Consider the following 119,269-nt stretch of genomic DNA (forward strand, 5'->3'; position numbering starts at 1 on the left):
GAAGATAGCCAAGGGGCTACTGGGAGACCAGGGCCTGCCTGGTGTGTTTGCGCTATATGAACTTTTGCCCATGGTGGTGAAGCTGAGAGAGAAACACAGGTAAGAGACGTGTCAATCTATATCATCACCCTCCACTGACTTTTGCCGTTTTGCATAGCTTAAGACTCCATCCTCGCTTAGACGCGACAGTGCAAATGCCTGAAAGCCATCCAAGCCCCTTTCCAGTGGGTGGAGGGGAAGAGGCACTCCCAGATGCCCTCCGTCTCCATGTGAACATCTGAAAGGGATTGGGGTTCTTCTGGTACTACCTGAAGCGTTTTAATCCAGCTAGCCATTTGAGGACGATTCTTGGAGCAGAGCACCTTCATTTTCCTGCTGAACTGCTGGAGTAGGTCCACAGTGCGGGCAGACACAACCGTCACAGGGGGAAGGGGGTTCAATCCGTTATCTGTAGCAACGGAACTGCAGGCGCTGAGGCTTCCCGGTGAAAACACCCTTAAGGTATAACTTGATGGCTTCAGCGGTATGCTCGGCTCACTTGCCAGAGCTGAGCACCGTGTACTTTACTCGCATAAATCTTACAGGCATTTTGCCCTGAACGCCTGCGAAGATTCACCTCCTCCGGGAGACCAGGGCGTACCAGACCCTTAAAGGCACGTGGAAGAGGAGCCTGGCGACTGCTGCTACTGCCAGTACCGCTGTCAAGGGATGCGCTAGGGTTCAGGAGCTGGGTTGTACACTCTTGCACTGATAAGCACAGCGTGGACGCTTGTTTTAGGTCTCGGACTCGGCCCGATACTGGGATCGTGATCAGCACAGCATAGCAATAGGAGACTAACGGTTGCCCGAAGGCTGTAAGCTCTGGCGCTGCCTCAGATCCCTGGAGGCGAGGCAAGAGGAGTAACGGTACCTCCACTCGCCGAAGCAGCGGGTTCGCTAGATGTTTGACTGCACCAAGGGGTGGAGTGTGACTGTTCGCTCAGCTCCTGCTCAGATTTGGGCTAGCCCAGCTCACGCTAAGGCCCGATGTATGCTGGGAGCAGCGCCTTTGGGTTGAAGGGGGAGCACCAGGTAGGCAGCACAGGTGGCCAGGAAGAGCTAAAGGGCCATGATGCAGCCATTAGCACCTGCAGCTGGCTGTCTCCTGCAGCCCCCATCTTTGCCTGGCAGTATTGTCAGAATCTGCTGACTTTTGGAAATGGTATAGACCAGACTTCCAAGCTGGAAGGTATAAAACAGCAGCTGAGCCAAAAAGCCTTTGAAGGAGATTCAACAGCAGCTGGACTGCTGGGGCTTTTGTGCTTCACAGTGTGATACAGGGGACGCCCGCGCGGTGACGGAGGAGGAAGGATGAGCACTCTCACTAGGGAGAAACAACGTCTTTTTTTTGGTTTTGCTTTTGGTTTTTTTTCTTTTTCCCCCTGCCCCCCCCCCCCCCCCCCCCCCGCCATAAGCCCAGGACTTTTAGTGTTACGGGTTGTAAGTTAGGAAACATGACGGCTTGAGTAGTGCCTCAGTGAATTCACGTCAGAGAGTAGCCCGGGCAAAGGGGACCGAGCCCTGTTTGTCGTGTGTGTTTGTTGCATTTCTTCACGTGCTCACGAAATAAAGCTTAATTCACAGCGTTCGTTGTCCTGTAACTTTGAACTTTTCTCTGCCGTGCCGGTTTTTCTCCCCCTGCTTGCAGTCCGTCCCGTTCCTGCTGCACAACAGGGAGCGAAAGCGTCAGTCATTGCACCTATGTGTGCTTGGCTTTCGTACTAGATGGGAACTCCGGCTCCAGGGGCTGAAGTTGGAGCTTTTCGTAGCAAGTGCCAGCTCTTCAGCTGGCTTCCCTGGGCGATGGACCTTTTCCAGGGTCCCTGCGGTCCCGCCCTTCTTGCCCCAGTGGCCCCAGACCCCGCCATCCGACCCTCTGGGCTTTCCTCGCGCTCCTTCTCTCCCAGACTGCACCGGGGGCGCTTTTTGCCCCCAGCGTTCTGCGGGGCCCTTAACGGTCTCTGAGCGGAACGCGCTGGAGCGAGCGGCTGCCGGGGCGGCCTCTCCCCCGCGGCAGCACCGCAGCCCGCCGCCGCACCCTCAGCGAGGAGCGAGAAGCGAGGAGCGAAGAGCGAGAAGCGAGAAGCGAAGCGCCGCCACAGAGCGAGCCCGGCTCTCCCGGTCGCGCCCGGCCGGCAGGGTGAGCCGCTGCGCCCGCCGCGGCAGGCGCCTGAGCGCGGTCCGCCGGGGCAGGCCGCGGAGCAGCCCCCGCCGCGGGGCCCGTCAGGCGGCGGAGCCCGGCTGGAGAGCGGGGGCATGGCGGCGCGGAGCCAGGCCTCCCTGCGGCGCCGGCTGCAGAGCTCGGAGGAGGCGCAGCACCGGCAAGCGGTGCTGGTGCGGAAGCTGCAGGCGAAGGTGAGGAGCGGGGGCGCCGGCCCGGCGGGGAGCTGCCCGGGGCCGGGCCGCGGTGGCGGGGCCGGGGTGCCCGGGCCGCCCGCGCAGCGCTGAGAGGGGCCTCGGCGATGTCGGGGGGCGAAGGCGCGGCCCCAGCGGGGCCCTCCCCGGGGCGTTCCCCGGCGCTGCCGCGGGCGGGACGGCGCCGAGCCCGCAGCTCGGGGGAGGCCCCGGGAGCCGCCCTCCTCCGCCCGGCCCGGCCCGGCCCGTCCCGCTGGGCGCCTGGCCCTGCCGCTGTCACCCTGCCGAGCCTCTCGTGAGGGCTTGTCCGTCCTGAAATAAAGCAGCCCCCCGGCTCGCAGGCGCCTTTGTTGGGCCACGTTAGCAGGGGGCTGTCCCAGAGGCAGGAGCCGAGCCGGCGGGGGTGGTTTGGGGCGGCCCCGGGCCGAGGCAGGCAGCTCTTAGGGTGAGCAGGTAGCAGTACGTGGAAAAGAAGCCCCGTCTCAGGAGATAAAGTGAAGCTTCCCTGTATGGTAACGACTTCTTGTGGGCGGCATCGGCAGCGCTGTGAAACGCACTGTGCTTGGGCTGTAAAGACTTGGAGAAAAGCTAATGCAGGAGGAGCCGAGCCTGTCACAAGCTGCATTCGCTCATCTTCATTCTATGTCTCCGTCCAGGTACTGCAGTACCGGACTCGGTGTCGAGAGTTGGAGCAGCAGCTGGCAGCAGGAGGGGTGAGTGTGCAGGTTGCCAAGTAAAGACCGTGTAGGTAGCGTTTGTTAACGCGGGCCAAAGCAAGCTCCCCAAAGCAATGGCAGAGGGCAGAGGGAAGCAAGATTTTGCTGCCTGAGGGTTTAAAGAAGCGCTGTAAGCTTGCCTGCGAGTGTTTTGTCCAGTTGCCGTGCTTGGAGGAGCCAGTGGTCCCAGAAGTGCGGGTGCAGGAAACCCTGTGGAGGGGGGGTTTAGTTTTGAGAAAGAGTGCTTTATTGCTGGCGTAACATTTTGTCCTAGGGCTCAGGAGAGGGCTACACTGCCTGTTAGGTTCTATGGCCGTCTCTGAAAAAGAGCGGGTTGAAACGTGGCATTTTGGAAGGCAAGAATGCTGGCGTTCAGCATACGGCTATGGGCTTTTCTTTCTGCTTCACGGCTAAAGCAAACCTAGGAAGAACAAAGGGTGGGAGAGTAGGAGAGCGTTCCCAGGCTTCAAGTCGAAGAGAGCACTCACGGTTGTGAGCTAAGGAGACCTAGCTGCGAGAGTGCCACAGTGCGGGACTGAGGAGAGCTGCTCGCATTGAGCACCACCCTTCCCCTCCCTTGCTCTCCATAGTCACGACACTGTTACGCCTGGAAGAAGCCACGAGCTCCTGAGCTACCCAAGCGAATGGAGCGGAAAGCGGTGGATGCTAACAGCAGTGAAGGGAAGGCGAGAATTTGACTAAACTTTTCCTTTCTTCTGAAGGGACCCCTTCCAGGCAGGTGGGAAGCCACAGAAGACCAGAGCCTGGAGAAAGCACTGCTTCGGGTGGAAGAGGAGCAGCAGAGGTACAAGGAAGAAGCGTTCCCTCATACCTGGTATCCTGGATGCTCGTGGAAGTGAGGGAAAACCTGTCAGTGCTCCCTGGTCTCCCCAAGGGGAGCAGTTGGGCAAGCTGCTTTGAAAGCAGAAAGGTCCACAGTCTTGTTTTCTGTGGTGCAGTAATAGTGTTGTGTGCTGAATGGCTCTGTTTTGAGCGGGGGGGTTATTCCGGGTGACTTCCAAAGGTCCGTTTCCAGGCTAAATTATTCTGTGGTTCAGTAGGTGAGCGGGTCAGGAGAGTGCTAGAGAAAGGCGATGCATCCGGTGATCAGACAGCACGAAGGGGAGGCAAGACGTGAACTGTGGGCATCGTCAAAGTAGAAGGGGAAACCGAAATTGGAGGTGGAAGTAGAAGGCTTAAAGCAAGGAGAAGCAAATGAGCATGCCATCACAGAGAGATCTTAGTTAATCCTAGAAAGCACTTTTAGGGCCTCTCAGTTTGACAACAAAGTCAGTGTTGAGGGAGTTGGGAAATCACGGAGACGCTGCTTGTGGATAGCAGTCGTTCAGTGACCTCGTTGCTGTTTCTCCCTTTCCAAGGTGTGAGAATCTGGCAGAAGTGAACACTCTCCTGCAGGAACACCTCGATGAAGCGAATGCGGTTAATTCAGCCCTTAAAGAAGACGTTGGAAGACTGACGGTGGATTGGATGAGGGCCCGGGAGGAGCTGGAAGTGAAGGAGAGCGAGTGGCGCAGTGAACGTGAGGTAAGGCTGGGCGACGGGAACGTCGGACGCGATGCCGGGGTGGAATGAGAATGGGTTTTATTTCTGGCCTAGAGAACTTGCCGTGTGAAAGTCGTGGCACCGTTGAGGATGTATTGGTGTTTATGAGCAGAAGACAGGGGTGTGAGATGGAGGAGTGTCAGCAAATTGTGGTGATGGAAGATGCCCGCGTGCTGTGACCGTACTGGTCGTTCTCAAAGGCAAATGCTTGCTCTTGCTGGTCACTGGAGGGCAGTGACACATGAACGCTCGTCTGTTTTTTAATAGTTCCTAAATCTCTGTCTGCAGCAGTGGAGACCGAAGAGAGGTCTGTGTGTTTTCGGATTCAGGGTAGCCAACAGAAGAACAAGACAGGCCTCCCTTACTAATAGGCTGTTGTAAGCAAATCTGACACTGGTCTCGGAGGGGCTTGTTTTTGTCTTCCTCCACCGAGCCTGTTAGACACCTCTGCAAGGCGAGATGATGAATCGCGATCGGTTTGCTGTGTTGATACCCGCTCCTGCAGGGGAAGTGTGGCTGTTCCCTTCTTTGCAGTCAGGTGGCAGGTCTACTGAGGATGCCTCTGTGGTGGCTCTTCAGTCCTTGATGCTCCCCACCCCACCCCCCCCGTTGGAATAGTTCTTAAAGGAGACTCGGTGATGACGGTTGTACCCTCTCCTCTCTGAAAGGCTTGTACAGCGACAGCGAAGGCTGAATTGGCATTTCTTTTTTCCTTTGCCTGTTTAGCTTTATGACAGCTACCTAAGGGGTGAACGCAGCCGTCTACTCAGCCTGTGGCGTCAGGTGGTCACCTTCCGCTGTCATTTCCTGGAAATGAAGACTGCCACTGACCGGTGAGTAGAAGTGAAGGCTAGATCTCGTTGCAGAAAAAACATAGCTTCCCTTCACAGCTGCTTTTTGAGCCTTGATGTTACGCTAGCTGCGGCTAAAGATACAATTTCTCCTTTGGTAGTCTGAAGCGATGGCATTAAGCATGCCTTAGGCTATACTCCGAATCATTTTGTTTGATGCTGGTTTTCAGATAAAGCTGAGGGGCTCAGGCTATAAGCAATGCAGAGGCCCTGAACAGGTGAACTTGGCTATGGTGATGTTTGGGCATATTAACACAGACACAGGCATATGTGGGCGAGTTGGGAGAGACTCACCAAAGCTATGCATGCAGCATGTGGAGCGGCCCCCTGTTACAGAGCGGTTAAAATTTGCCTTAAATCTCACTGTCTTTCCTTTCCCACTGCTCCCGATGGAAAGATCATTCATGAATATGTATGTAGTTATTTTTTCCTTCTCATTTCCAGCCTACGTTTATCCTGGTCAGTTTGCATCCGCTTATTCCTGTACCAACACTGTTGAGAGAAAGAATAGCTTCTCTACCCTGCTATTACATTTCTCCAATTGATTTTGCTTAGTTTGATCCCTCCCTTTTACGATTGTTTTCTTGTTCTTGGGCCCTCTGAGGTTCCTTTCTCACAGGTGCCTTCTGTGCAGAGACAAATAGCGTAGCCTAAGAGTAAATTCTTCTGGTGTCAGCATGCAATTTCAAACTCTGGGTTACCGTCAGCCGTTTACCACCTTTGGTGATAAGCTTTCCTTAATGCGTAGAGTATGCCTGACCCGCTAGTTAATTCTCGAAGCCTTCTGGCTGTTCCGTACATTTCCTCTTCTCTCTGGGGAGAAAATAGATGCGTTCCTCAACCATCAAATAGACCCATTGCCCAAGGATCAAGATGTGTCCTGATCCCAAAGTGTCAGGTGAACGATTCGTCCCCAGCGAAGATGTCGTCTTTCCTGCTGGCTTTTGCTGTTGCGCAATGCCGTGCTTCGGAAGCGAGCCAGCTGATAAAGATGGTGGCGTGAACATTACCTCTTTCTTGATTCTTCTTCAGAGATTTGTCAGAGCTGAAGGCAGAGCAAATGAGGCTTTCTGGATCTATACTTGTAAACTGCTCCCGCCTAAACTGTGGCGTACGGCCCTGGGCACCCGTTACGCCGGGTAGACCTGTCCTCGAGGATCAGGCACAGCAGCAAGCGGGAGAGGAAATAAGCCAGAAGACTTGGGAAGTGATGCGCTTACAAGTCGAAGGGGACCCGGAGAAGAAGGAGCTTCAGGACAGGTGAGTGTGTTTTCAACTTTGCTGTTAGCAGCGTTATCTTCTGTGGGTGCTTGTTGGATTCATAGGATGGGCTGTGTTCACGTTTAAAACGCACCCATTCTGCACAGCCTTGTTCCTGTCCCTAGTCAAACTATTGCCTTCAACAGAACGGATAGAAAAAACTGTCTGACAGACAGAAGCTCTTGTGAGGAAGGCAGGACTGGAAAAGAGATGGCATATTACAATGTTTTTGCTGTTAACTGATTCTTGGTGAGAAATGGAGACGAGCGTAAAGAGAGCTGTGTCTCTTGCACAGCCCTTTTGCTACCCAGGGCTGTGCTAAAGGAGTTGGGAGGAATTTGCACAGGACCATCATATGCAACGTAGCCCCTCCGTACTGCCGTTTCCACGCTAGACTGAGTGCAGAAGGCCTTTGGGGCAAGGAGTGCCATTTTGCAACATCACACATACGAACCTGAATCATCCTGTGATTATGAGTTTGCGTTAAAAACTTGTTTGTCTTTCCCCTTCTCATAGACTGAAGGACTTAGCTGCACTTGAAGGAGAACACTCATTATTACAGAGCGAGTTGGTAGTCGCAAGAGAGATGCTGGAGGAATCGCACCTTCAGAGGGATCTGCTGAAGCAAGAGAAACACGAGCTTACCGTGGCACTGGAAAAGGTATGGTCACCTTATTCCGAGGCAGCACTTGTGGGAGAGGCAGTTGTGATAGCAAGACCACCACAGATGGTGTTTCTGGCAGTAGAAGCCAGGGACAATGTTGTTGTCCTTCTTGGAAAATGGTGATCGGACCACAGAGGCTCTCCGGTGTAGTTAGTGCCCACGTGCTTGTTGGGAACGCGGAACTGGGAGCGTGTCAGAGACACAACAGGGGACCTGGAGTTGCTGCTTGAGGTCAGGGATTTTCCTGTCTTTGTTGTCATGTTGTTCTTTTGTCTCTGCAGGCAGAGCAGTCAGTAGCAGAGTTGACAGGGGCTCAGAATAAGCTGACTGCTGAAATAGCCGATCTACAGGTTGCAGCAGCGAACATGAGCAGTATCAATGAAGCTCTTGCATTGGATAAAGTGCAGCTGAACAAACTCGTGTTGCAGGTGAGCAGAGTTGTCAAAGATCTTGCCAGGTGTTTGTCTCCAGCTGCTGCTGCTGCTTCTCAGCCTTCTTGCCTTCGGACAGTATGACTGTCTGAATGTGGAAACGTAGCTCTTTTCCCTGTCCAAGCCGAAGCTCCTACAGAGTAAACCTTACTGTTATTTTATTTCCTCTGTGCTTCTGTGATTGTAGCTGGAGCAAGAGCATGACGTTCTGTCAGGCAAAGTGGACGAGATGGAGAGAGCAAAGATCTCTGACCAGGAGAAGCTGAACTTGTGTGAAAGAGCAAATGAGGCGCTGAGCGCAGAGAAAGCCCACCTGGAGCAGCTGCTGAAGAAAGCAGAGGAGCAACAGGAGGGGCTGCAGGCAGAGCTGAGGATGCTGGCAGAGGAGAAGGCAGAAACCCAAGAGAAACTCAATGAGGTGAGACCAAAAACCTGGTGCTTTCTGGGTGGGCTTTTGGCTGCTTGGCTCAGTGAAGCTGTATCTGTTGGATTCTGCAGTGTTTTTTGTCAAGGAGACACTTGGTAGCGCTGGGGGTCTGACGGCCTTGTTTACTTCCTTCTGGAAATGTGTTGGTGGCTTGCAGAGCTGTTGTGCAGTTCTCTGCTTCTAGAGATTCCTTTAATCCACCTGGCTGTGTTGGCCTCTTTTTTGGCTTTTGATGAGCTGCAGAGAGGTGATTTGCCTTGCCCACGAATCTGCGTGAGGCTGCTACTCTCACATGCGTCGAAAGAAGCAAACAGGGTAGCTCTTCACCCATTTTCTGAGGCTAAAAACCCCCAGGGCTGCATGTTTCTATTTACGCTTTTTGTTGTGAGGTCTGCAACTTTCCAAGCTCCGCTTGTTGGGTCCTAGAGGGCGGGACAAAGGGGCAAGTCAGCGTCTGCTGTCCTGTACTGCTAACAACGGGAATGACATCCTGAAATTGTTGAAACTGTATTTTAGGACATACGTGCCGCTTTGAATTGCTAGATCCTCTTTAGGCTTTGAGGGAGAAGCTGAGAAAGAGGTGATCACAGAAGACTGTTTACTCTGGACTAACTGGTTTTGGTAGAGTGGAAAAAGAGCTTGGGAGAATTGTATCGCTGGAGGAGACTAGGGAGTTTGCCATCCTTTCAGTGTCGGTTTCATAATGTACAATCTTAGGTCTTGGGGGTAACTTTGAGAGGAGAATTGTTTGTTTCTGATGGTCTGTTCTCTGTTAGACAGTCTTAGTTTTGGAGTACGTGGTCTGTTTGGCAAACACCCGTCAGAGGTGTATTGGCATCACTGCAGAAGAAAGCCAAAAAACGACAGTTAGTCTTCAGGCTTGAATGCCAGCAAGGTCTATTGGACAACTTGTTTGTGTAAGACAAGTAAACAGTATTGTTGACATGAACTACTGTCCAAGTAGAGTCTACCGTCTCTTTGGCCACACCAGCCGGACTTCCGTAAATCACTGAATGACACTGCTCACCATGAGGGCTGTTTCCCTGCCAAGGATCACCTCGTTGCATCCAACTGCTGTACACACTGAAGTAGGTGTGTGGTGGTGTTTTGCGACAAGGTGACGCTTTGATGTTGGTTTTTCTTCTTCTAGAAGGAGAAACCATGTGTATTTCCACTTTGTTCGGCGAGCAAAGTTGCTCTTGCTCAACGGTTCCTGGAAATTTCCAGCACTGGAATAGATTCTGATAGAACTTTAGTTTGCAAGGTGGCAGTTGTGGAAGATGTGGTATTTTTGCGTGAAAAGATGTAGTCTGGGGTGTGTACGTTTGTCCTGAAGGGGCCGCCTGGTCCCAGGCAACCCAGTAGGGCCTTATTACACATGGCTTTCAGGTTAACAGCCCTAGTGCCTTTTGGCAGCCCAGGCTGTTAGGGCGGTATGAAGCAGATGCTCTTAAACTTTCAGGCCAGAGTACCGGAGCTCTTTCTCCTCTAGCTGATTCAGAAGTGGCACTGGCTGGCTCTGCACAGAACTCCAGAGAAAGGACTCTAACTGTATTTTGTCCCGCTTTCAGGTTCACCGCCAGCAAGAGTCAGCTAGCAGTGGTCTGGAGCAGTTGCGGCAGGAGTCCTCTCGCCAAGGGCAGGCACTGGCCAACGTATCCAAAGAGAAGGAATTGCTGGCGCACGAGAAGGCTGCCCTAGAGGCGCGACTGGCAGCCACGGAGCGGGACAGACGAGGCCTTGCAGAGCAGCTGGCAGAGGCCAGGTAAAGGCAGGGGGGAGACCCTAGGCAGGAGATTATTTAATGCCTGTAATTATAGAGGTGATAATCATTACGCGAGGCTTCATTGCATCCTGTATGCTTTTGAGCTGTTTTCACCTTCCATGGACAGAAAATGAAAGAATCTCGAGCAAAAAAACCCAACCAAAAACCCAAACCAGTACAGCATGGTTTGAATGTTATTTTTCTGACAGCTAAAGCTAACAAAGCTCTCCTGAGCCTGGGGCTCATGTTTATGCCCCCTTGCACGTTCCTGTGTGAAGTCCAAAGCAAGCCAGCGTAATTCCTCGGTATCTGGTACCTTGGCTCTGCATTGAGTAATAATTAAACCATGCAGGTGTTTACTGAAACCCAAAGCTTCTTTCTGGTTTTGGTTTCTCGTTCTGCACGTTTGAACTTGGATCTTTCCTCATCCAGTAGTTTGACAGGGGATCTTCAGAATTCAAGGCTATTACGTACGGACATGGCGAGTAGGACACTGCCGTTTAGGGTGAAGCTAGAGGCTCGTGCTGAAAATCTTGAGGGCCTACTCTTTCTAGTCTAACTCTTGTTACCTGTGGTGCAGGACCTAGAGTTGGTTACACCAGCAGCAGGGAAGCCTCTTTTGAATGCTCGCCAGTCTGCGGGAATTGTTGCCCATCATTGATGTGTGGGTCCGGTACTCCTTACCACGTGCTGTTTTGAGACAGACATCGTGGAGGAGTTTATGCAGGGAAGGAACGAGATTTTGTCCTTCTGCTGGATCAGGTTTCTAAGATCACGTGTGACAAGTTCTGCTTTTGAAAAAAACCAACCACCCCAAACTGCCCAACGTATCGAGAGGTTTGTCCTCCTCTCAGGTCTTTTTTAGAAGACTCCTGACCTTGCAGAGCTGTACAAATGAGAGGTTGTTTGTCATGCTTCTTGACTTTTACGCCTTACCGCTCCAGAGTATGTTGTTAGCAAGGCTGATAAACACCATTTTGACTCGGTCTGTTTCTTGAGAGCTGCTGCTGCTTCTGAGCTCCAGCTCCTCTTATTCGATCCAGCTGAATTATGTTCTGTCAATTATTGGGCTGCAGCAACTATTCTTGCCAGATGTTGTTCTTAAGAGCCTGTTGTTGTCGTCACAGTTTTGGACTCTTTATCTTCTCTGTTCTGGTTTAGAGACTGACTTTGATTTATCCTTAAAATGGAGCATATTTACTCTGGACTGCCAGAGATTGGCGTAGTCAGAAATATGTGCTTGTTCTCCTTCTTGAAGACAGACCCTCCATCGTCCATCAGAGCAGTGAAATCCTACTGTTGTGGGTCTTATTGCTGTACCACTCGGGTGCCCCTTTACCCTGAAGGATGTTATCCTGGTTGCACGCCTGTTCTAGTGAGGCAGTGCTGTGTATGGTAGGAACCTGGCACACCGGACGCCGTGTTAGATCAGGGAGGCAACTTCAGCTCCTGGTTGCAGAATCCTGTGTGTCATACGTAGCAGTTGGTTGAAGGCTGTGGATGTAACAATTTGCCTCCGCAGTACTACAACTTCCATTTTAAAGAGCGGCAAGTCGTTTGGGCTACTGCCTGCTTCGTTAGCAACGCTTAGAGAAAAGTAGCCAGTTTTTCTCGTGAACTTCCAAGAGTTTAAACTGAAGGCTACCTGTCTCTCCTTTCAGGTAGTCCTTGTTCAGGTAAAATCTAGTTCAGATTTCTTACAAATGCTGCTTACAAGCATGAGATTTTACTATAGGATCTGATGTATTGCTTTAGTCCCTTTGAAATATAGGGAGTCTGGAAGATCACCTCCCTGTACGTGCACTACGAACAGCATCAAAAAGTCACGAGTCAGCCAGGGAGATCCTCTTACTCTGTGCCCCTGCAGAGCAACCTGGAAGTGACGATGAGCAAAGGGCTGTGAGCAGAGGCTGGGCTTTTGCTTGCTGCCACAGACTTGGTGAGCGCAGCTACCCGTGTGTCATAGATCAGACAATAGCAATTTAAGATTTGCCTGTGGAGATCAAATTTGGCTGGGCTTTCTGTGTTACGCTAGGTCATAAGGAAAGCCTGGGCATTCCCTCGGAGGGGCCTGCCTTGCTCTTTTAAATGGCAGAAATATGCCTTCTGTATCCCAGTTTCCACGCAACCCATTTTCCGTACTGAGGGGTAGGGATCTTGAACCAGTTCCTACTGGGCTAGCTCCCTGTGGGCGTCAGGAGCAAGAAACTCCTTTCTCTCCGTATTGGCGTCTTGTAGGTGCGGGAGGGAGACCCTGGAATCCAGCCTGCTTGAGGCTCAGCAGCGCTTATCTCAGCTGGAGATCGCCAGGAGTCAGCTTGAAATCCAACTTCAGACAGTCAGGCAGGCCAAGGAGGTGATACAAGGTGAGAGCCTCGTGTGCTTTGTTTCTGGTGATCCCCCTGCCTAGGGAGGATGGCATAAAAATAGCTCTCTGTGTGCAGTGCTTCTAAGGAGTGCAGGAGCTGGGGACAGATCCCTCCTACACTGAAATTCAAAAGGCTTAAGGTTAGTGAAGTCAGAACCGCTGTTTGTGTAGGCCCTGAATCTTGCCATTTGCCACGTTTGCAGGGGAAGTGAAGTGCCTTCAATGTGAGCTGGAAGCAGAGAGATCTCTCATGAAGCAGGAACGGGAAAACATGGCGCAACAGCTCTTGCGGACAGAAGAGCAGTATAACGATACCCTGAAACTTCGGGAAATGGCTCACGAAGTGGAAATAAACAAGCTCCGGCAAGAGCTGGTAGGAAACAATATGCTTCTGAATTCTTGAGGCAAGCTTTGTGGGCTGGCTTTAGAAGAATAATAGCCTGAGCGTGTGAAATGGCAGCAAGCATCTGTCATAGGCCACACGTTGCTAGGCCAGGCAGCAGAGCCAACGGCTCGCACTTGAAAGCACGTGAAGACCTACGGGACTATGCCGGGACAGTAAATGCAAGCCACGGATTCCGTGTGGGCCTAAGACAAGTTGAGCAGAAGGTTGGGTGGTCCCCACCCAAGGCATGGCAGTAAAGGGGTAGGATCTTAGCAGACTCCTGTCTACCATGAAGCGGAGTCCTAACTTTCCTGCCAACTGGAGTCGCGGGAACTTTGTTCCTTTCTTTCTGTCCTTTCATGGTTGACAGAGGTGTTATCTTTGGGCTTAAAGCATACAGAACAGATGGAACAGCCCCTTGTTCCTGGTACGTGAGTTCGTGGCCCGTCTTGTGACTCGGGCATCGGGGTGCTGGCCTCTTTCTCACCGTGCAGTCCATCTGCATCTTTTCCTTGATGAGAATGGAGTTGAGCTTTGAAAATAGAGACTCTGAGACTAGAGAGAAATCCCGTAGGCGAGAGGTGCTAGGAAACAGGCAGCTGCCAGAGAGGGGAAGGTAACATCTCCTCTTCTTCCACCAGCTGACCCTCCTTTTAAGTTCCTTGATCGGACATGATTTGTGGAGGGCACAAAGCCACTACTGTGCGCTGTCGAGGTGGGGGTTTGTGGGAGGGATGAAGCTTCCCATTTTTTTGAGAAGCTTGGCTGGGACTCCATCCTGAAGTCTTTTTCTCCCCTCATCAGGCAAGCGAGCGGGAAGGGCACCATTCAGAGCTACAGGAGATGCTGGAGCAGTGGGAAAAGGAGAAGGCAGAGACGGAAAGGGAGCACGAGAAGAAGCTGTTTGATATGAAGCAGAAAGTTGCTACCATGCAAGCTCAACAAGAGGAGGAACGGACGAGAGCGGAAAGTGCCAAGCAAGAGGTAAAGACTGTGAAAGGAGAATTCGTGTGGGTTTTTTTGTTGTTTTTTTTTTACTCTTCTGGGCTCCTTATTGGCAGTGCTTCTCTGGACACCGTCCGTCTGGGTAGAAGCGTCTCTTAGATACCCCTTTGTAAAGAGGAGCGATGCCTTGGCAGCCGTGAGACCTTTGTGCCATGAGGGACAGGGCCTGTAATGCGAGAGGCTACCCCAGTGTAGGTTTAAGAAAGGCAGGAAGCGCGTTGCAGCCTGAAGAGAACATGAACACTGTAACTGTGTCTGTGGTCTGACCACTGCTCCTTCAAGAGGGCACAGTGGTGTTCTAGAGGATGGTACCCTGAAAACTCTACACGGTAGAGGTCCAAAAAACCCCCCCAACGCCCAACCCCAACAACAGGGTTGTTCTGTCTTCCCTTCCTCCCTCCCTATCAGAGAGAACATGATCGTGCCAGTGCCTAAATCATGGTTAGTCTGGACTTTAAATCCTGGCTGCAGTTCTGGCAGCTCCTCCCCAAAAGAGCACACTAGAGCTAGAAGAGGTTCGGAGAAGGGCAAAAAGGAAGACGGGACCGGCCGAGTAAGCTGGGAAAGACGCAACCGAAAGGGGGTTGGCGCGGGAAAGGTCTTACAATGTCCCGAGAGGCAGGGAGGGAGGGGGCAGCCACTGAAGCAGGAGTTCAAATCTAGTACGACAAGCAAACATACGTGGGTGGAATTATTGAACCTCTTTGTCACTGTTTTGCAGCAGGAACGGGACAGACTGCGAGCAGTTAAAGAAGAACTGGTACGGGAGATGAAACTTCTTCAGGACTCGGTCACAGCCTCCGAAACCCGATCAAATGCAGCAACAGATAGGAATCGCTGCCTTGAACAAGAACTTCAAACTACATTGTCTGTCTTAAAAATCAAAAACGAGGAAGTGGAAACGCAGCGGGAGAAAATCCAGATGCTCCAAAAAGAGGCAGCACAGAGACAAGCTTTGCAGGAGAGTCTCACTCATATGGCTGCCATCCTGTCAGAGAGGGAGGCAGAAATGAAGTTGTACCAGGAACAGATGAGAATGCTGGAGAACCAGAAAGAAATGCATGAAACCACTGTCAGTGAGGTTATCAAGGACATAACAGAGAAGAACCAGAAGGTTGAATCCCAGCAAGAACAGCTACAGGAGCTGGAGAAGCAGCAAGAAATGCTGAGGACTGCTGTCAGCAAGATGAGCAAAGAGCTGGAGGAGAGAGACCGGGAGATCGGATCCCAGCAAGAACAGATACGGGAGCTGGAGAAGCAGCGAGAACTGCAGAGGACTGCTGTCAGCAAGATGAGCAAAGAGCTGGAGGAGAGAGACCAGGAGATACGATTCCAGGAGGGGAAAATAATGACTCTAGAACGAGACGGTGCATCACAAGTGAGAAATCTGCAGGTGGATCTTGATCATATGAAAGGAAACTTGAAGGAGAAGAATTTGGAGCTGCAGTCTCTGACTCAGCAGATCCAAGCGCTGGAAATGGAGAGAGAACAGGTGAAATCTCTGCACGCGAGCCTTGGACACCTGAGGGCAGTTCTTAAGGACAGAGAGAGCGAGTGTGATTCTCAAAGGGATCAGTTAAGACTCTTGCAGCAGTACAAGGAACAGCAAGAGGGCTACCTGCAAGAGCTTCGTGGTACACTAGAAAAGATGACCCTGTCTTTATCCGAAAAGGATCAAGAGCTTGAGTCACAACAAAAGCAAATCCGGGAAGCTGAAGAAGTCATGGAAATGCAGTTAAGGACTGTCCGCGACCAACTGGAGCAGACCTTAGGAGCCTTAAAAGAAAAGGACAGACTCCTAGACATCCAAAAGCAACAAGCAAGGAGCTACGCGGAGAAAACAGAAGAACAGATGAATGTCTTGCACAGAGACTTAGAATACACTACAGCAGTACTGAAAGAAAAGGATTTAATGATTGAATCTCAGAAGGAACTGATTGAGACCTTCCAAAAACAAGAGCGAGACTCTGGACAGCAGAAGGAAATTCTGCAGCAGCTTCAAGTGGCACTGAAGGAAAAAGAACACGAAATTCTATCCCTTAGAAAGCAATGTGAGGCGTGGAAGGAAAAGGAGGAAAGGCATGAAGCTGAGCAAACAAATCTCCAAGCAACAAAGCTGACTCTGAAAGAAAGAGAGGAAAAGATAGAGGTTCTGGAGGAAGCTATCGCTAAGCTTCAACAGCAAAAGGAGGAGGCAGCGATGCAGACCGAAGCCATACAGCAAAAACTAGAATACGCTGAATCTTCTCTAGAAGCGAGAGATCAAGAGATAGTGTCTTTGCAAGAGCACGTCCAGGAGCTTCGAGAGCAGAAGGAGTTAGAAGGCAAGCAGGCCAAGAGTCTAGAGCAGGATCTAGACAAAATGAGCCAAATCTTGAAGGAGAACCACTCGGAGTTCCTCAGGCAGACCGAGCAAATGAACATGTTCTGGCTTCGTGAAGAAAGCACGAAAGTAGCGCTAACGTCATGCCAGCAGCAAGTGGATCTGCTTGAGCAAGCGGTGAGGAAGAGAGATGAAGACAATGAAACTCTCATGCAAAAACTCCAGTGCCAAGAAGAAGAACTGAAGACCTTGCAGAATCTCCAGCTGAGGCTAACCAAGGAGAATGAAGAGGTTAGGCATGGCAGAGAGCGAGAGAAGCTCCTGGAAGAAGCCTTGCGTGAGAAGGAGCAAGAGGCCAAGGCTGAAGGTGAACTAAAAGAGTTAAAAGAGGAAGTAAGAGCTCTTCGGGAAGATCTCCAGCATGTTCAGCCGACTCTGACAAAGAAGGATGAAGAGATCAAGAACCACAGAGACAGAGTCGGGTACTTAGAGAAGACTCTGAGAGAGAGAGAACAAGAGCTTAGGAGGCAGAGCGAGCTCTTGAAACAATTAACATCAGCTTTGCGATGGAAGGATGGCGGAGAGACCCTGCAGAAACAAATCCAGAAACTCCAGAAATGGGAGGAAGAGGAAGCAGAGAAGAGGCGAGTTCTCCAGGAGAGAGACCGTTCCTTGCAAAGACAGAAGGAGCTAATGCAACAACTGGAGGATGAGCGGAAAGCCAAGGGGGAAGAATTGGAGCGCACGATTGCTGTTTTGAAGCAGACCGAGAGCAGAGAAGTCAAATGGAAAGAGAAGGCACAAGCACTGACTCTTGCCCTTACCAAGAGTGAAATGGCCAATGGGACTCTGAGGGAAGAAATAGCCATCCTGCAGAGCATGGTTTCGGAGAGGGACACGGACCGGTTTCATCATCAGGTAGGCAGTGTGACTGATCATCAGTCAACTAAAATGTCTATAAAGGATTCTAAGGATGATGCCCATAAAGATACGGGAATATGTAGTCCCATAAATACATGACCTGCTTGGCCAAAGAAACTGCGGTTGTAGCCAGCAGGCTTGCCTGTCTGCGTAGCTCAAGGCATTCCCCTGCTGACATGTTTTCTGTCAGCCCCCGAACTACTGAAAGAACTACGGAGCTTGCTGTTAGAGTTACCCCAAGCCCAAACGTTGGGGATGGGTAATTGGTTCTCTCCTGCGTAGGCAAGCTTAGCCAACGTGTCGTGGTTGGGGTTTGGCATGGAAAGGAAGGGGCACAGTTGACCAAAGTAAGGGACTAGCCTTAGCAGAATTTTGTAATGATGGTTGCACAGCAGCTGCGCTGACGGTGCTTTCAGAGATGTCGATTTTGGAGGTACAGCTTTTCCAGTGTATTAAAAATAACGGCATTCGTACCGTTGCCTGATCAGGTGAAGGGCTTCATTGCGCATTCAGGATGTACTTGTGCTGCGGTCCAAAAAGCCGGAAGGCAAATCTGTGTGGATTTCCCCACGGCGATCGGGAGGAGGGCCCCTAGGAAGAGAGTGTGTTGTTTTGGCCCGTCAACCCGGAGGAGCAGAAGGGACTTGGCACTGTCCATTCCCGAGTCCGGTCACACTCCCCGACTTGTCGATTCTGTCCCTCCTAACCCTTATGGGGCACCAGCTCAACATAAACTCCTCTCTGTATGCCCAGCAGGCTATTGCAGAAGGGGAGCAGCTATCATGGCTCTCGGAGAAGAGACTCCTGTCACAGCAGCTGGAATGTCTGCAGCGAGCAGTTGCAAGGTTGGAACTGGAGAAGGCGGAGCTGAAGCAACTCAATGCTGAGCTCAGGAGGACTCTCGAGCAGGTAAAACAGGCTTTCACTGCCTCTGCAAAGCCTCACGGTCCTCTGGATCACACCACATTTCCACAGACAGCACTTTGGAGTCCTCTGCTTGTTTCCTTCCCTCTCCCGCTTCCCCCTGTGGACACACGCTTTTGTATTTGCTCTCTCTTCTGGCACCCCGTTGCCTTCACAAATGCGCATTCGCTCCGGTCCCAGCCTTCTTGCCCCAGTGTCCCCATACACGCACATTTGACACTCTTGTGTCAGGACCTGTTTCCTCTTGCTCTTTCTCTTCCATAGCCTACTTCGAGTGCTTTTTGCCCGCAGCGTTCTCTGGGGCAATTAACAGCCTCTGAGCAGAGCAGGAATCTCCTTGCCATGATGTCCAGAGCTCCTTTTGCTCCTTGTTTGGTGGCAGGTTTCTGTCACCCTTTCTCCTATCACCAACGTGCAGGTGGAACGCGAACGGAGGAGACTGAAGAGATATCACAGTGGTCGGTCGCTGCCGGATGCGTGCGGATTTTCGCTCTCTGACCAGCACAAGATGGCTGCTTCTAGACAGGTGAGAACAGAATCTTCCTTGGTGGGAGGAGGGTCTGGCCGTACAGAGGAACAGTGGCAAATCCCAGTGGCAGCATCCCCCCAGCATAGACCCAAGAGAAGTGGAACGTAGACCATGGCCCTGGCCAAACTGGAGACCAAAAGGAAATCCTTGCATTTTCTTCACAGGAGGAGTCTCACGCTCGCTGCAGTCGTCGATTAGCTGAGTTGCAGAACCAGGTGAGGAGTAGGAAGGCTCTCGTCAAAAGCTGCCGTGGCTGTACTGAGGGGCACAGCTTTGCACGATGCTACAGCCCGAGTTTTGTTTGGCTGTCGGGAAGTGAGTACACCAGGCAGTGGAAATACCCAGTCAGTCAGACACATCTGTTGGCCATGGCCAAACAACGTCATGCACCTAGGTCTAGTCTCTGGCTTGCCTAGAGGTCAGGCGTGGTGGGAGAGGGATTGGAGGAAATTCAGAGAACTGGCACTCGCCTGAATACAGAGAAGATTCTAAGGATGTTCCCCTTGAGTCTTACTCATCTTGTTGACGGCTTCCATTTTCCCTTGACTCCGTTAACGGTAGAGCTTGCACTCTATCAGAGCTCCAGGGGTCTGAGGCAGCGCCAGAGCTTACAGCCTTCGGGCAACCGTTAGTCTCCTATTGCTATGCTGTGCTGATCACGATCCCAGTATCGGGCCGAGTCGGAGACCTAAGCACAGCGTGGACGCTTGTTTTATCAGTGCAAGAGTGTACATCCCAGCTCCTGAACCCTAGCGCATCCCTTGACAGCGGTACTGGCAGTAGCAGCAGTCGCCAGGCTCCTCTTCCACGTGCTTTTAAGGGTCTGGTACGCCCTGGTCTCCCGGAGGAGGTGAATCTTTGCAGGTGTTCAGGGCAAAATGCCTGTAAGATTTATGCGAGTAAAGTACACGGTGCTCAGCTCTGGCAAGTGAGCCGAGCATACCGCTGAAGCCATCAAGTTATACCTTAAGGGTGTTTTCACCGGGAAGCCTCAGCGCCTGCAGTTCCATTGCTACAGATAACGGATAGAACCCCCTTCCCCCTGTGACGGTTGTGTCTGCCCGCACTGTGGACCTACTCCAGCAGTTCAGCAGGAAAATGAAGGTGCTCTGCTCAAAGCATCGTCCTCAGCTGGCTAGTTGGGGCACCCCTCTGGGTCTGGGAAACAGCGGAACTGGAACTTGATCTCCCCCTTCCTGGGAGATGCTCTTAGCAGCAGACGGCCGCTTCTCCCACGCGTACCTCTGGGTTACCTACCAAAGCGTGGGAGGCTTCCAAGCCCAGCTGCACAAAGGTGCCCTTATTATTTCAGAGAGAAGGTCAGAGCTGTCCCTCTCTTCAGGGGTGGTGTTCCCTAGCCTACGCGTATCGTTTGCTGTGAAGTCCCTCTGACGTCTTGCTTTCCGTGCGCGCTACCGGCTTCTAATTCAGCACCTCGCGTTCCCCTTCCGGAGCTGGCTGCCCGAGTTTCCCACCTAGTCTGCTCTAGATGCTTAGCAGATTAGGGACCCTCTTTTTTCCTGGTTTGGCTTTACGTTGGCAGACCTTGGTATTGTAATTCAAACGGAGCAGGTTCCATAAGCCATAAAACTCCTTTAGGAATTGCTTCTGTTATTTGAGTTCATTTGCCAAGAAAGAGTATTTTCGTACTCCTAGCTGGAGGTTGGGGATGGCATTCCCACGTGGGACAGAGCCCTTGGCAAAGCACACGTCACTTTGAAAACAGAGCAGAACCTCCGGCCTGAGCTGTTCTCCCCGAAACAGCAAAGCACCGAGCGCTGCTCCCAGTGCTGGCATCTCCTCCGCTCCAAAGCAGGCAGAGGGCAACATGCCAGAGCTGCTGTGGCTGCGCTGCCCTGCAAAGCTGACAGGAGGTGAGAGCAGCTGGGTCTCTCCCACCAAAAAGCCCAGCAGGCACGACCCGCTGTTGCCAGGAAATAATAGGAGTTTGAGGATTTTGAAGGCCTCAGCAGTCCTTTAAGGCTCCTTTGCCCCCTGGGCTGTATTCATCAGATTTTGCTCTGCTCATTCGTGAAATGCTCTGAAGTTAGGAAGCGTGAGCGTTTTCTCCCCTTTCATGTGCTAGCTGTCAGGTTTCTAAAGTAGATCGTAACAGAACGGTTCTGCACTACCTTGTGTAAGCAGCAGGCCTCCTGCTGAGGAGAAAGCATGTGGAACTAAGGTGGCAGTAGCCCAAATCTCTCCTTTGAAAAAAAGGGTTGGGTTACGAAATCCTGTAGCAACCTCTCTCTTTAATATGCATGTCATGTCTCGGTGTTGGGCCTGTGAATGGTATGCCAGAAAGAAGCTCGGCATTGTCGGTAATCTGAGCTCAGTTCGGGGTGGCTCTGGCAACCTGTTAGATCCCATTCCACAAGGACAACGTGTTTGTCAGGGCTGGAGCTGGAGGGTGCGTCTTCCCTGACGGCCGGATCTGTGGAGCTACGGATGGTCCTAAGAGCGTGGGCTTGTCTGAGCTCGGCCTTTTGCCTCTTTCAGGTGTCCCTTCTGCAGACGCAGCTGGCAGAAGAACGAAAATACAAGCAGGACTATATCGAGTGCTGTGCCAAGACCAGCCAGGAGCTGTCAGACCTTCACCAAGAGCTGTCTCGCTCCTTAGCAGCTGTGGTCAGGGAGCCCAAAGCCGCTGTTCTGGAAGCAGAGGCTCGGAAGCTGGGTCAGCCTCTCTGAACCTTCTTTTCCTGTAGAGGAGCAGCTGCAGCATCACGGCGTTCCAGTCTTGTGCCCTTCCCGGAAACGTACTCTGTATTTTGCTGCGGGAAATGGGGGTACATCTGTTCTGTTTGCGTTTGGAAGCGTCTCCTAGCGCCAGTGACTTTAAAAATTACTTTCTTTTAATAAAAGAGGTTTTGCAGGACTGCACTTTTTCAACGGGGGTACACATTGGTTCTGTTTATGTTCGCAAGCATCGCCTAGTGCCAGCGATGTTTAAAATGTTTTTTAATAAAAGAGATTTTGCAGGACTGCGCTTTTTTAGTAGGAAAAAGCAAGGGCTAGGCAAGTATGTGGCTTAGGAAAAGCTTATACTCTCTTTTTCACTTGCACAAGTAAGCTGTTCCGAGCTGCTGTCCGGTTTAACCTCCTGAGTTCGTAGCCCTTCCTTCCCTGTGACGAGAGAGGGAAACACAGGCGGAGGTGGTACCAAGAGGAAGGGGTGAAGGGTGCAGGCCAGGGATGGGAGGTGGGGCAAGAGCGCGGCGCTTTTTTCCTCCCCTTTTCCTTCTTTTCCTTCCTTTTTCCTTCCGTGCTTCGGCACAATAAGCGCTGGCACTCTCCCGAGGCGATTTGCTTTCAGCTTTGTTGCTGCGACAGCCAGCCTGAGGGACAGCTCGGTTGTTCTGCGAAGGGCGGGGGTAACAAACGCCAGCCCTGTCAAAGCTGGAGGCAGGGGATGGGACGGGACGGGATGGGATGGGGAGGAGGTCAAAGTGAGTGAAAACTGCTCTCTGCCAGCAGCTCCGCCTCGGTCTCAAGCCCTTCCCAGCTAACCGGGTGATCTCGAGAGCCCCCCCTCGGGGGCCGCTGGCAGGGAGGGTCAGAAGAGGGCGAGGCGGCAGCGAGGACCTTCCCGCCCCCTCGGAGCCCGGGAGCCCGAGCCCCAGCCCCTCCCCGCCCGCCCCCTCGGCCGGCTTCGGGCCGCGCTGCCCGGCGGGGCGGTGGCGGGGCGGTGCCGGCCCGGCGCCGGAAGGCGGGTTTGGTTCCGGGCCGCGCGGCGCCGTGGACTCGCTGTGGCGGCTGAAGCGGTTCGATGCCTTCCCCAAGACCCTGGAGGACTTTCGGGTCAAGACGTGCGGGGGCGCGCTGGGTGAGCGGGCGGGGTGAGGGCGGCCGGGGGCCGGCGGCGGGGGGGCCTTGCGGGCCGGCGCTCGGCAGCGGCTCGGGGCGGCGGCGGCGGCGGGCGGGCTGAGGCGGGACTGAGGCGAGGCGAGGCGGGCGCGACCGGCGGGGCTGACGGCGGTTCTCGTCTCCCCGGCAGTGACGGTTGTCAGCGGGCTCATCGTGGTGCTGCTTTTCTTGTCGGGGCTGCAGTACTACCTCACCAAGGAGGTGAGTGGCGGCGGCGGCGGCGGCGGCGGCGGCGGGGGCCCGGCCCCGCGATGCTGCTTCTGGCCGGGGCGGCCCTGCGGCCCGGGGCGGCCTGCCGTGCCTCCGCACCCCCGCCGAGCCGCCGCCTCCTCCGCCGCCTCCTGCGGGCTGCCCACGCGGCAGCTTCACCCGCCGCAGATGTGCGTGGGGTTTTTTTCTTTCTTTCTTTCTCCGAGCTGGCGGCCTTGAGGCCGGGAGCGGGCTGCCCTCCCCCGAAAGCCGCTTGGCGCCGAGGGTGGCTCGGGGCTTCCTGTAACGCGGCCGCAGGAGAGCGTCTCAAAGTCTCTTCTCGCTGCCTCTGCCGCCTACAAGCAGGCAATGCAAAGGAAAGCGAGGAGGCTCCTTGCGGGAGCCCCCGTCCCCACCCCAGGTTCTAAGGTTCCCGAGTTAGTAGCTTTCTTAAAACAAAGCGTTAGAAATGGCAAGCGCTTGGCTGCGGTGGGAGGCAGCAGCTCAGGTGTCTCTTGAATCCCAAGTCTTAAAAATCAGCCGAGGGAAAGCGGCCTTTTGATTGGCTTCCAAGTGAAACAGGACTCTGTTTTTCCTTTGTTCCTAGGTTCATCCGGAATTGTACGTTGACACATCAAGGGGAGAAAAACTGAAGATCAGTCTCGATGTTATTTTTCCACATCTGCCTTGTGCTTGTGAGTCAGCCTTCTGAATGTTGGGGACAATTTTCATACTTGCCGAGGGCCCGACAGGCTCGGTGTGCCCGCTGCTTCCGAGTGCTGCGCTGCTGCTTGGGCCACAGACAGGGAGGAACTGGTGACCCCTGGTGATTCCGCGGTGATTCCAGCCAGGCCCGCTGGGCACTCAAACCAGCACTTCCAGGCAGGCTGTATTATTTTTCGAGGTGATACGTGAGGCTAAGATACAAACCCCCTTACGTTTCTGTACGGTGTGGTGCTTTGTCAGAGAGCTGGGTCACACTGAAAAAGCTGGCACAGCGTTCGGTGTTCGGTGCTCGGGACTCGAGATTTGACTGTACTGTTGTTGAAACACTTTAGAGTGTTTCTCCTTGGGAAGTTACTTGGCGAGGCGCAACTTTTCTGTGGTTTTTGTACTTCAGTTCTGACCGTAACGCCAACGCCATGTGATAACCTTTCTCCCAAATTTTTAAAACCGGAGTGAGCGTTAATAGTCGGATTACCTTTTAACTAAATTCAAAACGAAGCTGCGGGGTGAAGTGACGGAAAATCTTGCAAGTCTTACTGCTTACCACTACTGTGCACGTTATCCGACCGTGCGCTAATCTTCCCTGGCTCTTGTTCTGTTGCGGTGATTCCTTTGGGTAATGCATTGGGCTTTAAACACAGTGAGTCTGGCTTCCTTGTGACCACCTGAGATATTGTTGGTCTTTGCCTTCCTCACGTTTAAAAGGGCACGGGAAGGCCAGAGAGTTTGGAAGCCCCTGGTGTTTTGTGCAGAGAAGCTGTCAGTCTTGTAAGAGAGCATGTAGCCAGCAAGTGCATCACGGTGCTTTGATACCAGGCCAAGACCACAGACCCTCTCAATCTTCTTTGTGAAAAGGGGTCACGAGGAAATGTGCTGATGGTGAAGGGGGAAGGGTGAGGAGGTAGAGGGAGGGAGGAGGCAGCTTTCAACCAATTTGAAGCTTAACTCCTGTACTCCTGGAAATGGTTATGGGCTTTGAGGGGTTTGGTTTTGGTTTCTTTTGCCTTAAGTGTATTACCTTTCAGGGTAACGCTTTCTGGGCAGCTGGAAGCCGTCCTTCTGGTACATCAAACCCAGCCCCGTGTTTGGAAGGGTCGTTCAGGGTGCTGCAACACGCGTTTTATTCCCTGTACGTCACTTGGCCCCAGCCATACACACTCTTCCGCTTTGGCACGCTCTTATCGCCCTCGCTGAAAGAGTCTGTATTTTCACTGGCTGAATGCTTCCTCAGCCTGCCACAGGCCGTAACAAATGTGTGTTTATAGACTACTTTCCTTGCTCACTGATTTCAGATTTGAGCATCGATGCCATGGACGTAGCAGGAGAGCAGCAGCTGGATGTAGAGCACAATCTGTTTAAACAACGTTTGGATAAAGCTGGCAACCGTGCGACTCCGGAGGCCGAGAGACACGGTAAGGTGCTATTCTGCCTTTCTTGGATGGATGCTCCTGTAGTCTTTCCATCACTGTGTGCCTGGTTTTGAGATTCACGGGAACAAGTGGCAGCTGAAGAGCATTTAAAGACCACAGACTTTTGAAGAGTTTATAGCACGCAGATCTATTAAAGTGACAGATTCAGGTGAACTGCTGTTATACTTGCTACTTTTGCGAGGCAAATCTTTGCCTAGTCCCTCTGAAATTCGGACAAGGACTCACGGATGCATTTCAGGAATAAAGCTGCTGCGTGAATGCTCTTTTACAACTAGGAATCGAGCAGCTGTTCTGGCAAAACTGGGCTTTGGTTGTATCTTTAAATCACAGTGGGCTGGCAAATGGGACAACCTGGTTAGAGGAAAGAGCCTCTCTCCAGGGAAGGCTCCAGTGACTCGACCCTTAGGCCCAAGCTTGCACCTTACTACATTTACTTTGCGTGTGTTAATGCCTGCCTAGATAAATATATTTTAGTTGGTTTATCGGTTACAGGTTGTAGTAAGTGGTCCTTGGCTACCTAAACCTCGCCTTTACGTTCGTTTCGTGTTATGACTCATCGTTGCGCTTCGAGGCAAACCAGAAGCGATTCTGGCAAAGTGTTGCAATCTAACAGTAATACTGTCCCGACTTTTCCTTTCCAAAAGACGAGCTCCTTATTACTTTTTCTGGGAGATGGTGTAGTTCTACGTGTCAGCATGAACTGAATTTGTTGATATTTATCACTCAGATTGAACTTTTCTGTTCTTGAAGTTGCAAGGCTAAACTAAGCCAAGAGCTGAACGATTGGTGGGTACGGGAGTTTCTCCTGCTGTCACGGGAATGTGGTGGTAGTGCTTTTACTGCTGTTTCGCTCAGCAGCCTCTCTGTGTTCAGAGGTTGTGGCGTTACAAACGTAATGCCTGGGGACAAAACCAGCTGTTCTGTATCTAATTCTCTGTTAAGGCATGTAGGCCTCCTGCCTTGCTTGTATTGCCAGTCTCCCTCCGTTGGCATTACTCCGTCGGAACCGGTTGCTCTGGCTCCTTGTATAATCAAGGGAGAGGGAGAAAAACTCGTAAGAAGCGAATGGTCTCACCTAGGAAAGGCATTTCCAAAGAGATCAGATGCATCGCAGGCAACAAGCAATTTCTTCTGCTGTCTGGAAGAAGCAGGCGGCTAGTTTGGTTTCCATCAGCCATGTTGCAGGTTAGATCAGAAGCATCCAGCCATCTTCATTAAACTCTATGATTATCAGTTTCTATTAGTGATACTGACTTCAGTCAGTTACTTAAATGGCAGCTGTAGCAGTATTGACCTTAAAATTAGTAAAGCATACCCAAATTTCATGGAGTAGTATCTGGAGGCTTTTCCTAGTCATAGTTATATTAAACTAGTTAATAGCTGAATGATTTCTGTGGTAGGTTGCATTCTGTGCTTGGATGTTGTCTTACTCCTTTCCATTGAGTGACGAGGAATGATTGAATTCTTTATTGGTGGTTCTTATCATTTCCTTCCTTTTAATGTGGACAGAGTTATCCAATTTCATGTATCATATGTGCATGCAAGTTGAGGACTGTGTTAATTGCAGGAAACCCTGCATGTAGAGTTCTATGTACTGCAGTTTCTTTCTAGTATCCAAACTGTGTGCATCACCTCTGGGTTTATCTCTCTGAGACAACTCAACAGGCAGCTGCTGATTCCATTTAAAAAGCTGTTACTGGTTGCTGTGTCTTGAAAGACTCCATGCGTCGTGCAGGTGTTCTTGTTGAAGGGGTGGGAATCATGGCTTTGACGAAGCGTAGCGATTGTTTAGCTCTATGCTTCCCGATGCTGTCTTTGAGTGTAATTACGAGATTAAAAGCCATACCACGTTTTGAACAATGAATTCTTAAGTGTGCTTTCAGCTGCTTTGAATGTTGCAAGCTTTAGAAAGTAAGTCTCACACAGTTGTTTACTAATGGGGATATTTTCCTAAGAGTTCTTATTTTCTTGAGGGTAGTTGCCATAAAGTATGTGATTAAAGAAGTAAGGCTAATGACTGATTTTCATGCATATTTCATACTTTTCCATTAAAATCTCTTTTTTTCTGTGGCTAGTACAAAATACAGACGTGTTTAATACTCGCTTCCGTCTGCCTGTTATACCTCCCAGTCTCAACAAACAGGGCCCTGGCAATGTTCTATCCCCTCAGCAGTGTCTGTCTATGTACCTTATCCCCTTCCCCAGCATTAGTGATGCAAGGAGCCACCTTTTCAAGGCTTATAGAGGGTAGTGCAGCAGCGCCTGGATAGTGAGCCTTAGAGGGCTTTTGTAACGCAAGGGACCTGGTCCTGCCCTTCAGGGTTTGTGTGTTGAAACAGACTGGTTTTAAGGGGGCCTCTTATTGTAAGAGCCAGTGGTTTTGTCCCCGTTCAGCCTTCTGCATGTAAGACCATGAAATTCCATGAGTTCGTGCCCCAGCCATACTGTGGCTGCACATGCAACACACAACGTGGCACAGACATTGTCAGAATTGTTAAGTCACGAAGAAGGTAGAAATTCCTTGGAGACTTCTAGTGAGCAGAGGTTAACGCGTGTGCCTTGTCAGCATTGTCATCTTGGAGGACTGGGTGCTGATTTTCCACTTGGGAGACTCTTCCTCTGATCTTGTTTCACAGCAATGTAGAACCGTGTTCGCTACATGTCTTGGGACAGGATTCTGCGTTGTGCACTGCCGACTGCCGTTGACTGCTATTGAAAATTTTGCTTGTGTAACAGGTCCTGTTACGATTGTCGCCATTTACTGTGCGACATTGTCTGAAGTAGACAATGTTTTAACAAAGCCTTTGGGCAAGTAACGTCTGCTCAGCGCTCCAGGGAGGCTTACAGATAGCCAGTTCTTGCTCCGGAGGGTGCGTTTGAGATGACAAATGGCACTCTGCTTCTTGGTCTTACTCCGCACCTCAACAGGCTCTGCGCGTACCGTTTCAGGTGGGCTTTGGGTGCAGGACGCGCAGCTTCCGAGACAGAACCGTTGCATTCGTGTGTAGAACAGTTGTTGCGCACAGAACGGAACAAGAGTACAAGAGAGTGTTTCTAGTCACGCCTCGTTGCTTTGCATCCTCTTTTGTCTTAGAGCTGGGGAAAGAAGAAGAAAAAGTGTTTGATCCAAGTTCTTTGGATGCGGATCGCTGCGAGAGCTCTTACGGGGCAGAGTCGGAGGCCGTGCGGTAACCTTTACACCTTTTTGTATCTTCTTAGCGCTTGAATTAATACAGTTGTGTTGCATGCGTGTTTTTTTCCAAAGTGTCTACGAAGGTCTGTGCAGTGAAATCCTCCTGGGCCCGTGTTCAGAGAATGATGAGAACCGCTGTGGTTTTGGTCTGCCTTTGGAAGCTGCGCTCACGATTGTTAAGACCGTGCAGAGTTAGGTTGTCTATAGTTTGTGCACGTGCCTGTTTAAGGGCAGCGCAAATTGCGCTGCCTTTGCAGCAGCACGAAGGCTGTATCTCATCAAACGGAATCTTTTCTGGGGTTATTTGGTGTCCAGAGGGGAGCTGTGTAAATTATTTCACCGTTACGTGAGCCGTCTTGGAATGAAACCTGGTTATGGCTTTGCCTTCTCACTTCTGCTGCAGGCTTTGCATCCTTACGGGAGCAAAGACCAGGCATTTATCGCTCGCACAAACAACGGGTGTCACTTGGTATTTCTCATTCCTCCTACCTGCAAAGAATTCTTCTGTAAGAATGGGTCCGTGGTAGCCCCTAGGTTCTGGACCATCCCTCGCTATCATTGTCTCTGTAGTGACTTGGTCTGTCCCGTCTGTCAAGTTGCGTCCTTCCGCAGAGGTGTTTCCATCTTGAGGGAGTCATGATTCCAGGCTTCAGCTTTTTCTTTGGTCCAGAAAAAAACCACAGAAGCAAAGAAAGAAAACTCAGTCTCCATCAGTCGAGGACACCGTTTCAGTGTGGAGGAGATCCAAATCCTCTGGCGGATCGCCTGTACAGTATTCCTTCCATAGAGGGTGTTTAGTGTGAGCTCCTTCTTAACTTCTGTCCCAAAGTAGCGTCTGCCGGGGAATTAACCGTTTTCATCCCCAAACTGAATACCGGAGGCTGAGATTCTTATTTCATCCTCGGCGTCGCCGAGGACTTTCCTTTTTACGCTGGTAAACTCCTTTCGGAGTTTGGTTGTCTCGGTGCTGAAAGACGCAAGGTCTCACCCGTATCTGTGCAGACAGACAAGTTGTTTTCCAGTTGTATCAAGCTCGTTTTGGAGACCACAAACGTGACGTTTCCGTTTGTCACTGGGCTATAATCCGTCAGAGCTCAGGTCGTACCACCAGTTGCTGGGAATGCCTAACGTTTGTCAGGCGGCCACCTGGAAGCTCTCCGTACCTTCCATAGCTTCTCCAGACCACGAAACATGCTGTTGTAGAAGCCCCGCCAGGGCTGTAGCGTGTGGCAAAGTGGATGGAAACTGCTGTGTGAAGGATTCGGAGGCCCATCTCTGAGGAGGTGTAAGTCTATGACAGTTGTTGGTTAGTCATGCAGAGGGTTGAATATACGTGAACAGTCTTCCGAAACAAACAAAAAAGGAGGTTACTTAACCTCCTCTGAGGTATGTCGTCCAAACGTACGTTTCTCCTGCCCCCCACCCCATCCTTCCAGGTATTCGCCTTTGTTGGGATCTTGCAGCAGAAGGAACAAAACAGCCTCGTGGTACGCTGCCTTCTCTGCGCATCAGGTGTGACAAAAGAAGCACAGGACCGATTAAGAACAAAAGCTTGTTACCCAGCTTTGACTGTTAACACGTTGTGAATGTAAACCTCGAGTGCGCTTCTGGATAGCTTTGGTTGCTCCTTCTGTTCCCTTGAGAAGTGGGAAAGGGTCTAAATATAACCAGCATTGTTATCTGGCGTGCTGCTTTAGAGCTCACTTCACATATAGGGGCATGCCACTGTGTTTTTCCTTTTAGTGGTTAATTCCTGCATTTTTGTTTCTCTGTTGCGCTTTAAATGGTTGCTTGTCCATATCTTAGCCCTTTGGCTAGCTAGGGAGTCATTTTATATGGCCTAGAAAGCACACTGGCAAAGCTGTTGCTCTTCCCCTTCTTGGTACGAGTTTTAAGCGCTGCTCTGTCTGAATCTGTGTGTCTTTTCCTTGAAAGGATCGGAGTATTTCTCTCTTCTCTCCTGCTCTGCTCGGTTTAGCAGTGCACGCTGTTGAGAGTCGGTGTTGCCCTATCCTTCCCCCCCCCGCCCCGCCCCCAAGCCGTTTTAACTAGAGAGCTAAGTAATTTCTGTTACTTGCTGTGCCCATAAATCTCCTTTGGGAGGAGCTGTTGATCTAGGCTGGGAGCTGAGACGATTTCCTGAAAGCTGAAAGGAGAGCCATGCCAGGTCACTCTTCTGTGGTAGAGGAGGTCACCAGATGGAAAAGGTTGAGAATCTTTGTCTTAAACGATTTTAACATATCCGTGTTGGAGATAATGTGTTGGGGGATTATTAGTTGCTCTGTGCAGATAATGTAGTTGTGGAGGACGTGGTGACGTGTTGGAGCGACTTCTGCCTGTTGAAGTCGGATGGGGTGATGATCTCGCTTAATCTCATTAGTACAGCAGGCTAGAGAATTTCTCCTGGGAATTCATGCACCAAGCCTGCTAATCTCAGAATACTCAGTAGGAGTTTTTCCGAGGGTTCGTAAGCCATTGGACTTTTTTAAAGGTACTCATAGAATCGTAGAATAGTTTGGGTTGGAAGAGACCTTTAAAGGTCGTGTAGTCCACCCGGCCCGCCCCCTTCCCCGCAGTGAGCGGGGGGAGGGGAACATCTTCAACTAGATCAGGTTGCTCAGAGCCCCGTCCAACGTAACCTTGAATGTTTCCGGGGACGGGGCATCTACCACCTCTCCGGGCAACCTGTTCCAGGGTTTCACCACCACCATCATCGTAAAAAGTTTCTTCCTTGTATCTGGTCTGAATCTACCCTCTTTTAGCTTAAAACCATTACACCGTGTCCTGTCACAACAGGCCCTGCTAAAACGTTTGTCCCCATCTTTCTTATAAGCCCCCTTTAAGTACTGGAAGGCCGTGACAAGGTCTCCCCAGAGCCTTCTCTTCTCGAGGCTGAACAACCCCAACTCTCTCGGCCTTTCCTCACAGCAGAGGTGTTCCATCCCTCTGATCGTTTTTGTGGCCCTCCTCTGGACCCACTCCCGCAGGTCCACGTCTGTCTTGTAGTGAGGACCCCGGAGCTGGACGCAGTGCTGCAGGTGGGCTCTCACCAGAGCGGAGTAGAGGGGCAGAATCACCTCCCTCGACCTGCTGGCCGTGCTTCGTTTGATACAGCCTGGGCGTACGGTTGGCTTTCTGGGCTGTGAGTGCACATTGCTGGCTTTTCATCCGCCAGCACCCCCAAGCCCTTCTCCGCAGGGCTGGTCTCAATCCCTTCATCCTGCAGCCTGTATTGATAGCGGGGGTTGCCCCGCCCCAGGTGCAGGACCTGGCACTTGGCCTTGTTGAACCTCATGAGGTTCACATGGGCCCACTTCTCGAGTGTGTCCAGGTCCCTCTGGATGGCATCCCATCCCTCAGGCGTGTCAGCTGCACCGCTCAGCTTGGCGTCATCTGCAAACTTGCTGAGGGCGCACTCGATCCCCCTGTCGATGTCGTTGATGAAGATATTAAGCAGGATTGGTCCCAGTACGGACCCCTGAGGGACACCGCTTGTCACCGATCTCCATCTGGACATTGAGCCGTTGACCACTACCCTCTGGATGAGACCATCCAGCCAATTCCTCGTCCATCCAACAGTTCACCCATCAAATCCGTATCTCTCCCAATTTAGAGAGAAGGACGTTGCGGGGGACCGTGTCAAAGGCCTTACAGAAGTCCAGATAGACGACGTTTGTAGCTCTTCCCTGGTCCGCTGGTGTAGTCGTTCCATCATAGAAGGCCGCTAGGTTGGCCAGGCAGGACTTGCCCTTGGTGAAGCCGTGCTGGCTGCCTCGACTCACCTCCCCGTCCAACACGTGCCTTAGCATAGCTTCTAGGAGGATCTGTTCCATGACCTTCCCAGGCCCAGAGGGAGGTGAGGCTGACCAGTCGGTAGTTCTCAGGGTCCTCCTTTCTACCTTTTTTAAAAATGGGTGTCATGCTTCCCTTTTTCCAGTCACCAGGGACTTCACCCGACTGCCGTGACTTTCCAAAGATCGTGGAGAGCGGCTTGGCAACTCCATCAGCCAGTTCCCTCAGGACTCTGGGATCTGCATCTCGTCAGGTCCCATGGACGTATGTATGTTCAGGTTCCTCAGGTGGTCACGAACCTGGTCTTCTCTTACAGTGGGAGGGCCTTTGCTGCCCTAGTCTCCGTCTTGCGGTCCACCCACTGGAGAGGTGTGGGAAGAGAGGCTGCCCGTGAAGACTGAGGCAAAAAAGTTGTTGAGTACCTCGGCCTTCTCCTTGTCCCTTGTAACCAGTTTGCCAGTCTTGCTCATCGGGGGGGAGGGAAGTGTACGCGTTCTTTGACCTTCCTTTTCGGGCCGACACACCTGTAGAAGCCCTTCTTGTTATTCTTTGCGTCCCTTGCCAGGTTCAGTTCCAGCCACGCCTTGGCCTTCCTGGTCAGATAGCTTATTGGGGATAATCATGTCATTTTAGGGATAATGTCAATAGGGGAACGTAATGTCATTTTTTACAGAAACCCAGTTGATTTGCTCTAAGAATAGGACTGGTATGGGCAAGGGTTAGAAGAACGGCAGGGTGCAGGAGAATGCTGCAGGGTGATCTTCGTTTATATCAAGATGGGCAATCTGTGTCCTTCTGCAGCCCTGGCACTCTCCTGCCTTTATGTATCACTTCCGTTTTTCTCACGCTTGCATATCCGTATGGCTTTCTCCTACCGGTGCTGTCTCCTGAAGCATGCTTGGGTGGACTACATTTTGGTGGAAGATGACGTGGACTTGGGGTTGAGGTCGAGAGGAGCAGCTTGTGCCGTTACTTGCCAGCAGAGACCGAAACAGTCCGGCCTGGGCACTGATGCGTCACTCATTCTTTGGGCTAGCTGGGGCTTTAACTGATAGCCTGTAGGAAAAATAGACTCGATCCTGATGGTGCTTTTCTTATGACCCTTTGTAAGTACTGTCAGGCCCCCCACAAGTGAGTGGGCAGGGCTACACTGATACGGCTCACTGAACTTGTGTTTTAGTAGCCTTTCCTGTGCCTCGCTAACGAAACGACGTTTGCTGTGTTTGTTTCCTGCTAGGTGGTAAGGACTAACCCGTTTTCAGTTACACGACATGAGAAGATAGCCAAGGGGCTACTGGGAGACCAGGGCCTGCCTGGTGTGTTTGCGCTATATGAACTTTTGCCCATGGTGGTGAAGCTGAGAGAGAAACACAGGTAAGAGACGTGTCAATCTATATCATCACCCTCCACTGACTTTTGCCGTTTTGCATAGCTTAAGACTCCATCCTCGCTTAGACGCGACAGTGCAAATGCCTGAAAGCCATCCAAGCCCCTTTCCAGTGGGTGGAGGGGAAGAGGCACTCCCAGATGCCCTCCGTCTCCATGTGAACATCTGAAAGGGATTGGGGTTCTTCTGGTACTACCTGAAGCGTTTTAATCCAGCTAGCCATTTGAGGACGATTCTTGGAGCAGAGCACCTTCATTTTCCTGCTGAACTGCTGGAGTAGGTCCACAGTGCGGGCAGACACAACCGTCACAGGGGGAAGGGGGTTCAATCCGTTATCTGTAGCAACGGAACTGCAGGCGCTGAGGCTTCCCGGTGAAAACACCCTTAAGGTATAACTTGATGGCTTCAGCGGTATGCTCGGCTCACTTGCCAGAGCTGAGCACCGTGTACTTTACTCGCATAAATCTTACAGGCATTTTGCCCTGAACGCCTGCGAAGATTCACCTCCTCCGGGAGACCAGGGCGTACCAGACCCTTAAAGGCACGTGGAAGAGGAGCCTGGCGACTGCTGCTACTGCCAGTACCGCTGTCAAGGGATGCGCTAGGGTTCAGGAGCTGGGTTGTACACTCTTGCACTGATAAGCACAGCGTGGACGCTTGTTTTAGGTCTCGGACTCGGCCCGATACTGGGATCGTGATCAGCACAGCATAGCAATAGGAGACTAACGGTTGCCCGAAGGCTGTAAGCTCTGGCGCTGCCTCAGATCCCTGGAGGCGAGGCAAGAGGAGTAACGGTACCTCCACTCGCCGAAGCAGCGGGTTCGCTAGATGTTTGACTGCACCAAGGGGTGGAGTGTGACTGTTCGCTCAGCTCCTGCTCAGATTTGGGCTAGCCCAGCTCACGCTAAGGCCCGATGTATGCTGGGAGCAGCGCCTTTGGGTTGAAGGGGGAGCACCAGGTAGGCAGCACAGGTGGCCAGGAAGAGCTAAAGGGCCATGATGCAGCCATTAGCACCTGCAGCTGGCTGTCTCCTGCAGCCCCCATCTTTGCCTGGCAGTATTGTCAGAATCTGCTGACTTTTGGAAATGGTATAGACCAGACTTCCAAGCTGGAAGGTATAAAACAGCAGCTGAGCCAAAAAGCCTTTGAAGGAGATTCAACAGCAGCTGGACTGCTGGGGCTTTTGTGCTTCACAGTGTGATACAGGGGACGCCCGCGCGGTGACGGAGGAGGAAGGATGAGCACTCTCACTAGGGAGAAACAACGTCTTTTTTTTGGTTTTGCTTTTGGTTTTTTTTCTTTTTCCCCCTGCCCCCCCCCCCCCCCCCCCCCCGCCATAAGCCCAGGACTTTTAGTGTTACGGGTTGTAAGTTAGGAAACATGACGGCTTGAGTAGTGCCTCAGTGAATTCACGTCAGAGAGTAGCCCGGGCAAAGGGGACCGAGCCCTGTTTGTCGTGTGTGTTTGTTGCATTTCTTCACGTGCTCACGAAATAAAGCTTAATTCACAGCGTTCGTTGTCCTGTAACTTTGAACTTTTCTCTGCCGTGCCGGTTTTTCTCCCCCTGCTTGCAGTCCGTCCCGTTCCTGCTGCACAACAGGGAGCGAAAGCGTCAGTCATTGCACCTATGTGTGCTTGGCTTTCGTACTAGATGGGAACTCCGGCTCCAGGGGCTGAAGTTGGAGCTTTTCGTAGCAAGTGCCAGCTCTTCAGCTGGCTTCCCTGGGCGATGGACCTTTTCCAGGGTCCCTGCGGTCCCGCCCTTCTTGCCCCAGTGGCCCCAGACCCCGCCATCCGACCCTCTGGGCTTTCCTCGCGCTCCTTCTCTCCCAGACTGCACCGGGGGCGCTTTTTGCCCCCAGCGTTCTGCGGGGCCCTTAACGGTCTCTGAGCGGAACGCGCTGGAGCGAGCGGCTGCCGGGGCGGCCTCTCCCCCGCGGCAGCACCGCAGCCCGCCGCCGCACCCTCAGCGAGGAGCGAGAAGCGAGGAGCGAAGAGCGAGAAGCGAGAAGCGAAGCGCCGCCACAGAGCGAGCCCGGCTCTCCCGGTCGCGCCCGGCCGGCAGGGTGAGCCGCTGCGCCCGCCGCGGCAGGCGCCTGAGCGCGGTCCGCCGGGGCAGGCCGCGGAGCAGCCCCCGCCGCGGGGCCCGTCAGGCGGCGGAGCCCGGCTGGAGAGCGGGGGCATGGCGGCGCGGAGCCAGGCCTCCCTGCGGCGCCGGCTGCAGAGCTCGGAGGAGGCGCAGCACCGGCAAGCGGTGCTGGTGCGGAAGCTGCAGGCGAAGGTGAGGAGCGGGGGCGCCGGCCCGGCGGGGAGCTGCCCGGGGCCGGGCCGCGGTGGCGGGGCCGGGGTGCCCGGGCCGCCCGCGCAGCGCTGAGAGGGGCCTCGGCGATGTCGGGGGGCGAAGGCGCGGCCCCAGCGGGGCCCTCCCCGGGGCGTTCCCCGGCGCTGCCGCGGGCGGGACGGCGCCGAGCCCGCAGCTCGGGGGAGGCCCCGGGAGCCGCCCTCCTCCGCCCGGCCCGGCCCGGCCCGTCCCGCTGGGCGCCTGGCCCTGCCGCTGTCACCCTGCCGAGCCTCTCGTGAGGGCTTGTCCGTCCTGAAATAAAGCAGCCCCCCGGCTCGCAGGCGCCTTTGTTGGGCCACGTTAGCAGGGGGCTGTCCCAGAGGCAGGAGCCGAGCCGGCGGGGGTGGTTTGGGGCGGCCCCGGGCCGAGGCAGGCAGCTCTTAGGGTGAGCAGGTAGCAGTACGTGGAAAAGAAGCCCCGTCTCAGGAGATAAAGTGAAGCTTCCCTGTATGGTAACGACTTCTTGTGGGCGGCATCGGCAGCGCTGTGAAACGCACTGTGCTTGGGCTGTAAAGACTTGGAGAAAAGCTAATGCAGGAGGAGCCGAGCCTGTCACAAGCTGCATTCGCTCATCTTCATTCTATGTCTCCGTCCAGGTACTGCAGTACCGGACTCGGTGTCGAGAGTTGGAGCAGCAGCTGGCAGCAGGAGGGGTGAGTGTGCAGGTTGCCAAGTAAAGACCGTGTAGGTAGCGTTTGTTAACGCGGGCCAAAGCAAGCTCCCCAAAGCAATGGCAGAGGGCAGAGGGAAGCAAGATTTTGCTGCCTGAGGGTTTAAAGAAGCGCTGTAAGCTTGCCTGCGAGTGTTTTGTCCAGTTGCCGTTCTTGGAGGAGCCAGTGGTCCCAGAAGTGCGGGTGCAGGAAACCCTGTGGAGGGGGGGTTTAGTTTTGAGAAAGAGTGCTTTATTGCTGGCGTAACATTTTGTCCTAGGGCTCAGGAGAGGGCTACACTGCCTGTTAGGTTCTATGGCCGTCTCTGAAAAAGAGCGGGTTGAAACGTGGCATTTTGGAAGGCAAGAATGCTGGCGTTCAGCATACGGCTATGGGCTTTTCTTTCTGCTTCACGGCTAAAGCAAACCTAGGAAGAACAAAGGGTGGGAGAGTAGGAGAGCGTTCCCAGGCTTCAAGTCGAAGAGAGCACTCACGGTTGTGAGCTAAGGAGACCTAGCTGCGAGAGTGCCACAGTGCGGGACTGAGGAGAGCTGCTCGCATTGAGCACCACCCTTCCCCTCCCTTGCTCTCCATAGTCACGACACTGTTACGCCTGGAAGAAGCCACGAGCTCCTGAGCTACCCAAGCGAATGGAGCGGAAAGCGGTGGATGCTAACAGCAGTGAAGGGAAGGCGAGAATTTGACTAAACTTTTCCTTTCTTCTGAAGGGACCCCTTCCAGGCAGGTGGGAAGCCACAGAAGACCAGAGCCTGGAGAAAGCACTGCTTCGGGTGGAAGAGGAGCAGCAGAGGTACAAGGAAGAAGCGTTCCCTCATACCTGGTATCCTGGATGCTCGTGGAAGTGAGGGAAAACCTGTCAGTGCTCCCTGGTCTCCCCAAGGGGAGCAGTTGGGCAAGCTGCTTTGAAAGCAGAAAGGTCCACAGTCTTGTTTTCTGTGGTGCAGTAATAGTGTTGTGTGCTGAATGGCTCTGTTTTGAGCGGGGGGGTTATTCCGGGTGACTTCCAAAGGTCCGTTTCCAGGCTAAATTATTCTGTGGTTCAGTAGGTGAGCGGGTCAGGAGAGTGCTAGAGAAAGGCGATGCATCCGGTGATCAGACAGCACGAAGGGGAGGCAAGACGTGAACTGTGGGCATCGTCAAAGTAGAAGGGGAAACCGAAATTGGAGGTGGAAGTAGAAGGCTTAAAGCAAGGAGAAGCAAATGAGCATGCCATCACAGAGAGATCTTAGTTAATCCTAGAAAGCACTTTTAGGGCCTCTCAGTTTGACAACAAAGTCAGTGTTGAGGGAGTTGGGAAATCACGGAGACGCTGCTTGTGGATAGCAGTCGTTCAGTGACCTCGTTGCTGTTTCTCCCTTTCCAAGGTGTGAGAATCTGGCAGAAGTGAACACTCTCCTGCAGGAACACCTCGATGAAGCGAATGCGGTTAATTCAGCCCTTAAAGAAGACGTTGGAAGACTGACGGTGGATTGGATGAGGGCCCGGGAGGAGCTGGAAGTGAAGGAGAGCGAGTGGCGCAGTGAACGTGAGGTAAGGCTGGGCGACGGGAACGTCGGACGCGATGCCGGGGTGGAATGAGAATGGGTTTTATTTCTGGCCTAGAGAACTTGCCGTGTGAAAGTCGTGGCACCGTTGAGGATGTATTGGTGTTTATGAGCAGAAGACAGGGGTGTGAGATGGAGGAGTGTCAGCAAATTGTGGTGATGGAAGATGCCCGCGTGCTGTGACCGTACTGGTCGTTCTCAAAGGCAAATGCTTGCTCTTGCTGGTCACTGGAGGGCAGTGACACATGAACGCTCGTCTGTTTTTTAATAGTTCCTAAATCTCTGTCTGCAGCAGTGGAGACCGAAGAGAGGTCTGTGTGTTTTCGGATTCAGGGTAGCCAACAGAAGAACAAGACAGGCCTCCCTTACTAATAGGCTGTTGTAAGCAAATCTGACACTGGTCTCGGAGGGGCTTGTTTTTGTCTTCCTCCACCGAGCCTGTTAGACACCTCTGCAAGGCGAGATGATGAATCGCGATCGGTTTGCTGTGTTGATACCCGCTCCTGCAGGGGAGTGTGGCTGTTCCCTTCTTTGCAGTCAGGTGGCAGGTCTACTGAGGATGCCTCTGTGGTGGCTCTTCAGTCCTTGATGCTCCCCACCCCACCCCCCCCGTTGGAATAGTTCTTAAAGGAGACTCGGTGATGACGGTTGTACCCTCTCCTCTCTGAAAGGCTTGTACAGCGACAGCGAAGGCTGAATTGGCATTTCTTTTTTCCTTTGCCTGTTTAGCTTTATGACAGCTACCTAAGGGGTGAACGCAGCCGTCTACTCAGCCTGTGGCGTCAGGTGGTCACCTTCCGCTGTCATTTCCTGGAAATGAAGACTGCCACTGACCGGTGAGTAGAAGTGAAGGCTAGATCTCGTTGCAGAAAAAACATAGCTTCCCTTCACAGCTGCTTTTTGAGCCTTGATGTTACGCTAGCTGCGGCTAAAGATACAATTTCTCCTTTGGTAGTCTGAAGCGATGGCATTAAGCATGCCTTAGGCTATACTCCGAATCATTTTGTTTGATGCTGGTTTTCAGATAAAGCTGAGGGGCTCAGGCTATAAGCAATGCAGAGGCCCTGAACAGGTGAACTTGGCTATGGTGATGTTTGGGCATATTAACACAGACACAGGCATATGTGGGCGAGTTGGGAGAGACTCACCAAAGCTATGCATGCAGCATGTGGAGCGGCCCCCTGTTACAGAGCGGTTAAAATTTGCCTTAAATCTCACTGTCTTTCCTTTCCCACTGCTCCCGATGGAAAGATCATTCATGAATATGTATGTAGTTATTTTTTCCTTCTCATTTCCAGCCTACGTTTATCCTGGTCAGTTTGCATCCGCTTATTCCTGTACCAACACTGTTGAGAGAAAGAATAGCTTCTCTACCCTGCTATTACATTTCTCCAATTGATTTTGCTTAGTTTGATCCCTCCCTTTTACGATTGTTTTCTTGTTCTTGGGCCCTCTGAGGTTCCTTTCTCACAGGTGCCTTCTGTGCAGAGACAAATAGCGTAGCCTAAGAGTAAATTCTTCTGGTGTCAGCATGCAATTTCAAACTCTGGGTTACCGTCAGCCGTTTACCACCTTTGGTGATAAGCTTTCCTTAATGCGTAGAGTATGCCTGACCCGCTAGTTAATTCTCGAAGCCTTCTGGCTGTTCCGTACATTTCCTCTTCTCTCTGGGGAGAAAATAGATGCGTTCCTCAACCATCAAATAGACCCATTGCCCAAGGATCAAGATGTGTCCTGATCCCAAAGTGTCAGGTGAACGATTCGTCCCCAGCGAAGATGTCGTCTTTCCTGCTGGCTTTTGCTGTTGCGCAATGCCGTGCTTCGGAAGCGAGCCAGCTGATAAAGATGGTGGCGTGAACATTACCTCTTTCTTGATTCTTCTTCAGAGATTTGTCAGAGCTGAAGGCAGAGCAAATGAGGCTTTCTGGATCTATACTTGTAAACTGCTCCCGCCTAAACTGTGGCGTACGGCCCTGGGCACCCGTTACGCCGGGTAGACCTGTCCTCGAGGATCAGGCACAGCAGCAAGCGGGAGAGGAAATAAGCCAGAAGACTTGGGAAGTGATGCGCTTACAAGTCGAAGGGGACCCGGAGAAGAAGGAGCTTCAGGACAGGTGAGTGTGTTTTCAACTTTGCTGTTAGCAGCGTTATCTTCTGTGGGTGCTTGTTGGATTCATAGGATGGGCTGTGTTCACGTTTAAAACGCACCCATTCTGCACAGCCTTGTTCCTGTCCCTAGTCAAACTATTGCCTTCAACAGAACGGATAGAAAAAACTGTCTGACAGACAGAAGCTCTTGTGAGGAAGGCAGGACTGGAAAAGAGATGGCATATTACAATGTTTTTGCTGTTAACTGATTCTTGGTGAGAAATGGAGACGAGCGTAAAGAGAGCTGTGTCTCTTGCACAGCCCTTTTGCTACCCAGGGCTGTGCTAAAGGAGTTGGGAGGAATTTGCACAGGACCATCATATGCAACGTAGCCCCTCCGTACTGCCGTTTCCACGCTAGACTGAGTGCAGAAGGCCTTTGGGGCAAGGAGTGCCATTTTGCAACATCACACATACGAACCTGAATCATCCTGTGATTATGAGTTTGCGTTAAAAACTTGTTTGTCTTTCCCCTTCTCATAGACTGAAGGACTTAGCTGCACTTGAAGGAGAACACTCATTATTACAGAGCGAGTTGGTAGTCGCAAGAGAGATGCTGGAGGAATCGCACCTTCAGAGGGATCTGCTGAAGCAAGAGAAACACGAGCTTACCGTGGCACTGGAAAAGGTATGGTCACCTTATTCCGAGGCAGCACTTGTGGGAGAGGCAGTTGTGATAGCAAGACCACCACAGATGGTGTTTCTGGCAGTAGAAGCCAGGGACAATGTTGTTGTCCTTCTTGGAAAATGGTGATCGGACCACAGAGGCTCTCCGGTGTAGTTAGTGCCCACGTGCTTGTTGGGAACGCGGAACTGGGAGCGTGTCAGAGACACAACAGGGGACCTGGAGTTGCTGCTTGAGGTCAGGGATTTTCCTGTCTTTGTTGTCATGTTGTTCTTTTGTCTCTGCAGGCAGAGCAGTCAGTAGCAGAGTTGACAGGGGCTCAGAATAAGCTGACTGCTGAAATAGCCGATCTACAGGTTGCAGCAGCGAACATGAGCAGTATCAATGAAGCTCTTGCATTGGATAAAGTGCAGCTGAACAAACTCGTGTTGCAGGTGAGCAGAGTTGTCAAAGATCTTGCCAGGTGTTTGTCTCCAGCTGCTGCTGCTGCTTCTCAGCCTTCTTGCCTTCGGACAGTATGACTGTCTGAATGTGGAAACGTAGCTCTTTTCCCTGTCCAAGCCGAAGCTCCTACAGAGTAAACCTTACTGTTATTTTATTTCCTCTGTGCTTCTGTGATTGTAGCTGGAGCAAGAGCATGACGTTCTGTCAGGCAAAGTGGACGAGATGGAGAGAGCAAAGATCTCTGACCAGGAGAAGCTGAACTTGTGTGAAAGAGCAAATGAGGCGCTGAGCGCAGAGAAAGCCCACCTGGAGCAGCTGCTGAAGAAAGCAGAGGAGCAACAGGAGGGGCTGCAGGCAGAGCTGAGGATGCTGGCAGAGGAGAAGGCAGAAACCCAAGAGAAACTCAATGAGGTGAGACCAAAAACCTGGTGCTTTCTGGGTGGGCTTTTGGCTGCTTGGCTCAGTGAAGCTGTATCTGTTGGATTCTGCAGTGTTTTTTGTCAAGGAGACACTTGGTAGCGCTGGGGGTCTGACGGCCTTGTTTACTTCCTTCTGGAAATGTGTTGGTGGCTTGCAGAGCTGTTGTGCAGTTCTCTGCTTCTAGAGATTCCTTTAATCCACCTGGCTGTGTTGGCCTCTTTTTTGGCTTTTGATGAGCTGCAGAGAGGTGATTTGCCTTGCCCACGAATCTGCGTGAGGCTGCTACTCTCACATGCGTCGAAAGAAGCAAACAGGGTAGCTCTTCACCCATTTTCTGAGGCTAAAAACCCCCAGGGCTGCATGTTTCTATTTACGCTTTTTGTTGTGAGGTCTGCAACTTTCCAAGCTCCGCTTGTTGGGTCCTAGAGGGCGGGACAAAGGGGCAAGTCAGCGTCTGCTGTCCTGTACTGCTAACAACGGGAATGACATCCTGAAATTGTTGAAACTGTATTTTAGGACATACGTGCCGCTTTGAATTGCTAGATCCTCTTTAGGCTTTGAGGGAGAAGCTGAGAAAGAGGTGATCACAGAAGACTGTTTACTCTGGACTAACTGGTTTTGGTAGAGTGGAAAAAGAGCTTGGGAGAATTGTATCGCTGGAGGAGACTAGGGAGTTTGCCATCCTTTCAGTGTCGGTTTCATAATGTACAATCTTAGGTCTTGGGGGTAACTTTGAGAGGAGAATTGTTTGTTTCTGATGGTCTGTTCTCTGTTAGACAGTCTTAGTTTTGGAGTACGTGGTCTGTTTGGCAAACACCCGTCAGAGGTGTATTGGCATCACTGCAGAAGAAAGCCAAAAAACGACAGTTAGTCTTCAGGCTTGAATGCCAGCAAGGTCTATTGGACAACTTGTTTGTGTAAGACAAGTAAACAGTATTGTTGACATGAACTACTGTCCAAGTAGAGTCTACCGTCTCTTTGGCCACACCAGCCGGACTTCCGTAAATCACTGAATGACACTGCTCACCATGAGGGCTGTTTCCCTGCCAAGGATCACCTCGTTGCATCCAACTGCTGTACACACTGAAGTAGGTGTGTGGTGGTGTTTTGCGACAAGGTGACGCTTTGATGTTGGTTTTTCTTCTTCTAGAAGGAGAAACCATGTGTATTTCCACTTTGTTCGGCGAGCAAAGTTGCTCTTGCTCAACGGTTCCTGGAAATTTCCAGCACTGGAATAGATTCTGATAGAACTTTAGTTTGCAAGGTGGCAGTTGTGGAAGATGTGGTATTTTTGCGTGAAAAGATGTAGTCTGGGGTGTGTACGTTTGTCCTGAAGGGGCCGCCTGGTCCCAGGCAACCCAGTAGGGCCTTATTACACATGGCTTTCAGGTTAACAGCCCTAGTGCCTTTTGGCAGCCCAGGCTGTTAGGGCGGTATGAAGCAGATGCTCTTAAACTTTCAGGCCAGAGTACCGGAGCTCTTTCTCCTCTAGCTGATTCAGAAGTGGCACTGGCTGGCTCTGCACAGAACTCCAGAGAAAGGACTCTAACTGTATTTTGTCCCGCTTTCAGGTTCACCGCCAGCAAGAGTCAGCTAGCAGTGGTCTGGAGCAGTTGCGGCAGGAGTCCTCTCGCCAAGGGCAGGCACTGGCCAACGTATCCAAAGAGAAGGAATTGCTGGCGCACGAGAAGGCTGCCCTAGAGGCGCGACTGGCAGCCACGGAGCGGGACAGACGAGGCCTTGCAGAGCAGCTGGCAGAGGCCAGGTAAAGGCAGGGGGGAGACCCTAGGCAGGAGATTATTTAATGCCTGTAATTATAGAGGTGATAATCATTACGCGAGGCTTCATTGCATCCTGTATGCTTTTGAGCTGTTTTCACCTTCCATGGACAGAAAATGAAAGAATCTCGAGCAAAAAAACCCAACCAAAAACCCAAACCAGTACAGCATGGTTTGAATGTTATTTTTCTGACAGCTAAAGCTAACAAAGCTCTCCTGAGCCTGGGGCTCATGTTTATGCCCCCTTGCACGTTCCTGTGTGAAGTCCAAAGCAAGCCAGCGTAATTCCTCGGTATCTGGTACCTTGGCTCTGCATTGAGTAATAATTAAACCATGCAGGTGTTTACTGAAACCCAAAGCTTCTTTCTGGTTTTGGTTTCTCGTTCTGCACGTTTGAACTTGGATCTTTCCTCATCCAGTAGTTTGACAGGGGATCTTCAGAATTCAAGGCTATTACGTACGGACATGGCGAGTAGGACACTGCCGTTTAGGGTGAAGCTAGAGGCTCGTGCTGAAAATCTTGAGGGCCTACTCTTTCTAGTCTAACTCTTGTTACCTGTGGTGCAGGACCTAGAGTTGGTTACACCAGCAGCAGGGAAGCCTCTTTTGAATGCTCGCCAGTCTGCGGGAATTGTTGCCCATCATTGATGTGTGGGTCCGGTACTCCTTACCACGTGCTGTTTTGAGACAGACATCGTGGAGGAGTTTATGCAGGGAAGGAACGAGATTTTGTCCTTCTGCTGGATCAGGTTTCTAAGATCACGTGTGACAAGTTCTGCTTTTGAAAAAAACCAACCACCCCAAACTGCCCAACGTATCGAGAGGTTTGTCCTCCTCTCAGGTCTTTTTTAGAAGACTCCTGACCTTGCAGAGCTGTACAAATGAGAGGTTGTTTGTCATGCTTCTTGACTTTTACGCCTTACCACTCCAGAGTATGTTGTTAGCAAGGCTGATAAACACCATTTTGACTCGGTCTGTTTCTTGAGAGCTGCTGCTGCTTCTGAGCTCCAGCTCCTCTTATTCGATCCAGCTGAATTATGTTCTGTCAATTATTGGGCTGCAGCAACTATTCTTGCCAGATGTTGTTCTTAAGAGCCTGTTGTTGTCGTCACAGTTTTGGACTCTTTATCTTCTCTGTTCTGGTTTAGAGACTGACTTTGATTTATCCTTAAAATGGAGCATATTTACTCTGGACTGCCAGAGATTGGCGTAGTCAGAAATATGTGCTTGTTCTCCTTCTTGAAGACAGACCCTCCATCGTCCATCAGAGCAGTGAAATCCTACTGTTGTGGGTCTTATTGCTGTACCACTCGGGTGCCCCTTTACCCTGAAGGATGTTATCCTGGTTGCACGCCTGTTCTAGTGAGGCAGTGCTGTGTATGGTAGGAACCTGGCACACCGGACGCCGTGTTAGATCAGGGAGGCAACTTCAGCTCCTGGTTGCAGAATCCTGTGTGTCATACGTAGCAGTTGGTTGAAGGCTGTGGATGTAACAATTTGCCTCCGCAGTACTACAACTTCCATTTTAAAGAGCGGCAAGTCGTTTGGGCTACTGCCTGCTTCGTTAGCAACGCTTAGAGAAAAGTAGCCAGTTTTTCTCGTGAACTTCCAAGAGTTTAAACTGAAGGCTACCTGTCTCTCCTTTCAGGTAGTCCTTGTTCAGGTAAAATCTAGTTCAGATTTCTTACAAATGCTGCTTACAAGCATGAGATTTTACTATAGGATCTGATGTATTGCTTTAGTCCCTTTGAAATATAGGGAGTCTGGAAGATCACCTCCCTGTACGTGCACTACGAACAGCATCAAAAAGTCACGAGTCAGCCAGGGAGATCCTCTTACTCTGTGCCCCTGCAGAGCAACCTGGAAGTGACGATGAGCAAAGGGCTGTGAGCAGAGGCTGGGCTTTTGCTTGCTGCCACAGACTTGGTGAGCGCAGCTACCCGTGTGTCATAGATCAGACAATAGCAATTTAAGATTTGCCTGTGGAGATCAAATTTGGCTGGGCTTTCTGTGTTACGCTAGGTCATAAGGAAAGCCTGGGCATTCCCTCGGAGGGGCCTGCCTTGCTCTTTTAAATGGCAGAAATATGCCTTCTGTATCCCAGTTTCCACGCAACCCATTTTCCGTACTGAGGGGTAGGGATCTTGAACCAGTTCCTACTGGGCTAGCTCCCTGTGGGCGTCAGGAGCAAGAAACTCCTTTCTCTCCGTATTGGCGTCTTGTAGGTGCGGGAGGGAGACCCTGGAATCCAGCCTGCTTGAGGCTCAGCAGCGCTTATCTCAGCTGGAGATCGCCAGGAGTCAGCTTGAAATCCAACTTCAGACAGTCAGGCAGGCCAAGGAGGTGATACAAGGTGAGAGCCTCGTGTGCTTTGTTTCTGGTGATCCCCCTGCCTAGGGAGGATGGCATAAAAATAGCTCTCTGTGTGCAGTGCTTCTAAGGAGTGCAGGAGCTGGGGACAGATCCCTCCTACACTGAAATTCAAAAGGCTTAAGGTTAGTGAAGTCAGAACCGCTGTTTGTGTAGGCCCTGAATCTTGCCATTTGCCACGTTTGCAGGGGAAGTGAAGTGCCTTCAATGTGAGCTGGAAGCAGAGAGATCTCTCATGAAGCAGGAACGGGAAAACATGGCGCAACAGCTCTTGCGGACAGAAGAGCAGTATAACGATACCCTGAAACTTCGGGAAATGGCTCACGAAGTGGAAATAAACAAGCTCCGGCAAGAGCTGGTAGGAAACAATATGCTTCTGAATTCTTGAGGCAAGCTTTGTGGGCTGGCTTTAGAAGAATAATAGCCTGAGCGTGTGAAATGGCAGCAAGCATCTGTCATAGGCCACACGTTGCTAGGCCAGGCAGCAGAGCCAACGGCTCGCACTTGAAAGCACGTGAAGACCTACGGGACTATGCCGGGACAGTAAATGCAAGCCACGGATTCCGTGTGGGCCTAAGACAAGTTGAGCAGAAGGTTGGGTGGTCCCCACCCAAGGCATGGCAGTAAAGGGGTAGGATCTTAGCAGACTCCTGTCTACCATGAAGCGGAGTCCTAACTTTCCTGCCAACTGGAGTCGCGGGAACTTTGTTCCTTTCTTTCTGTCCTTTCATGGTTGACAGAGGTGTTATCTTTGGGCTTAAAGCATACAGAACAGATGGAACAGCCCCTTGTTCCTGGTACGTGAGTTCGTGGCCCGTCTTGTGACTCGGGCATCGGGGTGCTGGCCTCTTTCTCACCGTGCAGTCCATCTGCATCTTTTCCTTGATGAGAATGGAGTTGAGCTTTGAAAATAGAGACTCTGAGACTAGAGAGAAATCCCGTAGGCGAGAGGTGCTAGGAAACAGGCAGCTGCCAGAGAGGGGAAGGTAACATCTCCTCTTCTTCCACCAGCTGACCCTCCTTTTAAGTTCCTTGATCGGACATGATTTGTGGAGGGCACAAAGCCACTACTGTGCGCTGTCGAGGTGGGGGTTTGTGGGAGGGATGAAGCTTCCCATTTTTTTGAGAAGCTTGGCTGGGACTCCATCCTGAAGTCTTTTTCTCCCCTCATCAGGCAAGCGAGCGGGAAGGGCACCATTCAGAGCTACAGGAGATGCTGGAGCAGTGGGAAAAGGAGAAGGCAGAGACGGAAAGGGAGCACGAGAAGAAGCTGTTTGATATGAAGCAGAAAGTTGCTACCATGCAAGCTCAACAAGAGGAGGAACGGACGAGAGCGGAAAGTGCCAAGCAAGAGGTAAAGACTGTGAAAGGAGAATTCGTGTGGGTTTTTTTGTTGTTTTTTTTTTACTCTTCTGGGCTCCTTATTGGCAGTGCTTCTCTGGACACCGTCCGTCTGGGTAGAAGCGTCTCTTAGATACCCCTTTGTAAAGAGGAGCGATGCCTTGGCAGCCGTGAGACCTTTGTGCCATGAGGGACAGGGCCTGTAATGCGAGAGGCTACCCCAGTGTAGGTTTAAGAAAGGCAGGAAGCGCGTTGCAGCCTGAAGAGAACATGAACACTGTAACTGTGTCTGTGGTCTGACCACTGCTCCTTCAAGAGGGCACAGTGGTGTTCTAGAGGATGGTACCCTGAAAACTCTACACGGTAGAGGTCCAAAAAACCCCCCCAACGCCCAACCCCAACAACGGGGTTGTTCTGTCTTCCCTTCCTCCCTCCCTATCAGAGAGAACATGATCGTGCCAGTGCCTAAATCATGGTTAGTCTGGACTTTAAATCCTGGCTGCAGTTCTGGCAGCTCCTCCCCAAAAGAGCACACTAGAGCTAGAAGAGGTTCGGAGAAGGGCAAAAAGGAAGACGGGACCGGCCGAGTAAGCTGGGAAAGACGCAACCGAAAGGGGGTTGGCGCGGGAAAGGTCTTACAATGTCCCGAGAGGCAGGGAGGGAGGGGGCAGCCACTGAAGCAGGAGTTCAAATCTAGTACGACAAGCAAACATACGTGGGTGGAATTATTGAACCTCTTTGTCACTGTTTTGCAGCAGGAACGGGACAGACTGCGAGCAGTTAAAGAAGAACTGGTACGGGAGATGAAACTTCTTCAGGACTCGGTCACAGCCTCCGAAACCCGAGCAAATGCAGCAACAGATAGGAATCGCTGCCTTGAACAAGAACTTCAAACTACATTGTCTGTCTTAAAAATCAAAAACGAGGAAGTGGAAACGCAGCGGGAGAAAATCCAGATGCTCCAAAAAGAGGCAGCACAGAGACAAGCTTTGCAGGAGAGTCTCACTCATATGGCTGCCATCCTGTCAGAGAGGGAGGCAGAAATGAAGTTGTACCAGGAACAGATGAGAATGCTGGAGAACCAGAAAGAAATGCATGAAACCACTGTCAGTGAGGTTATCAAGGACATAACAGAGAAGAACCAGAAGGTTGAATCCCAGCAAGAACAGCTACAGGAGCTGGAGAAGCAGCAAGAAATGCTGAGGACTGCTGTCAGCAAGATGAGCAAAGAGCTGGAGGAGAGAGACCGGGAGATCGGATCCCAGCAAGAACAGATACGGGAGCTGGAGAAGCAGCGAGAACTGCAGAGGACTGCTGTCAGCAAGATGAGCAAAGAGCTGGAGGAGAGAGACCAGGAGATACGATTCCAGGAGGGGAAAATAATGACTCTAGAACGAGACGGTGCATCACAAGTGAGAAATCTGCAGGTGGATCTTGATCATATGAAAGGAAACTTGAAGGAGAAGAATTTGGAGCTGCAGTCTCTGACTCAGCAGATCCAAGCGCTGGAAATGGAGAGAGAACAGGTGAAATCTCTGCACGCGAGCCTTGGACACCTGAGGGCAGTTCTTAAGGACAGAGAGAGCGAGTGTGATTCTCAAAGGGATCAGTTAAGACTCTTGCAGCAGTACAAGGAACAGCAAGAGGGCTACCTGCAAGAGCTTCGTGGTACACTAGAAAAGATGACCCTGTCTTTATCCGAAAAGGATCAAGAGCTTGAGTCACAACAAAAGCAAATCCGGGAAGCTGAAGAAGTCATGGAAATGCAGTTAAGGACTGTCCGCGACCAACTGGAGCAGACCTTAGGAGCCTTAAAAGAAAAGGACAGACTCCTAGACATCCAAAAGCAACAAGCAAGGAGCTACGCGGAGAAAACAGAAGAACAGATGAATGTCTTGCACAGAGACTTAGAATACACTACAGCAGTACTGAAAGAAAAGGATTTAATGATTGAATCTCAGAAGGAACTGATTGAGACCTTCCAAAAACAAGAGCGAGACTCTGGACAGCAGAAGGAAATTCTGCAGCAGCTTCAAGTGGCACTGAAGGAAAAAGAACACGAAATTCTATCCCTTAGAAAGCAATGTGAGGCGTGGAAGGAAAAGGAGGAAAGGCATGAAGCTGAGCAAACAAATCTCCAAGCAACAAAGCTGACTCTGAAAGAAAGAGAGGAAAAGGTAGAGGTTCTGGAGGAAGCTATCGCTAAGCTTCAACAGCAAAAGGAGGAGGCAGCGATGCAGACCGAAGCCATACAGCAAAAACTAGAATACGCTGAATCTTCTCTAGAAGCGAGAGATCAAGAGATAGTGTCTTTGCAAGAGCACGTCCAGGAGCTTCGAGAGCAGAAGGAGTTAGAAGGCAAGCAGGCCAAGAGTCTAGAGCAGGGTCTAGACAAAATGAGCCAAATCTTGAAGGAGAACCACTCGGAGTTCCTCAGGCAGACCGAGCAAATGAACATGTTCCGGCTTCGTGAAGAAAGCACGAAAGTAGCGCTAACGTCATGCCAGCAGCAAGTGGATCTGCTTGAGCAAGCGGTGAGGAAGAGAGATGAAGACAATGAAACTCTCATGCAAAAACTCCAGCGCCAAGAAGAAGAACTGAAGACCTTGCAGAATCTCCAGCTGAGGCTAACCAAGGAGAATGAAGAGGTTAGGCATGGCAGAGAGCGAGAGAAGCTCCTGGAAGAAGCCTTGCGTGAGAAGGAGCAAGAGGCCAAGGCTGAAGGTGAACTAAAAGAGTTAAAAGAGGAAGTAAGAGCTCTTCGGGAAGATCTCCAGCATGTTCAGCCGACTCTGACAAAGAAGGATGAAGAGATCAAGAACCACAGAGACAGAGTCGGGTACTTAGAGAAGACTCTGAGAGAGAGAGAACAAGAGCTTAGGAGGCAGAGCGAGCTCTTGAAACAATTAACATCAGCTTTGCGATGGAAGGATGGCGGAGAGACCCTGCAGAAACAAATCCAGAAACTCCAGAAATGGGAGGAAGAGGAAGCAGAGAAGAGGCGAGTTCTCCAGGAGAGAGACCGTTCCTTGCAAAGACAGAAGGAGCTAACGCAACAACTGGAGGATGAGCGGAAAGCCAAGGGGGAAGAATTGGAGCGCACGATTGCTGTTTTGAAGCAGACCGAGAGCAGAGAAGTCAAATGGAAAGAGAAGGCACAAGCACTGACTCTTGCCCTTACCAAGAGTGAAATGGCCAATGGGACTCTGAGGGAAGAAATAGCCATCCTGCAGAGCATGGTTTCGGAGAGGGACACGGACCGGTTTCATCATCAGGTAGGCAGTGTGACTGATCATCAGTCAACTAAAATGTCTATAAAGGATTCTAAGGATGATGCCCATAAAGATACGGGAATATGTAGTCCCATAAATACATGACCTGCTTGGCCAAAGAAACTGCGGTTGTAGCCAGCAGGCTTGCCTGTCTGCGTAGCTCAAGGCATTCCCCTGCTGACATGTTTTCTGTCAGCCCCCGAACTACTGAAAGAACTACGGAGCTTGCTGTTAGAGTTACCCCAAGCCCAAACGTTGGGGATGGGTAATTGGTTCTCTCCTGCGTAGGCAAGCTTAGCCAACGTGTCGTGGTTGGGGTTTGGCATGGAAAGGAAGGGGCACAGTTGACCAAAGTAAGGGACTAGCCTTAGCAGAATTTTGTAACGATGGTTGCACAGCAGCTGCGCTGACGGTGCTTTCAGAGATGTCGATTTTGGAGGTACAGCTTTTCCAGTGTATTAAAAATAACGGCATTCGTACCGTTGCCTGATCAGGTGAAGGGCTTCATTGCGCATTCAGGATGTACTTGTGCTGCGGTCCAAAAAGCCGGAAGGCAAATCTGTGTGGATTTCCCCACGGCGATCGGGAGGAGGGCCCCTAGGAAGAGAGTGTGTTGTTTTGGCCCGTCAACCCGGAGGAGCAGAAGGGACTTGGCACTGTCCATTCCCGAGTCCGGTCACACTCCCCGACTTGTCGATTCTGTCCCTCCTAACCCTTATGGGGCACCAGCTCAACATAAACTCCTCTCTGTATGCCCAGCAGGCTATTGCAGAAGGGGAGCAGCTATCATGGCTCTCGGAGAAGAGACTCCTGTCACAGCAGCTGGAATGTCTGCAGCGAGCAGTTGCAAGGTTGGAACTGGAGAAGGCGGAGCTGAAGCAACTCAATGCTGAGCTCAGGAGGACTCTCGAGCAGGTAAAACAGGCTTTCACTGCCTCTGCAAAGCCTCACGGTCCTCTGGATCACACCACATTTCCACAGACAGCACTTTGGAGTCCTCTGCTTGTTTCCTTCCCTCTCCCGCTTCCCCCTGTGGACACACGCTTTTGTATTTGCTCTCTCTTCTGGCACCCCGTTGCCTTCACAAATGCGCATTCGCTCCGGTCCCAGCCTTCTTGCCCCAGTGTCCCCATACACGCACATTTGACACTCTTGTGTCAGGACCTGTTTCCTCTTGCTCTTTCTCTTCCATAGCCTACTTCGAGTGCTTTTTGCCCGCAGCGTTCTCTGGGGCAATTAACAGCCTCTGAGCAGAGCAGGAATCTCCTTGCCATGATGTCCAGAGCTCCTTTTGCTCCTTGTTTGGTGGCAGGTTTCTGTCACCCTTTCTCCTATCACCAACGTGCAGGTGGAACGCGAACGGAGGAGACTGAAGAGATATCACAGTGGTCGGTCGCTGCCGGATGCGTGCGGATTTTCGCTCTCTGACCAGCACAAGATGGCTGCTTCTAGACAGGTGAGAACAGAATCTTCCTTGGTGGGAGGAGGGTCTGGCCGTACAGAGGAACAGTGGCAAATCCCAGTGGCAGCATCCCCCCAGCATAGACCCAAGAGAAGTGGAACGTAGACCATGGCCCTGGCCAAACTGGAGACCAAAAGGAAATCCTTGCATTTTCTTCACAGGAGGAGTCTCACGCTCGCTGCAGTCGTCGATTAGCTGAGTTGCAGAACCAGGTGAGGAGTAGGAAGGCTCTCGTCAAAAGCTGCCGTGGCTGTACTGAGGGGCACAGCTTTGCACGATGCTACAGCCCGAGTTTTGTTTGGCTGTCGGGAAGTGAGTACACCAGGCAGTGGAAACACCCAGTCAGTCAGACACATCTGTTGGCCATGGCCAAACAACGTCATGCACCTAGGTCTAGTCTCTGGCTTGCCTAGAGGTCAGGCGTGGTGGGAGAGGGATTGGAGGAAATTCAGAGAACTGGCACTCGCCTGAATACAGAGAAGATTCTAAGGATGTTCCCCTTGAGTCTTACTCATCTTGTTGACGGCTTCCATTTTCCCTTGACTCCGTTAACGGTAGAGCTTGCACTCTATCGGAGCTCCAGGGGTCTGAGGCAGCGCCAGAGCTTACAGCCTTCGGGCAACCGTTAGTCTCCTATTGCTATGCTGTGCTGATCACGATCCCAGTATCGGGCCGAGTCGGAGACCTAAGCACAGCGTGGACGCTTGTTTTATCAGTGCAAGAGTGTACATCCCAGCTCCTGAACCCTAGCGCATCCCTTGACAGCGGTACTGGCAGTAGCAGCAGTCGCCAGGCTCCTCTTCCACGTGCTTTTAAGGGTCTGGTACGCCCTGGTCTCCCGGAGGAGGTGAATCTTTGCAGGTGTTCAGGGCAAAATGCCTGTAAGATTTATGCGAGTAAAGTACACGGTGCTCAGCTCTGGCAAGTGAGCCGAGCATACCGCTGAAGCCATCAAGTTATACCTTAAGGGTGTTTTCACCGGGAAGCCTCAGCGCCTGCAGTTCCGTTGCTACAGATAACGGATAGAACCCCCTTCCCCCTGTGACGGTTGTGTCTGCCCGCACTGTGGACCTACTCCAGCAGTTCAGCAGGAAAATGAAGGTGCTCTGCTCAAAGCATCGTCCTCAGCTGGCTAGTTGGGGCACCCCTCTGGGTCTGGGAAACAGCGGAACTGGAACTTGATCTCCCCCTTCCTGGGAGATGCTCTTAGCAGCAGACGGCCGCTTCTCCCACGCGTACCTCTGGGTTACCTACCAAAGCGTGGGAGGCTTCCAAGCCCAGCTGCACAAAGGTGGCCTTATTATTTCAGAGAGAAGGTCAGAGCTGTCCCTCTCTTCAGGGGTGGTGTTCCCTAGCCTACGCGTATCGTTTGCTGTGAAGTCCCTCTGACGTCTTGCTTTCCGTGCGCGCTACCGGCTTCTAATTCAGCACCTCGCGTTCCCCTTCCGGAGCTGGCTGCCCGAGTTTCCCACCTAGTCTGCTCTAGATGCTTAGCAGATTAGGGACCCTCTTTTTTCCTGGTTTGGCTTTCCGTTGGCAGACCTTGGTATTGTAATTCAAACGGAGCAGGTTCCATAAGCCATAAAACTCCTTTAGGAATTGCTTCTGTTATTTGAGTTCATTTGCCAAGAAAGAGTATTTTCGTACTCCTAGCTGGAGGTTGGGGATGGCATTCCCACGTGGGACAGAGCCCTTGGCAAAGCACACGTCACTTTGAAAACAGAGCAGAACCTCCGGCCTGAGCTGTTCTCCCCGAAACAGCAAAGCACCGAGCGCTGCTCCCAGTGCTGGCATCTCCTCCGCTCCAAAGCAGGCAGAGGGCAACATGCCAGAGCTGCTGTGGCTGCGCTGCCCTGCAAAGCTGACAGGAGGTGAGAGCAGCTGGGTCTCTCCCACCAAAAAGCCCAGCAGGCACGACCCGCTGTTGCCAGGAAATAATAGGAGTTTGAGGATTTTGAAGGCCTCAGCAGTCCTTTAAGGCTCCTTTGCCCCCTGGGCTGTATTCATCAGATTTTGCTCTGCTCATTCGTGAAATGCTCTGAAGTTAGGAAGCGTGAGCGTTTTCTCCCCTTTCATGTGCTAGCTGTCAGGTTTCTAAAGTAGATCGTAACAGGACGGTTCTGCACTACCTTGTGTAAGCAGCAGGCCTCCTGCTGAGGAGAAAGCATGTGGAACTAAGGTGGCAGTAGCCCAAATCTCTCCTTTGAAAAAAAGGGTTGGGTTACGAAATCCTGTAGCAACCTCTCTCTTTAATATGCATGTCATGTCTCGGTGTTGGGCCTGTGAATGGTATGCCAGAAAGAAGCTCGGCATTGTCGGTAATCTGAGCTCAGTTCGGGGTGGCTCTGGCAACCTGTTAGATCCCATTCCACAAGGACAACGTGTTTGTCAGGGCTGGAGCTGGAGGGTGCGTCTTCCCTGACGGCCGGATCTGTGGAGCTACGGATGGTCCTAAGAGCGTGGGCTTGTCTGAGCTCGGCCTTTTGCCTCTTTCAGGTGTCCCTTCTGCAGACGCAGCTGGCAGAAGAACGAAAATACAAGCAGGACTATATCGAGTGCTGTGCCAAGACCAGCCAGGAGCTGTCAGACCTTCACCAAGAGCTGTCTCGCTCCTTAGCAGCTGTGGTCAGGGAGCCCAAAGCCGCTGTTCTGGAAGCAGAGGCTCGGAAGCTGGGTCAGCCTCTCTGAACCTTCTTTTCCTGTAGAGGAGCAGCTGCAGCATCACGGCGTTCCAGTCTTGTGCCCTTCCCGCAAACGTACTCTGTATTTTGCTGCGGGAAATGGGGGTACATCTGTTCTGTTTGCGTTTGGAAGCGTCTCCTAGCGCCAGTGACTTTAAAAATTACTTTCTTTTAATAAAAGAGGTTTTGCAGGACTGCACTTTTTCAACGGGGGTACACATTGGTTCTGTTTATGTTCGCAAGCATCGCCTAGTGCCAGCGATGTTTAAAATGTTTTTTAATAAAAGAGATTTTGCAGGACTGCGCTTTTTTAGTAGGAAAAAGCAAGGGCTAGGCAAGTATGTGGCTTAGGAAAAGCTTATACTCTCTTTTTCACTTGCACAAGTAAGCTGTTCCGAGCTGCTGTCCGGTTTAACCTCCTGAGTTCGTAGCCCTTCCTTCCCTGTGACGAGAGAGGGAAACACAGGCGGAGGTGGTACCAAGAGGAAGGGGTGAAGGGTGCAGGCCAGGGATGGGAGGTGGGGCAAGAGCGCGGCGCTTTTTTCCTCCCCTTTTCCTTCTTTTCCTTCCTTTTTCCTTCCGTGCTTCGGCACAATAAGCGCTGGCACTCTCCCGAGGCGATTTGCTTTCAGCTTTGTTGCTGCGACAGCCAGCCTGAGGGACAGCTCGGTTGTTCTGCGAAGGGCGGGGGTAACAAACGCCAGCCCTGTCAAAGCTGGAGGCAGGGGATGGGACGGGACGGGATGGGATGGGGAGGAGGTCAAAGTGAGTGAAAACTGCTCTCTGCCAGCAGCTCCGCCTCGGTCTCAAGCCCTTCCCAGCTAACCGGGTGATCTCGAGAGCCCCCCCTCGGGGGCCGCTGGCAGGGAGGGTCAGAAGAGGGCGAGGCGGCAGCGAGGACCTTCCCGCCCCCTCGGAGCCCGGGAGCCCGAGCCCCAGCCCCTCCCCGCCCGCCCCCTCGGCCGGCTTCGGGCCGCGCTGCCCGGCGGGGCGGTGGCGGGGCGGTGCCGGCCCGGCGCCGGAAGGCGGGTTTGGTTCCGGGCCGCGCGGCGCCGTGGACTCGCTGTGGCGGCTGAAGCGGTTCGATGCCTTCCCCAAGACCCTGGAGGACTTTCGGGTCAAGACGTGCGGGGGCGCGCTGGGTGAGCGGGCGGGGTGAGGGCGGCCGGGGGCCGGCGGCGGGGGGGCCTTGCGGGCCGGCGCTCGGCAGCGGCTCGGGGCGGCGGCGGCGGCGGGCGGGCTGAGGCGGGACTGAGGCGAGGCGAGGCGGGCGCGACCGGCGGGGCTGACGGCGGTTCTCGTCTCCCCGGCAGTGACGGTTGTCAGCGGGCTCATCGTGGTGCTGCTTTTCTTGTCGGGGCTGCAGTACTACCTCACCAAGGAGGTGAGTGGCGGCGGCGGCGGCGGCGGCGGGGGCCCGGCCCCGCGATGCTGCTTCTGGCCGGGGCGGCCCTGCGGCCCGGGGCGGCCTGCCGTGCCTCCGCACCCCCGCCGAGCCGCCGCCTCCTCCGCCGCCTCCTGCGGGCTGCCCACGCGGCAGCTTCACCCGCCGCAGATGTGCGTGGGGTTTTTTTCTTTCTTTCTTTCTTTCTCCGAGCTGGCGGCCTTGAGGCCGGGAGCGGGCTGCCCTCCCCCGAAAGCCGCTTGGCGCCGAGGGTGGCTCGGGGCTTCCTGTAACGCGGCCGCAGGAGAGCGTCTCAAAGTCTCTTCTCGCTGCCTCTGCCGCCTACAAGCAGGCAATGCAAAGGAAAGCGAGGAGGCTCCTTGCGGGAGCCCCCGTCCCCACCCCAGGTTCTAAGGTTCCCGAGTTAGTAGCTTTCTTAAAACAAAGCGTTAGAAATGGCAAGCGCTTGGCTGCGGTGGGAGGCAGCAGCTCAGGTGTCTCTTGAATCCCAAGTCTTAAAAATCAGCCGAGGGAAAGCGGCCTTTTGATTGGCTTCCAAGTGAAACAGGACTCTGTTTTTCCTTTGTTCCTAGGTTCATCCGGAATTGTACGTTGACACATCAAGGGGAGAAAAACTGAAGATCAGTCTCGATGTTATTTTTCCACATCTGCCTTGTGCTTGTGAGTCAGCCTTCTGAATGTTGGGGACAATTTTCATACTTGCCGAGGGCCCGACAGGCTCGGTGTGCCCGCTGCTTCCGAGTGCTGCGCTGCTGCTTGGGCCACAGACAGGGAGGAACTGGTGACCCCTGGTGATTCCGCGGTGATTCCAGCCAGGCCCGCTGGGCACTCAAACCAGCACTTCCAGGCAGGCTGTATTATTTTTCGAGGTGATACGTGAGGCTAAGATACAAACCCCCTTACGTTTCTGTACGGTGTGGTGCTTTGTCAGAGAGCTGGGTCACACTGAAAAAGCTGGCACAGCGTTCGGTGTTCGGTGCTCGGGACTCGAGATTTGACTGTACTGTTGTTGAAACACTTTAGAGTGTTTCTCCTTGGGAAGTTACTTGGCGAGGCGCAACTTTTCTGTGGTTTTTGTACTTCAGTTCTGACCGTAACGCCAACGCCATGTGATAACCTTTCTCCCAAATTTTTAAAACCGGAGTGAGCGTTAATAGTTGGATTACCTTTTAACTAAATTCAAAACGAAGCTGCGGGGTGAAGTGACGGAAAATCTTGCAAGTCTTACTGCTTACCACTACTGTGCACGTTATCCGACCGTGCGCTAATCTTCCCTGGCTCTTGTTCTGTTGCGGTGATTCCTTTGGGTAATGCATTGGGCTTTAAACACAGTGAGTCTGGCTTCCTTGTGACCACCTGAGATATTGTTGGTCTTTGCCTTCCTCACGTTTAAAAGGGCACGGGAAGGCCAGAGAGTTTGGAAGCCCCTGGTGTTTTGTGCAGAGAAGCTGTCAGCCTTGTAAGAGAGCAGGTAGCCAGCAAGTGCATCACGGTGCTTTGATACCAGGCCAAGACCACAGACCCTCTCAGTCTTCTTTGTGAAAAGGGGTCACGAGGAAATGTGCTGATGGTGAAGGGGGAAGGGTGAGGAGGTAGAGGGAGGGAGGAGGCAGCTTTCAACCAATTTGAAGCTTAACTCCTGTACTCCTGGAAATGGTTATGGGCTTTGAGGGGTTTGGTTTTGGTTTCTTTTGCCTTAAGTGTATTACCTTTCAGGGTAACGCTTTCTGGGCAGCTGGAAGCCGTCCTTCTGGTACATCAAACCCAGCCCCGTGTTTGGAAGGGTCGTTCAGGGTGCTGCAACACGCGTTTTATTCCCTGTACGTCACTTGGCCCCAGCCATACACACTCTTCCGCTTTGGCACGCTCTTATCGCCCTCGCTGAAAGAGTCTGTATTTTCACTGGCTGAATGCTTCCTCAGCCTGCCACAGGCCGTAACAAATGTGTGTTTATAGACTACTTTCCTTGCTCACTGATTTCAGATTTGAGCATCGATGCCATGGACGTAGCAGGAGAGCAGCAGCTGGATGTAGAGCACAATCTGTTTAAACAACGTTTGGATAAAGCTGGCAACCGTGCGACTCCGGAGGCCGAGAGACACGGTAAGGTGCTATTCTGCCTTTCTTGGATGGATGCTCCTGTAGTCTTTCCATCACTGTGTGCCTGGTTTTGAGATTCACGGGAACAAGTGGCAGCTGAAGAGCATTTAAAGACCACAGACTTTTGAAGAGTTTATAGCACGCAGATCTATTAAAGTGACAGATTCAGGTGAACTGCTGTTATACTTGCTACTTTTGCGAGGCAAATCTTTGCCTAGTCCCTCTGAAATTCGGACAAGGACTCACGGATGCATTTCAGGAATAAAGCTGCTGCGTGAATGCTCTTTTACAACTAGGAATCGAGCAGCTGTTCTGGCAAAACTGGGCTTTGGTTGTATCTTTAAATCACAGTGGGCTGGCAAATGGGACAACCTGGTTAGAGGAAAGAGCCTCTCTCCAGGGAAGGCTCCAGTGACTCGACCCTTAGGCCCAAGCTTGCACCTTACTACATTTACTTTGCGTGTGTTAATGCCTGCCTAGATAAATATATTTTAGTTGGTTTATCGGTTACAGGTTGTAGTAAGTGGTCCTTGGCTACCTAAACCTCGCCTTTACGTTCGTTTCGTGTTATGACTCATCGTTGCGCTTCGAGGCAAACCAGAAGCGATTCTGGCAAAGTGTTGCAATCTAACAGTAATACTGTCCCGACTTTTCCTCTCCAAAAGACGAGCTCCTTATTACTTTTTCTGGGAGATGGTGTAGTTCTACGTGTCAGCATGAACTGAATTTGTTGATATTTATCACTCAGATTGAACTTTTCTGTTCTTGAAGTTGCAAGGCTAAACTAAGCCAAGAGCTGAACGATTGGTGGGTACGGGAGTTTCTCCTGCTGTCACGGGAATGTGGTGATAGTGCTTTTACTGCTGTTTCGCTCAGCAGCCTCTCTGTGTTCAGAGGTTGTGGCGTTACAAACGTAATGCCTGGGGACAAAACCAGCTGTTCTGTATCTAATTCTCTGTTAAGGCATGTAGGCCTCCTGCCTTGCTTGTATTGCCAGTCTCCCTCCGTTGGCATTACTCCGTCGGAACCGGTTGCTCTGGCTCCTTGTATAATCAAGGGAGAGGGAGAAAAACTCGTAAGAAGCGAATGGTCTCACCTAGGAAAGGCATTTCCAAAGAGATCAGATGCATCGCAGGCAACAAGCAATTTCTTCTGCTGTCTGGAAGAAGCAGGCGGCTAGTTTGGTTTCCATCAGCCATGTTGCAGGTTAGATCAGAAGCATCCAGCCATCTTCATTAAACTCTATGATTATCAGTTTCTATTAGTGATACTGACTTCAGTCAGTTACATAAATGGCAGCTGTAGCAGTATGGACCTTAAAATTAGTAAAGCATACCCAAATTTCATGGAGTAGTATCTGGAGGCTTTTCCTAGTCATAGTTACATTAAACTAGTTAATAGCTGAATGATTTCTGTGGTAGGTTGCATTCTGTGCTTGGATGTTGTCTTACTCCTTTCCATTGAGTGACGAGGAATGATTGAATTCTTTATTGGTGGTTCTTATCATTTCCTTCCTTTTAATGTGGACAGAGTTATCCAATTTCATGTATCATATGTGCATGCAAGTTGAGGACTGTGTTAATTGCAGGAAACCCTGCATGTAGAGTTCTATGTACTGCAGTTTCTTTCTAGTATCCAAACTGTGTGCATCACCTCTGGGTTTATCTCTCTGAGACAACTCAACAGGCAGCTGCTGATTCCATTTAAAAAGCTGTTACTGGTTGCTGTGTCTTGAAAGACTCCATGCGTCGTGCAGGTGTTCTTGTTGAAGGGGTGGGAATCATGGCTTTGACGAAGCGTAGCGATTGTTTAGCTCTATGCTTCCCGATGCTGTCTTTGAGTGTAATTACGAGATTAAAAGCCATACCACGTTTTGAACAATGAATTCTTAAGTGTGCTTTCAGCTGCTTTGAATGTTGCAAGCTTTAGAAAGTAAGTCTCACACAGTTGTTTACTAATGGGGATATTTTCCTAAGAGTTCTTATTTTCTTGAGGGTAGTTGCCATAAAGTATGTGATTAAAGAAGTAAGGCTAATGACTGATTTTCATGCATATTTCATACTTTTCCATTAAAATCTCTTTTTTTCTGTGGCTAGTACAAAATACAGACGTGTTTAATACTCGCTTCCGTCTGCCTGTTATACCTCCCAGTCTCAACAAACAGGGCCCTGGCAATGTTCTATCCCCTCAGCAGTGTCTGTCTATGTACCTTATCCCCTTCCCCAGCATTAGTGATGCAAGGAGCCACCTTTTCAAGGCTTATAGAGGGTAGTGCAGCAGCGCCTGGATAGTGAGCCTTAGAGGGCTTTTGTAACGCAAGGGACCTGGTCCTGCCCTTCAGGGTTTGTGTGTTGAAACAGACTGGTTTTAAGGGGGCCTCTTATTGTAAGAGCCAGTGGTTTTGTCCCCGTTCAGCCTTCTGCATGTAAGACCATGAAATTCCATGAGTTCGTGCCCCAGCCATACTGTGGCTGCACATGCAACACACAACGTGGCACAGACATTGTCAGAATTGTTAAGTCACGAAGAAGGTAGAAATTCCTTGGAGACTTCTAGTGAGCAGAGGTTAACGCGTGTGCCTTGTCAGCATTGTCATCTTGGAGGACTGGGTGCTGATTTTCCACTTGGGAGACTCTTCCTCTGATCTTGTTTCACAGCAATGTAGAACCGTGTTCGCTACATGTCTTGGGACAGGATTCTGCGTTGTGCACTGCCGACTGCCGTTGACTGCTATTGAAAATTTTGCTTGTGTAACAGGTCCTGTTACGATTGTCGCCATTTACTGTGCGACATTGTCTGAAGTAGACAATGTTTTAACAAAGCCTTTGGGCAAGTAACGTCTGCTCAGCGCTCCAGGGAGGCTTACAGATAGCCAGTTCTTGCTCCGGAGGGTGCGTTTGAGATGACAAATGGCACTCTGCTTCTTGGTCTTACTCCGCACCTCAACAGGCTCTGCGCGTACCGTTTCAGGTGGGCTTTGGGTGCAGGACGCGCAGCTTCCGAGACAGAACCGTTGCGTTCGTGTGTAGAACAGTTGTTGCGCACAGAACGGAACAAGAGTACAAGAGAGTGTTTCTAGTCACGCCTCGTTGCTTTGCATCCTCTTTTGTCTTAGAGCTGGGGAAAGAAGAAGAAAAAGTGTTTGATCCAAGTTCTTTGGATGCGGATCGCTGCGAGAGCTCTTACGGGGCAGAGTCGGAGGCCGTGCGGTAACCTTTACACCTTTTTGTATCTTCTTAGCGCTTGAATTAATACAGTTGTGTTGCATGCGTGTTTTTTTCCAAAGTGTCTACGAAGGTCTGTGCAGTGAAATCCTCCTGGGCCCGTGTTCAGAGAATGATGAGAACCGCTGTGGTTTTGGTCTGCCTTTGGAAGCTGCGCTCACGATTGTTAAGACCGTGCAGAGTTAGGTTGTCTATAGTTTGTGCACGTGCCTGTTTAAGGGCAGCGCAAATTGCGCTACCTTTGCAGCAGCACGAAGGCTGTATCTCATCAAACGGAATCTTTTCTGGGGTTATTTGGTGTCCAGAGGGGAGCTGTGTAAATTATTTCACCGTTACGTGAGCCGTCTTGGAATGAAACCTGGTTATGGCTTTGCCTTCTCACTTCTGCTGCAGGCTTTGCATCCTTACGGGAGCAAAGACCAGGCATTTATCGCTCGCACAAACAACGGGTGTCACTTGGTATTTCTCATTCCTCCTACCTGCAAAGAATTCTTCTGTAAGAATGGGTCCGTGGTAGCCCCTAGGTTCTGGACCATCCCTCGCTATCATTGTCTCTGTAGTGACTTGGTCTGTCCCGTCTGTCAAGTTGCGTCCTTCCGCAGAGGTGTTTCCATCTTGAGGGAGTCATGATTCCAGGCCTCAGCTTTTTCTTTGGTCCAGAAAAAAACCACAGAAGCAAAGAAAGAAAACTCAGTCTCCATCAGTCGAGGACACCGTTTCAGTGTGGAGGAGATCCAAATCCTCTGGCGGATCGCCTGTACAGTATTCCTTCCATAGAGGGTGTTTAGTGTGAGCTCCTTCTTAACTTCTGTCCCAAAGTAGCGTCTGCCGGGGAATTAACCGTTTTCATCCCCAAACTGAATACCGGAGGCTGAGATTCTTATTTCATCCTCGGCGTCGCCGAGGACTTTCCTTTTTACGCTGGTAAACTCCTTTCGGAGTTTGGTTGTCTCGGTGCTGAAAGACGCAAGGTCTCACCCGTATCTGTGCAGACAGACAAGCTGTTTTCCAGTTGTATCAAGCTCGTTTTGGAGACCACAAACGTGACGTTTCCGTTTGTCACTGGGCTATAATCCGTCAGAGCTCAGGTCGTACCACCAGTTGCTGGGAATGCCTAACGTTTGTCAGGCGGCCACCTGGAAGCTCTCCGTACCTTCCATAGCTTCTCCAGACCACGAAACATGCTGTTGTAGAAGCCCCGCCAGGGCTGTAGCGTGTGGCAAAGTGGATGGAAACTGCTGTGTGAAGGATTCGGAGGCCCATCTCTGAGGAGGTGTAAGTCTATGACAGTTGTTGGTTAGTCATGCAGAGGGTTGAATATACGTGAACGGTCTTCCGAAACAAACAAAAAAGGAGGTTACTTAACCTCCTCTGAGGTATGTCGTCCAAACGTACGTTTCTCCTGCCCCCCACCCCATCCTTCCAGGTATTCGCCTTTGTTGGGATCTTGCAGCAGAAGGAACAAAACAGCCTCGTGGTACGCTGCCTTCTCTGCGCATCAGGTGTGACAAAAGAAGCACAGGACCGATTAAGAACAAAAGCTTGTTACCCAGCTTTGACTGTTAACACGTTGTGAATGTAAACCTCGAGTGCGCTTCTGGATAGCTTTGGTTGCTCCTTCTGTTCCCTTGAGAAGTGGGAAAGGGTCTAAATATAACCAGCATTGTTATCTGGCGTGCTGCTTTAGAGCTCACTTCACATATAGGGGCATGCCACTGTGTTTTTCCTTTTAGTGGTTAATTCCTGCATTTTTGTTTCTCTGTTGCGCTTTAAATGGTTGCTTGTCCATATCTTAGCCCTTTGGCTAGCTAGGGAGTCATTTTATATGGCCTAGAAAGCACACTGGCAAAGCTGTTGCTCTTCCCCTTCTTGGTACGAGTTTTAAGCGCTGCTCTGTCTGAATCTGTGTGTCTTTTCCTTGAAAGGATCGGAGTATTTCTCTCTTCTCTCCTGCTCTGCTCGGTTTAGCAGTGCACGCTGTTGAGAGTCGGTGTTGCCCTATCCTTCCCCCCCCCGCCCCGCCCCCAAGCCGTTTTAACTAGAGAGCTAAGTAATTTCTGTTACTTGCTGTGCCCATAAATCTCCTTTGGGAGGAGCTGTTGATCTAGGCTGGGAGCTGAGACGATTTCCTGAAAGCTGAAAGGAGAGCCATGCCAGGTCACTCTTCTGTGGTAGAGGAGGTCACCAGATGGAAAAGGTTGAGAATCTTTGTCTTAAACGATTTTAACATATCCGTGTTGGAGATAATGTGTTGGGGGATTATTAGTTGCTCTGTGCAGATAATGTAGTTGTGGAGGACGTGGTGACGTGTTGGAGCGACTTCTGCCTGTTGAAGTCGGATGGGGTGATGATCTCGCTTAATCTCATTAGTACAGCAGGCTAGAGAATTTCTCCTGGGAATTCATGCACCAAGCCTGCTAATCTCAGAATACTCAGTAGGAGTTTTTCCGAGGGTTCGTAAGCCATTGGACTTTTTTAAAGGTACTCATAGAATCGTAGAATAGTTTGGGTTGGAAGAGACCTTTAAAGGTCGTGTAGTCCACCCGGCCCGCCCCCTTCCCCGCAGTGAGCGGGGGGAGGGGAACATCTTCAACTAGATCAGGTTGCTCAGAGCCCCGTCCAACGTAACCTTGAATGTTTCCGGGGACGGGGCATCTACCACCTCTCCGGGCAACCTGTTCCAGGGTTTCACCACCACCATCATCGTAAAAAGTTTCTTCCTTGTATCTGGTCTGAATCTACCCTCTTTTAGCTTAAAACCATTACACCGTGTCCTGTCACAACAGGCCCTGCTAAAACGTTTGTCCCCATCTTTCTTATAAGCCCCCTTTAAGTACTGGAAGGCCGTGACAAGGTCTCCCCAGAGCCTTCTCTTCTCGAGGCTGAACAACCCCAACTCTCTCGGCCTTTCCTCACAGCAGAGGTGTTCCATCCCTCTGATCGTTTTTGTGGCCCTCCTCTGGACCCGCTCCCGCAGGTCCACGTCTGTCTTGTAGTGAGGACCCCGGAGCTGGACGCAGTGCTGCAGGTGGGCTCTCACCAGAGCGGAGTAGAGGGGCAGAATCACCTCCCTCGACCTGCTGGCCGTGCTTCGTTTGATACAGCCTGGGCGTACGGTTGGCTTTCTGGGCTGTGAGTGCACATTGCTGGCTTTTCATCCGCCAGCACCCCCAAGCCCTTCTCCGCAGGGCTGGTCTCAATCCCTTCATCCTGCAGCCTGTATTGATAGCGGGGGTTGCCCCGCCCCAGGTGCAGGACCTGGCACTTGGCCTTGTTGAACCTCATGAGGTTCACATGGGCCCACTTCTCGAGTGTGTCCAGGTCCCTCTGGATGGCATCCCATCCCTCAGGCGTGTCAGCTGCACCGCTCAGCTTGGCGTCATCTGCAAACTTGCTGAGGGCGCACTCGATCCCCCTGTCGATGTCGTTGATGAAGATATTAAGCAGGATTGGTCCCAGTACGGACCCCTGAGGGACACCGCTTGTCACCGATCTCCATCTGGACATTGAGCCGTTGACCACTACCCTCTGGATGAGACCATCCAGCCAATTCCTCGTCCATCCAACAGTTCACCCATCAAATCCGTATCTCTCCCAATTTAGAGAGAAGGACGTTGCGGGGGACCGTGTCAAAGGCCTTACAGAAGTCCAGATAGACGACGTTTGTAGCTCTTCCCTGGTCCGCTGGTGTAGTCGTTCCATCATAGAAGGCCGCTAGGTTGGCCAGGCAGGACTTGCCCTTGGTGAAGCCGTGCTGGCTGCCTCGACTCACCTCCCCGTCCAACACGTGCCTTAGCATAGCTTCTAGGAGGATCTGTTCCATGACCTTCCCAGGCCCAGAGGGAGGTGAGGCTGACCAGTCGGTAGTTCTCAGGGTCCTCCTTTCTACCTTTTTTAAAAATGGGTGTCATGCTTCCCTTTTTCCAGTCACCAGGGACTTCACCCGACTGCCGTGACTTTCCAAAGATCGTGGAGAGCGGCTTGGCAACTCCATCAGCCAGTTCCCTCAGGACTCTGGGATCTGCATCTCGTCAGGTCCCATGGACGTATGTATGTTCAGGTTCCTCAGGTGGTCACGAACCTGGTCTTCTCTTACAGTGGGAGGGCCTTTGCTGCCCTAGTCTCCGTCTTGCGGTCCACCCACTGGAGAGGTGTGGGAAGAGAGGCTGCCCGTGAAGACTGAGGCAAAAAAGTTGTTGAGTACCTCGGCCTTCTCCTTGTCCCTTGTAACCAGTTTGCCAGTCTTGCTCATCGGGGGGGAGGGAAGTGTACGCGTTCTTTGACCTTCCTTTTCGGGCCGACACACCTGTAGAAGCCCTTCTTGTTATTCTTTGCGTCCCTTGCCAGGTTCAGTTCCAGCCACGCCTTGGCCTTCCTGGTCAGATAGCTTATTGGGGATAATCATGTCATTTTAGGGATAATGTCAATAGGGGAACGTAATGTCATTTTTTACAGAAACCCAGTTGATTTGCTCTAAGAATAGGACTGGTATGGGCAAGGGTTAGAAGAACGGCAGGGTGCAGGAGAATGCTGCAGGGTGATCTTCGTTTATATCAAGATGGGCAATCTGTGTCCTTCTGCAGCCCTGGCACTCTCCTGCCTTTATGTATCACTTCCGTTTTTCTCACGCTTGCATATCCGTATGGCTTTCTCCTACCGGTGCTGTCTCCTGAAGCATGCTTGGGTGGACTACATTTTGGTGGAAGATGACGTGGACTTGGGGTTGAGGTCGAGAGGAGCAGCTTGTGCCGTTACTTGCCAGCAGAGACCGAAACAGTCCGGCCTGGGCACTGATGCGTCACTCATTCTTTGGGCTAGCTGGGGCTTTAACTGATAGCCTGTAGGAAAAATAGACTCGATCCTGATGGTGCTTTTCTTATGACCCTTTGTAAGTACTGTCAGGCCCCCCACAAGTGAGTGGGCAGGGCTACACTGATACGGCTCACTGAACTTGTGTTTTAGTAGCCTTTCCTGTGCCTCGCTAACGAAACGACGTTTGCTGTGTTTGTTTCCTGCTAGGTGGTAAGGACTAACCCGTTTTCAGTTACACGACATGAGAAGATAGCCAAGGGGCTACTGGGAGACCAGGGCCTGCCTGGTGTGTTTGCGCTATATGAACTTTTGCCCATGGTGGTGAAGCTGAGAGAGAAACACAGGTAAGAGACGTGTCAATCTATATCATCACCCTCCACTGACTTTTGCCGTTTTGCATAGCTTAAGACTCCATCCTCGCTTAGACGCGACAGTGCAAATGCCTGAAAGCCATCCAAGCCCCTTTCCAGTGGGTGGAGGGGAAGAGGCACTCCCAGATGCCCTCCGTCTCCATGTGAACATCTGAAAGGGATTGGGGTTCTTCTGGTACTACCTGAAGCGTTTTAATCCAGCTAGCCATTTGAGGACGATTCTTGGAGCAGAGCACCTTCATTTTCCTGCTGAACTGCTGGAGTAGGTCCACAGTGCGGGCAGACACAACCGTCACAGGGGGAAGGGGGTTCAATCCGTTATCTGTAGCAACGGAACTGCAGGCGCTGAGGCTTCCCGGTGAAAACACCCTTAAGGTATAACTTGATGGCTTCAGCGGTGTGCTCGGCTCACTTGCCAGAGCTGAGCACCGTGTACTTTACTCGCATAAATCTTACAGGCATTTTGCCCTGAACGCCTGCGAAGATTCACCTCCTCCGGGAGACCAGGGCGTACCAGACCCTTAAAGGCACGTGGAAGAGGAGCCTGGCGACTGCTGCTACTGCCAGTACCGCTGTCAAGGGATGCGCTAGGGTTCAGGAGCTGGGTTGTACACTCTTGCACTGATAAGCACAGCGTGGACGCTTGTTTTAGGTCTCGGACTCGGCCCGATACTGGGATCGTGATCAGCACAGCATAGCAATAGGAGACTAACGGTTGCCCGAAGGCTGTAAGCTCTGGCGCTGCCTCAGATCCCTGGAGGCGAGGCAAGAGGAGTAACGGTACCTCCACTCGCCGAAGCAGCGGGTTCGCTAGATGTTTGACTGCACCAAGGGGTGGAGTGTGACTGTTCGCTCAGCTCCTGCTCAGATTTGGGCTAGCCCAGCTCACGCTAAGGCCCGATGTATGCTGGGAGCAGCGCCTTTGGGTTGAAGGGGGAGCACCAGGTAGGCAGCACAGGTGGCCAGGAAGAGCTAAAGGGCCATGATGCAGCCATTAGCACCTGCAGCTGGCTGTCTCCTGCAGCCCCCATCTTTGCCTGGCAGTATTGTCAGAATCTGCTGACTTTTGGAAATGGTATAGACCAGACTTCCAAGCTGGAAGGTATAAAACAGCAGCTGAGCCAAAAAGCCTTTGAAGGAGATTCAACAGCAGCTGGACTGCTGGGGCTTTTGTGCTTCACAGTGTGATACAGGGGACGCCCGCGCGGTGACGGAGGAGGAAGGATGAGCACTCTCACTAGGGAGAAACAACGTCTTTTTTTTGGTTTTGCTTTTGGTTTTTTTTCTTTTTCCCCCTGCCCCCCCCCCCCCGCCATAAGCCCAGGACTTTTAGTGTTACGGGTTGTAAGTTAGGAAACATGACGGCTTGAGTAGTGCCTCAGTGAATTCACGTCAGAGAGTAGCCCGGGCAAAGGGGACCGAGCCCTGTTTGTCGTGTGTGTTTGTTGCATTTCTTCACGTGCTCACGAAATAAAGCTTAATTCACAGCGTTCGTTGTCCTGTAACTTTGAACTTTTCTCTGCCGTGCCGGTTTTTCTCCCCCTGCTTGCAGTCCGTCCCGTTCCTGCTGCACAACAGGGAGCGAAAGCGTCAGTCATTGCACCTATGTGTGCTTGGCTTTCGTACTAGATGGGAACTCCGGCTCCAGGGGCTGAAGTTGGAGCTTTTCGTAGCAAGTGCCAGCTCTTCAGCTGGCTTCCCTGGGCGATGGACCTTTTCCAGGGTCCCTGCGGTCCCGCCCTTCTTGCCCCAGTGGCCCCAGACCCCGCCATCCGACCCTCTGGGCTTTCCTCGCGCTCCTTCTCTCCCAGACTGCACCGGGGGCGCTTTTTGCCCCCAGCGTTCTGCGGGGCCCTTAACGGTCTCTGAGCGGAACGCGCTGGAGCGAGCGGCTGCCGGGGCGGCCTCTCCCCCGCGGCAGCACCGCAGCCCGCCGCCGCACCCTCAGCGAGGAGCGAGAAGCGAGGAGCGAAGAGCGAGAAGCGAGAAGCGAAGCGCCGCCACAGAGCGAGCCCGGCTCTCCCGGTCGCGCCCGGCCGGCAGGGTGAGCCGCTGCGCCCGCCGCGGCAGGCGCCTGAGCGCGGTCCGCCGGGGCAGGCCGCGGAGCAGCCCCCGCCGCGGGGCCCGTCAGGCGGCGGAGCCCGGCTGGAGAGCGGGGGCATGGCGGCGCGGAGCCAGGCCTCCCTGCGGCGCCGGCTGCAGAGCTCGGAGGAGGCGCAGCACCGGCAAGCGGTGCTGGTGCGGAAGCTGCAGGCGAAGGTGAGGAGCGGGGGCGCCGGCCCGGCGGGGAGCTGCCCGGGGCCGGGCCGCGGTGGCGGGGCCGGGGTGCCCGGGCCGCCCGCGCAGCGCTGAGAGGGGCCTCGGCGATGTCGGGGGGCGAAGGCGCGGCCCCAGCGGGGCCCTCCCCGGGGCGTTCCCCGGCGCTGCCGCGGGCGGGACGGCGCCGAGCCCGCAGCTCGGGGGAGGCCCCGGGAGCCGCCCTCCTCCGCCCGGCCCGGCCCGGCCCGTCCCGCTGGGCGCCTGGCCCTGCCGCTGTCACCCTGCCGAGCCTCTCGTGAGGGCTTGTCCGTCCTGAAATAAAGCAGCCCCCCGGCTCGCAGGCGCCTTTGTTGGGCCACGTTAGCAGGGGGCTGTCCCAGAGGCAGGAGCCGAGCCGGCGGGGGTGGTTTGGGGCGGCCCCGGGCCGAGGCAGGCAGCTCTTAGGGTGAGCAGGTAGCAGTACGTGGAAAAGAAGCCCCGTCTCAGGAGATAAAGCGAAGCTTCCCTGTATGGTAACGACTTCTTGTGGGCGGCATCGGCAGCGCTGTGAAACGCACTGTGCTTGGGCTGTAAAGACTTGGAGAAAAGCTAATGCAGGAGGAGCCGAGCCTGTCACAAGCTGCATTCGCTCATCTTCATTCTATGTCTCCGTCCAGGTACTGCAGTACCGGACTCGGTGTCGAGAGTTGGAGCAGCAGCTGGCAGCAGGAGGGGTGAGTGTGCAGGTTGCCAAGTAAAGACCGTGTAGGTAGCGTTTGTTAACGCGGGCCAAAGCAAGCTCCCCAAAGCAATGGCAGAGGGCAGAGGGAAGCAAGATTTTGCTGCCTGAGGGTTTAAAGAAGCGCTGTAAGCTTGCCTGCGAGTGTTTTGTCCAGTTGCCGTTCTTGGAGGAGCCAGTGGTCCCAGAAGTGCGGGTGCAGGAAACCCTGTGGAGGGGGGGTTTAGTTTTGAGAAAGAGTGCTTTATTGCTGGCGTAACATTTTGTCCTAGGGCTCAGGAGAGGGCTACACTGCCTGTTAGGTTCTATGGCCGTCTCTGAAAAAGAGCGGGTTGAAACGTGGCATTTTGGAAGGCAAGAATGCTGGCGTTCAGCATACGGCTATGGGCTTTTCTTTCTGCTTCACGGCTAAAGCAAACCTAGGAAGAACAAAGGGTGGGAGAGTAGGAGAGCGTTCCCAGGCTTCAAGTCGAAGAGAGCACTCACGGTTGTGAGCTAAGGAGACCTAGCTGCGAGAGTGCCACAGTGCGGGACTGAGGAGAGCTGCTCGCATTGAGCACCACCCTTCCCCTCCCTTGCTCTCCATAGTCACGACACTGTTACGCCTGGAAGAAGCCACGAGCTCCTGAGCTACCCAAGCGAATGGAGCGGAAAGCGGTGGATGCTAACAGCAGTGAAGGGAAGGCGAGAATTTGACTAAACTTTTCCTTTCTTCTGAAGGGACCCCTTCCAGGCAGGTGGGAAGCCACAGAAGACCAGAGCCTGGAGAAAGCACTGCTTCGGGTGGAAGAGGAGCAGCAGAGGTACAAGGAAGAAGCGTTCCCTCATACCTGGTATCCTGGATGCTCGTGGAAGTGAGGGAAAACCTGTCAGTGCTCCCTGGTCTCCCCAAGGGGAGCAGTTGGGCAAGCTGCTTTGAAAGCAGAAAGGTCCACAGTCTTGTTTTCTGTGGTGCAGTAATAGTGTTGTGTGCTGAATGGCTCTGTTTTGAGCGGGGGGGTTATTCCGGGTGACTTCCAAAGGTCCGTTTCCAGGCTAAATTATTCTGTGGTTCAGTAGGTGAGCGGGTCAGGAGAGTGCTAGAGAAAGGCGATGCATCCGGTGATCAGACAGCACGAAGGGGAGGCAAGACGTGAACTGTGGGCATCGTCAAAGTAGAAGGGGAAACCGAAATTGGAGGTGGAAGTAGAAGGCTTAAAGCAAGGAGAAGCAAATGAGCATGCCATCACAGAGAGATCTTAGTTAATCCTAGAAAGCACTTTTAGGGCCTCTCAGTTTGACAACAAAGTCAGTGTTGAGGGAGTTGGGAAATCACGGAGACGCTGCTTGTGGATAGCAGTCGTTCAGTGACCTCGTTGCTGTTTCTCCCTTTCCAAGGTGTGAGAATCTGGCAGAAGTGAACACTCTCCTGCAGGAACAGCTCGATGAAGCGAATGCGGTTAATTCAGCCCTTAAAGAAGATGTTGGAAGACTGACGGTGGATTGGATGAGGGCCCGGGAGGAGCTGGAAGTGAAGGAGAGCGAGTGGCGCAGTGAACGTGAGGTAAGGCTGGGCGACGGGAACGTCGGACGCGATGCTGGGGTGGAATGAGAATGGGTTTTATTTCTGGCCTAGAGAACTTGCCGTGTGAAAGTCGTGGCACCGTTGAGGATGTATTGGTGTTTATGAGCAGAAGACAGGGGTGTGAGATGGAGGAGTGTCAGCAAATTGTGGTGATGGAAGATGCCCGCGTGCTGTGACCGTACTGGTCGTTCTCAAAGGCAAATGCTTGCTCTTGCTGGTCACTGGAGGGCAGTGACACATGAACGCTCGTCTGTTTTTTAATAGTTCCTAAATCTCTGTCTGCAGCAGTGGAGACCGAAGAGAGGTCTGTGTGTTTTCGGATTCAGGGTAGCCAACAGAAGAACAAGACAGGCCTCCCTTACTAATAGGCTGTTGTAAGCAAATCTGACACTGGTCTCGGAGGGGCTTGTTTTTGTCTTCCTCCACCGAGCCTGTTAGACACCTCTGCAAGGCGAGATGATGAATCGCGATCGGTTTGCTGTGTTGATACCCGCTCCTGCAGGGGAAGTGTGGCTGTTCCCTTCTTTGCAGTCAGGTGGCAGGTCTACTGAGGATGCCTCTGTGGTGGCTCTTCAGTCCTTGATGCTCCCCACCCCCACCCCCCCCGTTGGAATAGTTCTTAAAGGAGACTCGGTGATGACGGTTGTACCCTCTCCTCTCTGAAAGGCTTGTACAGCGACAGCGAAGGCTGAATTGGCATTTCTTTTTGCCTTTGCCTGTTTAGCTTTATGACAGCTACCTAAGGGGTGAACGCAGCCGTCTACTCAGCCTGTGGCGTCAGGTGGTCACCTTCCGCTGTCATTTCCTGGAAATGAAGACTGCCACTGACCGGTGAGTAGAAGTGAAGGCTAGATCTCGTTGCAGAAAAAACATAGCTTCCCTTCACAGCTGCTTTTTGAGCCTTGATGTTACGCTAGCTGCGGCTAAAGATACAATTTCTCCTTTGGTAGTCTGAAGCGATGGCATTAAGCATGCCTTAGGCTATACTCCGAATCATTTTGTTTGATGCTGGTTTTCAGATAACGCTGAGGGGCTCAGGCTATAAGCAATGCAGAGGCCCTGAACAGGTGAACTTGGCTATGGTGATGTTTGGGCATATTAACACAGACACAGGCATATGTGGGCGAGTTGGGAGAGACTCACCAAAGCTATGCATGCAGCATGTGGAGCGGCCCCCTGTTACAGAGTGGTTAAAATTTGCCTTAAATCTCACTGTCTTTCCTTTCCCACTGCTCCCGATGGAAAGATCATTCATGAATATGTATGTAGTTATTTTTTCCTTCTCATTTCCAGCCTACGTTTGTCCTGGTCAGTTTGCATCCGCTTATTCCTGTACCAACACTGTTGAGAGAAAGAATAGCTTCTCTACCCTGCTATTACATTTCTCCAATTGATTTTGCTTAGTTTGATCCCTCCCTTTTACGATTGTTTTCTTGTTCTTGGGCCCTCTGAGGTTCCTTTCTCACAGGTGCCTTCTGTGCAGAGACAAATAGCGTAGCCTAAGAGTAAATTCTTCTGGTGTCAGCATGCAATTTCAAACTCTGGGTTACCGTCAGCCGTTTACCACCTTTGGTGATAAGCTTTCCTTAATGCGTAGAGTATGCCTGACCCGCTAGTTAATTCTCGAAGCCTTCTGGCTGTTCCGTACATTTCCTCTTCTCTCTGGGGAGAAAATAGATGCGTTCCTCAACCATCAAATAGACCCATTGCCCAAGGATCAAGATGTGTCCTGATCCCAAAGTGTCAGGTGAACGATTCGTCCCCAGCGAAGATGTCGTCTTTCCTGCCGGCTTTTGCTGTTGCGCAATGCCGTGCTTCGGAAGCGAGCCAGCTGATAAAGATGGTGGCGTGAACATTACCTCTTTCTTGATTCTTCTTCAGAGATTTGTCAGAGCTGAAGGCAGAGCAAATGAGGCTTTCTGGATCTATACTTGTAAACTGCTCCCGCCTAAACTGTGGCGTACGGCCCTGGGCACCCGTTACGCCGGGTAGACCTGTCCTCGAGGATCAGGCACAGCAGCAAGCGGGAGAGGAAATAAGCCAGAAGACTTGGGAAGTGATGCGCTTACAAGTCGAAGGGGACCCGGAGAAGAAGGAGCTTCAGGACAGGTGAGTGTGTTTTCAACTTTGCTGTTAGCAGCGTTATCTTCTGTGGGTGCTTGTTGGATTCATAGGATGGGCTGTGTTCACGTTTAAAACGCACCCATTCTGCACAGCCTTGTTCCTGTCCCTAGTCAAACTATTGCCTTCAACAGAACGGATAGAAAAAACTGTCTGACAGACAGAAGCTCTTGTGAGGAAGGCAGGACTGGAAAAGAGATGGCATATTACAATGTTTTTGCTGTTAACTGATTCTTGGTGAGAAATGGAGACGAGCGTAAAGAGAGCTGTGTCTCTTGCACAGCCCTTTTGCTACCCAGGGCTGTGCTAAAGGAGTTGGGAGGAATTTGCACAGGACCATCATATGCAACGTAGCCCCTCCGTACTGCCGTTTCCACGCTAGACTGAGTGCAGAAGGCCTTTGGGGCAAGGAGTGCCATTTTGCAACATCACACATACGAACCTGAATCATCCTGTGATTATGAGTTTGCGTTAAAAACTTGTTTGTCTTTCCCCTTCTCATAGACTGAAGGACTTAGCTGCACTTGAAGGAGAACACTCATTATTACAGAGCGAGTTGGTAGTCGCAAGAGAGATGCTGGAGGAATCGCACCTTCAGAGGGATCTGCTGAAGCAAGAGAAACACGAGCTTACCGTGGCACTGGAAAAGGTATGGTCACCTTATTCCGAGGCAGCACTTGTGGGAGAGGCAGTTGTGATAGCAAGACCACCACAGATGGTGTTTCTGGCAGTAGAAGCCAGGGACAATGTTGTTGTCCTTCTTGGAAAATGGTGATCGGACCACAGAGGCTCTCCGGTGTAGTTAGTGCCCACGTGCTTGTTGGGAACGCGGAACTGGGAGCGTGTCAGAGACACAACAGGGGACCTGGAGTTGCTGCTTGAGGTCAGGGATTTTCCTGTCTTTGTTGTCATGTTGTTCTTTTGTCTCTGCAGGCAGAGCAGTCAGTAGCAGAGTTGACAGGGGCTCAGAATAAGCTGACTGCTGAGATAGCCGATCTACAGGTTGCAGCAGCGAACATGAGCAGTATCAATGAAGCTCTTGCGTTGGATAAAGTGCAGCTGAACAAACTCGTGTTGCAGGTGAGCAGAGTTGTCAAAGATCTTGCCAGGTGTTTGTCTCCAGCTGCTGCTTCTCAGCCTTCTTGCCTTCGGACAGTATGACTGTCTGAATGTGGAAACGTAGCTCTTTTCCCTGTCCAAGCCGAAGCTCCTACAGAGTAAACCTTACTGTTATTTTATTTCCTCTGTGCTTCTGTGATTGTAGCTGGAGCAAGAGCATGACGTTCTGTCAGGCAAAGTGGACGAGATGGAGAGAGCAAAGATCTCTGACCAGGAGAAGCTGAACTTGTGTGAAAGAGCAAATGAGGCGCTGAGCGCAGAGAAAGCCCACCTGGAGCAGCTGCTGAAGAAAGCAGAGGAGCAACAGGAGGGGCTGCAGGCAGAGCTGAGGATGCTGGCAGAGGAGAAGGCAGAAACCCAAGAGAAACTCAATGAGGTGAGACCAAAAACCTGGTGCTTTCTGGGTGGGCTTTTGGCTGCTTGGCTCAGTGAAGCTGTATCTGTTGGATTCTGCAGTGTTTTTTGTCAAGGAGACACTTGGTAGCGCTGGGGGTCTGACGGCCTTGTTTACTTCCTTCTGGAAATGTGTTGGTGGCTTGCAGAGCTGTTGTGCAATTCTCTGCTTCTAGAGATTCCTTTAATCCACCTGGCTGTGTTGGCCTCTTTTTTGGCTTTTGATAAGCTGCAGAGAGGTGATTTGCCTTGCCCACGAATCTGCGTGAGGCTGCTACTCTCACATGCGTCGAAAGAAGCAAACAGGGTAGCTCTTCACCCATTTTCTGAGGCCAAAAACCCCCGGGGCTGCATGTTTCTATTTACGCTTTTTGTTGTGAGGTCTGCAACTTTCCAAGCTCCGCTTGTTGGGTCCTGGAGGGCGGGACAAAGGGGCAAGTCAGCGTCTGCTGTCCTGTACTGCTAACAACGGGAATGACATCCTGAAATTGTTGAAACTGTATTTTAGGACATACGTGCCGCTTTGAATTGCTAGATCCTCTTTAGGCTTTGAGGGAGAAGCTGAGAAAGAGGTGATCACAGAAGACTGTTTACTCTGGACTAACTGGTTTTGGTAGAGTGGAAAAAGAGCTTGGGAGAATTGTATCGCTGGAGGAGACTAGGGAGTTTGCCATCCTTTCAGTGTCGGTTTCATAATGTACAATCTTAGGTCTTAGGGGGTAACTTTGAGAGGAGAATTGTTTGTGTCTGATGGTCTGTTCTCTGTTAGACAGTCTTAGTTTTGGAGTACGTGGTCTGTTTGGCAAACACCCGTCAGAGGTGTATTGGCATCACTGCAGAAGAAAGCCAAAAAACGACAGTTAGTCTTCAGGCTTGAATGCCAGCAAGGTCTATTGGACAACTTGTTTGTGTAAGACAAGTAAACAGTATTGTTGACATGAACTACTGTCCAAGTAGAGTCTACCGTCTCTTTGGCCACACCAGCCGGACTTCCGTAAATCACTGAATGACACTGCTCACCACGAGGGCTGTTTCCCTGCCAAGGATCACCTCTTTGCATCCAACTGCTGTACACACTGAAGTAGGTGTGTGGTGGTGTTTTGCGACAAGGTGACGCTTTGATGTTGGTTTTTCTTCTTCTAGAAGGAGAAACCATGTGTATTTCCACTTTGTTCGGCGAGCAAAGTTGCTCTTGCTCAACGGTTCCTGGAAATTTCCAGCACTGGAATAGATTCTGATAGAACTTTAGTTTGCAAGGTGGCAGTTGTGGAAGATGTGGTATTTTTGCGTGAAAAGATGTAGTCTGGGGTGTGTACGTTTGTCCTGAAGGGGCCGCCTGGTCCCAGGCAACCCAGTAGGGCCTTATTACACATGGCTTTCAGGTTAACAGCCCTAGTGCCTTTTGGCAGCCCAGGCTGTTAGGGCGGTATGAAGCAGATGCTCTTAAACTTTCAGGCCAGAGTACCGGAGCTCTCTCTCCTCTAGCTGATTCAGAAGTGGCACTGGCTGGCTCTGCACAGAACTCCAGAGAAAGGACTCTAACTGTATTTTGTCCCGCTTTCAGGTTCACCGCCAGCAAGAGTCAGCTAGCAGTGGTCTGGAGCAGTTGCGGCAGGAGTCCTCTCGCCAAGTGCAGGCACTGGCCAACGTATCCAAAGAGAAGGAATTGCTGGCGCACGAGAAGGCTGCCCTAGAGGCGCGACTGGCAGCCACGGAGCGGGACAGACGAGGCCTTGCAGAGCAGCTGGCAGAGGCCAGGTAAAGGCAGGGGGGAGACCCTAGGCAGGAGATTATTTAATGCCTGTAATTATAGAGGTGATAATCATTACGCGAGGCTTCATTGCATCCTGTATGCTTTTGAGCTGTTTTCACCTTCCATGGACAGAAAATGAAAGAATCTCGAGCAAAAAAACCCAACCAAAAACCCAAACCAGTACAGCATGGTTTGAATGTTATTTTTCTGACAGCTAAAGCTAACAAAGCTCTCCTGAGCCTGGGGCTCACGTTTATGCCCCCTTGCACGTTCCTGTGTGAAGTCCAAAGCAAGCCAGCGTAATTCCTCGGTATCTGGTACCTTGGCTCTGCATTGAGTAATAATTAAACCATGCAGATGTTTACTGAAACCCAAAGCTTCTTTCTGGTTTTGGTTTCTCGTTCTGCACGTTTGAACTTGGATCTTTCCTTATCCAGTAGTTTGACAGGGGATCTTCAGAATTCAAGGCTATTACGTACGGACATGGCGAGTAGGACACTGCCGTTTAGGGTGAAGCTAGAGGCTCGTGCTGAAAATCTTGAGGGCCTACTCTTTCTAGTCTAACTCTTGTTACCTGTGGTGCAGGACCTAGAGTTGGTTACACCAGCAGCAGGGAAGCCTCTTTTGAATGCTCGCCAGTCTGCGGGAATTGTTGCCCATCATTGGTGTGTGGGTCCGGTACTCCTTACCACGTGCTGTTTTGAGACAGACATCATGGAGGAGTTTATGCAGGGAAGGAACGAGATTTTGTCCTTCTGCTGGATCAGGTTTCTAAGATCACGTGTGACAAGTTCTGCTTTTAAAAAAAACCAACCACCCCAAACTGCCCAACGTATCGAGAGGTTTGTCCTCCTCTCAGGTCTTTTTTAGAAGACTCCTGACCTTGCAGAGCTGTACAAATGAGAGGTTGTTTGTCATGCTTCTTGACTTTTACGCCTTACCACTCCAGAGTATGTTGTTAGCAAGGCTGATAAACACCATTTTGACTCGGTCTGTTTCTTGAGAGCTGCTGCTGCTTCTGAGCTCCAGCTCCTCTTATTTGATCCAGCTGAATTATGTTCTGTCAATTATTGGGCTGCAGCAACTATTCTTGCCAGATGTTGTTCTTAAGAGCCTGTTGTTGTCGTCACAGTTTTGGACTCTTTATCTTCTCTGTTCTGGTTTAGAGACTGACTTTGATTTATCCTTAAAATGGAGCATATTTACTCTGGACTGCCAGAGATTGGCGTAGTCAGAAATATGTGCTCGTTCTCCTTCTTGAAGATAGACCCTCCATCGTCCATCAGAGCAGTGAAATCCTACTGTTGTGGGTCTTATTGCTGTACCACTCAGGTGCCCCTTTACCCTGAAGGATGTTATCCTGGTTGCACGCCTGTTCTAGTGAGGCAGTGCTGTGTATGGTAGGAACCTGGCACACCGGACGCCGTGTTAGATCAGGGAGGCAACTTCAGCTCCTGGTTGCAGAATCCTGTGTGTCATACGTAGCAGTTGGTTGAAGGCTGTGGATGTAACAATTTGCCTCCGCAGTACTACAACTTCCATTTTAAAGAGCGGCAAGTCGTTTGGGCTACTGCCTGCTTCGTTAGCAACGCTTAGAGAAAAGTAGCCAGTTTTTCTCGTGAACTTCCAAGAGTTTAAACTGAAGGCTACCTGTCTCTCCTTTCAGGTAGTCCTTGTTCAGGTAAAATCTAGTTCAGATTTCTTAGAAATGCTGCTTACAAGCATGAGATTTTACTATAGGATCTGATGTATTGCTTTAGTCCCTTTGAAATATAGGGAGTCTGGAAGATCACCTCCCTGTACGTACACTACGAACAGCATCAAAAAGTCACGAGTCAGCCAGGGAGATCCTCTTACTCTGTGCCCCTGCAGAGCAACCTGGAAGTGACGATGAGCAAAGGGCTGTGAGCAGAGGCTGGGCTTTTGCTTGCTGCCACAGACTTGGTGAGCGCAGCTACCCGTGTGTCATAGATCAGACAATAGCAATTTAAGATTTGCCTGTGGAGATCAAATTTGGCTGGGCTTTCTGTGTTACGCTAGGTCATAAGGAAAGCCTGGGCATTCCCTCAGAGGGGCCTGCCTTGCTCTTTTAAATGGCAGAAATATGCCTTCTGTATCCCAGTTTCCACGCAACCCATTTTCCGTACTGAGGGGTAGGGATCTTGAACCAGTTCCTACTGGACTAGCTCCCTGTGGGCGTCAGGAGCAAGAAACTCCTTTCTCTCCGTATTGGCGTCTTGTAGGTGCGGGAGGGAGACCCTGGAATCCAGCCTGCTTGAGGCTCAGCAGCGCTTATCTCAGCTGGAGATCGCCAGGAGTCAGCTTGAAATCCAACTTCAGACAGTCAGGCAGGCCAAGGAGGTGATACAAGGTGAGAGCCTCGTGTGCTTTGTTTCTGGTGATCCCCCTGCCTAGGGAGGATGGCATAAAAATAGCTCTCTGTGTGCAGTGCTTCTAAGGAGCGCAGGAGCTGGGGACAGATCCCTCCGACACTGAAATTCAAATGGCTTAAGGTTAGTGAAGTCAGAACCGCTGTTTGTGTAGGCCCTGAATCTTGCCATTTGCCACGTTTGCAGGGGAAGTGAAGTGCCTTCAATGTGAGCTGGAAGCAGAGAGATCTCTCATGAAGCAGGAACGGGAAAACATGGCGCAACAGCTCTTGCGGACAGAAGAGCAGTATAACGATACCCTGAAACTTCGGGAAACGGCTCACGAAGTGGAAATAAACAAGCTCCGGCAAGAGCTGGTAGGAAACAATATGCTTCTGAATTCTTGAGGCAAGCTTTGTGGGCTGGCTTTAGAAGAATAATAGCCTGAGCGTGTGAAATGGCAGCAAGCGTCTGTCATAGGCCACACGTTGCTAGGCCAGGCAGCAGAGCCAACGGCTCGCACTTGAAAGCACGTGAAGACCTACGGGACTATGCCGGGACAGTAAATGCAAGCCACGGATTCCGTGTGGGCCTAAGACGAGTTGAGCAGAAGGTTGGGTGGTCCCCACCCAAGGCATGGCAGTAAAGGGGTAGGATCTTAGCAGACTCCTGTCTACCGTGAAGCAGAGTCCTAACTTTCCTGCCAACTGGAGTCGCGGGAACTTTGTTCCTTTCTTTCTGTCCTTTCATGGTTGACAGAGGTGTTATCTTTGGGCTTAAAGCATACAGAACAGATAGAACAGCCCCTTGTTCCTGGTACGTGAGTTCGTGGCCCGTCTTGTGACTAGGGCATCGGGGTGCTGGCCTCTTTCTCACCCTGCAGTCCATCTGCATCTTTTCCTTGATGAGAATGGAGTTGAGCTTTGAAAATAGAGACTCTGAGACTAGAGAGAAATCCCGTAGGCGAGAGGTGCTAGGAAACAGGCAGCCGCCAGAGAGGGGAAGGTAACATCTCCTCTTCTTCCACCAGCTGACCCTCCTTTTAAGTTCCTTGATCGGACATGATTTGTGGAGGGCACAAAGCCACTACTGTGCGCTGTCGAGGTGGGGGTTTGTGGGAGGGATGAAGCTTCCCATTTTTTTGAGAAGCTTGGCTGGGACTCCATCCTGAAGTCTTTTTCTCCCCTCATCAGGCAAGCAAGCGGGAAGGGCACCATTCAGAGCTACAGGAGATGCTGGAGCAGTGGGAAAAGGAGAAGGCAGAGACGGAAAGGGAGCACGAGAAGAAGCTGTTTGATATGAAGCAGAAAGTTGCTACCATGCAAGCTCAACAAGAGGAGGAACGGACGAGAGCGGAAAGTGCCAAGCAAGAGGTAAAGACTGTGAAAGGAGAATTCGTGTGGGTTTTTTTGTTGTTTTTTTTTTACTCTTCTGGGCTCCTTATTGGCAGTGCTTCTCTGGACACCGTCCGTCTGGGTAGAAGCGTCTCTTAGATACCCCTTTGTAAAGAGGAGCGATGCCTTGGCAGCCGTGAGACCTTTGTGCCGTGAGGGACAGGGCCTGTAATGCGAGAGGCTACCCCAGTGTAGGTTTAAGAAAGGCAGGAAGCGCGTTGCAGCCTGAAGAGAACATGAACACTGTAACTGTGTCTGTGGTCTGACCACTGCTCCTTCAAGAGGGCACAGTGGTGTTCTAGAGGATGGTACCCTGAAAACTCTACACGGTAGAGGTCCAAAAAACCCCCCCAACGCCCAACCCCAACAACGGGGTTGTTCTGTCTTCCCTTCCTCCCTCCCTATCAGAGAGAACATCATCGTGCCACTGCCTAAATCATGGTTAGTCTGGACTTTAAATCCTGGCTGCAGTTCTGGCAGCTCCTCCCCAAAAGAACACACTAGAGCTAGAAGAGGTTCGGAGAAGGGCAAAAAGGAAGACGGGACTGGCCGAGTAAGCTGGGAAAGACGCAACCGAAAGGGGGGTGGCGCGGGGAAGGTCTTACAATGTCCCGAGAGGCAGGGAGGGAGGGGGCAGCCACTGAAGCAGGAGTTCAAATCTAGTACGACAAGCAAACATACGTGGGTGGAATTATTGAACCTCTTTGTCACTGTTTTGCAGCAGGAACGGGACAGACTGCGAGCAGTTAAAGAAGAACTGGTACGGGAGATGAAACTTCTTCAGGACTCGGTCACAGCCTCCGAAACCCGAGCAAATGCAGCAACAGATAGGAATCGCTGCCTTGAACAAGAACTTCAAACTACATTGTCTGTCTTAAAAATCAAAAACGAGGAAGTGGAAACGCAGCGGGAGAAAATCCAGATGCTCCAAAAAGAGGCAGCACAGAGACAAGCTTTGCAGGAGAGTCTCACTCATATGACTGCCATCCTGTCAGAGAGGGAGGGAGAAATGAAGTTGTACCAGGAACAGATGAGAATGCTGGAGAACCAGAAAGAAATGCATGAAACCACTGTCAGTGAGGTTATCAAGGACATAACAGAGAAGAACCAGAAGGTTGAATCCCAGCAAGAACAGCTACAGGAGCTGGAGAAGCAGCAAGAAATGCTGAGGACTGCTGTCAGCAAGATGAGCAAAGAGCTGGAGGAGAGAGACCGGGAGATCGGATCCCAGCAAGAACAGATACGGGAGCTGGAGAAGCAGCGAGAACTGCAGAGGACTGCTGTCAGCAAGATGAGCAAAGAGCTGGAGGAGAGAGACCGGGAGATGCGATTCCAGGAGGGGAAAATAATGACTCTAGAACGAGACGGTGCATCACAAGTGAGAAATCTGCAGGTGGATCTTGATCATATGAAAGGAAACTTGAAGGAGAAGAATTTGGAGCTGCAGTCTCTGACTCAGCAGATCCAAGCGCTGGAAATGGAGAGAGAACAGGTGAAATCTCTGCACGCGAGCCTTGGACACCTGAGGGCAGTTCTTAAGGACAGAGAGAGCGAGTGTGATTCTCAAAGGGATCAGTTAAGACTCTTGCAGCAGTACAAGGAACAGCAAGAGGGCTACCTGCAAGAGCTTCGTGGTACACTAGAAAAGATGACCCTGTCTTTATCTGAAAAGGATCAAGAGCTTGAGTCACAACAAAAGCAAATCCGGGAAGCTGAAGAAGTCATGGAAATGCAGTTAAGGACTGTCCGCGACCAACTGGAGCAGACCTTAGGAGCCTTAAAAGAAAAGGACAGACTCCTAGACATCCAAAAGCAACAAGCAAGGAGCTACGCGGAGAAAACAGAAGAACAGATGAATGTCTTGCACAGAGACTTAGAATACACTACAGCAGTACTGAAAGAAAAGGATTTAATGATTGAATCTCAGAAGGAACTGATTGAGACCTTCCAAAAACAAGAGCGAGACTCTGGACAGCAGAAGGAAATTCTGCAGCAGCTTCAAGTGGCACTGAAGGAAAAAGAACACGAAATTCTATCCCTTAGAAAGCAATGTGAGGCGTGGAAGGAAAAGGAGGAAAGGCATGAAGCTGAGCAAACAAATCTCCAAGCAACAAAGCTGACTCTGAAAGAAAGAGAGGAAAAGGTAGAGGTTCTGGAGGAAGCTATCGCTAAGCTTCAACAGCAAAAGGAGGAGGCAGCGATGCAGACCGAAGCCATACAGCAAAAACTAGAATACGCTGAATCTTCTCTAGAAGCGAGAGATCAAGAGATAGTGTCTTTGCAAGAGCACGTCCAGGAGCTTCGAGAGCAGAAGGAGTTAGAAGGCAAGCGGGCCAAGAGTCTAGAGCAGGATCTAGACAAAATGAGCCAAATCTTGAAGGAGAACCACTCGGAGTTCCTCAGGCAGACCGAGCAAATGAACATGTTCCGGCTTCGTGAAGAAAGCACGAAAGTAGCGCTAACGTCATGCCAGCAGCAAGTGGATCTGCTTGAGCAAGCGGTGAGGAAGAGAGATGAAGACAATGAAACTCTCATGCAAAAACTCCAGCGCCAAGAAGAAGAACTGAAGACCTTGCAGAATCTCCAGCTGAGGCTAACCAAGGAGAATGAAGAGGTTAGGCATGGCAGAGAGCGAGAGAAGCTCCTGGAAGAAGCCTTGCGTGAGAAGGAGCAAGAGGCCAAGGCTGAAGGTGAACTAAAAGAGTTAAAAGAGGAGGTAAGAGCTCTTCGGGAAGATCTCCAGCATGTTCAGCCGACTCTGACAAAGAAGGATGAAGAGATCAAGAACCACAGAGACAGAGTCGGGTACTTAGAGAAGACTCTGAGAGAGAGAGAACAAGAGCTTAGGAGGCAGAGCGAGCTCTTGAAACAATTAACATCAGCTTTGCGATGGAAGGATGGCGGAGAGACCCTGCAGAAACAAATCCAGAAACTCCAGAAATGGGAGGAAGAGGAAGCAGAGAAGAGGCGAGTTCTCCAGGAGAGAGACCGTTCCTTGCAAAGACAGAAGGAGCTAACGCAACAACTGGAGGATGAGCGGAAAGCCAAGGGGGAAGAATTGGAGCGCACGATTGCTGTTTTGAAGCAGACCGAGAGCAGAGAAGTCAAATGGAAAGAGAAGGCACAAGCTCTGACTCTTGCCCTTACCAAGAGTGAAATGGCCAATGGGACTCTGAGGGAAGAAATAGCCATCCTGCAGAGCATGGTTTCGGAGAGGGACACGGACCGGTTTCATCATCAGGTAGGCAGTGTGACTGATCATCAGTCAACTAAAATGCCTATAAAGGATTCTAAGGATGATGCCCATAAAGATACGGGAATATGTAGTCCCATAAATACATGACCTGCTTGGCCAAAGAAACTGCGGTTGTAGCCAGCAGGCTTGCCTGTCTGCGTAGCTCAAGGCATTCCCCTGCTGACATGTTTTCTGTCAGCCCCCGAACTACTGAAAGAACTACGGAGCTTGCTGTTAGAGTTACCCCAAGCCCAAACGTTGGGGATGGGTAATTGGTTCTCTCCTGCGTAGGCAAGCTTAGCCAACGTGTCGCGGTTGGGGTTTGGCATGGAAAGGTAGGGGCACAGTTGACCAAAGTAAGGGACTAGCCTTAGCAGAATTTTGTAACGATGGTTGCACAGCAGCTGCGCTGACGGTGCTTTCAGAGATGTCGATTTTGGAGGTACAGCTTTTCCAGTGTATTAAAAATAACGGCATTCGTACCGTTGCCTGATCAGGTGAAGGGCTTCATTGCGCATTCAGGATGTACTTGTGCTGCGGTCCAAAAAGCCGGAAGGCAAATCTGTGTGGATTTCCCCACGGCGATCGGGAGGAGGGCCCCTAGGAAGAGAGTGTGTTGTTTTGGCCCGTCAACCCGGAGGAGCAGAAGGGACTTGGCACTGTCCATTCCCGAGTCCGGTCACACTCCCCGACTTGTCGATTCTGTCCCTCCTAACCCTTATGGGGCACCAGCTCAACATAAACTCCTCTCTGTATGCCCAGCAGGCTATTGCAGAAGGGGAGCAGCTATCATGGCTCTCGGAGAAGAGACTCCTGTCACAGCAGCTGGAATGTCTGCAGCGAGCAGTTGCAAGGCTGGAACTGGAGAAGGCGGAGCTGAAGCAACTCAATGCTGAGCTCAGGAGGACTCTCGAGCAGGTAAAACAGGCTTTCACTGCCTCTGCAAAGCCTCACGGTCCTCTGGATCACACCACATTTCCACAGACAGCACTTTGGAGTCCTCTGCTTGTTTCCTTCCCTCTCCCGCTTCCCCCTGTGGACACACGCTTTTGTATTTGCTCTCTCTTCTGGCACCCCGTTGCCTTCACAAATGCGCATTCGCTCCGGTCCCAGCCTTCTTGCCCCAGTGTCCCCATACACGCACATTTGACACTCTTGTGTCAGGACCTGTTTCCTCTTGCTCTTTCTCTTCCATAGCCTACTTTGAGTGCTTTTTGCCCGCAGCGTTCTCTGGGGCAATTAACAGCCTCTGAGCAGAGCAGAAATCTCCTTGCCATGATGTCCAGAGCTCCTTTTGCTCCTTGTTTGGTGGCAGGTTTCTGTCACCCTTTCTCCTATCACCTATCGCCTGCAGGTGGAACGCGAACGGAGGAGACTGAAGAGATATCACAGTGGTCGGTCGCTGCCGGATGCGTGCGGATTTTCGCTCTCTGACCAGCACAAGATGGCTGCTTCTAGACAGGTGAGAACAGAATCTTCCTTGGTGGGAGGAGGGTCTGGCCGTACAGAGGAACAGTGGCAAATCCCAGTGGCAGCATCCCCCCAGCATAGACCCAAGAGAAGTGGAACGTAGACCATGGCCCTGGCCAAACTGGAGACCAAAAGGAAATCCTTGCATTTTCTTCACAGGAGGAGTCTCACGCTCGCTGCAGTCGTCGATTAGCTGAGTTGCAGAACCAGGTGAGGAGTGGGAAGGCTCTCGTCAAAAGCTGCCGTGGCTGTACTGAGGGGCACAGCTTTGCACGATGCTACAGCCCGAGTTTTGTTTGGCTGTCGGGAAGTGAGTACACCAGGCAGTGGAAATACCCAGTCAGTCAGACACATCTGTTGGCCATGGCCACACAACGTCATGCACCTAGGTCTAGGCTCTGGCTTGCCTAGAGGTCAGGCGTGGTGGGAGAGGGATTGGAGGAAATTCAGAGAACTGGCACTCGCCTGAATATAGAGAAGATTCTAAGGATGTTCCCCTTGAGTCTTACTCATCTTGTTGACGGCTTCCATTTTCCCTTGACTCCGTTAACAGTAGAGCTTGCACTCTATCTGAGCTCCAGGGGTCTGAGGCAGCGCCAGAGCTTACAGCCTTCGGGCAACCGTTAGTCTCCTATTGCTATGCTGTGCTGATCACGATCCCAGTATCGGGCCGAGTCGGAGACCTAAGCACAGCGTGGACGCTTGTTTTATCAGTGCAAGAGTGTACATCCCAGCTCCTGAACCCTAGCGCATCCCTTGACAGCGGTACTGGCAGTAGCAGCAGTCGCCAGGCTCCTCCTCCATGTGCTTTTAAGCGTCTGGTACGCCCTGGCCTCCCGGAGGAGGTGAATCTTCACAGACGTTCAGGGCAAAATGCTTGTAAGATTTATGCGAGTAAAGTACACGGTGCTCAGCTCTGGCAAGTGAGCCGAGCACACCGCTGAAGCCATCAAGTTATACCTTAAGGGTGTTTTCACCGGGAAGCCTCAGCGCCTGCAGTTCCGTTGCTACAGATAACGGATAGAACCCCCTTCCCCCTGTGACGGTTGTGTCTGCCCGCACTGTGGACCTACTCCAGCAGTTCAGCAGGAAAATGAAGGTGCTCTGCTCAAAGCATCGTCCTCAGCTGGCTAGTTGGGGCACCCCTCTGGGTCTGGGAAACAGCAGAACTGGAACTTGATCTCCCCCTTCCTGGGAGATGCTCTTAGCAGCAGACGGCCGCTTCTCCCACGCGTACCTCTGGGTTACCTACCAAAGCGTGGGAGGCTTCCAAGGCCAGCTGCACAAAGGTGCCCTTATTATTTCAGAGAGAAGGTCAGAGCTGTCCCTCTCTTCAGGGGTGGTGTTCCCTAGCCTACGCGTATCGTTTGCTGTGAAGTCCCTCTGACGTCTTGCTTTCCGTGCGCGCTACCGGCTTCTAATTCAGCACCTCGCGTTCCCCTTCCGGAGCTGGCTGCCCGAGTTTCCCACCTAGTCTGCTCTAGATGCTTAGCAGATTAGGGACCCTCTTTTTACCTGGTTTGGCTTTACGTTGGCAGACCTTGGTATTGTAATTCAAACGGAGCAGGTTCCATAAGCCATAAAACTCCTTTAGGAATTGCTTCTGTTATTTGAGTTCATTTGCCAAGAAAGAGTATTTTCGTACTCCTAGCTGGAGGTTGGGGATGGCATTCCCACGTGGGACAGAGCCCTTGGCAAAGCACACGTCACTTTGAAAACAGAGCAGAACCTCCGGCCTGAGCTGTTCTCCCCGAAACAGCAAAGCACCGAGCGCTGCTCCCAGTGCTGGCATCTCCTCCGCTCCAAAGCAGGCAGAGGGCAACATGCCAGAGCTGCTGTGGCTGCGCTGCCCTGCCCTGCAAAGCTGACAGGAGGTGAGAGCAGCTGGGTCTCTCCCACCAAAAAGCCCAGCAGGCACGACCCGCTGTTGCCAGGAAATAATAAGAGTTTGAGGATTTTGAAGGCCTCAGCAGTCCTTTAAGGCTCCTTTGCCCCCTGGGCTGTGTTCATCAGATTTTGCTCTGCTCATTTGTGAAATGCTCTGAAGTTAGGAAGCGTGAGCGTTTTCTCCCCTTTCACGTGCTAGCTGTCAGGTTTCTAAAGTAGATCGTAACAGAACGGTTCTGCACTACCTTGTGTAAGCAGCAGGCCTCCTGCTGAGGAGAAAGCATGTGGAACTAAGGTGGCAGTAGCCCAAATCTCTCCTTTGAAAAAAAGGGTTGGGTTACGAAATCCTGTAGCAACCTCTCTCTTTAATATGCATGTCATGTCTCGGTGTTGGGCCTGTGAATGGTATGCCAGAAAGAAGCTCGGCATTGTCGGTAATCTGAGCTCAGTTCGGGGTGGCTCTGGCAACCTGTTAGTTCCCGTTCCACAAGGACAACGTGTTGGTCCGGGCTGGAGCTGGAGGGTGCGTCTTCCCTGACGGCCGGATCTGTGGAGCTACGGCTGGTCCTAAGAGCGTGGGCTTGTCTGAGCTCGGCCTTTTGCCTCTTTCAGGTGTCCCTTCTGCAGACGCAGCTGGCAGAAGAACGAAAATACAAGCAGGACTATATCGAGTGCTGTGCCAAGACCAGCCAGGAGCTGTCAGACCTTCACCAAGAGCTGTCTCGCTCCTTAGCAGCTGTGGTCAGGGAGCCCAAAGCCGCTGTTCTGGAAGCAGAGGCTCGGAAGCTGGGTCAGCCTCTCTGAACCTTCTTTTCCTGTAGAGGAGCAGCTGCAGCATCACGGCGTTCCAGTCTTGTGCCCTTCCCGCAAACGTACTCTGTATTTTGCTGCGGGAAATGGGGGTACATCTGTTCTGTTTGCGTTTGGAAGCATCTCCTAGCGCCAGTGACTTTAAAAATTACTTTCTTTTAATAAAAGAGGTTTTGCAGGACTGCACTTTTTCAACGGGGGTACACATTGGTTCTGTTTATGTTCGCAAGCATCGCCTAGTGCCAGCGATGTTTAAAATGTTTTTTAATAAAAGAGATTTTGCAGGACTGCGCTTTTTTAGTAGGAAAAAGCAAGGGCTAGGCAAGTATGTGGCTTAGGAAAAGCTTATACTCTCTTTTTCACTTGCACAAGTAAGCTGTTCCGAGCTGCTGTCCGGTTTAACCTCCTGAGTTCGTAGCCCTTCCTTCCCTGTGACGAGAGAGGGAAACACAGGCGGAGGTGGTACCAAGAGGAAGGGGTGAAGGGTGCAGGCCAGGGATGGGAGGTGGGGCAAGAGCGCGGCGCTTTTTTCCTCCCCTTTTCCTTCTTTTCCTTCCTTTTTCCTTCCGTGCTTCGGCACAATAAGCGCTGGCACTCTCCCGAGGCGATTTGCTTTCAGCTTTGTTGCTGCGACAGCCAGCCTGAGGGACAGCTCGGTTGTTCTGCGAAGGGCGGGGGTAACAAACGCCAGCCCTGTCAAAGCTGGAGGCAGGGGATGGGACGGGACGGGATGGGATGGGGAGGAGGTCAAAGTGAGTGAAAACTGCTCTCTGCCAGCAGCTCCGCCTCGGTCTCAAGCCCTTCCCAGCTAACCGGGTGATCTCGAGAGCCCCCCCTCGGGGGCCGCTGGCAGGGAGGGTCAGAAGAGGGCGAGGCGGCAGCGAGGACCTTCCCGCCCCCTCGGAGCCCGGGAGCCCGAGCCCCAGCCCCTCCCCGCCCGCCCCCTCGGCCGGCTTCGGGCCGCGCTGCCCGGCGGGGCGGTGGCGGGGCGGTGCCGGCCCGGCGCCGGAAGGCGGGTTTGGTTCCGGGCCGCGCGGCGCCATGGACTCGCTGTGGCGGCTGAAGCGGTTCGATGCCTTCCCCAAGACAAGACCCTGGAGGGCTTTCGGGTCAAGACGTGCGGGGGCGCGCTGGGTGAGCGGGCGGGGTGAGGGCGGCCGGGGGCCGGCGGCGGGGGGGCCTTGCGGGCCGGCGCTCGGCAGCGGCTCGGGGCGGTGGCGGCGGCGGGCGGGCTGAGGCGGGACTGAGGCGAGGCGAGGCGGGCGCGACCGGCGGGGCTGACGGCGGTTCTCGTCTCCCCGGCAGTGACGGTTGTCAGCGGGCTCATCGTGGTGCTGCTTTTCTTGTCGGGGCTGCAGTACTACCTCACCAAGGAGGTGAGTGGCGGCGGCGGCGGCGGGGGGGGCCCGGCCCCGCGATGCTGCTTCTGGCCGGGGCGGCCCTGCGGCCCGGGGCGGCCTGCCGTGCCTCCGCACCCCCGCCGAGCCGCCGCCTCCTCCGCCGCCTCCTGCGGGCTGCCCACGCGGCAGCTTCACCCGCCGCAGATGTGCGTGGGGTTTTTTTCTTTCTTTCTTTCTTTCTCCGAGCTGGCGGCCTTGAGGCCGGGAGCGGGCTGCCCTCCCCCGAAAGCCGCTTGGCGCCGAGGGTGGCTCGGGGCTTCCTGTAACGCGGCCGCAGGAGAGCGTCTCAAAGTCTCTTCTCGCTGCCTCTGCCGCCTACAAGCAGGCAATGCAAAGGAAAGCGAGGAGGCTCCTTGCGGGAGCCCCCGTCCCCACCCCAGGTTCTAAGGTTCCCGAGTTAGTAGCTTTCTTAAAAAAAAGCGTTAGAAATGGCAAGCGCTTGGCTGCGGTGGGAGGCAGCAGCTCAGGTGTCTCTTGAATCCCAAGTCTTAAAAATCAGCCGAGGGAAAGCGGCCTTTTGATTGGCTTCCGAGTGAAACAGGACTCTGTTTTTCCTTTGTTCCTAGGTTCATCCGGAATTGTACGTTGACACATCAAGGGGAGATAAACTGAAGATCAGTCTCGATGTTATTTTTCCACATCTGCCTTGTGCTTGTGAGTCAGCCTTCTGAATGTTGGGGACAAGTTTCATACTTGCCGAGGGCCCGACAGGCTCGGTGTGCCCGCTGCTTCCGAGTGCTGCGCTGCTGCTTGGGCCACAGACAGGGAGGAACTGGTGACCCCTGGTGATTCCGCGGTGATTCCAGCCAGGCCCGCTGGGCACTCAAACCAGCACTTCCAGGCAGGCTGTATTGTTTTTCGAGGTGATACGTGAGGCTAAGGTACAAACCCCCTTACGTTTCTGTACGGTGTGGTGCTTTGTCAGAGAGCTGGGTCACACTGAAAAAGCTGGCACAGCGTTCGGTGTTCGGTGCTCGGGACTCCAGATTTGACTGTACTGTTGTTGAAACACTTTAGAGTGTTTCTCCTTGGGAAGTTACTTGGCGAGGCGCAACTTTTCTGTGGTTTTTGTACTTCAGTTCTGACCGTAACGCCAACGCCATGTGATAACCTTTCTCCCAAATTTTTAAAACCGGAGTGAGCGTTAATAGTTGGATTACCTTTTAACTAAATTCAAAACGAAGCTGCGGGGTGAAGTGACGGAAAATCTTGCAAGTCTTACTGCTTACCACTACTGTGCACGTTATCCGACCGTGCGCTAATCTTCCCTGGCTCTTGTTCTGTTGCGGTGATTCCTTTGGGTAATGCATTGGGCTTTAAACACAGTGAGTCTGGCTTCCTTGTGACCACCTGAGATATTGTTGGTCTTTGCCTTCCTCACGTTTAAAAGGGCACGGGAAGGCCAGAGAGTTTGGAAGCCCCTGGTGTTTTGTGCAGAGAAGCTGTCAGCCTTGTAAGAGAGCATGTAGCCAGCAAGTGCATCACGGTGCTTTGATACCAGGCCAAGACCACAGACCCTCTCAATCTTCTTTGTGAAAAGGGGTCACGAGGAAATGTGCTGATGGTGAAGGGGGAAGGGTGAGGAGGTAGAGGGAGGGAGGAGGCAGCTTTCAACCAATTTGAAGCTTAACTCCTGTACTCCTGGAAATGGTTATGGGCTTTGAGGGGTTTGGTTTTGGTTTCTTTTGCCTTAAGTGTATTACCTTTCAGGGTAACGCTTTCTGGGCAGCTGGAAGCCGTCCTTCTGGTACATCAAACCCAGCCCCGTGTTTGGAAGGGTCGTTCAGGGTGCTGCAACACGCGTTTTATTCCCTGTACGTCACTTGGCCCCAGCCATACACACTCTTCCGCTTTGGCACGCTCTTATCGCCCTCGCTGAAAGAGTCTGTATTTTCACTGGTTGAATGCTTCCTCAGCCTGCCACAGGCCGTAACAAATGTGTGTTTATAGACTACTTTCCTTGCTCACTGATTTCAGATTTGAGCATCGATGCCATGGACGTAGCAGGAGAGCAGCAGCTGGATGTAGAGCACAATCTGTTTAAACAACGTTTGGATAAAGCTGGCAACCGGGCGACTCCAGAGGCCGAGAGACACGGTAAGGTGCTATTCTGCCTTTCTTGGATGGATGCTCTTGTAGTCTTTCCATCACTGTGTGCCTGGTTTTGAGATTCACGGGAACAAGTGGCAGCTGAAGAGCATTTAAAGACCACAGGCTTTTGAAGAGTTTATAGCACGCAGATCTATTAAAGTGACAGATTCAGGTGAACTGCTGTTATACTTGCTACTTTTGCGAGGCAAATCTTTGCCTAGTCCCTCTGAAATTCGGACAAGGACTCACGGATGCATTTCAGGAATAAAGCTGCTGCGTGAATGCTCTTTTACAACTAGGAATCGAGCAGCTGTTCTGGCAAAACTTGGCTTTGGTTGTATCTTTAAATCACAGTGGGCTGGCAAATGGGACAACCTGGTTAGAGGAAAGAGCCTCTCTCCAGGGAAGGCTCCAGTGACTCGACCCTTAGGCCCAAGCTTGCACCTTACTACATTTACTTTGCGTGTGTTAATGCCTGCCTAGATAAATATATTTTAGTTGGTTTATCGGTTACAGGTTGTAGTAAGTGGTCCTTGGCTACCTAAACCTCGCCTTTACGTTCGTTTCGTGTTATGACTCATCGTTGCGCTTCGAGGCAAACCAGAAGCGATTCTGGCAAAGTGTTGCAATCTAACAGTAATACTGTCCCGACTTTTCCTTTCCAAAAGACGAGCTCCTTATTACTTTTTCTGGGAGATGGTGTAGTTCTACATGTCAGCATGAACTGAATTTGTTGATTTGTATCACTCAGATCGAACTTTTCTGTTCTTGAAGTTGCAAGGCTAAACTAAGCCAAGAGCTGAACGATTGGTAGGTACGGGAGTTTCTCCTGCTGTCACGGGAATGTGGTGATAGTGCTTTTACTGCTGTTTCGCTCAGCAGCCTCTCTGTGTTCAGAGGTTGTGGCGTTACAAACGTAATGCCTGGGGACAAAACCAGCTGTTCTGTATCTAATTCTCTGTTAAGGCATGTAGGCCTCCTGCCTTACTTGTATTGCCAGTCTCCCTCCGTTGGCATTACTCCGTCGGAACCGGTTGCTCTGGCTCCTTGTATAATCAAGGGAGAGGGAGAGAAACTCGTAAGAAGCGAATGGTCTCACCTAGGAAAGGCATTTCCAAAGAGATCAGATGCATCGCAGGCAACAAGCAATTTCTTCTGCTGTCTGGAAGAAGCAGGCGGCTAGTTTGGTTTCCATCAGCCATGTTGCAGGTTAGATCAGAAGCATCCAGCCATCTTCATTAAACTCTATGATTATCAGTTTCTATTAGTGATACTGACTTCAGTCAGTTACTTAAATGGCAGCTGTAGCAGTATTGACCTTAAAATTAGTAAAGCATACCCAAATTTCATGGAGTAGTATCTGGAGGCTTTTCCTAGTCATAGTTACATTAAGCTAGTTAATAGCTGAATGATTTCTGTGGTAGGTTGCATTCTGTGCTTGGATGTTGTCTTACTCCTTTCCATTGAGTGACGAGGAATGATTGAATTCTTTATTGGTGGTTCTTATCATTTCCTTTCTTTTAATGTGGACAGAGTTATCCAATTTCATGTATCATATCTGCATGCAAGTTGAGGACTGTGTTAATTGCAGGAAACCCTGCATGTAGAGTTCTATGTACTGCAGTTTCTTTGTAGTATCCAAACTGTGTGCATCACCTCTGGGTTTATCTCTCTGAGACAACTCAACAGGCAGCTGCTGATTCCATTTAAAAAGCTGTTACTGGTTGCTGTGTCTTGAAAGACTCTATGCGTCGTGCAGGTGTTCTTTGTGAAGGGGTGGGAATCATGGCTTTGACGAAGCGTAGCGATTGTTTAGCTCTATGCTTCCCGATGCTGTCTTTGAGTGTAATTACGAGATTAAAAGCCATACCACGTTTTGAACAATGAATTCTTAAGTGTGCTTTCAGCTGCTTTGAATGTTGCAAGCTTTAGAAAGTAAGTCTCACACAGTTGTTTACTAATGGGGATATTTTCCTAAAAGTTCTTATTTTCTTGAGGGTAGTTGCCATAAAGTATGTGATTAAAGAAGTAAGGCTAATGACTGATTTTCATGCATATTTCATACTTTTCCATTAAAATCTCTTTTTTTCTGTGGCTAGTACAAAATACAGACGTGTTTAATACTCGCTTCCGTCTGCCTGTTATACCTCCCAGTCTCAACAAACAGGGCCCTGGCAATGTTCTATCCCCTCAGCAGTGTCTGTCTATGTACCTTATCCCCTTCCCCAGCATTAGTGATGCAAGGAGCCACCTTTTCAAGGCTTATAGAGGGTAGTGCAGCAGCGCCTGGATAGTGAGCCTTAGAGGGCTTTTGTAACGCAAGGGACCTGGTCCTGCCCTTCAGGGTTTGTGTGTTGAAACAGACTGGTTTTAAGGGGGCCTCTTATTGTAAGAGCCAGTGGTTTTGTCCCCGTTCAGCCTTCTGCATGTAAGACCATGAAATTCCATGAGTTCGTGCCCCAGCCATACTGTGGCTGCACATGCAACACACAACGTGGCACAGACATTGTCAGAATTGTTAAGTCACGAAGAAGGTAGAAATTCCTTGGAGACTTCTAGTGAGCAGAGGTTAACGCGTGTGCCTTGTCAGCATTGTCATCTTGGAGGACTGGGTGCTGATTTTCCACTTGGGAGACTCTTCCTCTGATCTTGTTTCACAGCAATGTAGAACCGTGTTCGCTACATGTCTTGGGACAGGATTCTGCGTTGTGCACTGCCGACTGCCGTTGACTGCTATTGAAAATTTTGCTTGTGTAACAGGTCCTGTTACGATTGTCGCCATTTACTGTGCGACGTTGTCTGAAGTAGACAATGTTTTAACAAAGCCTTTGGGCAAGTAACGTCTGCTCAGCACTCCAGGGAGGCTTACAGATAGCCAGTTCTTGCTCTGGAGGGTGCGTTTGAGATGACAAATGGCACTCTGCTTCTTGGTCTTACTTCGCACCTCAACAGGCTCTGCGCGTACCGTTTCAGGTGGGCTTTGGGTGCAGGACGCGCAGCTTCCGAGACAGAACCGTTGCGTTCGTGTGTAGAACAGTTGTTGCGCACAGAACGGAACAAGAGTACAAGAGAGTGTTTCTAGTCACGCCTCGTCGCTTTGCATCCTCTTTTGTCTTAGAGCTGGGGAAAGAAGAAGAAAAAGTGTTTGATCCAAGTTCTTTGGATGCGGATCGCTGCGAGAGCTCTTACGGGGCAGAGTCGGAGGCCGTGCGGTAACCTTTACACCTTTTTGTATCTTCTTAGCGCTTGAATTAATACAGTTGTGTTGCATGCGTGTTTTTTTCCAAAGTGTCTACGAAGGTCTGTGCAGTGAAATCCTCCTGGGCCCGTGTTCAGAGAATGATGAGAACCGCTGTGGTTTTGGTCTGCCTTTGGAAGCTGCGCTCACGATTGTTAAGACCGTGCAGAGTTAGGTTGTCTATAGTTTGTGCACGTGCCTGTTTAAGGGCAGCGCAAATTGCGCTATCTTTGCAGCAGCACGAAGGCTGTATCTCATCAAACGGAATCTTTTCTGGGGTTATTTGGTGTCCAGAGGGGAGCTGTGTAAATTATTTCACCGTTACGTGAGCCGTCTTGGAATGAAACCTGGTTATGGCTTTGCCTTCTCACTTCTGCTGCAGGCTTTGCATCCTTACGGGAGCAAAGACCAGGCATTTATCGCTCGCACAAACAACGGGTGTCACTTGGTATTTCTCATTCCTCCTACCTGCAAAGAATTCTTCTGTAAGAATGGGTCCGTGGTAGCCCCTAGGTTCTGGACCATCCCTCGCTATCATTGTCTCTGTAGTGACTTGGTCTGTCCCGTCTGTCAAGTTGCGTCCTTCCGCAGAGGTGTTTCCATCTTGAGGGAGTCATGATTCCAGGCTTCAGCTTTTTCTTTGGTCCAGAAAAAAACCACAGAAGCAAAGAAAGAAAACTCAGTCTCCATCAGTCGAGGACACCGTTTCAGTGTGGAGGAGATCCAAACCCTCTGGCGGATCGCCTGTACAGTATTCCTTCCATAGAGGGTGTTCAGTGTGAGCTCCTTCTTAACTTCTGTCTCAAAGTAGCGTCTGCCGGGGAATTAACCGTTTTCATCCCCAAACTGAATACCGGAGGCTGAGATTCTTATTTCATCCTCGGCGTCGCCGAGGACTTTCCTTTTTACGCTGGTAAACTCCTTTCGGAGTTTGGTTGTCTCGGTGCTGAAAGACGCAAGGTCTCACCCGTATCTGTGCAGACAGACAAGCTGTTTTCCAGTTGTATCAAGCTCGTTTTGGAGACCACAAACGTGACGTTTCCGTTTGTCACTGGGCTATAATCCGTCAGAGCTCAGGTCGTACCACCAGTTGCTGGGAATGCCTAACGTTTGTCAGGCGGCCCCCTGGAAGCTCTCCGTACCTTCCATAGCTTCTCCAGACCACGAAACATGCTGTTGTAGAAGCCCCGCCAGGGCTGTAGCGTGTGGCAAAGTGGATGGAAACTGCTGTGTGAAGGATTCGGAGGCCCATCTCTGAGGAGGTGTAAGTCTATGACAGTTGTTGGTTAGTCATGCAGAGGGTTGAATATACGTGAACGGTCTTCGGAAACAAACAAAAAAGGAGGTTGCTTAACCTCCTTTGAGGTATGTCGTCCAAACGTACGTTTCTCCTGCCCCCCACCCCATCCTTCCAGGTATTCGCCTTTGTTGGGATCTTGCAGCAGAAGGAACAAAACAGCCTCGTGGTACGCTGCCTTCTCTGCGCATCAGGTGTGACAAAAGAAGCACAGGACCGATTAAGAACAAAAGCTTGTTACCCAGCTTTGACTGTTAACACGTTGTGAATGTAAACCTCGAGTGCGCTTCTGGATAGCTTTGGTTGCTCCTTCTGTTCCCTTGAGAAGTGGGAAAGAGTCTAAATATAACCAGCATTGTTATCTGGCGTGCTGCTTTAGAGCTCACTTAACACATAGGGGCATGCCACTGTGTTTTTCCTTTTAGTGGTTAATTCCTGCATTTTTGTTTCTCTGTTGCGCTTTAAATGGTTGCTTGTCCATATCTTAGCTCTTTGGCTAGCTAGGGAGTCATTTTATATGGCCTAGAAAGCACACTGGCAAAGCTGTTGCTCTTCCCCTTCTTGGTACGAGTTTTAAGTGCTGCTCTGTCTGAATCTGTGTGTCTTTTCCTTGAAAGGATCGGAGTATTTCTCTCTTCTCTCCTGCTCTGCTCGGTTTAGCAGTGCACGCTGTTGAGAGTCAGTGTTGCCGTATCCTTCCCCCCCCGCCCCGCCCCCAAGCCGTTTTAACTAGAGAGCTAAGTAATTTCTGTTACTTGCTGTGCCCATAAATCTCCTTTGGGAGGAGCTGTTGATCTAGGCTGGGAGCTGAGACGATTTCCTGAAAGCTGAAAGGAGAGCCATGCCAGGTCACTCTTCTGTGGTAGAGGAGGTCACCAGATGGAAAAGGTTGAGAATCTTTGCCTTAAACGATTTTAACATATCCGTGTTGGAGATAATGTGTTGGGGGATTATTAGTTGCTCTGTGCAGATAATGTAGTTGTGGAGGACGTGGTGACGTGTTGGAGCGACTTCTGCCTGTTGAAGTCGGATGGGGTGATGATCTCGCTTAATCTCATTAGTACAGCAGGCTAGAGAATTTCTCCTGGGAATTCATGCACCAAGCCTGCTAATCTCAGAATACTCAGTAGGAGTTTTTCCGAGGGTTCGTAAGCCATTGGACTTTTCTACGATTCTATGATTACCTTTAAAATAGTTTGGGTTGGAAGAGACCTTTAAAGGTCGTGTAGTCCACCCGGCCCGCCCCCTTCCCCGCAGTGAGCGGGGGGAGGGGAACATCTTCAACTAGATCAGGTTGCTCAGAGCCCCGTCCAACGTAACCTTGAATGTTTCCGGGGACGGGGCATCTACCACCTCTCCGGGCAACCTGTTCCAGGGTTTCACCACCACCATCATCGTAAAAAGTTTCTTCCTTGTATCTGGTCTGAATCTACCCTCTTTTAGCTTAAAACCATTACACCGTGTCCTGTCACAACAGGCCCTGCTAAAACGTTTGTCCCCATCTTTCTTATAAGCCCCCTTTAAGTACTGGAAGGCCGTGACAAGGTCTCCCCAGAGCCTTCTCTTCTCGAGGCTGAACAACCCCAACTCTCTCGGCCTTTCCTCACAGCAGAGGTGTTCCATCCCTCTGATCGTTTTTGTGGCCCTCCTCTGGACCCACTCCCGCAGGTCCACGTCTGTCTTGTAGTGAGGACCCCGGAGCTGGACGCAGTGCTGCAGGTGGGCTCTCACCAGAGCGGAGTAGAGGGGCAGAATCACCTCCCTCGACCTGCTGGCCGTGCTTCGTTTGATACAGCCTGGGCGTACGGTTGGCTTTCTGGGCTGTGAGTGCACATTGCTGGCTTTTCATCCGCCAGCACCCCCAAGCCCTTCTCCGCAGGGCTGGTCTCAATCCCTTCATCCTGCAGCCTGTATTGATAGCGGGGGTTGCCCCGCCCCAGGTGCAGGACCTGGCACTTGGCCTTGTTGAACCTCATGAGGTTCACATGGGCCCACTTCTCGAGTGTGTCCAGGTCCCTCTGGATGGCATCCCATCCCTCAGGCGTGTCAGCTGCACCGCTCAGCTTGGCGTCATCTGCAAACTTGCTGAGGGTGCACTCGATCCCCCTGTCGATGTCGTTGATGAAGATATTAAGCAGGATTGGTCCCAGTACGGACCCCTGAGGGACACCGCTTGTCACCGATCTCCATCTGGACATTGAGCCGTTGACCACTACCCTCTGGATGAGACCATCCAGCCAATTCCTCGTCCATCCAACAGTTCACCCATCAAATCCGTATCTCTCCCAATTTAGAGAGAAGGACGTTGCGGGGGACCGTGTCAAAGGCCTTACAGAAGTCCAGATAGACGACGTTTGTAGCTCTTCCCTGGTCCGCTGGTGTAGTCGTTCCATCATAGAAGGCCGCTAGGTTGGCCAGGCAGGACTTGCCCTTGGTGAAGCCGTGCTGGCTGCCTCGACTCACCTCCCCGTCCAACACGTGCCTTAGCATAGCTTCTAGGAGGATCTGTTCCATGACCTTCCCAGGCCCAGAGGGAGGTGAGGCTGACCAGTCGGTAGTTCTCAGGGTCCTCCTTTCTACCTTTTTTAAAAATGGGTGTCATGCTTCCCTTTTTCCAGTCACCAGGGACTTCACCCGACTGCCGTGACTTTCCAAAGAGCGTGGAGAGCGGCTTGGCAACTCCATCAGCCAGTTCCCTCAGGACTCTGGGATCTGCATCTCGTCAGGTCCCATGGACGTAGGTATGTTCAGGTTCCTCAGGTGGTCACGAACCTGATCTTCTCTTACAGTGGGAGGGCCTTTGCTGCCCTAGTCTCCGTCTTGCGGTCCACCCACTGGAGAGGTGTGGGAAGAGAGGCTGCCCGTGAAGACTGAGGCAAAAAAGTTGTTGAGTACCTCGGCCTTCTCCTTGTCCCTTGTAACCAGTTTGCCAGTCTTGCTCATCGGGGGGGAGGGAAGTGTACGCGTTCTTTGACCTTCCTTTTTGGGCCGACACACCTGTAGAAGCCCTTCTTGTTATTCTTTGCGTCCCTTGCCAGGTTCAGTTCCAGCCACGCCTTGGCCTTCCTGGTCAGATAGCTTATTGGGGATAATCATGTCATTTTAGGGATAATGTCAATAGGGGAACGTAATGTCATTTTTTACAGAAACCCAGTTGATTTGCTCTAAGAATAGGACTGGTATGGGCAAGGGTTAGAAGAACGGCAGGGTGCAGGAGAATGCTGCAGGGTGATCTTCGTTTATATCAAGATGGGCAATCTGTGTCCTTCTGCAGCCCTGGCACTCTCCTGCCTTTATGTATCACTTCCGTTTTTCGCACGCTTGCATATCCGTATGGCTTTCTCCTACCGGTGCTGTCTCCTGAAGCATGCTTGGGTGGACTACATTTTGGTGGAAGATGACGTGGACTTGGGGTTGAGGTCGAGAGGAGCAGCTTGTGCCGTTACTTGCCAGCAGAGACCGAAACAGTCCGGCCTGGGCACTGATGCGTCACTCATTCTTTGGGCTAGCTGGGGCTTTAACTGATAGCCTGTAGGAAAAATAGACTCGATCCTGATGGTGCTTTTCTTATGACCCTTTGTAAGTACTGTCAGGCCCCCCACAAGTGAGTGGGCAGGGCTACACTGATACGGCTCACTGAACTTGTGTTTTAGTAGCCTTTCCTGTGCCTCGCTAACGAAACGACGTTTGCTGTGTTTGTTTCCTGCTAGGTGGTAAGGACTAACCCGTTTTCAGTTACACGACATGAGAAGATAGCCAAGGGGCTACTGGGAGACCAGGGCCTGCCTGGTGTGTTTGCGCTATATGAACTTTTGCCCATGGTGGTGAAGCTGAGAGAGAAACACAGGTAAGAGACGTGTCAATCTATATCATCACCCTCCATTGGTTTTTGCCGTTTTGCATAGCTTAAGACTCCATCCTCGCTTAGACGCGACAGTGCAAATGCCTGAAAGCCATCCAAGCCCCTTTCCAGTGGGTGGAGGGGAAGAGGCACTCCCAGATGCCCTCCTTCTCCATGTGAACATCTGAAAGGGATTGGGGTTCTTCTGGTACTACCTGAAGCGTTTTAATCCAGCTAGCCATTTGAGGACGATGCTTGGAGCAGAGCACCTTCATTTTCCTGCTGAACTGCTGGAGTAGGTCCACAGTGCGGGCAGACACAACCGTCACAGGGGGAAGGGGGTTCAATCCGTTATCTGTAGCAACGGAACTGCAGGCGCTGAGGCTTCCCGGTGAAAACACCCTTAAGGTATAACTTGATGGCTTCAGCGGTATGCTCGGCTCACTTGCCAGAGCTGAGCACCGTGTACTTTACTCGCATAAATCTTACAGGCATTTTGCCCTGAACGCCTGCGAAGATTCACCTCCTCCGGGAGACCAGGGCGTACCAGACCCTTAAAGGCACGTGGAAGAGGAGCCTGGCGACTGCTGCTACTGCCAGTACCGCTGTCAAGGGATGCGCTAGGGTTCAGGAGCTGGGATGTACACTCTTGCACTGATAAGCACAGCGTGGACGCTTGTTTTAGGTCTCGGACTCGGCCCGATACTGGGATCGTGATCAGCACAGCATAGCAATAGGAGACTAACGGTTGCCCGAAGGCTGTAAGCTCTGGCGCTGCCTCAGATCCCTGGAGGCGAGGCAAGAGGAGTAACGGTACCTCCACTCGCCGAAGCAGCGGGTTCGCTAGATGTTTGACTGCACCAAGGGGTGGAGTGTGACTGTTCGCTCAGCTCCTGCTCAGATTTGGGCTAGCCCAGCTCACGCTAAGGCCCGATGTATGCTGGGAGCAGCGCCTTTGGGTTGAAGGGGGAGCACCAGGTAGGCAGCACAGGTGGCCAGGAAGAGCTAAAGGGCCATGATGCAGCCATTAGCACCTGCAGCTGGCTGTCTCCTGCAGCCCCCATCTTTGCCTGGCAGTATTGTCAGAATCTGCTGACTTTTGGAAATGGTATAGACCAGACTTCCAAGCTGGAAGGTATAAAACAGCAGCTGAGCCAAAAAGCCTTTGAAGGAGATTCAACAGCAGCTGGACTGCTGGGGCTTTTGTGCTTCACAGTGTGATACGGGGGACGCCCGCGCGGTGACGGAGGAGGAAGGATGAGCACTCTCACTAGGGAGAAACAACGTCTTTTTTTTGGTTTTGCTTTTGGGTTTTTTTTCTTTTTCCCCCTGCCCCCCCGCCATAAGCCCAGGACTTTTAGTGTTACGGGTTGTAAGTTAGGAAACATGACGGCTTGAGTGAATTCACGTCAGAGAGTAGCCCGGGCAAAGGGGACCGAGCCCTGTTTGTCGTGTGTGTTTGTTGCATTTCTTCACGTGCTCACGAAATAAAGCTTAATTCACAGCGTTCGTTGTCCTGTAACTTTGAACTTTTCTCTGCCGTGCCGGTTTTTCTCCCCCTGCTTGCAGTCCGTCCCGTTCCTGCTGCACAACAGGGAGCGAAAGCGTCAGTCATTGCACCTATGTGTGCTTGGCTTTCGTACTAGATGGGAACTCCGGCTCCAGGGGCTGAAGTTGGAGCTTTTCGTAGCAAGTGCCAGCTCTTCAGCTGGCTTCCCTGGGCGATGGACCTTTTCCAGGGTCCCTGCGGTCCCGCCCTTCTTGCCCCAGTGGCCCCAGACCCCGCCATCCGACCCTCTGGGCTTTCCTCGCGCTCCTTCTCTCCCAGACTGCACCGGGGGCGCTTTTTGCCCCCAGCGTTCTGCGGGGCCCTTAACGGTCTCTGAGCGGAACGCGCTGGAGCGAGCGGCTGCCGGGGCGGCCTCTCCCCCGCGGCAGCACCGCAGCCCGCCGCCGCACCCTCAGCGAGGAGCGAGAAGCGAGGAGCGAAGAGCGAGAAGCGAGAAGCGAAGCGCCGCCACAGAGCGAGCCCGGCTCTCCCGGTCGCGCCCGGCCGGCAGGGTGAGCCGCTGCGCCCGCCGCGGCAGGCGCCTGAGCGCGGTCCGCCGGGGCAGGCCGCGGAGCAGCCCCCGCCGCGGGGCCCGTCAGGCGGCGGAGCCCGGCTGGAGAGCGGGGGCATGGCGGCGCGGAGCCAGGCCTCCCTGCGGCGCCGGCTGCAGAGCTCGGAGGAGGCGCAGCACCGGCAAGCGGTGCTGGTGCGGAAGCTGCAGGCGAAGGTGAGGAGCGGGGGCGCCGGCCCGGCGGGGAGCTGCCCGGGGCCGGGCCGCGGTGGCGGGGCCGGGGTGCCCGGGCCGCCCGCGCAGCGCTGAGAGGGGCCTCGGCGATGTCGGGGGGCGAAGGCGCGGCCCCAGCGGGGCCCTCCCCGGGGCGTTCCCCGGCGCTGCCGCGGGCGGGACGGCGCCGAGCCCGCAGCTCGGGGGAGGCCCCGGGAGCCGCCCTCCTCCGCCCGGCCCGGCCCGTCCCGCTGGGCGCCTGGCCCTGCCGCTGTCACCCTGCCGAGCCTCTCGTGAGGGCTTGTCCGTCCTGAAATAAAGCAGCCCCCCGGCTCGCAGGCGCCTTTGTTGGGCCACGTTAGCAGGGGGCTGTCCCAGAGGCAGGAGCCGAGCCGGCGGGGGTGGTTTGGGGCGGCCCCGGGCCGAGGCAGGCAGCTCTTAGGGTGAGCAGGTAGCAGTACGTGGAAAAGAAGCCCCGTCTCAGGAGATAAAGCGAAGCTTCCCTGTATGGTAACGACTTCTTGTGGGCGGCATCGGCAGCGCTGTGAAACGCACTGTGCTTGGGCTGTAAAGACTTGGAGAAAAGCTAATGCAGGAGGAGCCGAGCCTGTCACAAGCTGCATTCATTCGCTCATCTTCATTCTATGTCTCCGTCCAGGTACTGCAGTACCGGACTCGGTGTCGAGAGTTGGAGCAGCAGCTGGCAGCAGGAGGGGTGAGTGTGCAGGTTGCCAAGTAAAGACCGTGTAGGTAGCGTTTGTTAACGCGGGCCAAAGCAAGCTCCCCAAAGCAATGGCAGAGGGCAGAGGGAAGCAAGATTTTGCTGCCTGAGGGTTTAAAGAAGCGCTGTAAGCTTGCCTGCGAGTGTTTTGTCCAGTTGCCGTTCTTGGAGGAGCCAGTGGTCCCAGAAATGCGGGTGCAGGAAACCCTGTGGAGGGGGGGTTTAGTTTTGAGAAAGAGTGCTTTATTGCTGGCGTAACATTTTGTCCTAGGGCTCAGGAGAGGGCTACACTGCCTGTTAGGTTCTATGGCCGTCTCTGAAAAAGAGCGGGTTGAAACGTGGCATTTTGGAAGGCAAGAATGCTGGCGTTCAGCATACGGCTATGGGCTTTTCTTTCTGCTTCACGGCTAAAGCAAACCTAGGAAGAACAAAGGGTGGGAGAGTAGGAGAGCGTTCCCAGGCTTCAAGTCGAAGAGAGCACTCACGGTTGTGAGCTAAGGAGACCTAGCTGCGAGAGTGCCACAGTGCGGGACTGAGGAGAGCTGCTCGCATTGAGCACCACCCTTCCCCTCCCTTGCTCTCCATAGTCACGACACTGTTACGCCTGGAAGAAGCCACGAGCTCCTGAGCTACCCAAGCGAATGGAGCGGAAAGCGGTGGATGCTAACAGCAGTGAAGGGAAGGCGAGAATTTGACTAAACTTTTCCTTTCTTCTGAAGGGACCCCTTCCAGGCAGGTGGGAAGCCACAGAAGACCAGAGCCTGGAGAAAGCACTGCTTCGGGTGGAAGAGGAGCAGCAGAGGTACAAGGAAGAAGCGTTCCCTCATACCTGGTATCCTGGATGCTCGTGGAAGTGAGGGAAAACCTGTCAGTGCTCCCTGGTCTCCCCAAGGGGAGCAGTTGGGCAAGCTGCTTTGAAAGCAGAAAGGTCCACAGTCTTGTTTTCTGTGGTGCAGTAATAGTGTTGTGTGCTGAATGGCTCTGTTTTGAGCGGGGGGGTTATTCCGGGTGACTTCCAAAGGTCCCTTTCCAGGCTAAATTATTCTGTGGTTCAGTAGGTGAGCGGGTCAGGAGAGTGCTAGAGAAAGGCGATGCATCCGGTGATCAGACAGCACGAAGGGGAGGCAAGACGTGAACTGTGGGCATCGTCAAAGTAGAAGGGGAAACCGAAATTGGAGGTGGAAGTAGAAGGCTTAAAGCAAGGAGAAGCAAATGAGCATGCCATCACAGAGAGATCTTAGTTAATCCTAGAAAGCACTTTTAGGGCCTCTCAGTTTGACAACAAAGTCAGTGTTGAGGGAGTTGGGAAATCACGGAGACGCTGCTTGTGGATAGCAGTCGTTCAGTGACCTCGTTGCTGTTTCTCCCTTTCCAAGGTGTGAGAATCTGGCAGAAGTGAACACTCTCCTGCAGGAACAGCTCGATGAAGCGAATGCGGTTAATTCAGCCCTTAAAGAAGATGTTGGAAGACTGACGGTGGATTGGATGAGGGCCCGGGAGGAGCTGGAAGTGAAGGAGAGCGAGTGGCGCAGTGAACGTGAGGTAAGGCTGGGCGACGGGAACGTCGGACGCGATGCTGGGGTGGAATGAGAATGGGTTTTATTTCTGGCCTAGAGAACTTGCCGTGTGAAAGTCGTGGCACCGTTGAGGATGTATTGGTGTTTATGAGCAGAAGACAGGGGTGTGAGATGGAGGAGTGTCAGCAAATTGTGGTGATGGAAGATGCCCGCGTGCTGTGACCGTACTGGTCGTTCTCAAAGGCAAATGCTTGCTCTTGCTGGTCACTGGAGGGCAGTGACACATGAACGCTCGTCTGTTTTTTAATAGTTCCTAAATCTCTGTCTGCAGCAGTGGAGACCGAAGAGAGGTCTGTGTGTTTTTGGATTCAGGGTAGCCAACAGAAGAACAAGACAGGCCTCCCTTACTAATAGGCTGTTGTAAGCAAATCTGACACTGGTCTCGGAGGGGCTTGTTTTTGTCTTCCTCCACCGAGCCTGTTAGACACCTCTGCAAGGCGAGATGATGAATCGCGATCGGTTTGCTGTGTTGATACCCGCTCCTGCAGGGGAAGTGTGGCTGTTCCCTTCTTTGCAGTCAGGTGGCAGGTCTACTGAGGATGCCTCTGTGGTGGCTCTTCAGTCCTTGATGCTCCCCACCCCCACCCCCCCCGTTGGAATAGTTCTTAAAGGAGACTCGGTGATGACGGTTGTACCCTCTCCTCTCTGAAAGGCTTGTACAGCGACAGCGAAGGCTGAATTGGCATTTCTTTTTGCCTTTGCCTGTTTAGCTTTATGACAGCTACCTAAGGGGTGAACGCAGCCGTCTACTCAGCCTGTGGCGTCAGGTGGTCACCTTCCGCTGTCATTTCCTGGAAATGAAGACTGCCACTGACCGGTGAGTAGAAGTGAAGGCTAGATCTCGTTGCAGAAAAAACATAGCTTCCCTTCACAGCTGCTTTTTGAGCCTTGATGTTACGCTAGCTGCGGCTAAAGATACAATTTCTCCTTTGGTAGTCTGAAGCGATGGCATTAAGCATGCCTTAGGCTATACTCCGAATCATTTTGTTTGATGCTGGTTTTCAGATAACGCTGAGGGGCTCAGGCTATAAGCAATGCAGAGGCCCTGAACAGGTGAACTTGGCTATGGTGATGTTTGGGCATATTAACACAGACACAGGCATATGTGGGCGAGTTGGGAGAGACTCACCAAAGCTATGCATGCAGCATGTGGAGCGGCCCCCTGTTACAGAGTGGTTAAAATTTGCCTTAAATCTCACTGTCTTTCCTTTCCCACTGCTCCCGATGGAAAGATCATTCATGAATATGTATGTAGTTATTTTTTCCTTCTCATTTCCAGCCTACGTTTGTCCTGGTCAGTTTGCATCCGCTTATTCCTGTACCAACACTGTTGAGAGAAAGAATAGCTTCTCTACCCTGCTATTACATTTCTCCAATTGATTTTGCTTAGTTTGATCCCTCCCTTTTACGATTGTTTTCTTGTTCTTGGGCCCTCTGAGGTTCCTTTCTCACAGGTGCCTTCTGTGCAGAGACAAATAGCGTAGCCTAAGAGTAAATTCTTCTGGTGTCAGCATGCAATTTCAAACTCTGGGTTACCGTCAGCCGTTTACCACCTTTGGTGATAAGCTTTCCTTAATGCGTAGAGTATGCCTGACCCGCTAGTTAATTCTCGAAGCCTTCTGGCTGTTCCGTACATTTCCTCTTCTCTCTGGGGAGAAAATAGATGCGTTCCTCAACCATCAAATAGACCCATTGCCCAAGGATCAAGATGTGTCCTGATCCCAAAGTGTCAGGTGAACGATTCGTCCCCAGCGAAGATGTCGTCTTTCCTGCCGGCTTTTGCTGTTGCGCAATGCCGTGCTTCGGAAGCGAGCCAGCTGATAAAGATGGTGGCGTGAACATTACCTCTTTCTTGATTCTTCTTCAGAGATTTGTCAGAGCTGAAGGCAGAGCAAATGAGGCTTTCTGGATCTATACTTGTAAACTGCTCCCGCCTAAACTGTGGCGTACGGCCCTGGGCACCCGTTACGCCGGGTAGACCTGTCCTCGAGGATCAGGCACAGCAGCAAGCGGGAGAGGAAATAAGCCAGAAGACTTGGGAAGTGATGCGCTTACAAGTCGAAGGGGACCCGGAGAAGAAGGAGCTTCAGGACAGGTGAGTGTGTTTTCAACTTTGCTGTTAGCAGCGTTATCTTCTGTGGGTGCTTGTTGGATTCATAGGATGGGCTGCGTTCACGTTTAAAACGCACCCATTCTGCACAGCCTTGTTCCTGTCCCTAGTCAAACTATTGCCTTCAACAGAACGGATAGAAAAAGCTGTCTGACAGACAGAAGCTCTTGTGAGGAAGGCAGGACTGGAAAAGAGATGGCATATTACAATGTTTTTGCTGTTAACTGATTCTTGGTGAGAAATGGAGACGAGCGTAAAGAGAGCTGTGTCTCTTGCACAGCCCTTTTGCTACCCAGGGCTGTGCTAAAGGAGTTGGGAGGAATTTGCACAGGACCATCATATGCAACGTAGCCCCTCCGTACTGCCGTTTCCACGCTAGACTGAGTGCAGAAGGCCTTTGGGGCAAGGAGTGCCATTTTGCAACATCACACATACAAACCTGAATCATCCTGTGATTATGAGTTTGCGTTAAAAACTTGTTTGTCTTTCCCCTTCTCATAGACTGAAGGACTTAGCTGCACTTGAAGGAGAACACTCATTATTACAGAGCGAGTTGGTAGTCGCAAGAGAGATGCTGGAGGAATCGCACCTTCAGAGGGATCTTCTGAAGCAAGAGAAACACGAGCTTACCGTGGCACTGGAAAAGGTATGGTCACCTTATTCCGAGGCAGCACTTGTGGGAGAGGCAGTTGTGATAGCAAGACCACCACAGATGGTGTTTCTGGCAGTAGAAGCCAGGGACAATGTTGTTGTCCTTCTTGGAAAATGGTGATCGGACCACAGAGGCCCTCCGGTGTAGTTAGTGCCCACGTGCTTGTTGGGAACGCGGAACTGGGAGCGTGTCAGAGACACAACAGGGGACCTGGAGTTGCTGCTTGAGGTCAGGGATTTTCCTGTCTTTGTTGTCATGTTGTTCTTTTGTCTCTGCAGGCAGAGCAGTCAGTAGCAGAGTTGACAGGGGCTCAGAATAAGCTGACTGCTGAGATAGCCGATCTACAGGTTGCAGCAGCGAACATGAGCAGTATCAATGAAGCTCTTGCGTTGGATAAAGTGCAGCTGAACAAACTCGTGTTGCAGGTGAGCAGAGTTGTCAAAGATCTTGCCAGGTGTTTGTCTCCAGCTGCTGCTTCTCAGCCTTCTTGCCTTCGGACAGTATGACTGTCTGAATGTGGAAACGTTGCTCTTTTCCCTGTCCAAGCCGAAGCTCCTACAGAGTAAACCTTACTGTTATTTTATTTCCTCTGTGCTTCTGTGATTGTAGCTGGAGCAAGAGCATGACGTTCTGTCAGGCAAAGTGGACGAGATGGAGAGAGCAAAGATCTCTGACCAGGAGAAGCTGAACTTGTGTGAAAGAGCAAATGAGGCGCTGAGCGCAGAGAAAGCCCACCTGGAGCAGCTGCTGAAGAAAGCAGAGGAGCAACAGGAGGGGCTGCAGGCAGAGCTGAGGATGCTGGCAGAGGAGAAGGCAGAAACCCAAGAGAAACTCAATGAGGTGAGACCAAAAACCTGGTGCTTTCTGGGTGGGCTTTTGGCTGCTTGGCTCAGTGAAGCTGTATCTGTTGGATTCTGCAGTGTTTTTTGTCAAGGAGACACTTGGTAGCGCTGGGGGTCTGACGGCCTTGTTTACTTCCTTCTGGAAATGTGTTGGTGGCTTGCAGAGCTGTTGTGCAATTCTCTGCTTCTAGAGATTCCTTTAATCCACCTGGCTGTGTTGGCCTCTTTTTTGGCTTTTGATAAGCTGCAGAGAGGTGATTTGCCTTGCCCACGAATCTGCGTGAGGCTGCTACTCTCACATGCGTCGAAAGAAGCAAACAGGGTAGCTCTTCACCCATTTTCTGAGGCCAAAAACCCCCGGGGCTGCATGTTTCTATTTACGCTTTTTGTTGTGAGGTCTGCAACTTTCCAAGCTCCGCTTGTTGGGTCCTGGAGGGCGGGACAAAGGGGCAAGTCAGCGTCTGCTGTCCTGTACTGCTAACAACGGGAATGACATCCTGAAATTGTTGAAACTGTATTTTAGGACATACGTGCCGCTTTGAATTGCTAGATCCTCTTTAGGCTTTGAGGGAGAAGCTGAGAAAGAGGTGATCACAGAAGACTGTTTACTCTGGACTAACTGGTTTTGGTAGAGTGGAAAAAGAGCTTGGGAGAATTGTATCGCTGGAGGAGACTAGGGAGTTTGCCATCCTTTCAGTGTCGGTTTCATAATGTACAATCTTAGGTCTTAGGGGGTAACTTTGAGAGGAGAATTGTTTGTGTCTGATGGTCTGTTCTCTGTTAGACAGTCTTAGTTTTGGAGTACGTGGTCTGTTTGGCAAACACCCGTCAGAGGTGTATTGGCATCACTGCAGAAGAAAGCCAAAAAACGACAGTTAGTCTTCAGGCTTGAATGCCAGCAAGGTCTATTGGACAACTTGTTTGTGTAAGACAAGTAAACAGTATTGTTGACATGAACTACTGTCCAAGTAGAGTCTACCGTCTCTTTGGCCACACCAGCCGGACTTCCGTAAATCACTGAATGACACTGCTCACCACGAGGGCTGTTTCCCTGCCAAGGATCACCTCTTTGCATCCAACTGCTGTACACACTGAAGTAGGTGTGTGGTGGTGTTTTGCAACAAGGTGACGCTTTGATGTTGGTTTTTCTTCTTCTAGAAGGAGAAACCATGTGTATTTCCACTTTGTTCGGCGAGCAAAGTTGCTCTTGCTCAACGGTTCCTGGAAATTTCCAGCACTGGAATAGATTCTGATAGAACTTTAGTTTGCAAGGTGGCAGTTGTGGAAGATGTGGTATTTTTGCGTGAAAAGATGTAGTCTGGGGTGTGTACGTTTGTCCTGAAGGGGCCGCCTGGTCCCAGGCAACCCAGTAGGGCCTTATTACACATGGCTTTCAGGTTAACAGCCCTAGTGCCTTTTGGCAGCCCAGGCTGTTAGGGCGGTATGAAGCAGATGCTCTTAAACTTTCAGGCCAGAGTACCGGAGCTCTCTCTCCTCTAGCTGATTCAGAAGTGGCACTGGCTGGCTCTGCACAGAACTCCAGAGAAAGGACTCTAACTGTATTTTGTCCCGCTTTCAGGTTCACCGCCAGCAAGAGTCAGCTAGCAGTGGTCTGGAGCAGTTGCGGCAGGAGTCCTCTCGCCAAGTGCAGGCACTGGCCAACGTATCCAAAGAGAAGGAATTGCTGGCGCACGAGAAGGCTGCCCTAGAGGCGCGACTGGCAGCCACGGAGCGGGACAGACGAGGCCTTGCAGAGCAGCTGGCAGAGGCCAGGTAAAGGCAGGGGGGAGACCCTAGGCAGGAGATTATTTAATGGCTGTAATTATAGAGGTGATAATCGTTACGCGAGGCTTCATTGCATCCTGTATGCTTTTGAGCTGTTTTCACCTTCCATGGACAGAAAATGAAAGAATCTCGAGCAAAAAAACCCAACCAAAAACCCAAACCAGTACAGCATGGTTTGAATGTTATTTTTCTGACAGCTAAAGCTAACAAAGCTCTCCTGAGCCTGGGGCTCATGTTTATGCCCCCTTGCACGTTCCTGTGTGAAGTCCAAAGCAAGCCAGCGTAATTCCTCGGTATCTGGTACCTTGGCTCTGCATTGAGTAATAATTAAACCATGCAGATGTTTACTGAAACCCAAAGCTTCTTTCTGGTTTTGGTTTCTCGTTCTGCACGTTTGAACTTGGATCTTTCCTTATCCAGTAGTTTGACAGGGGATCTTCAGAATTCAAGGCTATTACGTACGGACATGGCGAGTAGGACACTGCCGTTTAGGGTGAAGCTAGAGGCTCGTGCTGAAAATCTTGAGGGCCTACTCTTTCTAGTCTAACTCTTGTTACCTGTGGTGCAGGACCTAGAGTTGGTTACACCAGCAGCAGGGAAGCCTCTTTTGAATGCTCGCCAGTCTGCGGGAATTGTTGCCCATCATTGGTGTGTGGGTCCGGTACTCCTTACCACGTGCTGTTTTGAGACAGACATCATGGAGGAGTTTATGCAGGGAAGGAACAAGATTTTGTCCTTCTGCTGGATCAGGTTTCTAAGATCACGTGTGACAAGTTCTGCTTTTAAAAAAAACCAACCACCCCAAACTGCCCAACGTATCGAGAGGTTTGTCCTCCTCTCAGGTCTTTTTTAGAAGACTCCTGACCTTGCAGAGCTGTACAAATGAGAGGTTGTTTGTCATGCTTCTTGACTTTTACGCCTTACCACTCCAGAGTATGTTGTTAGCAAGGCTGATAAACACCATTTTGACTCGGTCTGTTTCTTGAGAGCTGCTGCTGCTTCTGAGCTCCAGCTCCTCTTATTTGATCCAGCTGAATTATGTTCTGTCAATTATTGGGCTGCAGCAACTATTCTTGCCAGATGTTGTTCTTAAGAGCCTGTTGTTGTCGTCACAGTTTTGGACTCTTTATCTTCTCTGTTCTGGTTTAGAGACTGACTTTGATTTATCCTTAAAATGGAGCATATTTACTCTGGACTGCCAGAGATTGGCGTAGTCAGAAATATGTGCTCGTTCTCCTTCTTGAAGATAGACCCTCCATCGTCCATCAGAGCAGTGAAATCCTACTGTTGTGGGTCTTATTGCTGTACCACTCAGGTGCCCCTTTACCCTGAAGGATGTTATCCTGGTTGCACGCCTGTTCTAGTGAGGCAGTGCTGTGTATGGTAGGAACCTGGCACACCGGACGCCGTGTTAGATCAGGGAGGCAACTTCAGCTCCTGGTTGCAGAATCCTGTGTGTCATACGTAGCAGTTGGTTGAAGGCTGTGGATGTAACAATTTGCCTCCGCAGTACTACAACTTCCATTTTAAAGAGCGGCAAGTCGTTTGGGCTACTGCCTGCTTCGTTAGCAACGCTTAGAGAAAAGTAGCCAGTTTTTCTCGTGAACTTCCAAGAGTTTAAACTGAAGGCTACCTGTCTCTCCTTTCAGGTAGTCCTTGTTCAGGTAAAATCTAGTTCAGATTTCTTACAAATGCTGCTTACAAGCATGAGATTTTACTATAGGATCTGATGTATTGCTTTAGTCCCTTTGAAATATAGGGAGTCTGGAAGATCACCTCCCTGTACGTACACTACGAACAGCATCAAAAAGTCACGAGTCAGCCAGGGAGATCCTCTTACTCTGTGCCCCTGCAGAGCAACCTGGAAGTGATGATGAGCAAAGGGCTGTGAGCAGAGGCTGGGCTTTTGCTTGCTGCCACAGACTTGGTGAGCGCAGCTACCCGTGTGTCATAGATCAGACAATAGCAATTTAAGATTTGCCTGTGGAGATCAAATTTGGCTGGGCTTTCTGTGTTACGCTAGGTCATAAGGAAAGCCTGGGCATTCCCTCAGAGGGGCCTGCCTTGCTCTTTTAAATGGCAGAAATATGCCTTCTGTATCCCAGTTTCCACGCAACCCATTTTCCGTACTGAGGGGTAGGGATCTTGAACCAGTTCCTACTGGACTAGCTCCCTGTGGGCGTCAGGAGCAAGAAACTCCTTTCTCTCCGTATTGGCGTCTTGTAGGTGCGGGAGGGAGACCCTGGAATCCAGCCTGCTTGAGGCTCAGCAGCGCTTATCTCAGCTGGAGATCGCCAGGAGTCAGCTTGAAATCCAACTTCAGACAGTCAGGCAGGCCAAGGAGGTGATACAAGGTGAGAGCCTCGTGTGCTTTGTTTCTGGTGATCCCCCTGCCTAGGGAGGATGGCATAAAAATAGCTCTCTGTGTGCAGTGCTTCTAAGGAGCGCAGGAGCTGGGGACAGATCCCTCCGACACTGAAATTCAAATGGCTTAAGGTTAGTGAAGTCAGAACCGCTGTTTGTGTAGGCCCTGAATCTTGCCATTTGCCACGTTTGCAGGGGAAGTGAAGTGCCTTCAATGTGAGCTGGAAGCAGAGAGATCTCTCATGAAGCAGGAACGGGAAAACATGGCGCAACAGCTCTTGCGGACAGAAGAGCAGTATAACGATACCCTGAAACTTCGGGAAACGGCTCACGAAGTGGAAATAAACAAGCTCCGGCAAGAGCTGGTAGGAAACAATATGCTTCTGAATTCTTGAGGCAAGCTTTGTGGGCTGGCTTTAGAAGAATAATAGCCTGAGCGTGTGAAATGGCAGCAAGCGTCTGTCATAGGCCACACGTTGCTAGGCCAGGCAGCAGAGCCAACGGCTCGCACTTGAAAGCACGTGAAGACCTACGGGACTATGCCGGGACAGTAAATGCAAGCCACGGATTCCGTGTGGGCCTAAGACGAGTTGAGCAGAAGGTTGGGTGGTCCCCACCCAAGGCATGGCAGTAAAGGGGTAGGATCTTAGCAGACTCCTGTCTACCGTGAAGCAGAGTCCTAACTTTCCTGCCAACTGGAGTCGCGGGAACTTTGTTCCTTTCTTTCTGTCCTTTCATGGTTGACAGAGGTGTTATCTTTGGGCTTAAAGCATACAGAACAGATAGAACAGCCCCTTGTTCCTGGTACGTGAGTTCGTGGCCCGTCTTGTGACTAGGGCATCGGGGTGCTGGCCTCTTTCTCACCCTGCAGTCCATCTGCATCTTTTCCTTGATGAGAATGGAGTTGAGCTTTGAAAATAGAGACTCTGAGACTAGAGAGAAATCCCGTAGGCGAGAGGTGCTAGGAAACAGGCAGCCGCCAGAGAGGGGAAGGTAACATCTCCTCTTCTTCCACCAGCTGACCCTCCTTTTAAGTTCCTTGATCGGACATGATTTGTGGAGGGCACAAAGCCACTACTGTGCGCTGTCGAGGTGGGGGTTTGTGGGAGGGATGAAGCTTCCCATTTTTTTGAGAAGCTTGGCTGGGACTCCATCCTGAAGTCTTTTTCTCCCCTCATCAGGCAAGCAAGCGGGAAGGGCACCATTCAGAGCTACAGGAGATGCTGGAGCAGTGGGAAAAGGAGAAGGCAGAGACGGAAAGGGAGCACGAGAAGAAGCTGTTTGATATGAAGCAGAAAGTTGCTACCATGCAAGCTCAACAAGAGGAGGAACGGACGAGAGCGGAAAGTGCCAAGCAAGAGGTAAAGACTGTGAAAGGAGAATTCGTGTGGGTTTTTTTGTTGTTTTTTTTTTACTCTTCTGGGCTCCTTATTGGCAGTGCTTCTCTGGACACCGTCCGTCTGGGTAGAAGCGTCTCTTAGATACCCCTTTGTAAAGAGGAGCGATGCCTTGGCAGCCGTGAGACCTTTGTGCCGTGAGGGACAGGGCCTGTAATGCGAGAGGCTACCCCAGTGTAGGTTTAAGAAAGGCAGGAAGCGCGTTGCAGCCTGAAGAGAACATGAACACTGTAACTGTGTCTGTGGTCTGACCACTGCTCCTTCAAGAGGGCACAGTGGTGTTCTAGAGGATGGTACCCTGAAAACTCTACACGGTAGAGGTCCAAAAAACCCCCCCAACGCCCAACCCCAACAACGGGGTTGTTCTGTCTTCCCTTCCTCCCTCCCTATCAGAGAGAACATCATCGTGCCACTGCCTAAATCATGGTTAGTCTGGACTTTAAATCCTGGCTGCAGTTCTGGCAGCTCCTCCCCAAAAGAACACACTAGAGCTAGAAGAGGTTCGGAGAAGGGCAAAAAGGAAGACGGGACTGGCCGAGTAAGCTGGGAAAGACGCAACCGAAAGGGGGGTGGCGCGGGGAAGGTCTTACAATGTCCCGAGAGGCAGGGAGGGAGGGGGCAGCCACTGAAGCAGGAGTTCAAATCTAGTACGACAAGCAAACATACGTGGGTGGAATTATTGAACCTCTTTGTCACTGTTTTGCAGCAGGAACGGGACAGACTGCGAGCAGTTAAAGAAGAACTGGTACGGGAGATGAAACTTCTTCAGGACTCGGTCACAGCCTCCGAAACCCGAGCAAATGCAGCAACAGATAGGAATCGCTGCCTTGAACAAGAACTTCAAACTACATTGTCTGTCTTAAAAATCAAAAACGAGGAAGTGGAAACGCAGCGGGAGAAAATCCAGATGCTCCAAAAAGAGGCAGCACAGAGACAAGCTTTGCAGGAGAGTCTCACTCATATGACTGCCATCCTGTCAGAGAGGGAGGGAGAAATGAAGTTGTACCAGGAACAGATGAGAATGCTGGAGAACCAGAAAGAAATGCATGAAACCACTGTCAGTGAGGTTATCAAGGACATAACAGAGAAGAACCAGAAGGTTGAATCCCAGCAAGAGCAGCTACAGGAGCTGGAGAAGCAGCAAGAAATGCTGAGGACTGCTGTCAGCAAGATGAGCAAAGAGCTGGAGGAGAGAGACCGGGAGATCGGATCCCAGCAAGAACAGATACGGGAGCTGGAGAAGCAGCGAGAACTGCAGAGGACTGCTGTCAGCAAGATGAGCAAAGAGCTGGAGGAGAGAGACCGGGAGATGCGATTCCAGGAGGGGAAAATAATGACTCTAGAACGAGACGGTGCATCACAAGTGAGAAATCTGCAGGTGGATCTTGATCATATGAAAGGAAACTTGAAGGAGAAGAATTTGGAGCTGCAGTCTCTGACTCAGCAGATCCAAGCGCTGGAAATGGAGAGAGAACAGGTGAAATCTCTGCACGCGAGCCTTGGACACCTGAGGGCAGTTCTTAAGGACAGAGAGAGCGAGTGTGATTCTCAAAGGGATCAGTTAAGACTCTTGCAGCAGTACAAGGAACAGCAAGAGGGCTACCTGCAAGAGCTTCGTGGTACACTAGAAAAGATGACCCTGTCTTTATCCGAAAAGGATCAAGAGCTTGAGTCACAACAAAAGCAAATCCGGGAAGCTGAAGAAGTCATGGAAATGCAGTTAAGGACTGTCCGCGACCAACTGGAGCAGACCTTAGGAGCCTTAAAAGAAAAGGACAGACTCCTAGACATCCAAAAGCAACAAGCAAGGAGCTACGCGGAGAAAACAGAAGAACAGATGAATGTCTTGCACAGAGACTTAGAATACACTACAGCAGTACTGAAAGAAAAGGATTTAATGATTGAATCTCAGAAGGAACTGATTGAGACCTTCCAAAAACAAGAGCGAGACTCTGGACAGCAGAAGGAAATTCTGCAGCAGCTTCAAGTGGCACTGAAGGAAAAAGAACACGAAATTCTATCCCTTAGAAAGCAATGTGAGGCGTGGAAGGAAAAGGAGGAAAGGCATGAAGCTGAGCAAACAAATCTCCAAGCAACAAAGCTGACTCTGAAAGAAAGAGAGGAAAAGGTAGAGGTTCTGGAGGAAGCTATCGCTAAGCTTCAACAGCAAAAGGAGGAGGCAGCGATGCAGACCGAAGCCATACAGCAAAAACTAGAATACGCTGAATCTTCTCTAGAAGCGAGAGATCAAGAGATAGTGTCTTTGCAAGAGCACGTCCAGGAGCTTCGAGAGCAGAAGGAGTTAGAAGGCAAGCGGGCCAAGAGTCTAGAGCAGGATCTAGACAAAATGAGCCAAATCTTGAAGGAGAACCACTCGGAGTTCCTCAGGCAGACCGAGCAAATGAACATGTTCCGGCTTCGTGAAGAAAGCACGAAAGTAGCGCTAACGTCATGCCAGCAGCAAGTGGATCTGCTTGAGCAAGCGGTGAGGAAGAGAGATGAAGACAATGAAACTCTCATGCAAAAACTCCAGCGCCAAGAAGAAGAACTGAAGACCTTGCAGAATCTCCAGCTGAGGCTAACCAAGGAGAATGAAGAGGTTAGGCATGGCAGAGAGCGAGAGAAGCTCCTGGAAGAAGCCTTGCGTGAGAAGGAGCAAGAGGCCAAGGCTGAAGGTGAACTAAAAGAGTTAAAAGAGGAGGTAAGAGCTCTTCGGGAAGATCTCCAGCATGTTCAGCCGACTCTGACAAAGAAGGATGAAGAGATCAAGAACCACAGAGACAGAGTCGGGTACTTAGAGAAGACTCTGAGAGAGAGAGAACAAGAGCTTAGGAGGCAGAGCGAGCTCTTGAAACAATTAACATCAGCTTTGCGATGGAAGGATGGCGGAGAGACCCTGCAGAAACAAATCCAGAAACTCCAGAAATGGGAGGAAGAGGAAGCAGAGAAGAGGCGAGTTCTCCAGGAGAGAGACCGTTCCTTGCAAAGACAGAAGGAGCTAACGCAACAACTGGAGGATGAGCGGAAAGCCAAGGGGGAAGAATTGGAGCGCACGATTGCTGTTTTGAAGCAGACCGAGAGCAGAGAAGTCAAATGGAAAGAGAAGGCACAAGCTCTGACTCTTGCCCTTACCAAGAGTGAAATGGCCAATGGGACTCTGAGGGAAGAAATAGCCATCCTGCAGAGCATGGTTTCGGAGAGGGACACGGACCGGTTTCATCATCAGGTAGGCAGTGTGACTGATCATCAGTCAACTAAAATGCCTATAAAGGATTCTAAGGATGATGCCCATAAAGATACGGGAATATGTAGTCCCATAAATACATGACCTGCTTGGCCAAAGAAACTGCGGTTGTAGCCAGCAGGCTTGCCTGTCTGCGTAGCTCAAGGCATTCCCCTGCTGACATGTTTTCTGTCAGCCCCCGAACTACTGAAAGAACTACGGAGCTTGCTGTTAGAGTTACCCCAAGCCCAAACGTTGGGGATGGGTAATTGGTTCTCTCCTGCGTAGGCAAGCTTAGCCAACGTGTCGCGGTTGGGGTTTGGCATGGAAAGGTAGGGGCACAGTTGACCAAAGTAAGGGACTAGCCTTAGCAGAATTTTGTAACGATGGTTGCACAGCAGCTGCGCTGACGGTGCTTTCAGAGATGTCGATTTTGGAGGTACAGCTTTTCCAGTGTATTAAAAATAACGGCATTCGTACCGTTGCCTGATCAGGTGAAGGGCTTCATTGCGCATTCAGGATGTACTTGTGCTGCGGTCCAAAAAGCCGGAAGGCAAATCTGTGTGGATTTCCCCACGGCGATCGGGAGGAGGGCCCCTAGGAAGAGAGTGTGTTGTTTTGGCCCGTCAACCCGGAGGAGCAGAAGGGACTTGGCACTGTCCATTCCCGAGTCCGGTCACACTCCCCGACTTGTCGATTCTGTCCCTCCTAACCCTTATGGGGCACCAGCTCAACATAAACTCCTCTCTGTATGCCCAGCAGGCTATTGCAGAAGGGGAGCAGCTATCATGGCTCTCGGAGAAGAGACTCCTGTCACAGCAGCTGGAATGTCTGCAGCGAGCAGTTGCAAGGCTGGAACTGGAGAAGGCGGAGCTGAAGCAACTCAATGCTGAGCTCAGGAGGACTCTCGAGCAGGTAAAACAGGCTTTCACTGCCTCTGCAAAGCCTCACGGTCCTCTGGATCACACCACATTTCCACAGACAGCACTTTGGAGTCCTCTGCTTGTTTCCTTCCCTCTCCCGCTTCCCCCTGTGGACACACGCTTTTGTATTTGCTCTCTCTTCTGGCACCCCGTTGCCTTCACAAATGCGCATTCGCTCCGGTCCCAGCCTTCTTGCCCCAGTGTCCCCATACACGCACATTTGACACTCTTGTGTCAGGACCTGTTTCCTCTTGCTCTTTCTCTTCCATAGCCTACTTTGAGTGCTTTTTGCCCGCAGCGTTCTCTGGGGCAATTAACAGCCTCTGAGCAGAGCAGAAATCTCCTTGCCATGATGTCCAGAGCTCCTTTTGCTCCTTGTTTGGTGGCAGGTTTCTGTCACCCTTTCTCCTATCACCTATCGCCTGCAGGTGGAACGCGAACGGAGGAGACTGAAGAGATATCACAGTGGTCGGTCGCTGCCGGATGCGTGCGGATTTTCGCTCTCTGACCAGCACAAGATGGCTGCTTCTAGACAGGTGAGAACAGAATCTTCCTTGGTGGGAGGAGGGTCTGGCCGTACAGAGGAACAGTGGCAAATCCCAGTGGCAGCATCCCCCCAGCATAGACCCAAGAGAAGTGGAACGTAGACCATGGCCCTGGCCAAACTGGAGACCAAAAGGAAATCCTTGCATTTTCTTCACAGGAGGAGTCTCACGCTCGCTGCAGTCGTCGATTAGCTGAGTTGCAGAACCAGGTGAGGAGTGGGAAGGCTCTCGTCAAAAGCTGCCGTGGCTGTACTGAGGGGCACAGCTTTGCACGATGCTACAGCCCGAGTTTTGTTTGGCTGTCGGGAAGTGAGTACACCAGGCAGTGGAAATACCCAGTCAGTCAGACACATCTGTTGGCCATGGCCAAACAACGTCATGCACCTAGGTCTAGGCTCTGGCTTGCCTAGAGGTCAGGCGTGGTGGGAGAGGGATTGGAGGAAATTCAGAGAACTGGCACTCGCCTGAATATAGAGAAGATTCTAAGGATGTTCCCCTTGAGTCTTACTCATCTTGTTGACGGCTTCCATTTTCCCTTGACTCCGTTAACGGTAGAGCTTGCACTCGATCAGAGCTCCAGGGGTCTGAGGCAGCGCCAGAGCTTACAGCCTTCGGGCAACCGTTAGTCTCCTATTGCTATGCTGTGCTGATCACGATCCCAGTATCGGGCCGAGTTGGAGACCTAAGCACAGCGTGGACGCTTGTTTTATCAGTGCAAGAGTGTACATCCCAGCTCCTGAACCCTAGCGCATCCCTTGACAGCGGTACTGGCAGTAGCAGCAGTCGCCAGGCTCCTCCTCCATGTGCTTTTAAGCGTCTGGTACGCCCTGGCCTCCCGGAGGAGGTGAATCTTCACAGACGTTCAGGGCAAAATGCTTGTAAGATTTATGCGAGTAAAGTACACGGTGCTCAGCTCTGGCAAGTGAGCCGAGCACACCGCTGAAGCCATCAAGTTATACCTTAAGGGTGTTTTCACGGGGAAGCCTCAGCGCCTGCAGTTCCGTTGCTACAGATAACGGATAGAACCCCCTTCCCCCTGTGACGGTTGTGTCTGCCCGCACTGTGGACCTACTCCAGCAGTTCAGCAGGAAAATGAAGGTGCTCTGCTCAAAGCATCGTCCTCAGCTGGCTAGTTGGGGCACCCCTCTGGGTCTGGGAAACAGCAGAACTGGAACTTGATCTCCCCCTTCCTGGGAGATGCTCTTAGCAGCAGACGGCCGCTTCTCCCACGCGTACCTCTGGGTTACCTACCAAAGCGTGGGAGGCTTCCAAGGCCAGCTGCACAAAGGTGCCCTTATTATTTCAGAGAGAAGGTCAGAGCTGTCCCTCTCTTCAGGGGTGGTGTTCCCTAGCCTACGCGTATCGTTTGCTGTGAAGTCCCTCTGACGTCTTGCTTTCCGTGCGCGCTACCAGCTTCTAATTCAGCACCTAGCGTTCCCCTTCCGGAGCTGGCTGCCCGAGTTTCCCACCTAGTCTGCTCTAGATGCTTAGCAGATTAAGGACCCTCTTTTTACCTGGTTTGGCTTTACGTTGGCAGACCTTGGTATTGTAATTCAAACGGAGCAGGTTCCATAAGCCATAAAACTCCTTTAGGAATTGCTTCTGTTATTTGAGTTCATTTGCCAAGAAAGAGTATTTTCGTACTCCTAGCTGGAGGTTGGGGATGGCATTCCCACGTGGGACAGAGCCCTTGGCAAAGCACACGTCACTTTGAAAACAGAGCAGAACCTCCGGCCTGAGCTGTTCTCCCCGAAACAGCAAAGCACCGAGCGCTGCTCC

General features: G+C 51.7%; 4 protein-coding genes and 2 long non-coding RNA genes across 7 annotated transcripts in view; all 6 read left to right on the forward strand.

Annotated features, from left to right (window-relative positions):
* Positions 1-1,431: 1,431 nt before the first annotated feature.
* Positions 1,432-19,527, forward strand: LOC126045924 (centrosome-associated protein CEP250-like). The gene is made up of 17 exons (XM_049817611.1): positions 1,432-2,394; positions 3,051-3,107; positions 3,833-3,915; positions 4,490-4,655; positions 5,400-5,506; positions 6,557-6,784; positions 7,301-7,445; positions 7,730-7,876; positions 8,067-8,297; positions 9,878-10,071; positions 12,310-12,437; positions 12,643-12,812; positions 13,629-13,808; positions 14,551-17,070; positions 17,827-17,982; positions 18,416-18,523; positions 18,691-19,527. Exons 1-17 carry the CDS (start codon positions 2,296-2,298, stop codon positions 18,940-18,942), a joined length of 4,971 nt encoding a protein of 1,656 aa, XP_049673568.1. The 5' UTR covers positions 1,432-2,295; the 3' UTR covers positions 18,943-19,527.
* A 3,351-nt stretch (positions 19,528-22,878) lies between these two features.
* On the forward strand, positions 22,879-76,078 carry LOC126045901 (centrosome-associated protein CEP250-like). Of its 2 annotated transcripts, none has more exons than XM_049817568.1 (12): positions 22,879-23,277; positions 57,596-57,715; positions 65,956-68,378; positions 69,035-69,091; positions 69,817-69,950; positions 70,474-70,639; positions 71,385-71,491; positions 72,542-72,769; positions 73,286-73,430; positions 73,715-73,861; positions 74,046-74,276; positions 75,858-76,078. In XM_049817568.1, exons 3-12 carry the CDS (start codon positions 68,280-68,282, stop codon positions 76,053-76,055), a joined length of 1,512 nt encoding a protein of 503 aa, XP_049673525.1. In that variant the 5' UTR covers positions 22,879-23,277; positions 57,596-57,715; positions 65,956-68,279; the 3' UTR covers positions 76,056-76,078. The 2 variants fall into 2 exon arrangements, with proteins under 2 accessions (XP_049673525.1, XP_049673526.1); XM_049817569.1 differs by having other exon boundaries at positions 22,881-23,277; positions 69,817-69,899.
* Positions 34,430-51,939, forward strand: LOC126045668 (centrosome-associated protein CEP250-like). Its single transcript, XM_049817083.1, has 17 exons — positions 34,430-35,392; positions 36,049-36,105; positions 36,831-36,913; positions 37,488-37,653; positions 38,397-38,503; positions 39,554-39,781; positions 40,298-40,442; positions 40,727-40,873; positions 41,064-41,294; positions 42,875-43,068; positions 45,307-45,434; positions 45,640-45,809; positions 46,626-46,805; positions 47,548-50,067; positions 50,824-50,979; positions 51,413-51,520; positions 51,688-51,939. Exons 1-17 carry the CDS (start codon positions 35,294-35,296, stop codon positions 51,937-51,939), a joined length of 4,971 nt encoding a protein of 1,656 aa, XP_049673040.1. The 5' UTR covers positions 34,430-35,293.
* On the forward strand, positions 52,112-87,498 carry LOC126045927 (uncharacterized). The gene is made up of 2 exons (XR_007508168.1): positions 52,112-52,817; positions 85,804-87,498. It is a non-coding gene; the product is annotated as an uncharacterized LOC126045927 (long non-coding RNA).
* Positions 87,499-88,211: 713 nt separating this feature from the next.
* On the forward strand, positions 88,212-90,606 carry LOC126045928 (uncharacterized). Its single transcript, XR_007508169.1, has 3 exons — positions 88,212-88,345; positions 89,178-89,265; positions 90,589-90,606. It is a non-coding gene; the product is annotated as an uncharacterized LOC126045928 (long non-coding RNA).
* A 7,529-nt stretch (positions 90,607-98,135) lies between these two features.
* LOC126045923 (centrosome-associated protein CEP250-like) overlaps positions 98,136-119,269 on the forward strand; it is a 22,338-nt gene continuing 1,204 nt past the window's right edge. Inside the window, exons 1-18 of the mRNA XM_049817610.1 lie at positions 98,136-98,816; positions 98,948-101,354; positions 102,010-102,066; positions 102,792-102,874; positions 103,449-103,614; positions 104,360-104,466; positions 105,517-105,744; positions 106,261-106,405; positions 106,690-106,836; positions 107,021-107,251; positions 108,833-109,026; positions 111,265-111,392; positions 111,598-111,767; positions 112,584-112,763; positions 113,506-116,025; positions 116,782-116,937; positions 117,374-117,481; positions 117,649-117,699. Coding sequence (XP_049673567.1) covers positions 101,256-101,354; positions 102,010-102,066; positions 102,792-102,874; positions 103,449-103,614; positions 104,360-104,466; positions 105,517-105,744; positions 106,261-106,405; positions 106,690-106,836; positions 107,021-107,251; positions 108,833-109,026; positions 111,265-111,392; positions 111,598-111,767; positions 112,584-112,763; positions 113,506-116,025; positions 116,782-116,937; positions 117,374-117,481; positions 117,649-117,699 — 4,770 coding nt within the window. The 5' untranslated portion in view covers positions 98,136-98,816; positions 98,948-101,255. The remainder of the gene's footprint in view (positions 98,817-98,947; positions 101,355-102,009; positions 102,067-102,791; positions 102,875-103,448; positions 103,615-104,359; positions 104,467-105,516; positions 105,745-106,260; positions 106,406-106,689; positions 106,837-107,020; positions 107,252-108,832; positions 109,027-111,264; positions 111,393-111,597; positions 111,768-112,583; positions 112,764-113,505; positions 116,026-116,781; positions 116,938-117,373; positions 117,482-117,648; positions 117,700-119,269) is intronic.

This window comes from Accipiter gentilis, chromosome 14 (genome assembly GCF_929443795.1).
Source record: "Accipiter gentilis chromosome 14, bAccGen1.1, whole genome shotgun sequence".
Lineage (NCBI taxonomy): Eukaryota > Metazoa > Chordata > Aves > Accipitriformes > Accipitridae > Astur > Astur gentilis.

Coding starts and splice junctions, on each gene's coding strand:
- LOC126045924 (XM_049817611.1), top strand. CDS start 2,296: ATGGCGGCGCGGAGCCAGGCCTCCCTGCGGCGCCGGCTGCAGAGCTCG. Junction 3,108..3,832: donor AGCAGCTGGCAGCAGGAGGG/GTGAGTGTGCAG, acceptor TTTCTTCTGAAG/GGACCCCTTCCAGGCAGGTG. Junction 13,809..14,550: donor CGGAAAGTGCCAAGCAAGAG/GTAAAGACTGTG, acceptor ACTGTTTTGCAG/CAGGAACGGGACAGACTGCG.
- LOC126045668 (XM_049817083.1), top strand. CDS start 35,294: ATGGCGGCGCGGAGCCAGGCCTCCCTGCGGCGCCGGCTGCAGAGCTCG. Junction 40,874..41,063: donor TGAACAAACTCGTGTTGCAG/GTGAGCAGAGTT, acceptor CTGTGATTGTAG/CTGGAGCAAGAGCATGACGT. Junction 51,521..51,687: donor AGATGGCTGCTTCTAGACAG/GTGAGAACAGAA, acceptor TTTTCTTCACAG/GAGGAGTCTCACGCTCGCTG.
- LOC126045901 (XM_049817568.1), top strand. CDS start 68,280: ATGGCGGCGCGGAGCCAGGCCTCCCTGCGGCGCCGGCTGCAGAGCTCG. Junction 69,951..70,473: donor TATCCTGGATGCTCGTGGAA/GTGAGGGAAAAC, acceptor TCCCTTTCCAAG/GTGTGAGAATCTGGCAGAAG. Junction 73,431..73,714: donor TTACCGTGGCACTGGAAAAG/GTATGGTCACCT, acceptor TTGTCTCTGCAG/GCAGAGCAGTCAGTAGCAGA.